The sequence below is a fragment of the Enhydra lutris genome, unplaced genomic scaffold (assembly GCF_002288905.1).
Source record: "Enhydra lutris kenyoni isolate GAN:26980312 unplaced genomic scaffold, ASM228890v2 scaffoldscaffold16, whole genome shotgun sequence".
Classification (NCBI taxonomy): domain Eukaryota; kingdom Metazoa; phylum Chordata; class Mammalia; order Carnivora; family Mustelidae; genus Enhydra; species Enhydra lutris.
Window position 1 is genome coordinate 6,577,369 of NW_019154100.1, and position 144,179 is coordinate 6,721,547.

Consider the following 144,179-nt stretch of genomic DNA (forward strand, 5'->3'; position numbering starts at 1 on the left):
TTAGTTTGATTTCCATACCTCTTGCCCTTAGCTCTGCTGCTCTTGATTGCTTACCTAGAATTGTGATCCGGACTCTCCTTTTGGAAGGGTCACTGAGCTCTTGGTGATCACACTCATTAGACTGAGGTTGCTGCACGTATTCATTCACAGTCCCAGGAGACCAAGGGAGTAGGAAGCAGAACCTACGTGGATCACCTCGGTTCCACGCACATTCTTTTTTTTTTTTTTTTTTAAGATTTTTTTTTTTTTTTTTTTTTAAGATTTCATCCATTTAATTGACGGGCAGAGATCACAAGTAGGCAGAGAAGCAGGCAGAGAGAGAGGAGGAAGCAGGCTCCCTGCTGAGCAGAGAGCTCAATGCGGGGCTCGATCCCAGGACCGATCATGACCCAAGCTGAAGGCAGAGGCTTTAACCCACTGAGCCACCCAGGCGTCCCTCCACACACATTCTTTACATCTGTCATCGTGTACAAGCAGCCCTACCTCCCTTTGCTAATCAGGAGCATTTGCCCCTTCCAAAATGGTGACTCGTTTTGTTTCTTGCGTGCTGGACCTCACAGTCGATTTTTCTGAAGTGAGATCTGGGCAGCTCACCTCCACGCCCAGTGCAAAGAATGACAAGGGAAGTATTTGCAGTCAATAATAATAATAATAATAATAATAATAAAGAAACCCAGATATTTACAATGAAATTCATGTGCTACATCAAGAGACCAGAAGAAAGAAATGGGAAGAGAGTCATTTATATACATAATGTATGTATGTGTATATGTGTGTGTGTGTATACATATATATATGAATTCATAATTTGGTGAACATAGAATTTTAAATAAGCAAGGAAAGGAGAGGAAAATACAAATTGATTCCTTTTAAAGGTTTTATTTATTGGGGCACCTGGGTGGCTCAGTTAAGCCTCTGCCTTCGGCTCGGGTCGTGATCCCAGGGTTCTGGGATGGAGCCCCACATCGGGCTCTCTGCTCGGCAGGGAGCCTGCTTCCCCCTCTCTCTCTGCCTGCCTTTCTGCCTGCTTGTGATCTGTCAAATAAATAAATAAAATATTTTTTAAAAAAATAAAGGTTTTATTTATTTGAGAGAGAGAAGGAGAGAGAGCACGAGAGGAGAGAGGTCTGTAGGAGAAGGAGAGGTCAGCAGGAGAAGCTGCTCAGCAGGGAGTCTGATGTGGAACTCAACCCCGGAACTCCAGGATCATGACCTGAGCAGAAGGCAGTCACTCAACGAGCCACCCAGGTGCCCTACAATTTGATTTTAACTAATCTCTGATACAGAGATAGTTTAAACATATAAATAAAAGAGGAAAGCAAAATGCATACAATCCTAATACTCCTATAAAAGAAATATTTCTCTTGGTCGAAAGAAATGCCATAAATAAATAGCAAATTGGAAAAAGTATTTAAAAACCAATAGAACTACTCTTAATATCTATATATAAAGAAGTCTTACAGTTTTTTTTTTAAACAAGATTTTCTCCAGCTTATGACTTGTTTATAGTTTACGATACCATATAGTATATCACTTCATTCCATTACTTTGGACTAACTTACATAAATGGTTCAACTTGGAGGGTACATCAGGAAGCAACACTGCTCAAAGCTGGTCATTCTATGGGAGCTTTATTGAGTTTTTCCTTTTCCTTTCTTTCTTTCTTTCTTTTTTTTTTTTTTTAATGTGAGCCGTGGGCTTTTGGTTATGCTTTCCTTAAACATTTTACGGAACAAAATTATTGAGTCTGTGCTATATGGAGCAGAAATTTGGGTCCTCAATAGTCCATCTGTCTGTGATTAAGAGTCATTTCCAAGTTTTTTCCCAAGGAGCATCTTACCAGGTCATTACTGCCCACAGCGTGGCACTCTGATGGTTCTGATTTTTAATATGCAGAGAAAATGTTTCCCTCACCCTAGTTCCCCTGTCAGCTCATGTTTAAGTTTGTACTTGAAATCAAACAAAACAGCTGCAGTCCAGATATTGTCAGAGGGGGGTTGACATTTTCATATTTTTTCTGACTATAATTTTTAGTCTTGCTCCTCCCATCCCATTTTATCTTATTTTATTACTCTTTATTGTTGTGATTTATTTTTCTCTTTTCTAACATGCTGCAGTCATCCAGTTTTTCTTTTTCTACTGATTTAAACCTTTTATCCCCTGCATCTACCATTCCAGTGGTTATCTTTAATTCTCTCCTCAGGCTTCTAATATTATCTGATCGGGGTCATGTAAAAAGAACAAGCATATTATTGGAACAAAAATTGCCATGGTCCATCACTTCTCGCATGAAGCATGTGCACACTTCTTTTTTGGCAAGGTGCTAGCCTTGAAAATACCAATGGAGTTATAAGGGGAGATCAGAAAGAAGACACCAGAGGATTGGCGAGCGTCTCTCTCAGCATTCTGGTCATCTTTAAAATACCAGGGAAGATATGTGGAGATAACAGAAATAGGAATGTATGCTGGCGCCAGCCTGTGTCCTCTAGTTTCCTCTATCAAGGTCAACTGCCTTCACTATAAATCTTTTTATCTGTTTATTTTTGAATAGGAAATAAATTTAGATGATTCAAAAAATCAAAAAATATTAAAGGCAGAGAGTGAAAACTTCTACTTTTCCTCCACCTAGTTCTCAGGACAGCTACCTGTGGCTTGTACTTATTAGCTTTTTCTGTATTCTTACGAAGTTCCTTTATATAGTATAAAGAAATAGGAATATACATTCCTACTTTTGCTCTCCTTAACATAAAATATACCATATGATTCAGGTTTGTGTACTTTTTTTTTCCACTTCATTATATTCCTTGGAGATATTTCCTCATCAATGTATATTTTCTCCCATTCTTTGTTACCACAGTGTTATGTGACCTTGGGGCTCCACCGTCAAGCCACCACCCTCTCACTGATTCCTGTGTTGATTCACATTCCCTTTTTAATTAGTTCCAACCAATTACTATTACAAATACTACTATAATATCTATTTACGTGTCATTTTCCACCAATGGGAGTATGTATGTAAGTTCCCCAATATGGGGTTACTGAATCAGAGGGTATATGCATTTTTAATTTGGTATTTACAGGAAAATTGCCCTCCTTAGGGACCCCAGCAGTTTCTACCCCTGACCAGCAATGCATTTGTGCTTGTCTCCAGCAGCCCCACATCCTCAGGGTGTATCAACTTCCATGTGGTCATATATTTAAAAGCAATTAATATTTCCATTTCCGTGAACACTCTGCTTATATTGTCGCCCATTTATCTATGGTTGGTCTTTTTCTTGTCAACTCTGGAGAATTCTTTATGTGTTTGGGAGATTAGCCCTGTGTCTATGATATAAGACACAAATACTTGTTCTCAGTCTATCTTTTGCTTTCTTATGGTGTTTTTGCTTTGTGGAAGTTTTTGGTTTTTGTTTTTTGTTTTTTTACAGAGAGAGAGGTTTTGTCAAGCTTTTCATTTATGACTTCTGGGTTTTGAATAGTTTTTGAATAGTTACAGATTTCTTCACTCCAGAATCATAAAGGAAATCACTTGTGTTTTTTTCCATACCTTATGATGGGAGGTAGGAATCCAACTTAATTTTGTTTCAGATGACTACCTATTGCTAATACTATTTATTAAAGAGTCCATCTTTTCCACCATTGACATTACATGCTACCTGTAACATATACTAAATTTATAAATTTGTATGGGACAATTTATGTACTTTTTTACTCTGGATCAATAGCTGTTCATGCAGCAACCTCACACAGTTTTAATTATAGAGGTTTATCGTATGTTCTATTATGTCATAGTCTGTTATAATATGGTTTTATGTCTAGTGAAAATACCCTATTGCTATTTTTTTTAATCAGAGATTTTTAAGCTATTCTTGTTCTTTTTTCTAAATGAAATTTAAAATCAGTTTAGCCTGTTTCCAGAAACCCTGTTAGTATCTATATTGGAATCACATTCACTTCATAAAAGTAATTTAGGATAAACAATATCCTTTGGTTATAGTTTTGGTCCAAAACTAGTATGTGCCTTTCCATTTGCGTAAGTTGTCTTTTACATCAGTTGGGACACATTAAAGTTTCTATTCCAATAAGACTTGCTCTCTTGCAGTTAAGTTCATTCTTGGATGTTTTCTCTTTTTGATGGCTGCTCTAAGTGGGTTCTTTTCTATCATTGTAGCTTCTCCTGGTAATTGTTTGTATATGAAGATGTCTCTATACTAAATCCACATCCTCTCTATTCTAAGGAATTTTGTAAAAAGACTTTACTTATTTGAGAGAGAGAGAGCACAAGTGGGATGGGGGGTAAGCGGCAGGCAGAAGGAGAGGGAGAAGCAGGCTCCCTGCTGAGCAAGAAGCCCCAGGCCTTATTCCCAGGACCATGATACCAGGACCTGAGCTGAAGTCAGATGCTTAACTCACTAAGCCACCCAGGTGTCCCAGGGAATTTTTTTATTACTCATTTGTAATAGTTCGTTCAGTTGATTCTTTAAGGTTTCAGATATGCAATCATATCATCTTTAAATATTGATTGTTGGGCCTCCTCCTTTTCTTATTTTCTGCCTCTAGTGCTTTTATATTATCCTATTCTGGTTTGTTTCTTATTGTCTTTATGTGGCCTTGTCATGAGCCTTCAAAGAAGATATTCCTGATTTAGAGTGCCTGTAGTGTCCCACAAGGCGGACTGGGTATATCATATTAAGGTAGTAGCAATCAAATATTCATTTAGAGTATTTGGGGGTCAAAATTGGACTTGAAAATTTTGTCAAATGACTTTTCAGCTTCCATGGAGATGATCATCTCATTTTTCTTCTCCAGTCAGTTAACATAATTACGATATTAAATATTTTATAATATAAAAATATATATAAAAAATATAAATATTTTTAAATATTGAAGGTGCATTTGCATCTTTTCATACGCTTACTGGCCATTTGTATCTCTTTGGAGAAATGTCTTTTCGAGTCCTTTGACCACTCTGAATTGTGCTGTTTGTTTTTGTTGTTGTTAAGTTGTAGGAGTTCTCTACAATTTTGGAAATTAATCCCTTATGGCATATAATTTGCTAATGTTTTCTCCCATTCTGTGTACTGTCTTTTCATCTTCTCGATGGTGTCCTTTGATGCACAGAAGTCTCTCATTTTAATGAAGTCCATTTTATCTGTATTTCTAAGAGTTTTATAATTTTAGATATCAGTTCAGGTCTTTGATCCATTTTGTGATCATTTTTATTTTTATAATATTTCTAATTTACAGTAATTGAAAACAAATCAATGACTATGTCTCCAATGCTTCACTCTTTTAAAAACAAGTATCTAGGGGCGCCTGGGTGGGTCAGTGGGTTAAAGCCTCTGCCTTTTCAGGTCATGATCCCAGGATTCTGGGATAGAGCTCCGTATCAGGCTCTCTGCTCAGCAGGGAGCCTGCTTCCTCCTCTCTCTCTGCCTGCCTCTCTGCCTACTTGTGATCTCTGTTCATCAAATAAATAAATAAAATCTTAAAAAAAAATATTTGTTAAAAAAAAAAAAAAACAAGTATCTATCAAATTTGCATGTCACCATTCTATGTTGAGTTGTGGGAGTGGGGCCAGTTACAGTTTCAGTATGTGTCTCCATATCAAAAGAAGCCACATCGAAGGAGAAACATCTGAACCTGATGTAAATCACAAGAAAGTACTTTAAGTCTGTTGCCATGTTTGAATGAGAATTTGGAGTCTTGAAAAGAGTCTAGTGTATTTTGTGTGTGGAAAGAACATAAATAATTAGGACCAGTGTGCAGACTACAGTAGATCAATTACATTAATGGCCCCGCATAGTAGGTACCCCACTGTCACAGTCTGCCCCATTATCTTATATTTTTCTCTCACTCTGTTTTAGGACTCAGCCAGTTTACCTGCTTTGGCTAATGGGATATCAGCAAATGTGTCACAGAGAATATTCTGAAAGAAGATGCATGTGTCTGCTAATCTCTGGCATGACTGAGTTATTCTCTTCTGTGTTTCTGCCATGCTATGAGAACATGTCAGTGCCAGCCTAATTAAATGAGATAAACTTGGAGGAAACCAAGTTCTCCCATCATCCAAAAAGAGGTCATCCAAGATGATCCAGTAGTTAGCTGGACATAATGAGGAAAGCCAGCTGAGATTAGAAGATACTTCTAATCAAATCCTGTCTAAGTAGTTGACCCATAGGAAACTAAAAACAAAACAAAACAAAACCCCCATTATTTGGGCAGGGGAGGTGTTACATAGCCCAGTTGAAGCAGATAAATAACATATCAATAAATAAGTTACATAGCATAATCTATCTAGTTGAAAGATAAACCTTCCTTCCCATTTTTTATTTTTAGGCACTTGGCATTTCTTAGAAAATAAACTTAATAGGCTTGTGAGTCACTCTGATGCAGTGTGTGGACATGATAGATCTGAGCTCTTTTCACAAAGACCTTAGGTATCTAATCCATGATTATCATCTATCAAGATGTGGTGTCAATGTACATTGCTCTGTCTCACTGGGAATTCCATGGACAATCAATAAAGAGTTCTATTTCAGTGACCCTGATTTCTTGGCTTGGCCTGGGAGCTCATGATGTCAACATTCAAATCTCTGAATGCAAAGAGGAAGTGATTTTAATTATTCACTTCAGTTTTCTAATCATTTTCAGTGATGAGCTATCACCACCAACAAATCAGGGCATAATTCTATTTACTTTTGAAATGTGTTTGCTCCTCTTTAGGTTTGTCTAAGATAGCCCTGTGTTACACATTCACCTGAAACAAGACCCCTGAACTTCATTATCTTTATTCCATGGCAGACCTTTGAACACTTTGCACTGATATAGACATTACCAAGCATTAGTATACATACTAGTTAACATTTTACTAATATTCTCTGTAGTAGCCAATAAAATTTGTTTTAGAGGCTTGGCACAAACTTATATACACAAAAATTTGGCACATGGCAGTGGAAATTCCTGAGATGGCACATCTACACTGCTCTTTGCCCTAGTAAGAGATGGCCTTTGTAACTAGAAAAAAAGTTCAAAACTGAGCTCTTGACTTTATCTTTGAGATATTTTTGCCCAGACTTCTCAAACTCAGTAAATGGATCAAAAAATAGACCCAGGAACTAAGACCATAACTCTGGAAGTCATCTTGATTCCTCCTTTCCCCCACATTTCCAATCTGTCAGCAAATCCTATCAATTCTGCGTGTAAAATATTTCTCAAAGACAAACTCTTCTAGCCGTTTCCTCTTCCCCGTTGTATTCCTGAACATTTGCTCTTTTTTCCTCTGCGTTAATTTCTTGCCTTTTTATCCATTCTTCATATTTTAGTTAACATGTTATTTTCAAGAATTTTTTGAGATTAAGTTCAGATTTGCAAAAACTTTTAAATATAATACCACTATTCCCATATAATCAAATTTACCAGATGTTAATATTTTACCACACTTACTTTATCATGTCTATCAATATATCCATTCATCTATGTATACAATTTATTTTCTAAAAAAGCTGAGAATTCCAGTCCAAAATCAAACATTGTATTGGTTGTAATGTCACTTTAGTCTCCTTAAATGTGGAGTTTCTGTCTGTATCTCCATGAGCTCGATACTTTTGAAGAGTAAGGCCAGTTAGTTTGTAGTATATATTTAAGTTTTATATAGTAAGATTTAGGTTCAGGGCATGCATTTTTGGCAGGAATACCACAGAAATGGTGGGTTTTTTGGTTTTTTTTGGTTTTTTTTTGTTTTTTTTTAGAAATGGTGGTTCTTATTGGTACATCAGATCAGGAGACACACAAGATCAGTTTGTCCTATTACTGGTGATGGTAGCTTTGATCATTTGGTTGAAGTGTTTTCCAGGTATCTTTACAGTAGAGGGACTATTTTCCCCATGCCAATGCTAAGGTATAGTGATAAAAACAGGATCTCAAAGAGATATTTGCACATGTTCATTGCTCCATTACTTTTTTTTTTTAAGATTTTATTTATTCATTTGACAGAGAGAGACATATACAGTGAGAGAGCACAAGCATGGGGAGTGGGAGAGGGAGAAGCAGGCTTTCTGCTGAGCAGGGAGCCCAATGCAGGGCTCGATCCCAGGACCCTGAGATCATGACCTGAGCCGAAGGCAGACACCCAACAACTGAGCCACCCAGGTGCCCCTGCTCCATTACTTTTAATAGCCCAAAGGTAGAAGCAACCCAAATGTCCATTAATAGATGAATGGATAAAGAAAATGTAATATAGACATAAAATTAAATATTATACCACCAAAAAGGAAGGAAATCCTGTCACAAGCTATAATATGGTTGAACCTCAAAGACATTAGGCTAAGTGAAATAAGCCAGTCATAGAAGGACAGATACTATATGACTCCCATGATAGGAATTAGCTAAAATAGCCAAAATTGTAGAAACAAAATGTAGAAAGAGGTTTGCCAAGGGCTGGGGAAAGGGAGAGAATAAATCAGTGTTTAGTGGTATATACAGTGCATATAATGGGTTCAATTGAAAGATGAAAAATTTCTAGAGATCTGTTGCACAACATTCATATGTATACTTAAAAATGGTTAAAATGATAAATTTAATGTTATTTTTTTTACCACAATAATAATAAGATGGCCAGAACATTATGGGAAAAAAAGTGTTTATCCTCAGTGGTAATTATTTGTTTACTCATTTATTTATTTATATCAAAATAGTTTCAGGGATCTTACTTTATCTATAGATTATATTACTGTATTTAATAATTGTCCCACATTTGACTAGTGTGAGCTAAGCCCCATCTAGCTGGTTCCTGAATACTTTTGATAAATCTCCATTATTCTTTTTCTTATTTTCTGGGTTCTGGGCTCATCTATCCTTTCTTTTCTGAAGCCCTGTCTCCTAGAAACCAAAATTTGAGTGCTTGGTTTTGTGGAGTATTATTGCTTCTAGGTCCTCTCAGTGGATAGAACTAGGAGGTATATTATTCTGTTAGACCAGTTTATTTCAATCTTCTCTCATTTTTTTACCCATTAATTTGCTTTAGGAACACACATGGAACCCCAAATTTAGGTAATAAAAATAAGCTTATTGTATAAACGTCATATAAAAAATTAACATGACATTTACAAAACTAGTAGTATAAGTCTACAGTACATTATTGGAAACTCTTGGGACCACATGTATTTTGGTATTTAATTATTTTCAGATTTCATAAATGTAATACTTACATTACATAATATACTCAGTAGGGTAAGGGCAAAGCCATGTAGCAAAATGTTAATGTTTTATAGCAAAGCATCACACCAAGTGGGATTAAGAAAGATAAATTTCATTTTTGTTCCGGTCAGATTCTACCATTAGATAGATTTGCTGTGAACTCTTGAAGAAATTGAAGTCTTTGGATTTAGGAATTCCAGATAAGGGATTGTGAAACTATAATCATATGTTTTTCTACAAGAATTTAATGCAATATTTCTCCAAAATTTGTTTATCTAGTTTATTATATCTAGTCCATTTCTTTGTAGTAGCTGTTGTTTTTATTTCCAATTGGAAGTTCTAACTCATAATTGAGGTTATTGGGAACAATAGAACTATTTATTCGTGTAATTATATCCTTCATTGTTATATACATCAATTAGTTCATAATCACTAATTACATGTTTTGCCCAGTCCACATGTGTGGCAAAACAATGCTCATGTTTACCACACCATTTCCTCTTCCTAAGTGCACAGGAAGACTATATTTCCCAGCATCCACAGCAATTACCTTTGGAGAACATGACATTGCCAGATAATAGAGTATAGATGAAAATGAGGGGAGCCATTTTGAAGACAAGCTCTGAAAAACATCCCATGTGACACTTCAACTCTCATTTCCTTTCCCATAGAAATCCTGGATACCATGTGTTCCAGATCATATGGCATACAGGATGGAGGAAGACTGACCTGTGATGTGAGTGAATAGTGTTTTATTGTGTTAAGCCGCTGTGATTTCAGGGATATTTTTGTCGTATCAGCACAGCTTACCAAATAATTCTTCCCCAAATAAAAATCCATCCTCTCCTGGCATGAGTTTTTAGCATAGAGCAAAAATTCATCAAGCCATTCTCTTTTAAGTATGACCATCATGTATATCACAAGTTGACTTTTAGGTTATGTGTCAATGGTTTTGTCCCACTGCAAATTGAAATGTTAACCGGTAAGTTCAGATGATAGTAATTGCCTTTCAACATTGCATACCAATGATATTGTGCAAAATCCAGTAGTGTCCCTTGCTTGATCAAGACATCTGACTAACAGCTTATTTAGCTTTCTTTTCTCACCTTGAGTTTCCATAACATGTCTCAGCTTCCCTGCTCCAGGATTTACTCCAGAACACTGGGATCTTGTTTGGCCCAGTCACAACAAAAGCCCAGGAGTACAGGAGAGTTAATGCCCCATGGAGCAACTCAGCTGCAGGATGGTGAGTTCATGGATGAAAATCTAAATCTCTTATCACTTTGAAGGGAAATTTTGAGGTGTATTCTTTTTTTTTTTTTTAAGATTTTATTTATTTGCGAGAGAGCATGAGAGAGAGAGCATGAGAAGGGGGAGGGTCAGAGAGAGAAGCAGATTCCCCATGGAGTTGGGAGCCTGATACAGATCTCGATGCTGGGACTCTGGGATCATGACCTGAGCTGAAGGCAGCCACTCAACAACTGAGCCACTCAGGCACCCCTCTGAGGTGTATTCTACACAGTTCCTTAGCATATCCCCAGTAGAACAGAGTTCTACTTTCTAGAACAACAGCCAGATCAATAACATACTCTATGTGGGCTTTCCTCCAGAACCTCTTCACCTCCTCAATCTTTCTGCTTTCACATTGTGGCTTCCTGGGATCATGCCCAAATTTATAAACTGTTTTAGAGAAACCAAACTAATTCAAAATTTCCATTGGAGTGCTGTCTTTTGTGAATTTGTTCTATAAAAGCAATCAACTTGATTCCCAGTTGATTAGAAAGGAATTACATATTGTTTGAAAATGGTGCAAAAACAAACAATACATTAGTTACTGAGGTGGTAACTAGTAAACAGATTTCTGATTCAATAAAATCCACTTTAAAGATTGACACTTTCCTATTTTGGCTTCTTATATATATAAAATCTTCACCAAAAAAAAAAAAAAAAAAAGTCATGTGTTCTAGGACACAGAGACTTCTATTCTATATTTGTAAAGGAGCTCTAATCAGCTCTCATTATTATTTTGAACTGAAGGGAAATCTTCAATCCATGCTGGGGATCTGAGCTCTCTAAAAGGGTTGCTGGTGGAGAGGAAGCAAGATTAGGCAAGGAGGTCATCCAACTGCAATGCAAACTTGAGGCTCTCAGCCAACCTACCAGGGAGCTCCAGAGTAAAGATTTCCCATTAGAGGAGTCCTAGGCCCTAGTACTGACACCATGCTCAGCCATGGCAAGAGGGTGGCTGCCCAGGAAAAGTTCCTCTGTTCAAAGGACATGGCAGATCCTGAAGGTGCTAATGACTGGCAGCTGGCTGTTAACCATTCTTTTTGTAGCTGAATGGTAAATTCTTCCCTGAAGGAAGATTCAAGCAGCACATCCCCATGGCTGCCACAGTTTTACAAATATAAACACCAGTATGAAAACGACATGGCAAATTACCTAAGATGAACTACAGTCTATTAACTGAATGTAAAGTGAGATGATTTAGTTGGAGTCCAAAATGGCAGAGGAGCAGGAGACCTTAATTTCGTCTGGACCCAGGAATTCAGCTAGATAGCTATCAAATCATTCTGAACATCTGTGAATTCAATCAGAGATCTAAGAAAAGAATAGCTGCAATGCTACAAATAGAAAAGTGACCACTTTCTGCAAGGTAGGAGGTGCAGAGAAATGAATCCAAGGCAATATATGGGAAGATAGACCATGGGAGGATGGAGCCTCCATTAGCCGGCTACCAGCAAATGACAGGGCAACAGTGTACAAAATCAGAACTTTTAGAAGTCCATAGGTACACCACAGCAGCCTACAGGGTTTGGAGACTCAAAGCAGGGTCATCTGCTTGAGACAGAAATGCTCAGTCACAGGCCAAATGAGCATGGAATACTGATGGAGACCAGGGAGGCAGGAGTGATTGACTGCTTTTCCCTAAGAGTACATTGAGGAGTGGGGCCCCAAGTTTTTGGCTCTGGGGCCAGAGATGGGAGGACACCATTTTCATTCTTGTCCTCCAAAGCTGTACGGAAAGCTTCCAGGGAACAAAAGCTACCTGGAGCAAACCTGATCAGATTACTTAGCCTGGCCCCTGGCAAGGGCAGTACAGTTCTGCCTCAGGCAAAGACACTTGAGAATCATTGCAATAGGCCTCTCCCCCAGAAGATCAGCAAGAACATCCAGCCAAGACCAAGTTCACCAATCAATGAGAACTGCAAAACTCCAGTGCTAGGGCAAATAGCACATAGAATTCATGATTTTTTCCCCAATGATTCTTTAGTCTTTCAAATTTAATTTTTTTCTCTTTCTTTTTTCAACCAATTTATCAACTCTTTTAAAAAATCTTCTTTTAATTTTCACTTTTACAGTTACATTCTATACTTTAATTGTATTTCATGAAGTTTAAGAGCATGCTACTAAAGAATGAATGGTTCAACCAGGAAATTTTAAAAGTTTTAAAAATTCACGGAAACAAAAATGAAAACATAAATGTTCAAAATCTTTGGGATGCAGCAAAAGCGGTCCTAAGAGTAAAGTACATAGCAATACAAGCCTTCCTCAAGGAACAAGAAAGGTCTCAATTACACAACCTTAATTTACACCTAAAGGATCTGGAGAAAGAACAGCAAATAAAGCCTAAACCCAGCAAGAGAAGAGAATTAATAAAGATTAGAGCAGAAATCAAAGAACTAGAAACCAAAAGAACAGTAGAACTGAGCAAGGAAAGTAGGAACTGATTCCTTGAAAGAATTAATAAGATTGATAAAACCCTGGCTAGACTTAGCAAAAAGAAAAGAGAAAGGACTTAAATAAATAAAAATCATGATTGAAAGAGGAAAGATCACAACCAACACCAATGAAATACAAACAATATATAAGAACATAATATGAGCAACTCAATGCCAACAAATTAGGCCATCTGGAAGAAATGGATGCATTCCCAGAAACATATAAACTACCAAAACTTAAACAGGAAGAAATAGAAAACCCAAACAGATCCATAACCAGCAAGGAAATTGAAGCAGTAATCAAAAATCTCCCAACAAGAGCCCAAGGCCAGATGGCTTCCCAAGGGGAATTATACCCAACATTTAAAGAAGAATTAATGCCTATTCTTCTGAAGCTGTTTCAAAAAATAGAAATGCAAGGAAAACTTGCAGACTCTTTCTATGAGGCCAGCATTATCTTGATCCCAAAATCAGACAAAGACCCCACTGAAAAGAATTACAGACCAATATCCCTGGTGAACATGGATGCAAAAATTCTCACCAAGATACTAGCCAATAGGATCCAACAGTACATTAAATGGATTATTCACCAAGACCAAGTGGGATTTATTCCTGGGATGCAAGGGTGGTTCAACACCAAATCGGTGTGATACACTACTTTAATAAAAGAAAGGACAAGAACCATATGATCCTCTCAATAGATGCAGAAAAACATTTGACAAAGTACAGCATCCTTTCTTGATTAAAACTCTTCACAGCGTAGTGATAGAGGGAGCATACCTCAATATCATAAAAGCTATCTATGAAAAGCACACAATGAATATCCTTCTCAGTGGTGAAAAACTGAGAGCTTTATCCCTAAGGTCAGGAACATGGCAGAGATGTCCACTATGACCACTACTGTTCAACAGAGTACTAGAAGTACTGGCCTCAGCAATCAGACCACCAAAAGAAATAAAAGGCATCCAAATCATCAAAGAGCTCAAACTCTCATTTTTAAAAAAATTTTTTAAATTTTTATAATTTTTTAAAATTTGCAAAATTCATTGTTTGTACACCACACCCAGTGCTCTATGCAATACGTGCCCTCCACAATACCCACCACCAAGCTCACCCCACCTTTCACCACGCCCTCCAAAATTCTCTTTCTTTGCAGATGACATGAAACTCTGTAGAAAACCCAAAAGACCCCACCCCCAAATTGCTAGAACTCCTACAGAAATTCAGCAAAGGGAGGATATAAAATTAATGCACAGAAATCAGATGCATTTCTATACACCAACAACAAGACAGAAGAAAGAGAAATTAAGGAGTCAATCCCATTTATAATTGCACCCAAAATTATAAAATACCTAGGAATAAGCCTAACCAAAGAGGCAAAGGATTATACTCAGAAAACTATAGAACACTCATGAAAGAAATTGAGGAAGACAAAAAAAATGGAAGAACACTCTATGCTCATGGATTGGAAGAACAAATATTGTGAAAATGTCCAAGCTACCTAGAGCAATCTACACATTCAGTGAAATCCCTGTCAAAATACCATCAACTTTTTTCACTGAGCTGGAATAAATAATCCCAAAATGTATATGGAATCAGAAAAGATCCTGAATAGCCAGACAAATGTTGAAAAAGAAAACCAAAGTTGGTGGCATCACAATGCCAGACTTCAAGCTCTACTGCAAAGCTATAATCATCAAGACAATATGGTACTGGCACAAAAACAGAGACATAGAGCAATGGAATAGAATAGAGATCCCAGAAATGAACCCTCAACTCTATCGTCAACTACTCTTTAATGAGGCACAAAAGAACATCCAAAGGAAAAAAGACAGTCTCGTCAACAAATGGTGTTGGGAAAATTGGCCAGCCACATGTAGAAGAATGAAACTGGACCATTTCCTTACATCATACACAAAAATAGACTTAAAATGGATGAAAGACCTAAATGTGAGACAGTAATCCATCAAAATCCTAGAGGAGAACACAGGCAGCAACCTCTTCGACCTCAGCTGCAGCAAATTCTTTGCTAGACATATTTCCGAAGGCAAAGGAAACAAAGGCAAAAATGAACTATTGGGACTTTATCAAGATAAAAACCTTCTGCACAACAAAGGAAACAGTCAACAAAACTAAGAGGCAACCCACAGAATGGGAGAAGATACTTGCAAATAATATTTCAGATAAAGGACTGTTATCCAAGATCTATAAAGAACTTATTAAACTTAACACATAAACAAATAATCCAGTCAAGAAATGGGCAGAAGACATGAACAGACATTTCTCCAAAGATGACATACAAATGGCTGACAGACACATGAAAAAAATGTTCAACATCACTAGTCCCCATCAAAATATTAAGTCAGAGGCAAGATCATTTTTCAGAGAGAATTGCAGAGACTAAGGCAATAATTGCCAATTTGTGAGATGCTGACTAATAATTTTTATCCCATTCAATTCCTTAATATGGTCAGTGCAAAAACCAGTGCTAACTCCAACTGCATTTTCCAACCTTCACAGTGATCTCTTTCTGAGAAGAGATGAATAAAGTTCCTAACACTTGATCTCTAGTTCCTTATTTGTGCATCACTTATTATTGTTCCTGTTTACTTGGACTTCCCAGATCCTGCTTGATTTCAGTGAAAGGAGCAACAGTTTGTTAATTCTCTGCCACTGTGTCACAATCTAGTCATCTGGAGTCATGGCAACCTTTCCTGCTAGGACTTGAACCTCACCTATTATATTTACAACCTCAAGCTGTTAGGTCCTGAAGAACAGCAAGTTCTATTTGTTTTGGGAAGGAATAAAAACATAAGATAAATCTTTAGGAAATCAAAGAACCTAAAGATTTATCTTATATTTTTATTCCTATACCCTCTGTTAAGTTATCATGTCCTTGGCATTGGGGCTGGAGGGGGAGAGGTTCCAATGCCCCTAAGTGATTATTACCCCTAAGTGAAAGACACCTTGTTGCATACAGTGGTAACAGGGAGTCTTTTTAGATTTTGGAATCAGATTAACATAGCATCTGTGTATCCTTTGACTAACTAGTAACACAGAAATCTGCCCAGAGCTGGTCTAGCCTACAACAAGAGTAGCCCTGTGAGTTGGTCTGATAACTGCATTTTAACCAACAGTATTCACGATGTATGAAGCAGACCACTATGGTATGAGGAAACTCCTGAAAGTAGTGTTATTACAGGTAAGCTCAGGGGTTTGGATCTAATTCATGCCACCAACAGCAGGTAACTGTTCTCTTTTTGAGTAACAGCTCTAGGCTTGCTCATAAAAACAAGTATCTGATCATGGAACCAAGTAATTATGTAGCCCAGGCCATCCTTCATAAACAAGGTATCATCAGATCCATAACCAAATCTACCTTAAGACCAAGTCTACCTTAAAACACTCCAGGAAAGAATATATAAAAGAACATATTGAGACATGCCATAAGGATCCAGCATTATTTAAATGGGTTGCTCACCTGGAACCCAGAGCATAGATATGTTCTGTATTTATAGAATATGCTTAATAAAATCTTACTGAATAAAGAATGACCACATGAACCTGTTCCTAGCAACAGAAGATTCCTACAATATAGAAGGCAATCAAATATTTTCTGAAATAAATTTTACCCAACATTAAGCTTCATTAATAATATTTATTTTAAAGGTCCCTTTTTATTTGTAACAAATATAAAGTCATCAATGTTTTACAAATTGTCAAAAATGCTTTAAGTACAAAAAAAAATACATTAGTAAAATGAAAGTTATATTGTATTATTCGCTACAGACTTAATACTGTCGACATGCACACCATATTTCAGAAAAGCTCATGCATTAGTGGAAAAGAGAAGAAATGAGATATAACTGCTATGCTGGCTGATTACAAATTCATTGCTTCAGTCAGTTTCCTTTCTTCAGGGATACCATTTACCTGGAGTGTGGAAGAACGAACATGTGCATGAGTTAGACAGGGTGCAGACACTTAGATTTTGAGCGAAACAAAATATGACAAGGAGTAATTTTCTATCTTCTTAATGCAATTTAAAGGAATTATGTTGACATTCTTTCTCTGTATTAAAAGAAAGAAAGAAAGAAAGAAAGAAAGAAAGAAAGAAAGAAAGAAAAATTCTAAATCAGTCCTTTCCTTCTTAGGCCAAAGCCGTTAATGGTTTGTACCTCTCAGAAGGTATGGTCTGAAAATTCCTCCCACAGTAAACAAAAAGAATGGGGTTGACTGCAGGACGTAGGACTGTACCTTTTAATCGTGGCTTTTTAGAAAATATCGTGTGGGCTGGAAGGGCAAAGAAAATGAGAAAACCTGAAGGGGCATCAAACCTAATGACTTGGGCCTCGTCCAAAAGGCAGTGCTATTGTTGGCCTGTAACTGCTCTATTATCCCAGCGAGAGCTTAAGTCCAGGATTACAACACCAGCAGCTAGTTTATTTCTTAAACTTTTGGTGATCATTTAAAAAAAAAAAAAAAGAAAGAAAGAAAAGAAAAAATTAACTAAATAAAACAAACTTCAAAATATACTCTTCCTGCAAATTCCATATGAGTAGCTACAAATAAAATTACTTGGTATCCAAGAGACAAACCCTGTGTTTAAATTGTCTTCATAAAGAAAACTGTGACCTCGCATAGTGCTTTGAGGTACTTGGAAAGAGCAAATTATGATTTCAAATGTGGGTGCCTCTTTGTGGTACTGGGATGACCAGGAAAAGCTGTTGTACCCAGGAAAATACATAAAGAGCACTAAGTCCGTGGATGTGCATACAGAGCAGAATAACTTGGAAACTGAAAAACAAATTATTTTTCATTCAAACAAACAGAATGGGAATAAGGAATGTAACCTGCCCATTCAGCTCTTCTCTCCGGGAAGCAAAACTCCACTTGGTTGTACGTTTATCAGAGACAGAAACACAACAATCTATCATAATTACAAAAAAATGCTAGGGTGGTCTCTCTCCCTTTAGCACTTAGATACTTTGGGGACTCATCGAAAACAACAATGACAAGAAGAAAACAACCAAGAAGAGATAGTGCACTTTAGTCCATAATGTGGTCCAAATTACAGAAAAAATATAAGAAAACACGGAGGTAATAGGCTATCGCATTAACTAAAAAGGAGATCAAAGCTTCCTTGACTCAAGAAAAACGCCTGCTCCCCAAAATCTATTTCAGAAAAATAATCTAAAAAATTGGGTGGAACAACCTAAATATCCCCCAGGGAAATTCTTTGGCTCTTACCCCATTTGCTCAAGCATAAACTGTCCTTGTAGTTATAAATGCTGCCTATTACTAAAAACTAGCACATTAACAAGTCTACTTGCTGAAAATCTATACCGCTATCAAATATGTCTCTCTAATATCATCTACTCAGGCTCCCTTATTTCCTCTAAGGGACAATAAGTAAAATCTGGATTTTTTAAACACACAAATAAATTATTTACTGTTTTACTAGAAACTGTCTCCCTTCTACTCACGCCTTGCATGAAATAATTAAGAATCAGAGGAAAGGCATCTTAGAAGAGTTAGAAGTTTATGAATTTAATGAAGGAAATGTAGAAATATTCCTTTAAATGTTTTCTTCTTAAAAAAACAAAAAACAAAAAACCAGGCAATTAGTGCTAATAGGGATTTGTTTTTTGTCTTTGCTCTTTAGGTAACAGATATTTTATAACTAAGTTTGTTCCTTCATCAATCTCCTGAATGCTTACACAGTAGCACCATGACATCAATATATTGAACACCCTTGTTGAAACATGTTAGCATTTAATTAAAACAAGTGATCAAAACTGTAGGGGAAAATTCTGATAAACATTATCTCGTAATTAAAATCTGGAGAACAATTTTATTATACTTGCCTCAAATCTTTGAAAAGTTGTCAAACGAAAATCTCCTTAAATTCCCGAAAGCAGTAATAGAGAAAATAATTTTTGAATGAAAACATCCAATAAATTTCTATATGTGCCTAAAGTTTTTAAGAGACTTACTTAATAGCTTCCCTACTACAATACCACTATTCACACTCAGAATTCCACATCCAACTTACATTTTTAAAAATTCTCTTGCTTTTCCAAGAGAGCCACAAAAGGCATTACTGGTTGCCTGGCAATTAGAACTAGGAATCAACCACTAATTAGAAGACAATCATGAATAAGTTATCTACTTGGTACCTAGATGAATGAAATAATTGGCTGTGGAAATTTTTTAGGGACACTTGAAAGAAATAAACTTAAAGCAAGTCTTAGGGAAATAGAATAGTCAAGGGAGAATCATCCGCCATCTTGTTGTCACCGGTCATGTTATAACAGCTTTTTAAAGTGGCATTAAAACCAGGCCAACCATTTCTCATTTATCCCCCTGAAGCCTCAGTGATTAGTCACAATGGTTTCCTTTTGTAAGAGTCAGTTTCAAGCTGCTCACTTACTGAGACAAATCCTGGATGCATCCAAGCTAAGATCTTTCATACCAAGGGGAAGAATAGGGAGCTTCGCTGAAGGAAGGGAATTTTATTCAGTCTTCCTTAATTAGACAGGACCTCCATGGATGCTTTTGCTCTAAGATCATTTACCCTGTGTTTATCACTCTGATGCCAATCTATGCAATAATCTAAGCTATTATTCTGAGGTTCTAACTCTGATTAAGGAATGACACAACTGTTTTGCTTTAGTCAATGCAGCTAAAGGTTCATAAATTATGTGGTACTATAATAGTCTCTTAATCTGTTAGCTTCATACATTAATATCAACTTACTACTTTTAGTACTTACCTGTAGTCTGCTGTTGGGGAATCTGAGTCTGATGTGGCAAGTTCCTAGAAATGATTGACATTTTTGAGTAAAACGGTGTTTGTTTATACACATACAAACAGACAGCAGCAGACCTACTAGAATGAAAAATTTTATACCTAAGAAGATCCCAGAAATCATCTAACCCAGCCTACCACCATGAGTTCATGCATGAGAAACCTAAGGTCTGAGGAAGATAAATAATAATATTTGATAACATTCAGAAAGCTCCTACTGAACACTATGCTCTACCTCACAACAACCCTATGAGGTAGGTATTATTTTTCCCAACTTACAAACAGGCTTAGAGGTCCAAGGCTACATAGCTAAGAAGTGGCAGATAAAGATGTGAACCCAGGGACCCCAGGGCTTGCACTTAGAACACGTACACTTTTAGATCCAGGTCTAGAACATATAAACACACTCACACCCTCTCCCCGAACACATACATACCCATCTTCATTCATTATGCCAAAACTATGCTCTTCTATCCCTGCCCAGGCAATGACACTGGCCATCCACCCAACTGTACTAGTGAAGATGCAGAAGTCATCATCGACCCTCCCCTCCTTCCCTTCCTACATCCCAATCTTGGGAACTCTGGACGATGCTCCTCAGTCTCTCTTTGTATCTGTCCTCTTCTTCCCACCTGTGTTAGTTGAAGCCATCACCCTTTCTTACTTGGAACTTTGCAACTGAACTGAATTTTTTCCTTAGTTCCATTCTTGCTCCCTTATGATCAGCTGTACACATTGTTCTCAGATAATCTTCTAAGACACAACTCCAATTACGTCATTCAAACAACACACATTTCATTACTTCCTTATGAAAATTAAGGAATATCAGTATATTCAGTATATCGGGTCCCTACCTGGAGCTCCCCCCACTCTGACTGCCTGAAATAGAACCACTGGCATCATGGCCATGACTATCTCTTGTACCCAACTGCTCCCATTTGTGCTTGCAAACTCAGTTTAAAGTTTGTTACAATGAACACGAGTTACTCTTATAACTTAAAACTATCCCACAAGGAATGTTAATAAAAAAAATTTTAACTTATTATTTGTTTTAATTAAAAAATATCTCAAGTACCACTTGTTCTAGCCTCCTCACCCTCAAAGCACTGCCTCCCTACTAGGTTACCATATAGTGTGGTTTCATACACATGCAGATAGTTGTTGTATTTCTCATCACATCATGTTTCTTGGCCCCAAAGTGCCTTACCAGTAAGAACCCCCTATTTTGTTCAGTCTTCCCAACAGTAAGCATGTAATAAATAGATTTTGAATGAACACATGCACAACTGCAGATAGTTAGAAAGATTCACATAAAATACATACATTTATTAATGTTCATACTCATTTAGTTTCAAATTTTAATATTAAAATTCATTTGCAAAAAAGTACAGTTTAGATTCTGTACTAGGAGTCAGCCCCTTGCTACAGAGTAGGGCTAGATCCAAGCCAGGAGTTTTCAGTTTTTTTGTTTCTCTTCAGCAGTGGAATTCCTTTTAATTGAAATCCTAAGCAGAACTCTTGATGTACAAAAGAGATAAATGTGAGGTTGCCTGGGTTGAAACAAGGGAGCCGGAATCCCGCCTGCTTTGTTTCTTTTGCCCCACATGCTGGCCCCTAAGGCATTTCTAAGAAACCTCCAAGAAACAGAGTTTGAAAACCACTGATCTGAATCATTTCAGCCAGGCAAATATTAGGTTCGAAATACAACAATCTAAAGTGGAAGGCTATATATGCTAAATACTATTTATACCCTTAAATTAATCTATGGGAATGTTAATGACTCTGAGTAATATTTTTAGACTTTCAGCTCTATTTTAAATATATTATTAAGGAAATAGCAAAATCAATTCTAATTCAATTCAAGGAAGTTACTTAATAATTCACCCCAATAATTACATTCTTGTTTGCTATTACCTATCAACCCTACTTATCCTTGTGTGAAATTATGGAGTGTTTTATTTTCCTGTTTATTCTTTCAGTACTTCACACAATGTATTTATACTGGTTTTGATTATGGAAGAAAAAAGATTAATTTATAAACCACAGAAGAAATAAGTTCTAGATTTAAAGATGGGAAAACAAACATCTTTAATACAGAAGTCAAAAAGCAGTTTCATGGGCATTTGGGAGGGGGGTTTTTGTTTTAACTTCTCAGGTACAACTAATGTGGGCCTATCTATTCTATATTAAGAGACTATTAAAGCACATACCACACAGACACACACAGACACAGACACACACACACATTCATTTGCCATCACCTCTAGCTCTACCTAGCTGATTAATGGGTTAAATCGATACATTTTGACAAAACAAAAATACTGAAGATGACAAGGAAAGCCTTTCAAAAGCCCCAAATCAAGGACACACCAAATTCAAAATCAATATTTGGCCAGTAGTTGGAAGCCCCCTCACTCCCGTTGGCCAGCCCAACTTACTCTTCTGTGGAACACAGTTTGAAAACCACTGATCAAAGTCAATTTCCACCCTGTCATTTCTTCTCTAGCCCCTGATTTTCTTTCTCTCCACTACACCACTAAACTGTATAAGCAGGAATGGGCTTGGCGAGGTTTGAGGAGAAAGCGTTGGTTGAGAAAGTGCCACACAGAAGGTAGCAAGAAATCTGGAGATCTGTGAGAAAGCAATGGTATGACTTGGGTTTAGGAATTTAAAATTACCTGCAGTGCATGTCCCAACTGTTTATTTCAATGATGTACGTGCACTATTTGCAACTTCAACTGCAATATGGATAAGTTCTATGAAAGTGCTTCTATGTATTCAGTATGTGCAAGTCAGTATGACTTTAATCTTTTGGGAGCCTAACAGGGTCTTTTGTTTTTCCTATCTTTTGGGGGGCTCGACAAGAAATGTGTGGAGTAGCAACATCCCTAGCATCTCCAGGGTGGGCAGACTTGGTTCTGTTTTCAGAACCAAGTGCAGGTGAGCCCGTGCATGTGAGAGGGTTCAAATGTCCATGATAGGCATACTTGAAGTGTGAATTCCACTGATAAATTGAAGGGAGGTACCTCATGAGAGCACTGCTTCTGAGATACTAGAGACTCCCAATTCCTAAGAATGACCCTGTTGCAGTCAAGCAGACTGGACAGTAAGAAGCATTTCCACCTTCAATGAAAACACACCGCTAAAGGCAATTACACAGGAGAGTGGGGCTGACTTCAAATGGAGGTACACTAATCCTTCAATGAAAGGACCTCTATAAAGTCATACAACTATTTAGAATGATTACGTTATTAATGGACTAATGGAAAGATTATTATGTGTAAACCACATTACATAGAAAAAGAGATTTAAGAAAACCGGAGTTCTCTAAATTATTAGCATTAATTATTTTCTAATTGTACTACCATTAATTACATGCATTTAAATAGACAATTATGTAAATTACTCATTGCACAAACTTATTTTTTAAGGAAGCAAAGGTAATAATGTACAAATTAATAAATAAGTGATTTGGGGGGAGGACACAATTATTTATTATTTGTACAACCATTTACGGTAATTTGACATTCTTGGATCTCCTGTAGAGTAATTCTATGAGTTAGGTGGATGATTATCAACACATTAGATTCTAACTTGCTGGAAGACTCAAAAGCAGAGAAAGGTTAAGTGATTTGCATTAAGCCACAGAATCTGTGCCAGAGCTGAAAATAAATGACATTAGTTTGGCTATGCATAATACAAAACACTTCTCTTTTGAATTAGTGTGGAGTCACTTAACAATAAGGAATATATTTAACAAGAGTAGTATATTTTTGGAATTTCCCAATTATTTCAGCACAATTGATGTTGTCTAACCCTTGAATTTTCTATAATTTTTTTTTCTAACAAAATGCCAATTTGAGCCCCTTACCTACTTTTAGTAAAGAACCATCCATTATTTGGATTAAGGAAGGAAGGACACAGAGAAATTGGAAAATGTCACTATAATTTTTAATTTCAAAACCTAATTTTCACTGAAATCAGTGTAGAGCATACACAGAACATAAATGAGAAAGGAGATATTCACTTATTTCTTTCAGCTATTTTCTCCTACTTGTATAAAGCCCAAAGCAAGTCTACCATGGCTTAAAACTGAAGCTGTACAAACCTATCGAACCAAAAGCCATCAAAGAGATATTGCATCCATTGCTGAATTAAATGGGGAAAAAAAAAAAAGGTCAATGGCTCTGAAATATCCTTGGCTGCTTGACACTTCTTGTCAACAGAAAACCATTATCTTGGTCCCCTCCCCAAAAACATTCTCTTTAACTGATACTAACTTTCATTGAAACCTAATTTTTTATTTATGAAATTTTATCATAATTAGTTTTCATTATTACAAGGGGAAGACAAATGGAAAAATACTTCAGACAACAGCTAAAATGATTTGTTACTATATCTTTAATTAGAAGATTTGATTCTAGTTTTACATTCGTTAATTTATAAAAGATTAAGCACAACCTACCTCCTGTTTTGAGGGAGACCCAATTACTCTGGATTAGGTATCATGTTTAGAACAATGAATAAGGAAAATTTTCATATAGACAATTAAAATCATTCTAGAAAATGTTTGGGCACTTTTCCCTATTATTCATTGCATAAAATCTTCTATGAAGATGCCTTCCACTAAGGAAAAATCAACTGATATGGATGTTGGTATGAGAAAAGAGTGACAAGAAGGCAGATCTACTCCCTAAAAAAAACACATAATACATCACGAATTTTAGAATAAATTCTTTTTTAGAAAATTGAAAATCTGAAATCCTCCAGCCAATGCCTCCCGTAAAAGAGCAAAATTACAATTTCCCAATGATTTTTCATTTTTTGAGGCTTGGCATTCAGTAATAATCAGTACTCATCTCTCACTTCTCTAACACCATTTTCCTCATTCAGCTGAAGGAGGAGCGAAAAGTCTTGACACCGGTAAGTAAACCCACAAATAGTCCCCACAGTCTAGGTCAAGCACCCAGACCACCCCCTTTCACACTTTTCTTCTGTACATACCTCTTAGGGAGGAATCCATAGACACTGTTCCCATTTTTTTTTTTTAAGATTTTATTTATTTATCTGACAGAGAGAGATCACAAGCAGGCAGAGAGGCAGACAGAGAGAGAGGAGGAAGCAGGCTCCCTGCTGAGCAGAGAGCCCGATGTGGGGCTCGATCCCAGGATCCTGAGATCATGACCTGAGCCCAAGGCAGCGGCTTAACCCACTGAGCCACCCAGGTGCCCCCACTGTTCCCATTTTAAAACTCCAGGTAGAGGAGTGTGAATAACCATCCCTTCCCCACCTCCAACCCCCAAGAAACCACCACACTGGGTTTCCCAAATCCTCAAACCCAGCTCCTTCAAGTATTTTGTTCAGGAATTCTCAACACTTTTTCCTGCTCCACCTGACTCACACGTCCACCAAATTCCAAACCCACAGAATTAGGGCCCTGGGATCTGCGTCATAAGGGCTCTGAGAGTGAGTGTGCTCTGCAACTTGATTTAGAAATAACCAGGTTAGATCTCTCTCAACCTACCTTTTAGGACCTAGAACTCTATGACCTGAAATTTGATTTTCTTCATTTAAATCATTACAAAGGTTTGTTTCCAAGGTACATCAGTCAATCTGTAAGAATATATTTTAAGTTAAATCTTTGGCATAAAACATAACCCTTAATCACAACAGTGATTCTTTGGGCAAAGCAAATTTATTTTTAAGAATTTATGGGGTGCCTGGGTGGTTCAGTTGGTTGAGCGTCCAACTCTTGATTTCCACTCAGGTCACTCTCTCAGGGTCGGGAGATGGAGCCCTGCTGGGCATGGAGCCTGCTTAAGATTCTCTCATTCCCTCTTCCTCTGCCCCTGCCCACCCTGCTCATGTACTCTCTCTCAAAAAAATAAAAAATAAATTAAGAAAAAAGAATTATTTTATAATGTAATCTCTAGCAATGAATGGTAATAAGGGGACAGCCTAAAGAGAAAAGTTCTTACTGTTAATGGTAATACATCCTCACTGAATTGCAAAGATAACTGATTAAGTAAAGATACAAAATGCCTGGCTGTGTTAGGAGATGGGGAACATTCTACAGAATATGTGGCTAGTGCTCTTCAAGGCTGTCAAGGTCATGGGGAAACAAGGAACATCGAAAAACTGCCCAGGCCAGAGGAAGGTAAGGAGATACACCAATTATTGTGTCTTCTACAAAATCCTGGAACAGAAGAAGGACATAAAGGGGAAAACTAGTGAAATCTCATAGGGCACCTAGGTCGTGCAATCAGTTAAGCCTCCGACTCTTAGTTTTGGCTCAGGTCATGATCTCAGGGTTCTGGGATCGAGCCCCGAGTCAGGATCCACACTCACTCAGCGTGGAGTCTGCTTGAGAGTCTCTCCGTCCTCCTCTGCCCCTCCCACTCATGCTGTCTCTCTCTCTCTCAAATAAATAAATAAAATCTAAAATAAAATAAAATAAAATAAAATAAAAACTAGTGAAATCTCAAATTATTAAAAACAAAAATCTGAAGTTTGCTTAATAGTAAAGCACCAATGTTGGTTTCTTAGTTGTGACAAAGGTGCAATGGGAGAAAAGTGTGTGAGGGAATCTCTGGAAACTCTCTGTGTTATCTTTGCAACTTCTTGGAACCTCGAAAATCATTCCAAAATAAAAGTTATTAATAAATACATTAGTAAAGATCAAACAAAATTGACCTTACATTTTTATACTATGATAATTTTAAGAGCCTGTTTATATTGTCTCTGCAATCTGGAATGTAGAGGGAATTCTGTACAAAATGAAGTTGTCCCTTCCGAGCATGTCCTCCATCTCCTGGTCCCTCTCCAGGTTCCCTTCCCACAACCTATTCAATCCACTGCCTGTAACCTGAATCAGAGATCCTTCTGAGTTCAATAACTACATTATCTTTGACTTAATAGCAAGATAGGCAAACAATCTAATCTCAGTTTTGACCTAATTTAGCTTTGTTTCTTATCCATGCCTCAATTTTATCATCTGCAAATGATTAAATATTATTTTACTGTCTAAGGTATGGTGCCAGTCTAAGTCCTGGAAAGTATCATACCAAGAAGAAAATGTTACTATGTAACTGACAAATAATGGTCACAGCCCCCCCATCATACAACTTACGAGTTCCCTTTACCTCCCACTTTTCTAAGGTTCTTTAGACCTCCTAGACTGACTTGTTTAAAAGACCAGAGCAAATTTCCACGTAGCTCTGAAGGAAAGCTTTGAATGTCCTTGAGTCTTGCTTGGAAGCCAATGTCCTTATGCCTGAATATTTCTGGTGTTGAGTCTGAAGAATAAACATGAAATCCTGTAGCAATCCTGTAGCTAGCCAAATCATTTATGAATCAGTAAGGTTAGCATGAATATGGGAAGGTGAAATGTATGCCCTTTTGGGAAGGGTTAATTAACAAATACCAGGCAGCATTCTCCAAGCACGTACTTGGTTATCAAGTACTCTAATGCCTTGTCAAATAGAATATCTCATTTTAATGTGGAGGATTCAATTCAATCCAAATGACCCAAATGTGTATGTATGTATGTGTATACTTGGTGCTGAAATACAACTTTAAAAACAGGGCCATGCTTTTAAGGTAAGGAGTAAAAGCTGAATTTGCGTAAAGGACAGCTGTGACGAACCTGATACAATGAATTTCCCTATTATCTGGCATGGTTGGAAAATGAAGTTAATCACATATTCTGGCTTATAGGGAGTTACCATAGAGACAGTGCACATATTATCCATTTCCAAGAATAAAAGAAAGATAATATACACTCAACACTGAAACTACACCGAATGTAATTTAATTTCCCTCTGATGAGTCAGACGTACTTGATGATCTCGCAGTGCCTCAGAATAATCATTGTGCACATCCTCAATTATCTATCTACCCTATTTATATAGAAGTGCTAGTTAATGGAGTTTTTCCATTAGCAGAAATCTGAATAATGTGAAGGTTTTCTGGACTTAAAAATACATATATGGTCAAACTGTCACAAGTTCAATAGAATAACCTATTGCATTTGCAAATAGAGAGATGTCATCAACATAACGAGAGTTGGTGGGATTATGGGAGGACCAGGAAGATGTATTTGGTTGTGAACTAGATAGAAAATTTTGTTGTGTTTGTATACAAACAGAAACATGGCAAAACCCTAACAACAGAAAATCAAAATACTTTTTAAGGAGCGACTTTCATTCTCAACATATATAGTTAGAAAGCTTATCTAAATGATACAGCCTTTTTCTTTCCCTTAAACTTCACCAGCGACAGAGTTTTACTGATTTATAAACATATTTAAGTTCCCCTACTCATTATAATGAATATTTCTCTATTGCAAAATTTGACAGCATTGTTATGAAGAGCTACCTCTTCTGGGTTTTTTCCATGGATTCATGAAGCATAGCAACACTCAAGGCCTCGGAGAACCCTTGTAGTTTTAAAACAAACAAACAAACAAACAAACAAGCAAACAAACAAAAACTGCTTCTCAAGTGTATTTGACCATTTCATTTTGGAGACTATATATCAACAGTTGAGGACTATATACCCACATTTCACTAGCACTCTTGGGTATAGACAATACGGAATGGAAACCTAAAAGAATTTAAAAGTTCTTTCCATTTAGAAATGAATGATAAGGCTGTTCAAATTTTCATCTAAAGAAAAAAGGGCACATATTGCATGGAGCACAAGGTGTGGTGCATAAACAATGAATTTTGTAATACTGAAAAGATATCTTAAAAAAAATTTAGAAAAGCAGGAGAGATTGCTAAATTGTGAGCTATTAAAGTATTCTTGAAATTTTACTAATTTTTTTCATCAGTATCTAATCCTGGTAAAGTGGGTTTTAGGAGGACCCATTAGCCATCAAAGAACATAGAAATCTATCCCTTCCATTCAGTACAACTAAATTTTGTGAGGCTTTAATATTCACATCCCTGATAGAATATTCATTTTTTGAAAACTCAAAATGATAATGTATGCAAATTTCTCCACTGTCAATCAGGCTCCAATCAATTACTTACACATACATGCACACACAAACACACATCTTAGCCTACTCAACAATAAGTAAATGCTAGAGAAGTTTAGGAAAATACAATACTTTTAGATTTCTGAAGTATTTTGGATAAATTTATCAAGTCTGACTATCTCTACTACTCATGTTAATTACTGTTTAATCTCCAAATCACCACATACATTTTGCATGGTTACAAAAAAGCATTTGCAATGGGAAAATGTTTGCATCCACTATGGTTCCCAGAGAAGTCTTTAATCAGTAAGAGGTTACTTTATACCATACCCTAAAGTTTATGGGGTGAGGAGGGGTAGATTTTTCTCTGTATCCATCATATTCATAAAAGTAAAATGAGAAAGAGGAGAATCTCAAAATCCAACCTGTGACTTCACTGGGAAACTGAATTTAGCCCATTTTAACATATGGTTAAAATAAGGGGGAAAACGATTCATGTTCTTAAAAATAAATGGCAATTTTACCTACAATTCCCTTATACTGAAACTGAGCTTCTAGGCATATAATGTGGGCAACTTCCTCAACCCTTACCCCTCACCCCCATAGATACCCCTTACAAAAGACTTCTTCCAGGCTTTCTGATCATAGTCCTTCCAGCACTATAAAGGTGGGCACTAATAAATTGTACTTAGAGTCAAAATTAGAACTATTCATTTTGATATACAAGCATATCACAAGAAATCACATAAAAAGCTTTTATCCTGAGGCACAAAAAATTACATTAAGTAGATGTGTGGTAATAATATCAACAAATAGGTTAACAGAACCCAATAATTCTAATTATAGCTCTAAAAAATAATCAATGTGTAATGCTTCAGGATATGCATTTCTTTTCACAATTACCTCTTCTTTGAGCACACGTTAGTTTATCAGCAGTGTCAATTTCTGAACTATTAAGGTGAATGTCATCTTATTTCAATTAGTGACGAAAAAAAAGATGCATCTCCTGAAAGTAACGTTTTGTATTTGGGTCAACACCACGGGGTTGGGAATCTACTATCAATGTCCTTTTGGTATTTTCTCTTAAGAGTTATAAACAAACAAACAAACAACGAAAGCAATAATGAAAAGTTCTGGTCTTTATGGAAAGTAAGTGGGTATCTTCATGCATATTAATAATGACAGGAGCACGTGGATACTTACTGCTGCGTCTGCATCAGTGGCATGTTTGTGCTCTCATAACTGTCCGTGTGCAGAGGCGGTATGATCTCCCCAGTTACAGGGTGAAACACAGGGAGCGTTGACAGGGGCCATGCTATCTCTCTATTCTTGGACATGTCACGAAGTTCTTTGGTAGATTTCTGAATAGCACTATGATGGACCAGCTGGATGCTAGATCGAAAAGAAATAAAACACATGCATATTTAAAATCCAATATTAGCCCCACGGGTCATCAAATGTGAAAACGTTATGAAATTTTTTCTTTTTAAAATAAGATATTATTGCACTTTGGGCATTCTAAAGGTTATCTCTGAAAGGGATACATTTCACATGCTTTTAACACAGCAAAAACTGAACATTGTAAACCAATGTTTTAAATAAACGTGTCTTGCATAAAACTAAGCTATAAAGCATTGTGTTAATATTATAGCCCTAAGTAACAAACTAGTACACTATTTAATGTCTAGGATTAAGATTAAACTACCATAGCTTTTATATAGTTCTTCTGATGGGGCATTTATCAATACTCACAGAAGTTTCATTTTATGGTAGGTTATTACTGTAGATTCAGGAAAACGTGTATGAAAGGCCTTTTCATCTGTTCTCTGGTTTATAGAAATGCAGATTGGGAAATCACATCATATAAATGGCAAGTTAATATTCTAAATCTGAAGTTTTAGGTTTAATTTTTATCTACATAATCTTAGTTTTCAAACCCTTTTTATTTTTAGTCTCTACCCATCCTAGATATCTCTATTTAGAAAGCAGCTTTCACATTTATGAAATAAACTATGAAAGATGACGAATGACAAAATCAAAGCATGACACACATGTATGGAGCACGAGGAGCAACTGAGAAGTGAAAAAACATGATAAAGAAAATAACAGGAAAGAAGACACTTACTCTGGTGTTTGCATGTTTCTCTTTTCCCTAGAAACAAAACAAAATTTATGAATTAAATAATAGCATTGATATTTGGAACATTAAGACTATATGCTCATGGGATCTTGCATGATGTGGAAATGCTGACATTGTTACCATTAAATGCATCCAGGCAGCATTTGCCACCAGGTTTATGACATTATTTGGATGAGTACACATACAGAGATGGAATACTGATGAGAAACACACAGAAAAATGGAAAAAAATGGAGATTGAGCATCAAGCTCTTGGAAATAAATTCTATGACATAATGAAATCAGGCTACATGTAAAAAAATGGAAGAATCTGTTACTTGCTGCTTTATTAATTTTTTATCCTTTCACTTTGTTGCCCTGACTTCCAGATAATTTGGGGAGATTATTTTAATTGACACAGATGTCCTGAAAGTGCTAACTAATCATGAAATGAACACTCCTTCCTCCAATTATGCTCTTTTTTTCACTAATTTACTCCTAGGTTTATATGTACACATACGTATCTTTTAAACATTTAGATTATGTCACCCGTTTGACAAGGATTTCAAGGAGAATTCTGACCATCACTTCTGATCAAACTAAGACAATTTATCTACTTAAAGTGCAATTACCATGTTTATAGACTCCATAGTCTCTGCACAAAATGGCTTATATAACCAAAAGAGCTAGCCTCAGTTATTCTTGGGACTGTTTTGCCAGCATGAATTTATATCTAGCCTTAATAATTGTTGAATAAGGTAATTATATCCCCTAATTTGATTTACTAGACTCGAAACTATTTTAATTCATTTTAAAAGAATAAAAAGTACTGTAGTTTGACTTGAACACAATTTCAATTAATTTATAAAGTGTTTTATGAACCAAATGAAACTTGGCTTTTAATGGAATCTTCTATGTTGTTATCCAGTAGGCTCAGTAATCTTTTATTAGTGTTTTAAAGTACTCACACTCCTTCCCGTCGGCAGCACATGATATAAGCAAGTATTAGAAAAAGGACCAGTGCTACCGCCGAGGGCACAGCCAGTGTAATTAGGAAATCCGTGTAATAGTCTCTGCTTTTCAAAGAATCAGAAGGGGGTTTGTACTCTCCACCATCAGGTAAGATCCCCTCTCCTCGAATCACTTCCTGATAGGTGGACACTTGCTTTGTTTTATCGACCTGATATAAAAGAAGACAATTACACATCGAATTAATAACTATAAACATGATGAGAGCGGAAGACCCAGATAGATCCAAACTTTCTTTGACACATTTCTAAAGAGCCCTCTTTTCCAACTGCATTATCATCTTGAACTTGCCATTGTCTACGGGAGCTAGGAAGAAGTCATGAACAAAAGTAACATTAAAGGGCTTGTGTTGGCCCACTTTCTGGGCCCTTTCCACAACAGACAGACATATATACATGAATCCACACATAATACATGTATGTGTGTATGTGGCTGTTCTTTCCAGTTTTCTTCCTTCAAAGCAGAAGTCCTTAATTCTACCGTGTACATTTCTTGTTTCCTACGGTAAACTTCTAGAAAAGATGCTAACAAGCCATGAACTGGCAGACAACCAGGTGTGCAGGTATGGTTTCTAAGGTTAGTGAAAGACGAAAGAAAAATAAAATGAGAGACAATTTCTAAATGATTACAAACTTGATCTTTCTTTCTGCTGTTGAGCTGACAGAAGTGATGTGGGGGAAGGATAGCCCAAGGAACACATAACTCAGCCAATACTATAGTTTCATTAAATTCTAACCCAGAATCAAAAAAATGCACATTGGCACTATATTAATTTACCTCCACATTCATTGAACTGTTTTACTGAGTTGTACTTAATTATGTTGTGGTTTTTATTGAAGGACACTGTAAAAATGTCAATGTGAAATCTGTCACTCCATTTGCCCCCCCAAACACCCTCCCCACAAAATATGTTGGGGAGAATGATTCATGGCATTTCTCAGTATCCTTCCAAAAAATACCCACTTGAAAAATTTTGTCAAGAGTACAGTGCTAGTGAACCTTCATTTTCTGTGAAGGAATCAATGCTGTCTCTTTTAAGAAGGAGAACTAAGTAACTGATGAATTCCCTCTTTTAATCCTGGACACAGGAAGCTTATTGTCAAACTTGACCTTAGGCTTATTTTTTAAATAAAGTTCAGGTCCTGATCATCCATTTCTTTTCTATTTTATTTATTATGTTTATTGCTTCACTATTTCAGTTACACCTCCTGATATCTTCTGTGGTAAAATTTGACACATAAATAAATACATGTAAAATAAAAAATGAAAATCCCAGTACTCTTCCCATTTATAAAATCTCACCATAGAAACTAAAAGCTTCAAAGCATAAGTCATTTTTAAAACTTCAGAAATTAGGTCATATTCCTAAACATAAACAATTTACAGCACGAACACAAGTAAAATGGTGTTGTTAGGGCCGGCTGTCTGCTGACTCCCGTTACAGGTACCTACTCAAGTTATGACTACAGTCACTCAGTCTTTGGCATTCTTGTATGATTAGGACGATGATAGGAAGAGTAAGTTTTGCAAACTCAGCACTTATCTATAATACACGTAAACCACAGCAGCTCAATATTTGTCTTGATTTAAGAAGACAAAAAAAGAAAATTATTTTCCTAAGACACAGTCACATCAAAAGAGGTGTCTAGGGCAAAGGGCCACAGGTGCATGTGTTACAAGATGAATAAAAGATCTCCTGTCCTGGGAGATCTGGGAAAGTTGCCTGCAGTTGGTTCTCCAAGCCATGAAGTGACAGTTGTGTTTATGTGTCAATAACTTTGTTTAAATGTCAACTTTAAACTTAGATCTAATTCACTCACCACCAATCATCAAGAGTTGACAGAAGTTAAATCTAAAGGTCACTAAAGAAGTAAAACAACTTACCAATCTTCCAGAAAGCAAAATCAAAAAATAATATAAATTTTATATGAAATATTATATATATATATCAAGTGTATATGAAACCTTACCTACATTTTCTTAAGTTTTTTAGCATCCTAGTTAAAAAGTAATTTAGAAAGAGATATTTAATATTTATGGGGCTGTGGGTAAGATTCTAATTTTGTTCACTTGCAGTTTTTTGTTATTCCTTGAACTTGCCCTATAATTTGCATTTTTAGGACAGAAACTCATAGCACACTTGCTTATTTTCAGATGTATTATGGTACCCCAGTCTCTCCTTCCAAGTGGGTAATGGCAGCATATTTGAGACTTTCTTCATACGTCACACGGACTCCATACTCTATCCTGGCTTAGCAACCACCTGGATATCCAAGGGGGTCATTTGGACCACCTGCCAAGCTAATGCAGCCCCCAAAACTAATCAGGGTAGACTGAGGACAAAAGTGGAGATACACTTTCCTAAATGGATGCACTGTCAACAAGCTTGCCAAATTCTTAAAGCCAAGGGAAGTCAATTGCGTTAACAAAGTAAACCCAGGATTTGTTCCTAAAAGCAATTCAGCTTTTAGTCAAATGTTAACTCCAGCCCCATCACTTCCAATTACATTTGCAAAAACAAAATAAAAACTCACCAATGAGATTTTGCACCAGTCGATGTAAAACTGAGTACGAAACTTTTTATCACATGTTATCACAGGCTCCATTTCTTGACTGCATCTCAATTGATTCTGTGGATTTTCAACTTCTCGTAAACAAGAAGAAAACGGTACATCGGCACCAACCATGACATAAACGCTGCAAAAATGTGAAACTCTCAGGTTATCCTTTGAGAAAATTGGAAACACTGAAAAACAATCTACCCTGAAAGCAGGATTTATCCTTTTGAATTGAGGGATTATCTAGAATCATCCCTAAGGTAGGGACCTGGGCTTTAAAAGCAGTGATTCATGTAGGAGCTGCCTTTCAGTCTTTCCTTTATTCAACCAATATTTACTGAGTGCTTTGGTGTTTCAGACATTCTCTTGATTCTAGTTAATTTCTAAAAAAAAATTTTTTTTCATCCTATTTACTTTAATTCAAAGTAAGCATGTGTCTGCCATATTGTGATTACTATGTTTTGTAGATGACTTTCCTTTAAAGATTACCCTTAAAGTAAATTATTTAGAAATAACACTATGACTAAAGCAATAAGTAATTGTAGGTAATGAATTTCACTTGATTTCATTTTAATAAGATGGGAAATTACATCTCTGGAGCTTTAGGCATTTAGCTATTTTGCCCAAGAGTTCTATCAGCTTTTCTACTGCACAACCCCCTACTGTTAGGTCTCCTACTACAAGGTCTCTCACTCTTTTATCTAAGAAGTCAATCTAAGAGAAAAACTATTATTTGGTAAGCACAAATTAGGCAAGCAAAATTTATTTTCTTGGTGTGCATCTTAGTGATTAAGGGGAAAGAACTCTACTTAATTAGTCAGGAAGAGTTTCACACACACAAAAAAAGAAGTTAGTGATGATAGTATTGAAATAATCTTGAAGCAGCTTGAGAAAAGAGAATCTCATAGGTCTTTCAAAAGAAGAGAGAAAACCAGGATTACTCTAAATAAATGTTTCTTTTCCTAGTGACAATACTATAGCTACTTATGAAATAAATCCATCAAAATACCAGCTGTCTTCCTTGCATAAACTGACAAGCTGATCCTAAAATGTATATGGAAATTCAAGGAACCTAAAATAACCACAAAAAATTCTTGAAAACGACAAAGTTGGAAGACTCACAATTACTGATTTTAAAACTTACTACAAAGCAACAATAATCAGAACAATCAGCGATAGTAACCCAGCCTAAGGATAGACAAGTAGATCAACAGAATAAAATTCAAAGTCCAGGAATAAACTCTTACATGTAGTAAATTGATTTTTGTCACAAGTGCCAAGATAATTCAATGGAGGAAAGGACAGTCTTTAGAACAAATGGTCCTGACACAATAGGGTATCCACATGCAAAAGAATAAAGCTGGGCCCCTACCCCATACCATAGGAGAAAATTAACTCAAAATAGATGAGTGACTTAAATGTAAGAGCTAAAACTGTTAAACTCTGAGGGAAAAAAGGTGTACATTTTCATGACCTTGAAATAGGCAGTAGTTTCTTAACTATGATACCAAAAGTTTCAGCAATAATAGAAAAAACTCGATGAGCTGGACTTTACCTAAATTAAAAACAGTGTGCTCCAAAGGTCACCATCAAGAAAGTGAAAAGGTAACCCATGAAATAAGAGAAATATTTGCAAATCATACATCTAATAAGGAAATTGCATCTACAATATGTAAGGGACTCTTACAACTCAATAACAAAAAGACAATCCAATTTAAAAATGGCAAGGGCCCTGAATAGACATTTCTCCAAAGAATTACACCAAGGTCCAATAAGTGCATGAAAAGATGTCCAACACCCTCAGCCCTCAGCAAAAGAGAAATCAAAACCACAATCAAAACTACTGTTTCACATCCATTAGGATGGCTACAAGAAAAAACACAGATAATAAGAAGCGCTGGAGAGGATGTGGAGAGACTGGAACTCTCCTCCTCTGCTGGTGGCAATGTCAAACGGTGCCTCTGCTTTGGAGAACAGTCTGGAAGTTCCTCAAACGGTTGAATACAGAGTTACCATATGAACCAGCAACTTCACTCCTAAGTATGTACTTTAAGAGAAATGAAAATAGATGTCTATACGAAGACTTGTACATGAGTGGTCATAGCAACGGTATTCACAGTAGTCAGAAAGTGGACACCATCTACATGCTCACTGATGAGCGAATAAGAGGTGGAACCTCCATACAACCAAATACCATAGAAACAATGAAGTACTGATACGTGCTACAAGAGGGGTGAACCCTGAAAACAATACTGTGGATAAGTGAAAGAAGTCAGTCACAAAAGACACATATGGTCTGATTCCATTCATATGAAATGTCCACAGCAAGCAAATTTATAAGGATAACAAGTAAACAGTAGTTGCCTAGGGCTGGGGGGGTGGGGTGGGGAGTGGTGGTGGTGGTAAGTGGCTGCCAATGGGTATAGGATGGAGGAGTCGGGATGATATAAATATTCTAAAATTGATTGTGATAATGACTGCACAACTTTGTGAACAAGCTAAAATCCATTAAGTTACATACTTTAAATAGGTGAATTGTATAGTATATTAATTACATCTCAATAAATCTGTTATTTTTAAAACTGATAGTAAGTGAAAGTGTATCACAAAAATTCAAAGCTATGTCAACGTAAGTATGAACCCACACCTTGAGTTGACAACTGTGTCCCAGAGTTTGACTACACAAATTCATTTGGTTGTTCTTTATGTCAAATTTATATTTTGACTTGAGATTCATTGAAGGAACTTTTTTTTTCAAAAACTATGGTGCCTTCAGTAGATAAATAGTATATAATGGGCTAAAGCTAAAGAGGAAAATAAAAATAAAAATTTCAGAACAAAAGTATATATGAGAAACCACTGGTAAGGTATTTAGATGATCAGTGAATATAAATATATTCCATTTAAAACAAGTTCTTAATTGTAAGCTTCACATAAAGTCAAATTCTATTCCCTTATTAACTGCCTAGCCAAGACCATATATCTCCTTAATAATTGTGACATTATACTTATAAATACAGAAATAAAATGAGTATTTTTACAACTGTTAACTTGCTTTAAAATGACATTGATTTGCATTTACAATTAGTAAGATTTTAAATTAATTCACTTCAAGATAACATAAATGGGCTAGAGTTGTTTTTTTTTTAATATTTTATTTATTTATTTGACAGAGATCACAAGCAGGCAGAGAGGCAGGCAGAGAGAGAGGAAGGGAAGCAGGCTCCCTGCTGAGCAGAGCGCCCGATGCAGGACTCGATCCCAGGACACTGGGATCATGACCTGAGCTGAAGGCAGAGGCTTTAACCCACTGAGCCACCCAGGCACCCTGGGCTAGAGTTTTGATGCTTTGAAATGTTTTATTTTTTTCCTCAAATTATGAAAGCAATATAAAAACATTACATAAAACCTGGGATATAAAAACAGAATTAATTTATATTACTAAGATAACTATCTTCATTTTCCAATGTACCTTGCAAAATGTTTTTCAAATGCATATATTCTAACCTAATTGCAATCATCTCCAAAATACAATTTTGTACCCTGCTTTTTTCCCTTAATGCATCATAAGCATTTTCCATATTGTATAGTCTTTGTAATTATAGATTTATGGCAATGTAATTTTTTAAATGCACACGATTTATTCACAACTACTTCAGGGTCGGACATGTAAGTTGCTTCCAATTTTTTTTATGTTATAAATAATATTGCAAAGACTATCTCTGTGCAATTCTTTAATGTTACTATCTTAAAAGAGATGCCTAGAAGTAGAAACATTTTTATGACAGTTAACACATACTGCCAAATTACTTTCATCGCTCCTTGGATGATCCATAGGCTTCACAAACTTAATATGTTCCGAACTGAGCTCATCGTCACCCCACCCCACCTTCACCTGTTCTCCTTTTCCATCTTCTCTCCCAATGACTGGCATGGCCAGATGCTCAAGCACCATCATATTTGACTCCTGTCCTTCTTTCCACATATTCAATCTATCATCAGTCTCTGACATTTACCCCAAAAGAACTCTCCCATGCACCTGTCCACTTTGTTCCATCTCCCTTACACCCTAGTTCTGATCACCATTGCTTTCCACATGGCATGAAGCAACAGCCCCTTAAGGGTCCTCCTTGAACCCTTTCTTTCTCACCGTCCTCAGGGAGCCTATTTGAAGAATAAATGAATGAATAAAAAGCATTAAATCAGTTTTAATTTTTTTTTTATTTTTTAATGATTTTTTTTAAGATTTTATTTATTTGTTTGTCAGAGAGAGAGAGAGAGAGAAAGAAAGAGAGAGAGAGATCACAAGTAGGCCGAGAGGCAGGCAGAGGCAGAGGGAGAAGCAGGTTCCCTGCCAAGCAAGGAGCCCGATACGGAACTCGATCCCAGGACGCTGGGATCATGACCTGAGCCGAAGGCAGCCACTTAACCAACTGAGCCACCCAGGCGTCCCTTAAATCAGTTTTAAAACACAAGTCACTGTATATTTGAAAGTTGCTAAGAGAGTAGATCTTAGCTCTCATCACAAGAAAAAAATTGTAACTACATGAGGTGATGGATGTTAACCGAATTTATTATGGTAATCGTTTTGCAATATATACATACGTCAAATCATTATGTTGTACAACTTAAACTTGTACGATGCCATATGTCAATTATGTCTCCAGAATACTGGGAAAATCTGTAAGTTAATATATAAAATGCAAACAGACTACAAATGCCATGCTTGAGAGAAGGAGATATTAGATTTGCCTTGCAGGCTCAAAAAAAAAAAAAAAATGTGTATTTATTGTTTCTTTTGTAGAGCCAGAAAGTTTCAACAAGATGGCTTTTAAAAAAAATGTTGTATATGGCTGTGTATGTGGCACCTAACGCGATGCACACTAAAATCACATTTTTCATAATCTGTTCTCCTTTTAGCTAGCTTCTTGACATGAAGAAACTTAAAATTTTTATAAAGTGAAATGAAGGTAATTGTTATCTTTATGACCTTAGCCACGTGTTTTCAAACTTTCAAAGGTGTAAACAGATGAGATGGGAACGTGCTGCTGAGTTCAAGGCTCTCAAGCAACGTTGACGGAACATGGTGCCTCAGACCCCCAAGAATTAATTCACACGGGTGGAATTTGTTCCTTACGAAGGAGTCTTTTCTTCCAGTTTGAACAATTCAACTTCCCCTGAGGTAGAACACATTCATTGTGGCCTTTACACATACAATGTTGAAAACTAAGTAACAGGTTAGAAAAAAAAAGATTAAGTCAAGACTCTGCCTTTTTTAGCCAGATCTCTGCCAGATCAATGGATCCAATGATTGCATATTTGACCTAATTGTCCAAGCAACGAATGTGGTTGATTCTTGATTTTGTGGAGATAAAAGACAGTTTAGAGAAGAATGTGTCCACGTGTTACCTGTTGCCTGGGAACAGTTGAGCTCTTAGAAGAAAATGCACTAAGATTCCTGCCCTCTGTCCCCCACACCACTTCTGTGCATATCTGCGATCAATCAACCAAAGGTAAGATGAAAAATAAAGAATAAGTTAAACTAAATAAAAGATCGAATGCAGAACTAAAAAAGAAAAGAGAGGACAGTTCCAGACTCTAGTTCTGCTACTTGCTTGCTCCTCTTCCTTGGAGAAGGAATACATTATTTGAAGAGGGAACTGGCTTGCAAGGATCAGACCCTTCTAGTTTGTGTGTGTGTGTGTGTGTGTGTGTGTGTGTGTGTGTGTGTGAGAGAGAGAGAGAGAGAGAAAGAAAGAGAGAGAGAGAGAGAGAGGTAGGGAAAGATCTTCCTGCTTGCAGAAAGGAGGCATTTGGGTTTGGTCTACTCTTTCAACCATGTGCTATTTTCTGCAAATGTCCCTAATGCTTTGGAATAAAATCCGAACAATTCTTCCTTACGCAAGGCCTTACCTGGTCTGGGGTTTGCCTCCTTTGTAACTACCACTTCTGGATCCCTGTCCCCCAAACCCATAGGAAATAGGTTTCCAAATCCATCAGGCTTCCTCCTACCTCAGGGCTTTTGCCCAAGCTGAACCCTCTATCTAGAATCTCTCTTCGTTATTTTTTGAGCAAATTAATTTGTATGCTTGAAACTCAGATCTTTACCTCCTCTATGAACCTTTTCCAGGCATGGACCTGAAGTGAGGAAGAAACACTCTGAATACCTCGACAGTTGTATGTACTACACGGCTTTTTAATTATCCAATTACCTGTCTGGTCAATTGTTTTTTTAATCACTATACCACAAAGATTAATATACTACTCCCCAATAAAAATACTTGATATGTGAATCTATGTGTAGAACACAGAATAGAGTTTAGACATATAGTCACACTGATTTCATGTATCGGTTTATTTTTATACTTTTAAAAGTGGATTTATATGGGGGCGCCTGGGTGGCTCAGTGGGTACAAGCCTCTGCCTTCAGCTCAGGTCATGATCCCAGGGTCCTGGGATCGAGCTTCGCATCGGGCTCTCTGCTCAGTGGGGAGCCTGCTTCCCTTCCTCTCTCTCTGCCTGCCTCTCTGCCTGCTCATGATCTCTGTCTGTCAAATAAATAAATAATCTTTTTTTAAAAAGTGGATTTATACGGGCTTCCAATTTTTACATTATTAAAGGCTCTTTTTAGAAGTTCCTATCCTATATCACCACCCTTCCATAAAAGAATATTTGCACCAGAAGTGTAGGAGGAAAGTTCTTTAAGAATAAAGGCCAATCTTATAAGTCACCAAACACGGGGGCAAATTCAGCAGAGCACTATGGCCTGGCCCAGGATCATGACCCTGCATCAGAGCAGTATTTGGCATCCACTGACTTACATTCTCTTCCTCAAGTTTAATTTGTCACTGAGGACTTTATAGGGCAGAAAGCAAACAATTAATTAGAGGGAGCATTTTGTGAGATTGTCTAACAAATAAACGAGGATTCTCTTTGCTGATTGAGGCTAGATCCACACGCTTTGGTAACCAGAGGAAATCGTGGCAGGTCTGACAATCTCTTATGAAAAGTGAGTATATTCTTTAATCCTCACACCCCATCATTCCCTTCATAGACGCCGTTTACACCACATCACTCACCCCGGCTTGGCGGCGATGCCGTGCCTAGAATGAAACATGAACCTGCTCCTCTTTCCACCGGCTTCATCCCAGGCTAAATGCAGCCACCCATCCTTAGCCTCTGGCAGAGTCTCTAGAGCAAAAGCAGCACAGAGACCACGCCCAGAGGGAGCACAGTTGCTGGGGTTACGAGTCTGGCAGGGGAAGGCCAATCTTTTCAGGAGGCTCAGCCTTCCTTTGCAGGAGCTTACTGACTTTGAAGTAAATCTTTCTCATTGTTTTCTGTTAGATTTAGGAGAAGTCTGAAGGCTGTCAGTGAGTGCAGAGGTAAACGAACGCATGTGAGGAAGGGATGAGGACGTGGGATGCTACAGAGTGGGCTCCTGATGATGGACACTGAATGGTCCCTTGGGCTGGGGAAGGCCAGGGCACCCTCTCGGATGGTCTACCACTGAGAGTTTCTCCTATTCATCTGCTGTGTGTTTGACTACATAGATCAACTATGGAAAAAATCTTCATTTAGGAGACTGCGGCCTCCATGAGTGATAGGAGATAAACTCATGGAGGTTTTATTCGTTTGTTTTTTTTATTAGAGACCTGAGACTTTTGTTACTGAATGTTAAGCAGGATACTCTGTCAGGTGTTCAATTAATACCTTGGAAGCATATGATAACCTTTCAAAATAAAATCTTAGAAAAGAGAGGATGGAATTCCTTGGCTATGTCTGACTGTAGCTTTTTATTTTCTTCAAGATTTCATTTTAAAAAGGGATTTATAGCCCACGTTATTTTCAAAACAAAGTAGGGAGACAGAAGTTTATTAAGGAAATGAAGTATTACGATATACATCCACAAAAAGAAAGCAAAAGACAAGAGATTAGTTAGCCAAGCACAGCATTTTGTTTCTAAGTTTAAGGCGATAGGGCAAAAAGTTAGTTTTGTTACCATGGCATTAGATAACAACTGAAGGAAATGTGCAAAATCATTCGCGGGGACAATTTTTTTTTCTTCTGGAACTATACTCAAGTATGATCTTGTTTCATTGGTGTTCATATAGGGACATTGAAGCAGTAGGTTGGTATTGGGTACAATTTATAGAAATGCTATTTTAAAAGACTTATCATATGAATACTTTGTAAAGGTTACGGCTTAACATTAAATTAAAACTCATGGAAAGCATTTCAAGTTGGGAAGGGATCTGAGACAACAGGGTCCAAATAAATGCCATGGGACTGACTCTCTCAAATATCTGACAGCACATGCCGCCCTCTAGCAGGTGCTGGGGGATCAGCTAATGACCGAATTCTTTCTTTAGCAAGTACTTGGAGGACAAAAATTTTGTTCTTAATTTAGAGTCGCATGCTCAGGCCCAGCCATCGACTCAAAGATTCAGAATCTCTAGGGGGAAGCAGAAGCCAGGAACCAACCAACCTACCTACCTATCTATGTATCTATCTATCTATCTATCTATATTTTGTAACTACTGGGTGTGGAGCCCAACGCAGTCTTGAACTCACAACCCTGAGATCAAGACCTGAGCTGAGATGAAGATCGGATACTTAACCGATTTATTTATTTAATTAATTTATTTAATAGATAATTATATATTATAACTTATCTATATAAACATATTATAAATATATTATAGATTATATTATAGATTATAGATAGGCAGCCATAGCTATATTTTTATAAAAGCACTACTGGCAATTTTTAGGCAAGACATGGTTGGGAAGCCCTGTTTTAGGTCAGAGTCTGGTTTTGAGAGTTGTTTAGTTCAACTGTCTCTAAAAGGGTTTCTGTGGGTGCAGCCTGTGTGACAGAATAGGGAAGAGGAAGCCCAGAAGAGAGCACAATAAAACAGAACTCTACCAGTGCCTGGTTTTCAGGCTGCTCTCCTCCACCATCTTTTGGTCATTGTTTTAATAATCATCGTGGAACATAGGACTTTAAGAAACTATTGAAAAGACTTCATATTGGGAGAATGTTTTCAGGGGAGATTCCCTGTTTGTCGTTTCCCACAGTTCTGCTTTAATTACTCAGTGGGACAGAGACTCATGTTGGAAAGCTGAAATAAAAATAAATGTAAGCTCTAAAATTATTTTTTCATATAGAAAACCAACCAACAGATAGACCAAGAGATAAAGCAACTCTTTTTCTCAAAGCACTTCTATGCGTGCTTGACTGACTTCAAAATCCATTACTGTAACATACAAGCTACAATTTAATTCTGAAATTTGTAAGTTGGACTTCACAGCTCACTGCTTATCCCTTATCCCTCTTCTGCGTACCCTCTCATACTTCATCTATGTCTGTTTGTGATATCTTCCCTCATTTCCAACACAGTTCTCCTTTAACGCTGCCCTTAAATTTAATTCTTATTAATCCAGGTACTCTAGATGTCATCTGTATAAAAATGTTCCCATGTACATGGACAAAGGAGGGATTGGAAAAGGATGTGCCATATAAACTGTGATTTATTCTGTATTCCATATATGTATAGGGTTAAAAAAAATGGCAGATCTGCTTCAACCTACATGTTAAAAATTAAAGATCAAAGTTTGATTCGACATTGACATTCAATCCTCTCAATGTACCCAGGCATAAAAAGTGTTTCTTAAACCCTACAAGGGTCAATACTTTGTAAGGCATGAGAACACACAAATCCCTCTCAAACGTATGGAGTAGAAAAAAGTACCCCTTGGAGCAAAGGGGGATATCGACGCACAGAGGAGTGCAGCATTTGCCCAATGTCACCCAGCCCATGAGTGACAAGGCCAGGCTTCAGGAATAGGTTTCAAATCCACTCCAGCCATCCGTCACCGACACATGGTGGAAAGAATGTTAAAGGCGAAGAAATAGTTTCCTAGAATAAAGTTACAGCAGCCTGAGTATCCTGCAGCTGATAACTGGGGCATCAATTTCCTTTGAAATGCAGGGCCCTAAATAATCAGCTTCTCTAAGGAAGTACAAAAGACTCAGTGCTATAATTTATGATGCTGATCCTGATCTACAATTAGAATTCAGAGGACCTGGGACGTCAGATATAAAGAACCATTAATATAATCTCTTTGTCAATATAGAAAATTGCTAGTGTTCCCCTATCTTTACAACACCTACTTCTTATTAAAAAGAATGCAATACGCCATCTTCCATCTATAATAAATTTGATAAGACCACCAGAGTTCAAAATGCATATTTAAGGGAATGAGATAAAGGTCTGCTTACCCCTCCTTCATGTCATTAATGGGAAGCGGAACCCTGCCGCCCCTGTCCAGGGCCGACGTGATGTTTATGGCGTTCAGACGCTCTGGCTGCCACACGTTCTTCACCGCCCCAAGAAAGTCTCCAAGAACCTCACTGGCCAACATTTCTTCTACATTCATGTTTTTAATGAAGAATTCTGCTTGGTATGGTAACGGGAAGTCTAATGTTGGTGAAAAAGGGTATGCATATCTTTAATGAAGTTGTTGTCTTTTGAAAGAGAAACAACAAAACAATTCGAGATTTGTTGATCTCTGTCACAATCCTGGCTTTGGGGAACACTATTAATATTGACTTTAAGGCTTTCTGTACAACAGAGGATATAAAAACATAACATACATTTGACACAAAATTTTACCTACAGTGTAATCAAATCCAAGGGATAGTGGGCAATTTATAATTATAGGATTTGGCCACAAAAGAAAAAACTGACAAATCTGTCTCCATTTTGCCAGTGACCTGTCAGTCTCCTCCTCTGCCAAGGTACCCAGGTAGAAGCATTTCCAGAACCCTCCATGGGTAGGGACAATATTTTGTATTCGTAGTGTTTTCAAATTGACAGATCTTGTTTCAAGGACATTGTCTTATTTAATTGTTACAACCTTAGGTAGTGCTATGTTCATTTGAACAGAGGAGAAAGTTGAGGCGCAGAGCAACATCCGTCCCAAATAGAGAAGTCTTATTTCTTACAAAATATCTGTAATTACTTGTGAGTTGTTTATGTATAATTTGAAATACCTTCTTTTTAATCTGCAATATTACTGATCTTTTTAGAGCATACTAAAACATTACTTTTAGAGCATGCTAAAACAAACTATGTTCCAAAAGAAATCTGAAATCACAATAATTTCACCCTTTTGATCACTTCATCATTAAATATTAGAAAATTATATTTTTAATTTCCCACAGAATTCCACATCTCATGTTATTAGAGATTTAGTTTTTTTCCTCTTCAGTATCTCATCAAACTTTCCCTCTAAAGATTTTAAAATTAATATTTATTTTAAAGTAACCAATGTCCAATTCAGACTCTGGGTATAACAAAGTAGGATGGAAAGAAACAATTTACAGTTGAACCTTGAGCAACAGAGTTGGAACTATGTGGGTCCGCCTATATGTAGTTTTTTTTTATATAATGCAGTACTGTAAATGTATCTTCTCTTAGGATTTTCTTAAATTTTCTTTTCTCTAGCTCACTTTGTTATAAGAATACAGTATATAATATACATGTAACATACAAAATTAGACTTATTTATGTCATCATTGGTAAGACTTCTGGTCAACAATAATCTATTAGTAGTTAAGTTTTTTGGGAACTAAAAGTTATACACAGATTTTCAACTGTTCACGGTCAGCACCCCTACCCCTGCATTGTTCAAAGCTCATTTGTATTTCAGTTTCTCAAATGTTACTCTTTAATTAAAAAAAAAAAAATCATTTCCTACATTCTGATTGTTCTATTAAGGAATAGCTTTGTTTCTTTAATAATATTTCCATAATAATAAAGGCTACCTTTTTTAGAATACTTACCATGAGGTGGGCCAAGCTAAAGGGATTGCGATGAATCATCCCATTTAATACTCACAACCCGAAGGTGAGTCGGTACTCGCCCTGTACTTTCAGAGGAAGAACCGATCTGTAGAGGGGCCCAGGATTTTACCATCATTTGAACTTGCCTCAGATGATTTTTATCTAAGCTAAAGGGGACTGTATACAAAGTGCTCAGTGGAGCTCCCAGCCTAGAATAAGAACTTATAAAATAGTAAACTTTAGCAATTATGATAAATAATATGAACAAGTTGTTTACCTCAGAAGGAAAAGAAATTGTTTCTGGACTATACACACATTTAAAGCCTACATTTATCCTCTGATATAGTTCCTTAAAACTCATAGATCTGTAAAGTATTACACTCTTATTCAATAACTAAGTAAAAACTAAAAATTACACAATAAATAACTGAAATCATGATGACCTTGTTTCTTATGAAGCCTCCTTAATGCTAAAGGATGCCTGATGCCAGAGCTGAAGTCAGGGAAGAGAAGAGGTTCAGGTTTTAGAATTTTCAAGAGAGTTTTCTGGAGTGCAGTGTCTCTTCCTAAAGATTTTTTCATGACTCTAGTCACAGAAGGTTCTTCCTTCATCTTCTACACTGCCATTTATCCTGCTTGTGATTTTGTTAGATTTGTTTGATGTATGGCCCATCTGCAGTCTTCTAAAATATGATATATTTATGCTATTTTATGTAGATAAGTTTCCAGTTTTATACAGATACATTTCCTGTTTTATATAGATAAACAGTAGCTTAATCATGCCACATTTTTCTCCATACTGAAAAACAGCCATGCATAAATATGTCATGAAGAACAGTTTCCTGGCAATAAATAATATTTATAAATAATACCAAAGATAGTTTTGAGTGTGCTAGAAGTCCACCATCCATTCTTTCACTCAGTGTTTTTATACCCACTTTTCTAAAGAAGCATGCAAAACAGCTTTCCTATTTTCAATGCTCCTTTTTGGAGAACTGTTACTTGGTTTTTCCTAATCCAGGTGACCCAGCTTCGTGGCTCCTCTCGGAGACCCGCTGCCGCCACACCCTTAGAGGCTCTGGGCCGAGCAGCTGCTGGCCGTCTACCGCGCCGAGCACTACTGCCAACTCTTTCAAAGATGAGTCACAGGAGCTTTCTAACTTTGGGGAAATCCCATGCCTACTATATTTGGACATCACAGGGGCCAAGGGAACAGTAGGCCAACAGATTGGTGGCAGGCCTCTGAGGCTCTCAAACCAATTTAGAGAATCACTCTATGTCCTCTCCTTGAGCTTTGTGCTCTGTGATGCTACATGACTAATTTCCTATTAGGTCTCCCAGAGCAGGAGACAGCTGGGTGGGGAGTCAGACGGAGCATGATTATCCTGAAATGCCACTCTTGCTGTTTCTTTTCCTAACCTCATCTGGGGAAAATGGTGTGTGTGTATGGAGGCCCTGCTTAAAGATGTGTCCATCCTCCTGCCCGAAGACAGTCCATCCAGACCAGCACGGATAGAGGCATGCTACCTGGTTCACTGGCTTTCATATATAAAAGGCAGCAGGGCAGCTCTGCCTGAGATAAAAGCAGAGGCTTCCAAATCCCATCTGGTGTTCCTCCCTGACCAGCCCACCTTCAGAATCCCCGATGCAGATGAACAGCCTGTAAAGCCAACCTCCAATCCTGCAGAGGTCTAGCAGTCTTCCATTAGTATCTGCTTGAACACGGGTCCCTGCATATCAAACACCTGTATTCTGTATTCTGTATCTACCAGAACTGAGATCAAACTCAAGGAGGAAGTTCAAACTGTAGACCAACCTGTCCTTCTGTCTGTAGGGGCTCCTGTACCTGAGAACGGGGACCCCCCCCCAACCTTGGGAGCATAATGGTGATGTTAGTGATCCAAGCGCACTGTCTGGTAACCATTTCATTACACTGAGGAACTCCTAAGGAGAGAGGGAGTTTTGTGATGATTCTGATCATTAGTGGTATCCCACGATGGATCCCACTATGGATACTGGATGCAAGCATCTAATTACAATTGAAGGTGGGGGCAAAAGTCTTCCTGTTCCAAGCAGGAATACCTACCAAAAGCCCTTGGGAAGTAGAAAAGGGGACAGGGAATCTTCTGTCCAGGCCCACAGAACTGGCATTTTGACTTGCTTTTCATATATGAAGGCCACTTTAAACTTTAAACTGGCATATTTGTGGTCTGCAATTGATACTGCCAAAATACCTGGGGAAAAACTCACGTAAAAGGGTTCAAAATCTCGAAGCAATCTACCAGGTTATGTTGTGCAGTATCAAGTCTATAGAAATTACTTTCCTTCATATAGTATAAAGGCAATTTTTAACTCAACCTTTACTGAACTACCACAAATTCCATAAGTAGGTCCTAATAAAATGTTTCATGTTTGCTCATTTAATTGTATTAGCAAATAGAACTCTGAATTACCTATTAAGGGTGCATGATTGTTTTACTAATTTTAGGGGTAAAAATGCTGTGTCCGTTCTCCTTCTGTTACCCTCAGAAATGATATCTAGGGCAGAGAGGCATATCCCGTGATATATAAATTTTAACTACAAAGTTTTTAGAAGTATGTATTTTTCCCAATCAAATGCCAAAATCAGATCAGACTATTTGAGAGCACGATTCTTAGAATATAATAACCTTCCAAATCCTTGGGAATCACTTAGCATTCACGTATATGTAACTCCAAATTGCTGATGGACTCGGACAATGCATGATTAGCTATTTAGGAAGGAGACTATGACCCAAATTCCAGTTTATTTCCATCAACAACTCTCTGTCCTCACATACAGTTAAACCACTACCAATGATCAGTTTCAAAGTAAAATTATAAATCTAGCTACTAAGGGACTGATTGTGCACCCTGTGCTCTGCCCTGTTTTAAGCACATTTCAATCCTTATCTCATGGACTGCTTCCTTACCCCAGACTTGGGAGAGAAATGCTAGTCTTAGTCTCATTTTGCAGAAGATGAAATGAGAGCCTGCAGAGATAAGTGGCCTATGTGCTTGGCTCTCTAGTCTGAGCTTCTCAGCGCCATCACCCATCATGATATTTTATAACCAGTTATAGATTGCTTGGGTTTCTTTTCTACACATTACCATTTTGTTAGTGACATTAGGTATGTGGTACCTGAAAACCCTTTACTGTATTTTGCACAGATATAATGAAATACTTCTTGCAAATAAGAAAACAATCAGCCACATATCTTCCATACCTACCTTCTGCTGACATTATATTAATTATCAAATTATGCCTTGCAGTCTCAAAGGTACGCCTATTGTAGGCAGTTATCTATTAGAAAAAGAAAATCATATTAAAGAAGTGAAATGTTATTTGGGAAACAGAATTCATTAAGGACAAAATGAAAACAAATTGTCGTTCTTTCCATTTTCATTATTTATGTACTCACAAAATGTGCCTTCTCCAGGCAAGAACAACTCAGAGCTTTTAGCAATGTTATGGGAAAATAAATAATTAGGCAAGTCTATTTAACATGCTAAAACAAAAAGTTAAAATCAGGAAGACCCTTTTACGGAAGAGTGTTAAGTGCTAGCAGCAATGCAGATGCGTCATTAGTAAATGGATTAACCATTAGAAATTACTTACCGCTGCCCATCTAAGATTTCAAAAACAAAAGAAAAAATACAATACATTTTCGTACTTTTCAATGGAGCTTGAGGATTATGCTAAGAAGCACCTTTTAAAAAAAAGCTTATCTTCTGTGTTGCTTGTATTCAGTACCAAACTGCACACCATCCAGTCAAAATATGCATGTATGACCCTTTAGAAATCATATCTCCCTTAGGATGGGAGTAGAGCAGTAAGGATCATAGTCTATAAGGCTTATGCCCCAAAACACAAATCAATCCCTTTGTAGAGTCCAATATTAGTAAACATTTGCAGAGCCAATGAACTTACATCAAAGTCAACTCAGAAACAGTCACTGCAAACAACAAACAAAGCAAAGGCCAACAACAGGATATGGCTTCAAAAATTAAGGAATAATTAACTTCATAACAGATATTAAATCACTCAGACAGGTCTGCGGTACCTCAAAAACAACAAATGACCATGTAATAGTCTCAGCGTCCCAACAACAGCCTCCTGGCAGTGACTCCAGCTGGAGTGAGCACTGAGATAAGAAAGTGGGACAAAACTGACTCAAATAAAAAAGAACAATCTTCCCCGTTTAAAAATAAATATCAAAGATTTTTACAATGTCGTATCTGAGCTTTAAATGAAGGAAATCACACTTAACGGAAATAAGATTTGAAAGGAAAAATAGAACACCAGAATTTTGGAATAAACAAATAAATATTTGAAAATACTCCAAATATTTCAAATATTCCAAATATTTCAAAGTACATATTCTGAAAAACATATTATTGCACAAAGTTAAAAGGATTTCTCTGTCCGCAATTTGTCAAATTTCTGTTGAATTTAATGACTTCCTTGTTGCTGTTGGGACACATTATCAATGAGGTTCACCAAGGACACTAAAATTAAGACTAGTCATTAAAATAAATCAGGAACTATTGTTCACCAAGAAGCAACTGAAAGGAAGCAAAAAAGACCTGAGAATCTTCCTGATTTTAAAGGTTTACCCTGCAGAAAATTTAATCGTACTCTCAAAGGAAAGAAGTATCCATTTTCTACTATTTGTTAGATGATCTCATGGCTAAAACTCAGAAACATTGGACATTTTCTAGTTAGTGGCAAGATTTTATGTCTAGCCATAATTATCACAAATTTCGTTATTATAAATTCATAAATTCTAATTTTTTTTAAAGTCACAGGCTACTAAAGAGGGCGAAGTATGTTTCACAAATTAGGAAGAGAATTTTGTTATCTGAATTTATATTTAAAGTTTAATTTTAACAGCTATAACAGAATGCAGTCCTTCTATCACTTCTAATGAGATATTTAAATACAATAACATTCTCAATCAAATTTTACTTATCATGACGATGTGAAGCCCTTCATAGCAGAGAGGTATCATGTGTGTACATGTTTTTGATCCCTCATTTCTAGAACAGTGGCTGATCTATTTTAGATACTTAATAAATATCTACTTAATAAATTAATCAGGGGGTTATCTGATTAAATGTGAGTTTAAGATATACAAAACTCTTTTTGACTATATTAATAGAATATTTTTAAATACTGTAAATATGTTACTATATATGAATAAAGAAATGTTATTTACAGATAAATCACTACTTACATTAAATGAAACAGATGCTAAATTTTCATCATTATCTTTTTAGCATATTATTTGACATATTCATAATATTATGTTAGTAGTACGGTACAAAAACATCATAAACCCCTGAGAATCCTGGCTCAACCCAGGTGTGTCTCTCCTATTCCTCTCTTCAACCAGGAGTAGCCATTTTGAGTTTCATGCTTATCATCCCATTTATTTTAAATATAGTGTTATTATAAATGCATGTATGCTTATAATCCGTTATTTAGTTTGCTTGTTTTTTGAGCAGAAAAATGTTTAACTCTGTGCAGTCTTTTGGGATTTGTTTTTTTATTCAACATTATGTTTACAACATTTATCTTTGTTGTTGGGCAAGCTGACGTTCATTGTTGCTATAAACATTCAATGACTTGTAATAGAGTTGTATAGAGACAGATGGTACTTCACTTGTGCTGAGTATAGCATAACTAGAGAATTGTCAAATCACTATGTTGTACACCTGAAACTATGTAGCATTGTGTGTCAACTCTACTAAGAAAAATTTTTTAAAACTTCACTGTTTGAAAAGGCACCGTTTTTTAAAAATCTATTCTGCTGATGAATTTTTGTATCTGTTCTTGTGCTGAGAGACTTTCGGGTCTCCACTGTTCTGTGGATATCCAACGTTTTGCTATACAAACATTGTTCAATAAGCATGATTGTCCATGCCTTCAGAGGACGTTTGTAAATGTTTTTTGGGGGGATATGCCTAGAAGTGGGACTGCTGGATCATAGGGTACAGTGATATTCAGCTATGTGAAATATTTAATACTATACTGTTTTCCAAAATACTTATCCAATCCTCATATCCACCTTCAATGACTTATTACCAAGGGTAAAATTCTCATTGTGGTCTTAATTTGAACATTTTTCATTACTGATGAGAGTAAGTGTCTTTACCTATGATCATTTTTGTCTTTAGTGAAATGTCTGTTCATGTCTTGTTTCTGATTTTCATGTCTTATTATAGGAGTCCTTTTTTCTATTTTAGATACACATCATTAGCCAGCTATATATTTTTAAAATAACTTCTCCCAGTTTGTAGGTTGTCTATTTATTAAATGGTTTGTTTTGATGAACGCCAAGTGACAAGTTTAATGTAGTAAAATTTCTCAATCTTTTTTCTCAAGTAAAAATATGTCGGTATTACTTAAGAAGTGCTTCCCTACCCCAAACTCAGAAAAATATTCTTCAACATTTTCATATACTGGTTTAAAATTTTGCTTTTCATGTTCAGATCCTTAAACTATCTGGACTTGAGTTTTGCATTTCCTATGAAGTAAGAATCTAATTTTATGTTTGCCATAGGGCAAACCAGTTCTCTGAACACCATTCAATAGATGTCCTTTTCCCTAATCATCTGCGGTACCATTGCTTCTGATATACATCGTTCTTCCTATGTTGATATATCTGTTTCTGGCTCTCTATTCGAGCAACTGGTTAATTTGTCTATCTCTGCATCAATACAACCTTATGATAGTTATTATAGATTTACAGTAAATCTTGATATCTGGAAAGGAAAGAAACCTTTCCCCCTTTTTTTCTTCTTTAGGAATAGCTTGATTGTTCTTGGCCATTTATCAGCTTTACAAATTTTAGAATTAGTTGACATTAGTTTCATGAAAAAACCTATTGCAATTTTTATTGGAATTGCATTGAATCTATAGATCAATTAGGGGGAAGTTATGCCTTCATGATTTCGAGCATTTCTATCGTTAAAGAGATGACTACCTTTTCACTTATATAATCTTAGTGTCACTTACGTTTTATGACTCTCTCCATACAAACTTTTCATACATTCTGTTAGATTTATTCTAAGTACCTTATAATTTTGTTGTTATTAAAAATGGTATCTTTTAAAAACATTTATTTTCTCAATACTTATTTTTCATGTACAGAAATAAAACCAAATTTTTTATATTGAGCCTATAGCTGACTGCTAGACTTTCTTAAAATTTCAGTAGTCTGTAGACTCTTTGTATCATTGACTATTCTATTTCTTTTCTTAAATAGTTACAGATTTAATTTTTTTTTTCTTTACTGCACTGGCTAAGATTTCTAATATATTCTGTAACAGATGTGGTAGAGGGGTTCATTCTTGTTTTGCTCTTCAATTTAAATAGAATTCCTCTGTGTTTTCCCATTTAAAAAATGACATTTGCTATTATTTTAGGTAAATAACATATAACTTCACTGAATATTTTTAAAAATTATTTTGACAATAACTCAAAATAACTTTCTTTCTTCTATCTATATTTTCTATATCTATATAGATGCAGGGGTCTATATATTCTATTTCTATATCTATATATTGTCTTAAGGAATCAGATTTATTAATAGAAATCATCGAAAAGTTGTGTTAATACAAACTTCAACTCAAAGGAAGAAACACCTTCTCTTGGCGGACGTGGAAATTTATGGCAGATTAAAACTCTGGAGAAAAACTCAAAGCATGTAATTCCCTAAGGATTTATACCACAGAAAAAACATACCACTCAGGACCTGTACAAGCTCCTGGAAATTCCATTTATAGGTCCTATGGTGCTGCCCTGCTCACTACCACTAAACCTTTATGAAATTGATCAGTTAAATTAGAATCTAAGTTCCTGTAGGCATTACGGCATAAAGGACTCTCCTGCCATTAACTGCCATTATAATTCTGATTTTGGTGGGTAGAATAGACGAGGAAAGACATCTAGATTTTATATCCATTTATTTTTAAAACGTATTAATTCCCATTAAAGGCTCAATATTAGTATTGTTTTGTAATTCCTAATTCCTAATTCCAGGTAAGATGTTAGGTGCTAGGCTAGAATCTGATGAATTCTAATACCACCCATCCCTCCAGAATAAAGGTCAAACCTCTCAGCATGGCTTAGAAACCCCTCAAAGATCTACCCCTACCAACATCAACACCTCTGTTTTGCCCTCGGGTGTGTCTTGCCTACCAGCCACAGTTAGAGTTCTTAGAGATCATGTGGTTTTGTTCATACCTCCAAGATTTTGATGTGTTGTTTTGCTGACTAAGACAGCCTAACTTCTACGTGTGAAGTGAATTCCTATTTACCCTTTTATGATTCTGCACCAAACAGTATCTTCTAATCAGAATGGTTATAACGATGTTGGCTAACAATGGATTTCCATTCCAGTGCTTCAATGACTGGACCAGACTCGTGGCAGGGCTCACCTCTTACTTATCTTTCTACCACCAGCAGTTATCATAATACCTAGCACATGGTAGAGGCTCATCAGATCTCTGTATAAAGACTTTATTTCAGTGAACATGAAAATTTGAAATTAATATATAAAGCAAATAAGTATTTTAAGTTTGTGTTTATTTTCTTAAATGGAATTCTTATTATAATAATCTACCTTTTCAAAATGTCTTTAAACGGTTTCCCCTAATTTAGATTGCTCTTTTTTATATATAAAAACTAAAACAAAGACCTTTGTAGATGAACAGAAAGGAATGGTACATTTCCAAATGTTACCTAACGTGTTTCTGTGCACAAAATACTGAAAACCACTGTGATATAATTTTAATTTCAACATTTGAAACTAAAATGACAAAAACCCCAAAATATAATTCTGCTGTTTCTAATTAAATTACCTCAATTATTGTTGGTTTCCCCACATTTTCAGCTGTTGGAGACCCATATAGGACTCCATCACTATATGGCGTCCTTTGGATATATCGAAGCCATCCAGGTCGGTCTGGGTAACCCATTAAATTTGTGTTAAATGTTATAGGATCATTACTAATCTCACCTAGATAAGAAGCACAGAGTTAAGACATAAGTTACTTTCACACATGCTGCCTTCATCATTTCAATCAAAATATTTCTAAAATCTTTTCTTACATTTGTAGCAAACTAAATACACACCAAAAAAAAAAAAAATCCATCTGGGAATTTAGATTAGAGCCTCAAGTAAATAAAAATTCTTTTTAGTTATTTAGTTTGCCTAGAAATCTCATGCAACAAAGAAAACGGTCATACAATGTCTTTGGGAATTTTGTCTTCTGTTTTTCTTCTTCTTCGTTTTTTTTTTTTTTTTTTTTTTTTGGTCACACAGGAGTGTGAAAGTTCTGCCAATGAGACAACTATCTTTTGGGAAAATCCCCTAATCATGCTGATGTATTCATTCTCTTGAGAAGACTTTCTTTCATAAAACTCTGGACACTGTCAAACTAATCTCAAGGGATAGCTCAAAATTATAAAAGGGTCATCAAAACAAAAATAATGTAATTTTAAAACTTTGGAGAATGAGTTCCTAAATCCAAAAGAACTGTAACTAAGAAACAGTAACAATAGCATCATTTGTTAGAATGTTCCTGGCCTCGACAGACACAATTTCACCTGATTTTCAAACACACCTATAAAGTAGTACTATTATTAGCCCTAATTTTAGTAATGGGATATGTAATTTTTCATGTTAAGTAACTTCTCAAATGGTGAAATTAGAATTTAATCTCAGCTGATTCCAGAAACTATGCCCTTACCTACATATTTTCTTCCCAAACGTTGGAGCTACTGTTCAAAAGGTTCAGCTACATAGTTTTGCAAACACAGACTGCCACATAAAAAAACATTTTTTAAATAACTGATGAAAAGATTACTTTTTCTTACTGCTGGTGAGAACATGGTTAACTATTTTCTATGACTGTTTTCAGGTATGTTATTCATCATATAATCTACGAAAATAATATTTATATTAATTCTATGCTATAATTTTCAGAAAATCCCTTTTTGTTACTTACGAGTTATAATAACATTTTTTCTTGCTATTCTTTCTATATCTTCATTAATTTGATGGCATTTGTGACAAACCAATGTAACATAATTTAAAACAATGGTGAATTAAATAAAGCATCGTAATTGGTATTATTTTGAAGGAAAATTAATCTCTATTATATTATTATGAAGTTATATAAAATTATCTCATACTGTAAAACCTTCCTTGAAAATTCTTTAATACCATATTTCATTCTCATCTAAAACATGTGTTTGGTCTTGCAAAAATCAATGTACTGTGTAAGAATCTAAGTCTTAATACAGAAAATAATAATTGTACAGCTATAATTATTTCTATGCAAACATAGGTAGGTAGGTCATTTGTCAGATGCACAAAACTCAACACTGGAAAACTAGAAATAAGCATTTTTTTAAAAATTCGAAAATGAATTATTTCCTTCTGTAATTAAATTTCTAATCTTAAAATTAGAACTGTCCTACAACAACCAATTTGTCACATATACAGACCATTTCAAATAATGTTAATAATATTTGATCAAAAATCATCTAAATTATGGACACTGAACAAAAAGAAAAATTTAGCAAATTAACCACTTTTTTTCCCCACTGAGAACATACCAGGCTTGGGGTAAGGTGGAAATTCCCCCTTAAAATACTCTCTTTCCAAAACATGAACAAAGAGGACACCTGCGGACGGGTATACATTCCGATCAGAGTGCACCTTCGAGAAAATAGTGTACACTGAAAACAAAGAGGAAAGACACAAGATAGAAAGACAAATAATGAGATATATTTTCAATAATTTTTACACTAAAGAAGGGTTTCACTTCTTTAGAAATTTCCGGGAAAACTGAAGCAACATGCAAGATATTGTTAAAAGTTTGTTTTAAAGGGAAGTGATTTCAGGACAAAACATGGAACAACTCTTTCAACATGGTGTGTTTAGAGACTTTCAAATATCATGTAAACAAAATTAGGCACATTTAATGATTTAAATTGTTATTAAATAATGAAGACATTCGTAATATTCTTTCAGTAATTTCTTTTTATGGGCATTATTACCAACGAAATATATCATGAGAACTGACAAACTACATAATTACTACAGTTTCTCTTTTTCCTTTTTTCAAAGTGAAGTCTGAAGAGTAATTTTTAAATGGTAAGAATCTAAACTGTATTAACTATTCACTAGACATAGCATATCAGACTATGGTATTATATAGTACCATCAGTATATGTAAGGTTCATATACACTTATAAAAATGCATTGGATATGTTTTCTGTATTATTATTTGTATCTCTCCTCGTATCTCTCCTTTATTCCATTTTACCTGATTTTGACATTTTATAATTCACACAATATAATCTATTCTACTATGCTATATTCTAAATAAACAAAAACAATCAGATAATAAAGTTCAGGGTAAGTAATTTTGTTAAACGAAATGGGGCAGATTTCATGATTTGCTGATTGCTTAAGATATGTGATGTGAGTACACTAAAATGGCTAAATTGGTTTGATCAGTTCCCACATACTGTTTTTTCTGTGGTATCATCATCTCCACCAACACATTACTGCCATTACACTTGTCACCTCTATAATCTTGTTCAGTTTTTCTATCTTCCTGATTGGCTAGTGGTTGCAATTTTTAAACAGATAAATCCTATCAAGTCAGTTCTTTTTTCTTAAGTCACTAACGGATTTGTAAATGTAGTAATTAACTTTGAGAACTTCAAGGTTGCTCACCCTAGGCTCACAATGAACTAAAAGCCCTGGATAGCAAGATCACTGACAGTAAGTTTTTCAGCATAAAAATAGGAACTCCCACAAAATGTTTCTTTATCTGTGAAAACTTGTCCCTGCCGTTCTGTGGATGGCTGCCAAAAATGGGGAACTGAACTAAAATATTTGGCTTGTAGTTTCATGCATCCATAGCTTTGCTACTAAAAACACAGCTTCAAAGGCTGTGTAACAGACGGAAGGAAGCTGCAAGTTACGTTTCAACTAAGTATGTAGAGAGACGACTCCTTTTTTGACCTGCTTTGCTAGTTTTCCTAAGTAGTCTGTACAAGGCATTTAGAGGACCCAGCTTCTTCTCCCCAAGAACAATTTACTCACCTGTGGAAATGGTCCCATTCCAAAGAACAAGAATGAACAAATCACAGAAAAACAGTGACGATGAGAATTTGAGATTTTTTTTCTCCCGTTGGGCTCCACAACGTCCCCTGAGTGCTAGGTGCTGTGGAGAATGTGACACATTCTCTGTGGAGAAGGACACTCAGACCCTGCCTTCCTTCTGGCTTAGGAGACCAACGCCTACCTAACTAGGTAGGATCCCTGAGGTCTAAACTCCTCTGGCAATACCTGGAAAGATGTCAAGGAGCAATGGAAGCTGGAGAAGATCTGGAAAAGATTTATGTAAGAAGTAGAATTTGACATGGCTCCTAAAATACTAGCAAGATTGTGAAAGTCATAGATGAGGTTTTGGGTATTTCAGCAGTGAAAACTTGTACAAGAAAGAACTGTGGGATAATGGGGGACCTTTCAAGGAAAAAAATTAAGCCAGTGATCCTGGAGTATAATTAAGGTAAAAGGAGAAAAACTGGTAAGAAGGGTCAAATTACAGAGCTTTGTGAACCCCTACTGAGAAGTTACTTCATTCTAAATGTAAAGGCATTTAAATTCCGATCACAATCCTACATTTCAAAGCACAGGAGCATTTTGAACAATCTAAAGGAATCTCTTCAGAGTTTATCTAACTTATTCTTTTTTTTTTTTTTAAGACTATTTATTTAACAGACAGAGATCACAAGAAGGCAGAGAAGCAGGCGGGGGGGGGGGGGGGGCGGGGGGAAGGGAGCAGGGTCCCTACTGAGCAGAGAGCCCGATGTAATGCCAGGCTTGATCCCAGGACCCTAAGATCATGACCTGAGCCATCACCTGAGCCGAAGGCAGAGGCTTAACCCACTGAACCACCCAGGCGCCCCTATCTAACTTATTCTTTCTAGAGATTAAAACACCTTGAAGTCCAGCACTGAATTTTTTTTACCTTTGTTTTTTTTTTTTTTCTTGGCACCTAGAAGGTGTCTGACATAGCTGGATACTTTTATTGATGCCTTTTGAGTGGATGAATACCTTCTAGTTAAAAAGCACTGCAGAGGTAAACACAGGTGTTATGTTTGTGGACTGTGTGTGTGTGTGTGTGTGTGTATAATACTTCACTTAAATTTCAGTTTTATAACTTGAATTAATTCTCACATGTGTGTACCTGTTTAGGGGTTATCATCCTCCATTTACATTATAAACTCCTAACAGTCTGCCTTAGTTTTTGCTGCCATAAGGTAGTGAAAGCTAGCTTATAAAGCCAAAAGAAAGGTTGTTCATATGAAGCAGTATTAAAAGGATTCTGTTTTCTATATAGCTCTTGGCAAGGCCTGAAGTGGAACCCTAAAAGGGTACCACCTGCCTATCACCTCACTTCAAGGACTAGTACAGAACATCTCCATTTCTGCTTTCATAAAAAATAAAAGTAAAAAAAAAAATAAAAATAAAACACCTTTCTGTGATCTGCAGAGCCAAACCACAATTTTCCGTGGCCCTCCTGGGTTTTAAGATGACGCGCACATTTCTTTATTCACATGTACTCAATTGTCTTTTTGCAATCTGCTGAGCTGCATCCTTGCTGGTCAGTTACCTTGGCAACTCCACAGTAAAGCCTGCTTCTCTGTAAGTATAGTATGCCATTCCCTTTGAGAAAAACATGATATGGACGTATGGCACATTCATCATCGGGAAATGGAAAATGACTAAGCCACTATGTTTTGTTTGTGAAAATAATACTTCATTTCTGTAGCATCAGTTTAAATTATGGGCACATAATTTAGAGAATTTAAATTATGGGCACACAACATTTTAGAGAAGCACCCTTTGCCTTTACCTTCCCCATTTGTTACTTGCAAAACAAATCGCTCTTCAACAGAGGCTATTTGGGCAGTATTTACACCTCGCTTCCTTTTGCAAACAACAAATGACACAGGATTCGAAGTTACAGGCTCTTGTTCTAAACATGAGCTGTATCAACAATGCCGGTATGGTCTGCACCAGCAGCAACAATTGCGGTTACTTGGCTAACACGTGTTGCACTCACATGTATCTAAGTAGTTCTCCCAAACAGAAAGCTTGAAGCACATTGTCTTCCTTAAAAGCAAATCTTGACAATCAAACTTAAACTCTAAAAACGCCGCAGTACTAAAATCCAATCATCTCTGAAATATACATGTGTACAGTGTCAGGCTAATCAAGCTAAGGTCACAGGGTCTGGTCTCTCTGTGTATCGCATGCTTTTGCAATTGTCTACGGCTGCAAATCCATTACCTCTGCAAACACATGCCACTGGATACAAATGAAACTGGAAACCAGTGTGTGGCTAAATCCCGTGCAAATCCATCACCATTAATGGGAAAAACAATTAAACCAAAAGTCCAACCCCCAGAGGGTCAAAAACACCATCTTCAAACAGTGAGGGTAGCTAGATTTGCAAAGATTAAAAACTGAAGACAGGTAGTCATAAATAACAGGTTTTTGTTTTTGTTTTTTTAGGGAAAAATTACATGTCTGAGAAGAGCAAAAGGATATATGGGCAAGTGGCCAGGGTGATTATGTCATCCTCCCTAAACGTAGTTCAATGTCCTTCATTACCACGCCACCAAAAACTTGATGAAAACTATTCTTTGTATGTTTTAGTCATGAGGTACAGAAAACTCCAGGCCATTTCAACAATTATGTGACAGCAGAGAGCCAAGAATCCAGTAACAGACAGAGATAGCAGTAGCAATAAAGTGGGACCTCATGCTATCTAAATAGCATCCTGTCTTCCTTTATTAATGGTCCATTTGAAATTTTCTCCCTAAGGGACTCACATCGTGATAAGCATGTGCATTTGAGTGCTTATTTACAATTACTTAAAAACAAAAGCAAATTTGGACGTATTTAGTAAACATTAAATTTTGAAAGGATTATGGTGGTGCGTTGGTAATGAATTTATAGCATATAACTTCACAGTTATCACAATGATTATTTTTAATGGCATAGACACGTGCAAAGGCACGTACCAAGTCCCTTCTGCACAAAAAAGTCCAGAGAACCTCACCAGACCTTTTCCTGCATCACCAAGAACGAGTACATGGTTGTCAAAGAAACTAGCTGCTGAGTGTGAGACCCTGCAAGTTCCAGCTAGATTTAAATCTCAAAGCTGTCTTTCCACGGAACTCTTTGAGAAGAAAGTCATAAAGTAGCATCGGTATTCCTGTCCGGGTGGGCTCCATTAGGTACCTATTATGTGCATGTCTCTCTCATAGATGCTTTGTCAACAAATTAATCATTCCAAAAGATCCATTTATACGATCACCTGCTAATTTTTAAGGTTTAAGACAGTAAATCCTCACCTTACCATGAACCCCCTGCCCCCCAACCAAGAAGGAAACATTCCAGGGAGCTGAGTCGTCTCAAGTAGTGAATCAATCCTTTTCCATGATGGTAGAGGACCATCATTTGGCACAGCAATTACCGCACTCTGCTCTATTATATAACGACGCCCTTTCAGACCGTTGGGTTGCATTGTCGTTTACTGATCACACACCTCCGCCAGCGGGTCCCAGTCTGCTAATGCTTTTTAAGGTTGTGTGTTTTATAGATTTTCTGTTTTCTCATCTGTAGACAACTTGTCAGCTGTCATTTCTCATTGCTATCAGTATGTTTCCTATAGCAGCTTCTCTATCCCTTCTAATTTGCTGCTATTAATCTGCTGCAGGTTTAGAAACCAGACTACCAAATGAGGTGGCGTTGCGTGTTAAAGTAAGAACACATTTGTTCTGTCTTAATGCACACGGGGCTCTGCTAGATGTGAAAAACAGGAGCCTGCGTTTGCCGCATCGATTGCGGCCACCCGAAGACCCTTTTGTGGCGTATTTCCTGGTCCTTAGCTGATGCAGTCATTCTGAATAGATGATCTGGCTATAATTGGGACATAGCCATGACTTGAGATGGCAGCACAAACTCCATGTATTAAATGCGTTTAGAAATAAATAAGTGTACCATAGATAGTCTTAATTCAGCCCATACATTATGTAAACATGAACTGTCAAATCAAAATGAATGGATTTAATGTGTTGTGTAAAATAATGTCTTACATATTTGCTGTGTGGGAAATATACTGCATAATTTAAACAAAGAGATGTATTGATTAAGTGATCTATTACCCTTGGCAATAGCTAAATCAGCCTAAGAATATTATAATGCACTATAATTAATAAGTAATTTATTAATAAGAAATTAAAGCCTATTTCTAAAAGCATTTCAATTTTGTTAATTTGCCTCTCATGTTCAGAGAGTTTTAAGAGATAAACTGTTCAATGGGAAGCATGACAAGGGTGCTTTAACTGAGTGAAAATTACTTAAGTAAGAGGATGCCTATTTCTCAATTCTTCATAGTATTGCCTTGATAGTATTATCCAGAAAAAAGAGTGAGGGTAAAAATGATGGAGAAGGTTTTTAAAAACGTTTAAGATGAAAGATAATACTGAACAGTCATTTATCTGGTATAGCTTTGAAGACCAAACTTTCGCCAAGCACCAAGATACTTCCATTCCTCAAAATCCTCTTTACATTAAGAATCCTTATGCTAATCTTAATGTTAAGAATGGCAACATTATTTTCAAAGAAAGTTACGTTAAAAATATAATTCCTAAACTTCTTTTACTATATGATCACCCCTGGTCATTAAAATTGTAAGTTCTTCCAGGAAAAAATAATCCTTTTCTTATATTTTATAGCCTTAACAGCTGCAAGCTCCTTCTGAGGCTCGGGGCCCTGGTATCCACAGCACTCTGAGAAGCTGCTACCAGTTAATCAGAATTGGTTATAAGAGATGAATCTCATCTGCTATCTCTGCATTGAGAGAACTCATTTCAGGGTTTTCGGAGTCTGACATATTTATGGTTTCCTTCCCAACCTATTTTTTAATGTGTCATTTCTACAGTCAAGTTAAAATTTAATTACCAAACCTGATAATTGCTGTAGAAAAATATTCTGAGGGACATCAGTCTCCAGCCAAGCACACAACCTGTTGGGTTGTTTTTCCTCAGTAAGATTTACCTGGTGTTTTATCCATCCCGCTTTATAAATCTTGGTTTTGAATTGGAAGCTTTTCTCAGCAGTCTCCCCTTCACCTTTGAGTTTACTCAACATCAAAGTGCTGTAGGCCTTTCATTTGGCAGTGGCCAGTGACCGCTTCTATTTCGCAGACCATGCCTAGGCCGTAGAATTCATCACAAGGAAGGCATTACATTGCCTTTTTAAACTTCATTCCTCTAAGAGGCAAGGGCACTGTGCTTTATGTGAGGTGGAAGACAAACCACGATTCGCGTCTTTTTCTACAAAAAGCAAAAAGGTTGTTTTTTCTTTCTCTCTCTCTCCCAACCAAAGCCACTTACTGAAACTATTTTGTTAAACATCTTGATTTTCCATATAATGGTTACGTTTTTGTTTTGTCCTGTTGTTTTTTTCTTAAATGTCAGTTCGAAAGTGGTTGCAAACCATTGTTAATTGGTGATCAATAAACTTAGTCTCACGAATGCTGCAATTGAAAAGGGCTTTAGATGTCATTCTGTCTGAGCATGCCAAATATATTTCTCTAACAAAGACAGATCATAGCATTACTTCCTACTTGGATATGGCCTCAGCATTCTACTTAACCCAGAATTCCCGACAGATGCTACCGATCAGAGTTGGCATGCACTTGTTCTCCTGGAGAGTTCAGTCCTTCATTTTATAGGGAACAAAATTGAATCCAGAGAGACAAAACGGCAGGTTCAAGCCTACAGGAATAGTAAGAGGAAAAGCTGGGGACTTGAAGCCAGGAAGTCACATATTTTGTTGATTTGAAAACACAAGGTAATACATTTGGTGGCTGTACATTATATTATTATGACCTGCTAGAGCAAGCTAATTATGCTGCATAACACCTCTGCTTTCTTAATTATTTCTCTTGTTTGATGACAAACCAGAATTTGACCAGATAATCCAAGTTCACTCTTTATTTTGTGAAGTTATCATAAGAACACTGCACAACTGGAAGAAGTGCATCGACAACCACAATTTCAAGAAAGAAACAAACCTAGAGATTCTTTTGTTTAAAGCAAGAAACAAACCTGAAGCTTAAAAGGAGACATTTCAGCCATCATAACCAGAGCCTAGAAGGAGAAACTCATCTCCCTCATAGATGATCCTTTGAAGTCCTGGAACTCTGTGATTCTTCGTCCTGACTTTACTACCTTCAGAGGCAAAGGAGAACATGTATTTGCAGTCCTAGGAGTACTTCCTGCTCCTCTCCAACCACACAAAAGCAGAAGGCATCTAGAGAGATATTTCTATCTTCAAGCCATGCCCATTCCTTGACTGTCAGTGAGCTAAGAGGAGCTCCTTTATGATGGCAGAATAGAATTCTACAAATTATTCACAGCACATAGACTTGACTCCCAAGAACGTCAAATTCAAGTTTAATATTTAAGTGGAAAATAAATAGGAAATCAGTACATGATTATTTTTTACTTTCTCTTAGGAGAAAGTTCATTTCTTGTTTCTTAAGAAAAAAAGCAATGAAAGTCTGTCAGCAAACCTAAAGCTAACCCATTTTGGAAAATAAGTTGTCTTGAGTAAGAAAGGAGAATTTAGAAACATTTATCTAAGTGAAGTATATAAGCTGGTAATATGAAGGCTTATTCATCCTCTTTTACTTAAATTATTCTGGGGTAAATTTTAAGTTTGTCTATCTCTACGTGAGGAAAAAGAAAAGGGCATCCATATTTAGAGAGCTCTTTATGATTTTTTTAAGTATTTAATGTATATCAAGGTAGAATGATGCCAAATATATTGTCTGAGACTCCAAATACCTCAAAACTATTTATAGAAAAGAGACATCCCACTGCTAAGTTTGGAACTGCACTTTATTTTAAAAGAAAGTTATACCAAAAAAATACAATCACTAAACTTACCTTACTATATAAATGTTCTTATAATCTTTTGTGCTCTCTTGAAATTGTCAAAAAAAGATGATTGGGACTCACGGTCAAGAACATCCCAAAGAACATTTGATATCTGTGGTTAGCACTTAAAATGGCCTTGCTACATGAGCAACTAGAAACAATTCTCTTCATGCAGTTAATGAAATGTATTATTCTCTCAATGTTCTCTGTACATAGAACTACAATGGTAGGATTTAAATTGGATGAGGAGACCAGGAAGGGAGAAGAAGCTAAAGAGGAGTTCAAAGAAACTGAGGATGTGGTACCTCAGTAGATTCAAGATGTATTGATCACTTCTATTTTGAGAACTATGGTTATCACTCTGGTTCCAAGGAGAAAAATCAATCTGGGGTCCAATGGGAGCATGAAGATTAAAAGAGGAAGAGACAAGTATCTCTTGAAGATTCTGGAGAACGCTGTATGCGAAGGTCTTGGAATAGTACATTTCACTAAGAAAACACCAGAGTGAATGACTCACAGGGTTTAACAGCTTCTTATGGAACACCTTTTTAGCAAATCAAATAGGAAATGGAGGTACATATTCAAAGACAACAGGAGTTCTAGGGATCAGAGTTAAAGAGAAGAAACTAAAGAAAAAGAAAGGATGACTGTCAATATAGTGCAGAATGGTGTGATGTCCAAAGGGAGAGTTTTTGGTGATCTCATGTGGGGCACCAGGAAATCAGGGCAGATCTCAAGTCCTCAGGAGATGATAAAGCATTAGTACATTGCAGATAGTAACCTTGAGGACCATCTGGGGCCATAACTAGGAAGATTAGAACACAGGCAGAATGGACGTGTCTAAGAAGCTGAGGGCCCTCAACTTGATTAAGGAACCTGCCAGACACAGGTGGTCATCCCGGGTAATTCCCTTGAAGAAACCTTGAGAACCCCTTGAGAATATCTAAGGAGGGTTTGGGGCAAGGACTATGAGATGATGGGCTTAGGACCTAGAGTAAGTGCATTTAGTGCTTTTTAAAATAAATTTTTGTGATCTTCTCATGGGAAGTTATTGCTATAAAACTCTTTTTTTCTTATAGGTATTCGCAATAAAAATTCCTTAGAAATGCAACGGTGTTTGCTGGTTTGTTTCAAAAACAGCAGAGTAGAGGAGAATTGGAAGCCTCTGTCCTATTGTGAAACAAACATGGCAGTGGATGATTCCACGTAAGGAAAAATTTGGTGTGAGCTGGAAAAAAGCTAGTGATCCTCAACTTCAGGGCTGTATGAAGACAATGAGGTAAACCAGGAATCACTCCTACAAGGTACTCAGGATTTGTCACATGGCAGCAATTTTAGCACACAAAATGACTGTTCTTTTAAAAATATTTTTAAATTGTTGTTATTTTTATAGACACTTGGTTGCCCCAAAGTTACAGAAATGAGGCTACATGTCAATGTGTATGGTCACATATAGCCAAAATTGTGTGTTGGGGAGGGGGAGGGTGTTTGGGGCAGAGGGTTGTGGGCAGAGAGATCTTAAAGGCAAATAATCAAGAAATATTAAGTGAAAACTTATGATGATAACTGACATTTTGAAAACAACTAATCTTTTCGTTATTAAGTCTTTTTCTCCCTGATGAAATGCATTATTTCAAAGGTCCTGGCATATTGCTAATGGACACATTTATGATAGGGAAGAACAAATTCAGAAAAAATAATCAATCATCCAAGGGTCAGGTCCTCTTTCCAATAGAAAATAAGTGCCATATAATTACTTAATAGCAAAACATATCAATTTGGTTTTGCAACAAAACAATCAGTCAAAAAATCATCCACAATTAACAAAATATTTTATGACCATTTTTCTAAGGTTGTATAAATATTGTTTTTAAAATAATTTCTGTTAAATGTGCTTCTTAATGCTTTTCAATGTTATAAATAAATTGTTATAATGACCACACTGTAACAATTTTTATAAGTGGCAAGCTAGTGACTGGATAAGGGTCACAATAGGTTAAAAACAAGAATTATTTTTAGTTTAAAAAAAAGGCAAAACTACGGCAAAGGAAAAAAACTTAGAAAATAATGGATTAAGAACATAAAGGATCAGAAGTTTTAGAAGATTAGGAAAACAAAACTGGAGTTTTTCAGACTAACTTATCAAAAAAAAAAAAAAAATCCACACATGACTAAAAAAGCAAAAAGAATACTGGAAGCGGACATTTAATTGATTCCCCAAAGGGGATTTAGATTTACCACCTAAACTCACCATCTTTCTTCCCACCAGTCATTTTTCTGCTGATAATAAAACTGTTGGCCTGTTTGGTCTTCCAGTTAACTGTTCCATTTATGCCATCAGCACAGCTTAATAAAAAAGCTTTTCAGAATAAAACAAATGTACAAAAATGAAATTAATGTCAAATTAAAATGACTATCCCAGGTCACCTACTATTAATGAAGATTAGATTCCTTCCAGCCCAACTAGCTGTTTAATCCCATTTGATAAATATTTGTTGCATGTCAGTACAAGGAACATGTGGGGATAAAGGGTAAACAAGACACAGGTACTATACCCTAACAAGTTTACAATCTACAATCTACACACACACACACACACACACACACACACACACACAAATATAACAATTACACATACACACAGTGATAGAAAACATAGGTACTACAAAACCCTGAGGGGGGAAGCCATTATCTCTGGCTAGGGATATTGTGATAGGTTTAAAGTATCTTTTAAATTTTACAGTTGAGGTTTGGAAACATTACACTAGCTGAAATGAACATAATAATTGGTGTTAGGAGGTAATAAATAGGGAGATATCTCTGGAGTGTAGGGTAGCAGTCAACCTATAAATTGAAAATAAAGGTGGGCCCAGTTATATGACATCATGGAGAGAGTACTGATAAAGTTTTCAAATTGCTGCATGGAGGTTAGTTTAAAAAAGGGGAAACAAAGATGACTTTGAATATTTGATCCAGGAGGGGGATACAGAACAGTGATACATTAGGAATCCCTCCCTATCAGGAGAAAGATAAAATTGAGCCATATTAAATTTGGCATACCACTTGGATATCCCGATGAAATCATCTAAGAGAAAGATGGAAACAGAACTCTGCTACGTAAGAGAACTTACTGGGGCTTCAGATACAGATTTGGACGTTCATCCCCAGAGAAATGATGTTTGAAGCCAAACCCCAGTACAATTCTTTATATAGACCATGCTCCCAGGTAACATGTATTAGGCACTCTCATACAAAGTGACCTGGAGAACATACACCTTCACATTCTTGAGCCACTCATCTACCCTATTTCCCATTAACCAAACTACCACTCTCACTGCTTACTCCCCCATTTTTCATCCTTACATTTCAGACATGGGATTTGGGTACCATTTTCCCAACTATAACCTTGGGTCTCCATCTCATTCTCCCTTCTTCTAGCCATCTCAGGTATGTTCTCTCTGGGTTCAGCTCAGTCCCGGAATCCCCCAGGATACACCCCACAGTTTGGTCCTAGCTTCTGGAGCTGAAATATAGTAAGAAGGAATGTACAAAAAAAAAAAAAAAAAAAAGTGGGAGGGACAGCAAAGGCAGAACATGTTAATAAATATATTTATATAGCAAGCACAGAGGATAATTCAGCAAAGAAATCAGGGACAAGGCAGTCAGAGAGGTTGGACAACCAAGCCTGAAGTGTCACATATGTCACCAGAAGACCTATCAAGGAGGGTGGACTGTGCACCCTCACATACTGCATAAAGGATAAAGAGAATGAGAGGTTAGAAAAGACTGCTAGATGTGTAAAGTGAGAAGTTACAGGGGACTCCTTCAAAGTGGAGCTCCAACAAAGGGATAAGAATAGAAGCCGGACTGCAAAAGGTCAAGATGGAAATGTAGCAAATACAGTTAATGTTTCAAGAACGCTGGCTGGGATAGGGGAGAAAGAGATGACACGCTAGATAGACTGAGACATGGCACGGTGCAGAGAGAGCTGGTGACGTGAGGTGGGGAAACAGATTTTGTTCAGAAGCAGAGGAAAAGACAAAGGGAGAGAGAAACAGAGAGGATAAAGAAAAGGAGCAAAACTGATGAGACATGATTCAAGAGAAACCAGAATGGGTGAGACCAGCATATACAAGCCAAGAAAATACTTCCTGATTCAGAAAGTAAGGACAAGTGAAGACAAATTTGGCAGGGGCAAAGGAAATGTTCGTGTTGAAAGGGCTCCTCACCTTAGCAAATCAGAGATGAAATGCATATTCTTTTTTAAACCGAATTTTGTAGAAAATTCTGAGCTTTAACAAAATTGGAAGAAATACCAAGTTCCCTTCCAAAAATTAAAAAAAAGGAATACAATTCAAAACCCAAGTTATGAAAAACCAACAAACAAGCAAACAAAACCTCAGTGATTGTTTCAGTGATACTGTGAGTGGAAATCAAAGGTTCTAGCCCCCAGAGCAAATAAATGACTAGATGGGTATGTAATTTTTTAAAATATGTAAACTTAAGGGTACTAATTTTATATCTACTAAAAGATCAATCTTCTGGATGATTCACCTAATAAAAGGTTGCTTTGCTTAACAACTGAAATTATGTCCTTTTTAAATCTAGATGAAAAATACAGTTGTCACTTCCTAAATAATTTATGCTAAAGTAGGAGCAGAAATGTTCATAGTAGTCTCTTGTGGCAAAATACCCACTCCCTGGGTTCTCTTGATCACTGGGTTCCAAAGGCGACATGCTGATCCCCTAAGAATCACATGGGCTGCTCTCTAAAAATATATATTCATACCCTCCAAAACTTCATCACCAAAAAAAATTTAAAAAACACATATTCACGACTCCACCATGGAGAGTTTAGGTAGGTGGGTTACACAATTTCATCAGGCAATTCTCATACACAAATATGAATGCTAGAAGACTGAGGATAACTATAGAACCCAAAGGTAGATAGGATATTCAACTGACTCACATCATATATGCCAAATGTAGGCTGACCTTAGAGTTGAAAACCTTTCCCACTTCTGCCCCCCACTCTGCCATGGATTGGGGAGTTAGCATAAAGAAAGAATGGTTTGAATATCCAGACAGCACCCCTTTTGTTCCCTCCTTTATTCTAGCCTAGTGGTTCTCAGACTGCATATGCATAAGAATCAGTGTTCGGAGTTATACACACAAAACTATACATATTGTACTTTATGGGTGATTTAAAGAATTTACTAGGATAACAAGTCTGTGAGATATTTTTGTCTAACCCTCTGTCATGTCCTTGCCAGGTGAGCCAGCATATCATCGCTCATAATTTCCAGGTCCTCTATAAGGGTAGTCCAGTTGGCTTTTACAGGATTCAAAAGACAAATCTGACTGGTTTCTCAATCATTAAAATATGGAAGCAGGATAGACATCCCACTGATACTGCTCTACTTTAAGGCCAACTTTGCTTTGAGATTATTCTTTTTTTTTTTAAAGTCCATAGTGATCCATCTAAAGTTCTCCACTGACCACAGAAGACTGCAGTCCAATAAATCTAAAAAAAAGAAAAGACAATTTTTTTATGACTCTATTCACCAGACAATGTCACTAAAGACAAGACACAACATCACGGATGGCGCGTCTGCTTAAACATTCAAGTCCCGCACCTCAGGGGAAGAAATCTCAGTAACATGGAAATAACTATTTGTTTTTAATTGTGTGTTCAAGATCATGGATCCACTCCACTACCTTCTCGTATAGAGAATTACTATAATCTGTGCAATGACAAATGCGGATACTCACTGAAAAACGTTATGATTTCAAAGTTTGATTTTTGTTAGAAAAGGACCAGAGTCTGTCTTTTTCTGTGAGAACAGATTTCCTTGGTTAGCATGGGAAAATGTAACTCAATTTAAAAAATATTTGCCCTATACATAACTTTTCAAGATTAAATCTAATGTGCAAAAAAATTTCAACGTGTATAGACTGGTTCTTGGACTCTTTCCAAAGATAATAGACCATCCCCAGAAATCTTGAAAGAAACTCCACTGTGCTCACTGAGTTCATGATAATCTCTGCTGCAGTTGTACCTGGATGTGAGTTTTGCTCTAATTCAGCAACAGAAAAAGCAAAGAATAACATACATACTGCGTTTACACAGCCCAAGCTAAGAAGACATTCACACGATCAACTGGCATATACAATTTGACCAATTGCTCAACACTCCCTCTCAAAAATCATCAAAGCCTGAATTAATCCAAAGGTGGCTGGCATGCCCTTAAAATTCCCTAGAAACCATACAATACTTAAAGTTTGTCATAAGATTCCATGATTTATTCTGAGTCTTGTAGCAACATGACTGACGACATTTCATCTGGCCTGGGGCGAGCACTCTCTGAAGAGACATTACTCTTTCCCAAACCTGAATAATTTGCAGACTTGGGGAGGAGGGGATTGTTATTTAATAAAAGCAACTGAAGAGCTTTGAATGGTGACTGATTGCTGATGAGCTAATCAGAATGCCAAGGGAAAGAAATAATAAATAATAACTTACTCCGACATCACTGTCCAAGTAAACAGCAGGAAATGCCAAATGAAATTTAATCTGATTAACGCACTCACCTTAGAACCGAGCTGTCACCTCATTCTCTGTCCACTGTCTCATCTGTCTCTTTTCATATTTCACTTGAAGGGGACACGGACTTTGTTTTCATAAAGTGGATATACAGCTCACGTCCCCAACATATCTCTGCTTCGCTCACCATTCCCCATGTCGCTATGTCACCTCCTTGCCCTCTACATCTTCTCTTCCCTTCCTTTCTGCAACCATCCTTAATACTTTTTCAGTTGTCTCTTACATTAAGAAATCTTCTTTCTCTTTAAAAAAAATAGTCTTTGACATTATTGTTAGCTACCATGGTTTGAATGCTAGGTGTGAGGCATACACTCAGGGTTTTATACATATTAACTGATTCAATCCTTACATTATCACCTATGTGAAGAAGGTATTATTAGTTCTATTTTGCCATGAGGACAAGAAGTCTTGGGAAATTATGGAACTTACCCCAGGTCATGTGTTTACTAAGTGGCACAGCTGGATTTTGAACACATTTCTTGGCTTACTGCAAAGTCCATGTCATCTACTCTTCAGTACTAACCCTAAATGGTTAAATGGGAAAATAATGTGTAAACTACATATTTTTAAATGTAATTTGAAATATTGTTATTACTATTAGGTCATCTTCAACTTAGTTTTCTTTCTAGAAAAAGTGAGTTTTCCCCTGACTGTAGATTAGAAATAGCTGGAAGGAGGTAATGCTCATAAAAATTAATTCCATGCATTATATGCGTGAATGCATTTACACACACACACACACACACACACACACACACTTCATTAAAATAGGAAATCTAAAAAGTTGGAAACTATGGGGGGAGAAAGCTTTGATGAGAAGGACTGCCTACGCTAACCTCAGGAAAATATACTGCTAAGAGAATGTTAACAGCAGGATTTTAAACCCAAGAATGCCAAAATAAGAAGCCTTCAAACTTTGTTAAAACATTAGAGTTCCAGCAGGGCAAAACATCAGGAATTATTAAACACACCTGAAAATTATTAGAGTTCTATAATTTTAGCACAAGATTGGTAAGATATTAGACTTCAGAGTGAAACAAAGTTGGAATACAGAAAGATAGTATTTTCTATCAGAGTGTCTGAAGACAGAGTGTCTGGGTTGAAATCCCTGTTTTTATCCACTGTTATGCAATGTCTCTGTACCTCAGTTTCCTTATCTGGCAGGGACAGTCTTGTGCCTTGCTTCATAGAGACATTTTACGAGTTACTAAACGAGACAACACAGTTAAAACCTTCAGAAGAGTGCTTTGCACATGATGATGTTCTCAAAAAATGTGAGTTCTTATTACATTTAATCTACAACTAATATGAAGGAAACTTTAGATTCCTTTAAATGTGATTTCTTGAAGTAGATGGTTAAATGAAAAAAAAAAACTGTAGTGACTACAGTTGGCATGAAAGACGTTAGTACTCCCTTTTTTGTTTTCACAGTCATTAAGATACATGAGAAATGACAATATTTCTATAGCTGAGTGGAGTAAATGCCAGAGGCTGCTAATGAGCAGAGGCAACAGCCCAGGGGCTCCAAATACCCCCCGGTCCACACGGCCTCATGGAGGACTAAGAGGATGGCACTGGCCAGGCATGCCGCGTGAGAGCTGCAGCGTAATCCTTTTGAGGAAAGCCAGATGTAGAAAGAAGCGAGTCATATTGATATGTGCTATCTCTGACTCTCATAAACTCTTAGGAATTTTTCCTGAGGAAATGGTGCAACAGAACCAAAAACTGCATGGAGACAAGATTCAGCTTTGCATCATACATATCAAAATGGGGAGGGGGGGTTCAATGTCCAATAAAAGAAAAAGTGTTGATTTGATAGAATAGCTAAAGGAGAAGGAATGGTGATCCTCTTCTCTAGGTAGTTTTGTTCCTTTGCTCAAAGAGCCCGAGCAAAATGTATACTGTGTTTCCACAGCCAGGAAACAGTACTATCTACGTTCCATCTCAGCAATGTTGGATGAATAAGGAGCACCCGTGGGACCCTTAACAAAAGAGATCCCTGATATATGCAGTAGGTATACGCACCATTATAATTTAATGTCCTGATCTGCAAAATGTTGGACTATTTTGAAATTAATAAAATTAGCAAAAGGCAGAATACAAAATAGTACATAGACGATGTGAAATCTAGTGTAATAGTGCAATCTAGTGGAAAAGGATTAAAAGGCAGAGTGTAAGAGCCACTACTGAGTTAGGGAAGTTAAACTGTCGGAAGAATTCTGTTCAAAATAAAAATAAAAAAAAAAACAACAACAATAATCCTTGCAAGGTTTTTCCAATTAAGAAAACTCTGAAAGAGAAATACTCTCACATCGGTTGTTCATTGGAGCTGTCATTCCTTTTTTTTTTTTTTTTTTTAAATTATAGAAGCCCTATATCCTCATTGCAGTGCATTCAAATAGTATAACCAGGAGGGTATAAAACATGAAGATCCCCTCTTATCTATCTGGGCCCCCCCTCCAATGCCCAGGGGAGCCACTTTGCGTCTTTCCATGTGTGTGCATAGGCAGACAAATGTTTGTGCACATACTCATACACACACACTGTGCTTTTTTTTTTTTTTTTTTACATAACATGATTACACTTTTTTCCCTTAGCATATATGTTGGACTTGTTTACATGATATCACATTTGAAGGTTGCGTTGCTCAAGCATAATTTCCTTCTCGGCACCTCAAACTCAGCCTGTCCCGAGGAGGACTCCTGATCTTTCCCTTAAAGTCTGGGCCTCTTCCGGCATTCCTCCTGCCCTGAATGGTACCCCCATTCATCCTCCTGAACATGACAGAAATCTAGAAATCATCCTTGACATGTCCTCCTGCCAATCTCCACGGCGAAGGCGAATTCCGTCCACAACCCACTCCTGTTGCTATTCACTCCTCAGAAAGTCCCTCCGCGCTTCATCTCCCCGGCACCGTCCCTGCCCAGGAGGGCTTCATGTCCATGGGGGATTACAAAAGTAGCCTTGGATATAGTGTGCTGCAAGCAGTTATGACCCCTCCAACCTCTTCTTCACAAAGTGGCCAAAATGCTCTTTTTGAAATGCAAATCTGATCTTGTACCGCTGAAAACCCCTCCGAATACAGGTTTTAGGATACAGATTATACTCTTTAAGGTGGTCTAACAGGTCCAGCAAAATTCGATACCTGACCTCCTATCTCACCTCCTCTCACATGGCTTCCCTCTTCTCTCTCTGCTCCAACTTCACTGGACTTCTTCTAGCACCTTCTATTTGCCCAGTGAACCTGCCCCAGGGCCTCTACAGAGCGCTTTCTTTTACCTCAAATCTCAAATACACCTTTCCTCTTCACCTCACTAACATTTACTCATGCTTCAGATCTCAGTACTCCTCAGAGAAGATTTCCTTAATCTCCTTGCCTGGCCAGATCCTCTCCTTAGAAATCCTAGTAGTGTTGGTAGCACTTACTATAGCTCTAAGGGCACATTTATGTGTGTAATTATTTAATTAATCTTTGTCAACCCCTGTAGTGTAAAAGTTTCATAATGGCTGGGACCGTACAATCCCCAGCATCCAACACGGAGTCTCAAAATAGGTTGACATCCAGGAAATAAATAAATAAAAGAATATTTAGTAAAGATGACTACTACGTTTTCTAAGTTTTCATTATGGCTATCAATGCTCCATGAAACATCCTTATACTTCTACTTCTGAGCACTTTCACAAGTCTATCTGTAAGCTAAACTCCTAGAAGGGAACCGGCTAGACAAAAAAAGGGCATATATTTCAAATTTTGATAAGCACATGTAGTAATCTGTTCTGTTTCCACTTCTGCAGTACTGGCCTTTGATGAGAATCAACTCTATAGCTATAGAAAATGGAAAATGTTAAAGGTGTTCCACTGATGAGATATTTCATAGGAGAGAAAAACCAGTGTCATTTTACCGCATAACAAGAAACGCCAATTTGCTAAAGAGGAAAAAACAAAAACAACAACAAAAAGACCTTTGGGGCTAATTTTTTTCTTTTCATCTGCATTCCAAGGTAAAAGAATAACTTAACATCTATGCCTATCGCTGAAGAAACCGGAAACTAAAATATTTCACTCTAACTACTATAGGAAAATTAACTGTGATCTGTTCTTTCAAATTCGCAATAAACCCCAAATCTCCATAATAATCAAAATGGTGACCAGATGAATGAGTGAAACATTAAAGAATGGGAAAGAATTTACACCAGAGCTGCCTAACTCCCAAGCTTTTTTGAAATGAGCAGCTTCATTTGTCAGAAAAGAAAAAGTCTGCCTTCTGTGTCACAACAGATGCCGTGGCAATTCCCGTGGTACAAAATGCCGAAGCTATTCTAAAAATCTGATTAGTCCAAGGCAATTAAGTAGAAAGTGAGACGTGCTAAAGATAAGTGCTTTGTACGTAATAAAACACATTGAAACCACTATTGCATAAATACTGCATAAAAATTTTTAGATGAAGGAAGATCCAAAAGACAAAAATTCTACCAAAGTGACTCTGGAAGACAATAGCACTTTAGCTTTACCCACATTATTATTATTTTTTTTTTTTCAAGAATACAACGTTAGTAATCACACCAGCAACTTATATTTTGAGACAACCTATTTAAAACTTTTTTTAAGTTTTAAAATTTACCACTGAGGGTTATTTACTTCCCAGGAGCAGGAGCAAGCATTGCATTCAAGGAATCACAACTAGCTGTCTGTGGATCAGGTGAACGAGCGGTGACAAGCCAGAAGCTCATCTCTGAGCATTTCTCTCTTGGAAATATGAGCTCAGCGCAGGAACGCCTGTGGCATCTTCAACAACTGGGAAGCGAGCCATTACAAGTTGCCCTGTGCATTATTACAATCCCACAAAAGTGCATGGCACTTTTATAAAAGAGAGAGAAAATAAGGAGAAACTTGTTCAACATGAAAAATATACTTTACACAGTCGGAGCTAGAGTGACCATATCCCTGACCTAACAATCTGAGTGAGAACATTGTGGGTATGTTGCAGGGGGTGGCGGGGATAGGGGGGGAGGCAGGAGTAAAAGGAGTAGGAAAAAGTTGGGGGAAAAAAGATGCCTGAAGAATATTTTCTTCTTTCTTCACATCTCTCATCTGAGTCCCCCTCCGTCCCCCACTCCAAGGCTCCAGGACATAAAATGAGTTTCTGTGGAGTCAGATGTGTTACAGGTTATCACTCCTCAGAAATGGGGTCCTCTGCTGCACACTCTACAGATTTTGAGCAATCAAGTTTCCAAAGTTAGATATAGTAATCAAAATAAACAATCAATAGGTGGATGGAGGAGAAAGAAAATCTGCCACAAGACATGTTTGAGACACAAAGAATGTGCCCCTGGGACCGTCAGAATCCAGGCTAACCTGAAATGGAGAGAAGTTAAAAGAGCACAGGGTCGGAAGCTACTTTTGATTGAAAGGTTTTATCTTCAACTGAAAAGCTAAAAATTATAACCAAGTGTGTCAAGGACATAGAAAAGTGGTGAAAACTGCCCCCTGTTTCCCCCAGGGTAAGAGGATCCAGAGGCCAAGGGCTTAGCTGTCCTGCACTAGCAGCCAGCAGCGGCTGCTCCCCCTTAACCCTGGGTGCCCCAGCATCGGGCAGCCACTGCCCGGGAAGCCTGTTCCCAGCCAGGGAGAAACATCAGGAAAGGAAGAACTATGGGAAACAAGTTAAGGCCCGGGACACTCTGCGGGAAGGGGGTGGGGGGAGCCAAAACAGAGCCAAAAGCCCTTTAATTCTCTTCTCTTATAGATATTCATGTTTGAAACAGAATAAGAGGGTAGGAAGGAAGGTGTTAAATTGCCCCATTACAGCTACTTTCAAGTTGTAAGAGATCAACTTGCAATACATAGGGCTCTTCTTTTTAGACAGTTTATCAGAAACAAATGAAATGTTTCCATCACAAGCTTCTTTGCTGCCCTACACGAAAATGTTATCACAGCCTTCAGATTAAACATTAATTGCAATAAAGGTGAATATTTTTGATATTTTGAAAGAACAGACCATGTAAAAGTGTTAGGTTGATTCCCTAGCTGAGCTGCACTAACTGTTAGAAAGGTCTGGAATTGAAATCCGTCTCTACCTTTCACCCACTGGAGCTAGTTCTGCTTTCCGAAACAAACAGAAGAGAGTTTATGTCTACTTTTAGTCTTCAAGCTAAACATTTCCAGACCCTTTGAGGATACCTCCTGTGACAGGATTGCCAGACCCCTCACCATCCCCACGGACTGTTCTGGAAGTTGTCTAATTTGTCAACGTCTCTCTTTAAATGTGACAGCCAGAAATGGACACAATATTACAGATGTGGTTAATTAGAGGGGGGTACTATTAATTTTTGTGAAATATGGACACTATACTATTCTCAGAATCTGAATTTGATTTTTTTTTCTTTTTCACAGACACATCAAGCCACTGGTTCATATTAACCTTCTTTTCCCTCAAAAATTGCCACCACATTAAGTCACCTCCTTCCTTATGTACCAATGAATTATGATGTATTTACTGCTATAAAACATCTTTTGCATGGCACAGCAGCCTGTTTAGTAATATTAACTCTAAATTCTGTTATCTACTTATCACAGTTACCCCTTTGCAAGTCATCCCTGGATTTTAATGCAAGCCTCTTAAATCTTCATCAAAATCATTCATAAATTTCACTGAAAAAGAGAAGAACCAGGGCAAAGGCTTGGATCTTTCCCTAGGGACCACTCTTGGACCCCAACCGAGTAACCCACACACCTGGTGGGTGCTTAGCTTAGCCTACCTCATACTCACAAAGCAATCCGGCTAGTCTACACACCATCTCGCATAAGAGCATCTAAAGCCTTAACAAATGCTTTGCTGAAAGCAAGATGCACTTATGTTTCAAAACAAAGTGTAAAAAACTACACATATTAAAATTATAGTCTTTGAAAAATACATATGCACAAAGAACAAAGACAAGAAAGAAAGAAGCATCAGTGGAAATGTCTGTTCTAGCATCAGACTGTGGAGATTGTTTTTTATTCAATACTGTCTTTACTATAGTTACATTGTTTAAAAATTGAAGACACTAGGAATTCTGCTTAGAGAGAATGTTGTTTGGAGGCAGATCATATTAAACAGCTTTAAGAGCATTGAGACTCCATCTGATCCTACCAACTAAAAACCCGATCAAAAAATGTTCATTTAAAAAGACTTGTTGATCCTTAGGAACACCAGCTTCTTTTTTTGAATTTTGCATTCCTGTTTTTGGCTAACATTTCTGGAAATCAGGAAGACAGCAGACTAGAGAACAGTATTCTGAAGTTTAGAAAAAGCTTGAGTGTGTGTGTGTGTGTGTGTGTGTATGTGTGTGTGTAAGAGAGAGAGTCTGTTCATGACTGTCTGTATGTCTGTTATGTCTGTCTCTCTATCTCTGCTGGATAAGTTCAATAGGATGAAAGGGGGAAAAAAGCCACCATGTTAACAGTTTTATGAAGCTTTGGACTAAACCACAGCTCCATCTCGAGAATTTCTAGCGGACACATAAACTCATATCATCTATTCACCTGGAATCCTTATTTTGCAATAAGAGCAGGAAATAAGATCAGCAATAGGATTTGCACTCTGATGTTTAGAGCTGAGGCAAGGGTAAGGTTCAAGAAAAGGAGTCAGAAAGAGTGAGTGTGTGCTACAGTTAGTAAAAGAGAAAAAGAAACAAAGTGGCTGGTTATTTAGGAGAAAATAGGATCTATAAATCCTGCCCTTACTGGAATCCTCAAACAATCTGAAATTTGATGGAGAGTTTTTTAACATGTCAGGGTTTCTTCACTGATTCAGCATTTTGTTTAGAGCATGGTTTTCATCAGTAGGAAACCCGTGTTAGAATCTGAAATACATGTTGTCTTTATCTCTTTGAGTTCTCTCACTAGTTCTCTCTGGTCCTGTCTCTCGCTATTTTTAATGTTTGAGAGAAAGACTAGTGAAAATTCCAATTTGCTTAGAAATACAATTTGTCCATTGTCCTAGAAGCTAAGCTAAATACACCAGGTAAACCTACAGCTTTTAGATTGATGGCAACTCTTATAATAGTGATAAAATAACCAAATACTAAGTCTAGCTAATACTGACAACTGAAAACGTTACTTTGCTTAGAAATAAATTTCCCTACCATGCTAAAAGTTAAGCCAAATGCATGTAGAAAATCAGCAGGTTCATAGGTCCATAGCAAATTTTCATTTACAAGAGATTAAATGTCTAACTAGAAAGTCTAGTTATTATTTGACAAGTGAAAATTCCACTTTGTTTTGAAATACAATTTTCCTACCACCCTAGAAATTAGGCTGAATACCTGAGGTAAGTCAAGAGTATCACATTTAACATGGCAAATTGTCATAAAATAGGTAAAAGTCCAAGTAGAAAGTCTAGTTACTACTTGACAAGGGAAAATTCTACTTTGTTTTGAAATACACTTTTCCCACTACATAAGAAGTTAAATACAGGTGGTAAATCAACAGCTTCATAGATCCACAGCAAATGCTCATAAAAATGTTTTCGACTGTCCAAATACAATGCCCAGTTATTATCTGATAAAATAAATATGCTTATTAACACCCTTCTTTGCTTTACATGCAATCTTGTGCAAAATGGGTGAGAAACAGTCAACACTTGGAAATATCTGAGAAAATCCAAAATTCACTTGGGATACTAAATGTCAAAAAAAGTGTTTAAAATTCTTGTCTATTAAGGGGGGATAGTTAATGTTGTTTTGTTAGCTAACACAAATATTATCTAAAGTATTTGCCTATCATAGTTGATTTTTTGTGTTTGTTTTTAATATTGCCTTGTTTCAGATTTTAAAAGTTTTATCATAATCACTTACCTATCAATATTGTTTTTTTCCTAGAAAATTCTGTTTTTAAAAAAGTAAAAATTATTTTATATGTTGAGAAATAAAAACACAAGGAAATACACCAAAATGATAACTGTGTATGTTAGAATAGTGAAGTCAGGGGAAATTCTCAGTTCTCTAGTTTTAAATATTTATGTACCAATGTTGTTCATTTAAAAATTTAATTAAAAAAAGTAATTAATATTATTTCCTTTTAAAAAAAAAAAAACCTGGGGAAATATAATGTTATTTGATAGCTCTCTTTGGAAAAAAATTAATTTGAAAAATTAATTTAATCTCATTTTTAATTTTTAAAAATCATACACATGCAGCTCTATGAAGAATATATATTATTTTGATACGTAAGCATGCATAAAGAAAGTCTGAAAAAGTAAAACCTATAATGTTTACGGAGGTTAACTCAGGATGAAGGGGTTACAGGTGATCTTGATTTTCTTGCTTTTTCCCCAGTTTTCTGGAGTTCTTTTCTCCTGAATTTTGCATAGTGAGTAGGAATTCAGTATGATAAAAATAATACTAAATCTGTTTTTATATAAAAAAAATTCTGGTTAACAGTTTGAAATAAAAAATTTAAATTGGTTCAAAGTGGTTCAAACTTTAAGTGTCTTGGGACAGATTTTTAAACCTTCCTTTTCCCTACCATCTATACTGGTTTTTACTCTCACTTTTTAGAAAAAGAATATCTTATCAGTTTACAATTAGGTGAAGTAACTTTTCTGGACTGGAAAAAGTCTAAGGGGTTGACAGTTTGGTGGTCAGGAGAATGGTACTCTGGCAAACATAAGAATCCTAAAATTATTTTAACTTGCAGGAAAGGATGAACATCTTAAGAGTAAAAGGCACTTCTAGAAAGTATAATTGTGCTCACCCCAACTTCCTAGAAAAATATCTTTCATTGTTGGAAATCTTCACTTCATTCATTCTTTCATATATCTGATGGTCAACATCTCATTTCTGATAAAAAGTAAAATCTCAGTAAATGTGCTCCAGTTTTGTTTATTCCTAGAAAAGCCAGCTTCACGTGCAATTCCTGACACCCTGTCATCTACAATGGGCCAAATTCTTAATTCTCCTATACGTATAAATAATTTGTAGCAATGTTACTAAAATATGCTCAGTTTTAGCCTTCGAATACAAATGTGTCTCATCCATATTTCAGGAACCTCACTCAGCTGTAAACAATTGGTTTTCCCTTTTAACTAAACTTCTTTTTCTAAGATCATCAACAAATTGTCCTTTTTTTCAGAACCTAACACTTTGAAGCACTTAAGTGAAAATCCTCGTTATGGCTTTTTTTTTTTTTTTTTAAGCATCTTTCTTCATCAGCATTTTAAAGGCTTGTAACTCACTGCAATTTTATCTAAGGTAAAATATGTATGTTTATATGCATAAATACACACAAACACTTGTGGCCGAATCTCGGCAACACGCTTGAAAGGATTAAACATGCGGTTACCGTGACTAAACGCATTCATTCTCTCTACAAGATTTAGAAAAATGTAACGTTGCAGGGAGAACTAGGTCTCTGTGTAAACCTTGTAATCACCACCAAAAGACCATAGCTGGGAGCCTCCGGAGCCTCCAAGCACACTAGAGGCACCCACAGCTGTTTTTAATTGTTTTAGCTTTTCAAAATAGTGCAGTTGGTGGGGCAAACGGTGTTGTTTGCAGCGACTCTGGCCCCAAGCCGGGGTTAACCCTGACCAGAACGCCCTGTTTAGCTCCCAGCATTTCACGATTCTGCTTCCCCGCTCCATAAACCCTAAGAAAAACGAGATCTCCGCCGCCGAGAAATGCTCTTAGGAAGAGGGGGAATTAAGTGTTTCAAACGCACAATTTTGTTTTCTCTCCCGATCGGATTCAAGGAAAGGAAAGAAAAGGATGTGTTTGCGTGGAAAGGGACGCAGCTTGACACCCATTTCCTATGGCTTGTCTCCGGGCCGCAGTGCCCCCTTCGTATGGTAACGACCCCCAGAAAAATGGGCGACAACCCCCAAGTCTTTGCTGCAGGGCTGGGAATTGGGGGGTGCGGGTAGGAATGGAAATTGGAGATGGAATTTCTGCGCGCTCTAGGCAGGGAGGGGCCCGCGGGGGCGCGGAGAAAAAGAAAAGGCCAGGGGTCAAGCCTGGAAAGGGACTCACAGGGTCCGAGAATTGGGGTACGGGGTGTCCTGGAGGAGGGGTGTAGTGGGGACAGGGGAGCAAGAGGGGCTGACACCCAGAGAATGCACCCAGATACCCAAAACCCAGGCGGGGGATGGGGAGGCGGCGGCCTGTTGGCCCCAGGACCTCCCGTCGCGCGCGGGCCACTAACCTGTCAGCAAGAAGGTGCCAGTGGTCGCGGGGCTCATCCTGCGTGTCCCCCGACCCTGTCCCGTCCAAGCACAAGGGTCTCCCAGCTCCCACCACCGGGGCAATTGCATTCTTGGCCTGGCTAGGCCGGCCGTCCTCGATTCTCCCCTCCCCTCCCTTTCTTCTTTCCTCCCAGCTTGGCCAGTTCAGCATCAGCATCCTGCACCCCCTCCTTAATCCCGTACTCCCTCTAGCGGCGGGCCAGTGTAGCGTGGCCATCGCCCCCACCCCCATCCCCCATCCCCCCTCCGCCCCCGCTCCCCTCCGCCCCCCTAGCCCGCGGAGCACGCTGGGATTTGGCGCCCCCCTCCTCTGTTCAGCCTATATAAGGCTCCCAGTCGGCGCTCCCGGTACACGCGCTTCAACTTCGGTTGGTGTGTGTCGAAGAAACCTGACTGCGACCTGGGGAGAACAGCGAAGAGGGTCCACCGAGCCTCGAGAAAGGTCCGCTGAGCGGGCTCGCGTCCGGAGCCACTCCGGGCTGCAGAGCACCCAGCGGAACCCACGCCTGGCGCAGGTGTGGGACCCCGTCCTCCTGTCTTCGCAGAGGAGTCCTCGCGTGGTGAGTATGCGGTGAGGATGTTTCTTTTATTAAGATCACATTCCTTCCCTGTCCTTTTCGGGAGCTGCGGGAGATGGAGTAGTGCCCCTGAATGTCTCCACGCAAATCTTGTCACGCCTTCACTGGCAGAACCCCAAAACAGAGTGGAGAAACCAAGCCTTCAGGGCTCTGATTTCCAGGACTCAAGTCCAGATAAGGGCTGTAGACAGACATGAGCTGCGGACAGACATGAGCTGCAGACGGACATGAGCTACAGACCAATCTGCAATTTGCTCTTCAAAAGCGCTACATAGTGATAGGCGCTACAAACTAATTGGCGCTTCAATGCGCTATAAACGGATAAGCGCTTCAAATGCGCTATAGATGGATGGGCGCTTCAACAGCGCTACAAACTGATGGGTGCTTCAATGCGCTACAAACTGATAAGCGCGTCAAATGCGCTATAGATGCACGGGCGCTTCAATTGCGCTACAAACTGATGGGCGCTTCAATGCGCTACAAACCATTATGAACTGCAGCAGTATATGAGCTGCAGACTGATGACTGATTTGCGCTTTAAATGCGCTACAAAATCTGAGCTGCAGCAGATGAGCGCTACAAGAATGATACCACTAGCACTACAACAGCGCTTCATTGTGCTCCAAGGCACGGGAACTGCAGAGGTACATGAGCTGCAGAGAATTTATACCTAAAACGCGCTACAAAGTACTAACAGCTGCAGAGGTATACAAGCTGCACTGTTTTGCGCTACAAAGAAACCAGCTGTAAAGGGGCAAGAGCTGCAGAGTAAGATTACTCTGTCTTCTTAGTGGGGGACCCCACCCTTTGTCTCTAACACACCTTTTGGAATGGCTCCCACTATGTTTTTCTGCAGGACGGTTGTCTGCATGATGGTGCTGTTAGACAAAATGGAGCCCCGGGCAAAAATTAGTGTTTAACATTCTGCCCACACCATTCCACCTATAGCTGTGGAGTGGAGGGGCGCTGACTTGAGTGCAAAAGGGAATCTTTTGGTGGTGGCAGAGCGGGCTGCCTTGCCTAGTGGTGCTGGATCGAAGTGGCGGTGTAGTTGTAAAGGTGGCGCGAATTGGCGTCCAGCAACAGTTTGTGGAAACTGTTGGTTTGCTTAGTTTGGGGGGGCTGTTGGATCTGGGGGTGATCGCGCTGTTGCATGAAATGAATCTGGCTGGGGAGGCTGGTGGGAGGGGTTTGGGGAGGGGGTTCCTAGGAGAGGCAAACAGCCAGTCTCAGACCTGCCCCGCCCATTCTAGCGCGCCTTCTCTGCAGTATCCGCTCGGAGCGTGCTTAGCGCCTCCCAGCGCCTACTCAGAGCGCGCCTCCTCCGCAGCGCGCCTTCCTAGAGCGCGCCTTCTAGACACTTTCTCCCCAGCCCCGCCTCTCCCTGAGCCCCCTCCTCTGTGGTGGCTCCCACAGACCTCACCTCTCCCTGAGCCCGCCTCCTCTGAGGCCGCCCCCTCAGGCCCCGCCTCTCCCCGAGCCCGCCTCCAATGAGGCCGCTCTCCCCAAGCCCCGCCTCTCCTTGAGCCCGCCTCCTCTGAGGCGGCTCCCCTAAACCCCATCTCTCCCTGAGCCCGCCTCCTCTGAGGCCGCTCCCCCAAACCCCGCCTCTCCCTGGGCCCGCCTCCTCTGAGGCCGCTCCCTCAGACCCCGCCTCTCCTGAGCCTGCCTCCTCTGAGGCTGCTCTTCCAGACCCCGCCTCTCCCTGAGCCCTCCTCCTCTGAGGTGGGTCCCCTCAGAACCCCCACCTCCTCCTGAACCCGCCTCCTTTGAGGCGATACCCCCAGAAAGCGCCCCTCCCTAGGCCCACCTCCTCTGAGGTGGCTTGCCCAGACATTGCATCTCCAAAGCTTGGCCCCTCCCTGAGCCCGCCTCTTCCGAGGTGGCCTATGGCCCCGCCTCCCAGAGCCTTCTTGCGCGTGCGCAGTGTGAGCCCCCCGCACCTCCCTACAGCCCACGTCCTCTGCGCCTGCGCGCCTTCACTGCTTTCACGGCCTGAGCCTGGCTGCACAGCCCCTCCCTCCTGCAGTTTCTTGGCAGCGCGGATTTTGCTTTTTATCCATTAGTGTCTAATAAATATAAGAATAATAAATAAAAACAATTAGCAGCAACGCTAATTATACCTGGGATTTATAAGCATTTTTTACAAGTGCTTTGTATATTAAGTAATATAATTCCACAATTTAAACTTCTGATGGTGGGTTATGAAAAGTGCTTCTGAGCAGACATGACTGGTGCCCTAAGGGCAATCCAGCTAAATGTTTTTACTACAAATGAAATTAAATTGTTTTAAATACTTTCACACTTAAGGGTTTTTAGAGACACTAATGGACATTTGTGGTGGCTTACTGAAATCAGATTCTTTGGTGGACAGAAAATAAGGAACAACTTTTGAACTGTGCTTCATAGGAGTGGTTTATTGGTACTGTTGGCTTGGTCTTGAGGCAAGGATGAGGTGTTTATCTGTGTGCCTGTGAAGCTGGGGTTTTTTTTCCCCTTTGGAACTCTAGGGGATTAGCCCTGGCTAACTTGCCTACATATTTATTAATTGTGCCTGGCACATGGTAGGCATTCATTAAATATGTTTTAAATGACCAGAGTGAATTGGCTTATTCAGTGCCTTCTTTGGAGTCTGCAGGGGTTTCCTGGTTTGTTTTCTATGGTGTTTGCTGTCCTGGAATGTCCCAGGCATTGCTTGCTTGCGTTATCTCTCACACTTAACAGGATGAAAAAAAAAAGTGCGTTTTTAAACTCCAGTAATGTAAGCTGTAATTATAAGACAAAACTATATTTAAGATATTCAAAATAATTAGCTTTTTAAAAATAAAAAGCAAAAGCTAATTATTTAAATTTGGGGTGAATGGAATACTTAATGGTGGTACGTAATTGTCATATTTGAAATTTGTGTAATGTAACATCAACATTACAAAATATAGATTGGAGGGTTTTAGCTGGCATTATAAAACATACATATAAAACAAATTGATGCCTTACCTCCAGTTAGATATACTACGTTTATGTTTCTAACTAAAGGAAGAAATTTTAAAACCTGGTTTCCTATATTATAAGCCATGAGCCGGGACTTTAACTCCCAAATATCTGTCATCTCCCCCCAACAAGTATATAATTTATATATTTTACATATTTATATTTAGAGTAATTACAGCTTTCAATTACTCCCCAGGCCCACCTTGCTACCCTAACCCCCACCCCCTTTGGAAATTTGGTATCTTCTTTTGCATTCTTTTAAAGTTCAAAACAATGGTAAAAATGTGCATATTAATATAATTTGCATTTCACAAATAACACACAAGGTACTAAAAAGGAAATTGGGTTTGAAAATGTAAGGCAATTAAGAGTTGATTAATGAAGTGTCATTTTCTAATGAGATATTTAATGTGAAATGGTTTTTGGCTACTGTTACTCTTTGGTGTGTTTGGGGAATAGAAGTTTTTAGAAGTAGTCATGAAGAGTCAAAGATTAATCAAATGTATTTAAATCCTATATAGATTAACACGAATTTTTTTTTTTCCATGTCTAAAGGTGACATCTGTCCCATGGGCTTGGCTCTATGCTGTGCGTCCTTTCAGGTTTTAGGAATGGGGCTCTTGACCTCACCTCTGCAGTCCAGCCCCTAGTAAGGGGGGGTTGAAGGAGCCAGAGTTCTGTAATTCAAATAAAGTCACACTGCTCCTGTTTCCAAGTTAACTGGTGCTTTAGTTACTATTTAAATATTTTAAAACTTTATTTACACTGAATGTTAACCTGCCTGCCCACTATCCTACCATTTTTAAAGATTAAACTATTCTTGTCTGGGCAGTTATCTCCTTTAGGACTTGGAGTCCCATCCCAAAATTAAAAATCCCATGGGTGGGTACCTGATGCGTGATCTCGGTAAGGGTCAGAGGTCTCAAACTGGTGAACTTGCAGGTCAGATAAGGTCCTTAATTTGACCAGCACTGAATTAAAAATTTGTTAAAGAATTCAGTGTCTTTGGGAGGGGACATGCATCCCCAAATTACATAGTCACAGCCCCCGTCTTATTGTCTTAACTCCAGTTTCTTCTCACTTTTATGTTATCTTCCTGTCTACCAAAAGCATTTGAATTTTAAACACTTACTGATCTTCTGATTCCCTAAACAATACAATGATTGTTTGCTGATTTCTGAACATGTTGTTATACCTGTCCTATTATTGTGTTTTGCAGATGTTAAAACCTTCAGACTTGGGCCTCAATAAAGCACACCCCAGTGACTGTGATTGACATGTAGGTTGTTAACTTTCATGACCTGGGTCAGGCAGCCCCAGGCCATGCTCTGAATGCCTTTCCAGAAGTCTTCTCTCTAAGTTTTCAAACTATTAATGTCTAGATGACAAAAGTGGCACCTGAGTCACCTGACTTATGCTTATTAGTTGTTTTTAATGGGACATTAAAACTTTTAATAAATGGGATGTTTCTTAAATAAAATTTTTTATTAAGTAATTAATTTTATTTTATTAAATATTTATTAAATAAAAATAAAACTTTTTGATAAATAAAAATTGCACTATTTTGTGACCTTTTGAGTGTCACTAATACAATTATCTTTAAGGAGTTAGAAATGAAACAGTGTCACAGGTTATGATTTATTTTCTAAACTTTCAGTCTATTTAGAATATTTTATCTCGAATGCCAATTAAAATGGCACAGTAATTCTGTTCCTTAAAGACTCTGCTTGCTGTATAGCCACTCCAAGGACAGAGCAGAGCATAAAGTGGCTGGGGGTAGGGGGAGTGGGGATGCAGGGGAAGGGCCTAAAAGATTATGAGGGGTTTCAAGGAAGGAGGAGAAAGGGGTATTTCTCTATAGCTAGAGACAAGGGTGAAGTGTACAGGCATCATGTTTGATTACCATTACCTTTTTTTTCCCCTTATACCCTACTGATTGAAATATTAGGTGTTTTTCACCTAACTTCTTTGAATAACACGTTTATCTTTGTGATTTTTAATTAATATAATCAATTTAGTGTCCCATTTTTGCCTTGATGGGTCAGAGAGGAATAGGTGGCCAGGACTGCCAAGTTAAAATTTGGTGAACAAGCAGTCTGCCCGCTTTCTAAGTTATGTTTTTAAACTTTGGAGCACTTTCTTAAAGTTTTCCAAATATGAGAATTTAATGCTCATTTAAAAATTATTAAAAAGTTAAAATAAATTACTATAAATGCATTTAACCCTCTTTTAAAGAAGTACATAGGCACTGTTGTATGATTTATTGTATGTGTGATTTATTGTCCCCATACCCATAATTAAGACCTTTAATCCCCAACCCCCCAAACTCCCCCCAACTCCCCCATATAGCTACTCACCACCTAGCAAGGGGTACAGCCCTGTCCTGCTCTAAATTACAAACTTTTGGGTGGGACTGTGCTAACAAAAACTTGTTTAAAAAAAACACCAAAAGTTGCAAACTGATGACCTGCAAATCAAATGAGGCCCTGGGTTTGGCCAACAGTGTATCCAAAATAAATTAATGTCTTTAGGTGGGAAATGCGTGGCTAGGTTGCCATAATTGCAGCCCCTCCCTGTTTTAATTTTAGCCTCTTTACACAGAAAGTTACCTTCCTTATTAATAACTTTATTAATATTAGCTAACAGTTGTTGAATATTCAGTGCTTTACTTACATTATTTAATTAAATCTGTATTATAAGTTTGAGGTGTACTGTTATTGGGTGTCTTGGAACGTCTCATTTTACAGCCCAGCTCTTCCTGGGGGGCATCAATTGACATTTGTGGATTGACTGCATAATAAGGAGGGAAACTGCTCAGTGCCACTTCTGTCCCATAGGGAATTCTCTTTGGGAAATCAGACTATGATTAGATTATGGTTGGATTTAGACAATCCTGTGGTCTCTGTGACAGTTGTTAATGTTGATAACGACTTGGCACCCTCCTTGGAGGTAGTGTCTATATTGATGAATATAGGCATTGTGATTCTAATCCCCCCACCCTTTTTTTTTGGCTCCCTCTTGGCTGGAATATTAGCTATTTCTCAGGTAACTTGTCTAGTAACAATTATCCTTCTGGCTTTACCTGCGTGTTTTTATTTGGTCTCCATCTTTGACTTGCAAGTTTCTTGCCATGCTCTCTTGGTACAAAACTGTTGTTTACAATGTCTCAGCGTTCTTTTATAGTTAGGGAAGGTAAACTTGCTGTTGATATAGTTATGTATTACTGAATACATAATAAACAGGTGACATTTGAGGAGGAAAAGGTCATTTGGACATGAAAAAGTAGGATGCTTTTGTTATCTATTGCCTTAATTGATTAACTTCTTTCTCCCTTTTGCAAGCTTTGTGTTTGTTTATTAATTATTAATGTAAGCAAGTAGAACAAAGAGATACTTTAAATACTCATGTATTTAAAGTATTTTAGGGGATACTTTAAATACTCATGTATTTAAAGTATTTTAGGGGATACTTTAAATACTCATGTATTTAAAGTATTTTAGTGGCTACTTTAAAATGCTAAAGTGTTTTTTGAAATGTGCTGCTTTGAATGTGTATGTTAAATTTATACTTTTATCTTTGTTTACAGAAACAAAAAGCTTTTGAAAACAAAAAGAAGAAAGGGTGGAAGAGGAGGCCAGGATCCGGGCCTCCATCCCCACAGGAGCGAAGCTACATCTGGGAGGTCTCCTCCCACTCCAGCTCTCACCCTGGGGCCCGACTGCCCACCTCCTCCTCCTCCTCCTCCCCCCAACGGCCCCTCCTCCTCCTCTTCCTCTTGCTCCTCCTCCTCTTCCTCTTCTTCCTCCTCACGCAGCGCCCAAAGGGGCCAGTACATCCCCAACCTGGCCGAACGAAGGCGGGACGATCTCTCTGAAGAGATCAACAACCTCCGAGAGAAGGTCATGAAGCAGTCCGAGGAGAACAACAACCTGCAGAACCAGGTGCAGAAGCTCACAGAGGAGAACACCTCCCTCCGTGAGCAAGTGGAGCCCCCCACTCAGGATGAGGAGGATGACCTCGAGCTCCGCGGTGCTGCGGCGGCGGCTGCCCCACCCACTCCCCTAGAGGAAGAGTGCCCAGATGACCTTCCTGAGAAGTTCGACGGCAACCCAGACATGCTGGTTCCTTTCATGGCGCAGTGCCAGCTCTTCATGGAGAAAAGCACCAGAGATTTCTCAGTCGACCGCGTCCGCGTCTGCTTCGTGACCAGCATGATGACCGGCCGCGCCGCCCGCTGGGCCTCCGCGAAGCTGGAGCGATCCCACTACCTGATGCACAACTACCCAGCCTTCATGACTGAAATGAAGCACGTCTTCGAAGACCCCCAGAGGCGAGAGGCCGCCAAACGCAAGATCAGACGTCTGCGCCAGGGCATGGGGTCGGTCATCGACTACTCCAACGCCTTCCAGATGATTGCGCAGGACCTGGATTGGAACGAGCCTGCCCTGATCGACCAGTACCACGAGGGCCTCAGCGACCACATTCAGGCAGAACTGTCCCGCCTCGAAGTGGCCAAGTCTCTGTCGGCGCTGATCGGCCAGTGCATCCACATCGAGAGAAGGCTGGCCAGAGCGGCCGCCGCTCGCAAGCCGCGCTCCCCGCCGCGCGCGCTGGTGTTGCCGCACATCACGAGCCACCACCAGGTAGATCCCACCGAGCCCGTGGGAGGCGCCCGCATGCGCCTGACCCAGGAGGAGAAAGAAAGACGCAGAAAGCTGAACCTCTGCCTCTACTGCGGAAATGGAGGTCACTACGCCGACAACTGTCCTGCCAAGGCCTCAAAGGCTTCGCCGGCGGGAAACTCCCCGGCCCCGCTGTAGAGGGACCTTCAGCGACCGGGCCAGAATTAATAAGGTCCCCACAAGATGATGCTTCATCTCCACACTTGCAAGTGATGCTCCAGATTCATCTCCCGGGCAGACACACCCTGTTCGTCCGAGCCATGATCGATTCTGGTGCTTCTGGCAACTTCATCGATCACGAATATGTTGCCCAAAATGGAATTCCTCTGAGGGTCAAGGACTGGCCGATACTGGTAGAAGCGATTGATGGACGCCCCATAGCATCGGGCCCAGTTGTCCACGAAACGCACGACCTGATAGTCGACCTGGGAGATCACCGCGAGGTGCTGTCATTCGATGTGACTCAGTCTCCGTTCTTCCCCGTCGTCCTCGGGGTGCGCTGGCTGAGCACACACGATCCCAACATCACATGGAGCACCCGATCGATCGTCTTTGATTCTGAATATTGCCGATACCACTGCCGGATGTATTCCCCAATACCTCCGTCGCTCCCACCACCGGCACAGCCGTCGTTTTACTACCCGGTGGATGGATACAGAGTCTACCAGCCAGTGAGGTATTACTATGTCCAGAATGTGTACACTCCAGTGGACGAAAACGTCTACCCGGATCACCGCGTGGTTGACCCTACCATCGAAATGATACCTGGAGCGCACAGTATTCCCAGCGGACACGTGTACTCACTGTCCGAACCCGAAATGGCAGCCCTGCGAGATTTTGTGGCCAGAAACGTGAAAGACGGGCTGATTACTCCAACAATCGCCCCGAATGGAGCCCAAGTTCTCCAGGTGAAGAGGGGATGGAAACTGCAAGTCTCCTACGACTGCCGAGCTCCCAACAGCTTCACCATTCAGAATCAGTATCCTCGACTGTCTATTCCAAATTTGGATGACCAGGCTCACCTGGCAACGTACACTGAATACGTACCTCAACTACCTGGATACCAGACGTACCCCACATACACCACGTACCCGACCTACCCAGTAGGATTCGCCTGGTACCCAGTGGGGCGAGATGGACATGGACGATCGCTCTATGTCCCCGTGATGATCACCTGGAACCCACATTGGTACCGCCAGCCGCCGGTACCCCAGTATCCGCCGCCGCAGCCGCCGCCGCCTCCTCCGCCGCCGCCGCCGCCGCCATCTTACAGCACCATGTAGACACTTGTCATGTCCTTCAGGATCTCTACCCTCAGATTTACTCCTGCTCAGCTTCTCAATCAGTGACTGTGTGCTAAACTCGGCTACTGCATCTTCAGGCCAACCTGAGGCACAGCCCTCTCTGAAATGGCTACGGAAAGATCAGGGCCACCCTGGACTGGCACACATCCTAAAAAAGCACCAAAAGACCTCCACCATTTTCTGAGAGCGACAGAATATTTGCCAACACATTTTATCTCTCAGTTTTCCACCTTAACTGCCAGTTTAACTAAAATTCTTGACAAGTTTACTTCCCAGCGAATCCTGGAAGCCTGGGTTTTACCTGCTGAAACCTCTGTCACCATCTAAATTAATAGGCTGCCAGATTCCACGTTTAACATTTACAGAGAAGCTGATGCAAACACAGGAGATGCTGATTTCTTTGTGGAGGGGGAGATGAGGAGGAGGAGGACATGACTTTTCTTGCAGTCTCGGTACTCTCTTTACATCACTGGAGGACCGACGCCTTATTAAGGAAGCCAGAATTGTTGGTGCAGTGTAAAACGGCTTCCGTGATCTTTTTGCTGCACCCTTAGAAACTTCACCATCTTCAAACTCTGCATTCATGGTTCCGTTAATTCTCAAGGAGCAGCAATTCGACCGGTTCTCCCAGGAGCAGGCAAAACCCCTGCAACAGAAACACCTCAGGCCTCAGAAGGAAGTGCTCTCTCAGAAGGGACTCTTGCATGTTTAGAGTGTGCCTTCACACCCTGGTGCAAATCTCATGTACCCAAGAACTCTGGCTTTCTCACAACACCTTACCATCATCATGCCAGTAATGGCTTCCACAAAAAAGTTAAACCTGGTAACCAGAGACTGTTGGTGGCTCCAAGTATGTTAGATGTTTATGAGGCGTGACTACCTTGCAGTCCCGTACCCAACTCTTAAGAGACTCTGAGTTAATGTTACCAACTTGTCCTGGTTCTTCGGAAGAAAGTTCAGGAGTATTGTTAATTGGCTGGAAGAGGATCACCTGAAGTGTTGGAAGCATCTCTCCATGCGTCTGCCTCCATATACATCTGGGCATTTCATCATCAGTCCCCTCACTAGACTGTAGCATTAGGATGCTTAGAGAGGGGACATGAATTTAGCACCCAGACCCACACTCCTATGCCTGCGAGGGTTATCTTTGAAGAAGAGGACTTGGGGCACTGGACACTGTCTTGAAGATACGGACTTCTTTAGTGAACTTTAAATCCAGAGGGTAGCCTGATGGGTAACCTCACTTTAAAAGGATCAGAGTTCACACAGTGAAAAGGGGTCCCCTCTAGAGGATGGAGATGAAAAGAAGCTGCCAATGAATGAAAGGCCTCAAAGCAACTCAAATGACTCAAAGCAACAGACAACACAAGCATTGTCTTCAGTCCAGAGACGACCTCTAGTCTCCTGGATGCTTTGTGCTAACCTGGGACTGCCTGACTTCTTTAGCCTGGTCTTTTGCTACTACCTTGAACTGTCTAATCTCTCTCTTTCTGTTTAATTCTTTACTGCTACCATTATCCCTGCTGCAGGATTTGTGTCATCTTTCCTGCCTGGTTGCTGAGACTCCATTTTGCTGCCACGCACGGAGGAGAAAGAGGCAGGCTTCAAGGGGCTTGTGTCTCAGTACACAACCTCCGATTGCCAAAACACAGTTTGAGCAGTAGACAACATGGTATAGATTTCAAATTGCGTATCATGAAGAGGAGTCTAATGGTGAAGTTTCATTTTTCATCCACATCACCTTTCACCCATTCATTATCCCCCACCCTTATTCTTGCATGTTTAAAATACTTAAAAGTTTTAGCTATAGGTTACTAGTGTCTTTTAACAGTGTTTTAAAGTGGTGACTGCTTTCAGAAGTTATTTCCATTGAATTACAAAGTACTATCCCATTCTTATTGTTAAACTAATTAAAATTGATACGTAACATAGTATAAAATTTTTCTTAACTGTGAACTTCTCTTACAACACTGTGAATGAGAGGCTCCTCAGAGCTGGAGTATTGGTGTAACAGTTCATCCCGTTCTTCTTCAATCTGCTAGGTTAATGTCATATGTGACGTCAATTTTATCAATTGGGCCTTTAAAAAAAAAAATCACACAAAAAGATCTACAAATTCAAAAAAGATACCTAATTGGCTGTTTAATTCTAAATGACTTCCCCACTCCCCGCGCCCCGCCCCCACTTTTTTTTTTTTCCTTCAATGGAATCCGAAAGCTTGTCAGTCACTCATGTGTTTTAGAGTAATTACCTTTAAAATGGTGCGTTTGTGCTTCTGGACTATTTTGAAGCGTCACTTCAGTTTACCTCAAATCAACCCATCATCCATACATTTGAATTCAAGTTGTTTTGTGTCAAATTTACAGTTCTCACTTGATCTTCAAGCTGCAGAGGGCCTAGAAATAGGTCATTGTCTGCGGCCCTGGCATGAGCACACGGACATTTGCCATCACTGCAAGCAGAGTCTGGAGATGTCCACCAACGACAGCAGCGGTCAGGGAAAGCATGGTTTGTGTGGGTCAGCGACGCATGGACGAAGACCCTGACGCACATTTGGCTGTTTAGTAAAGCTTGTGAAAAACTGTTGGCAGTGTGTTCTATGCTTTATTGCTATATATACTATCTATAAATGTAGGTGTTAAGGATAAGTAATTTCAAATTTATTCTATAGTATCGGAATTTAATAAGTTTCCTTTCACTGAATTTATTTTATTGTTGTTGATTATGTTAATTGGATACTTTAACTTTCTTTTGGCATTTTTTCCACAAAATCCCTTTATTCATAAGAAAGGAAGGAGCAAAGAAATTAAATCTCTAAGGGAGTTAGAAAGGGAGCAAAATAAAGCATAAAGGACATATATCAAAACATCAGAATTATTAAAGCCAGTATTCAACCTTTTTGAAACAAATTGGCAACTTTGATTGACTTTTGACCCAAATTATTGGTGTTAATTAAATCAAGGAAGAAGGTATGAGCTCCCGTTGTTAGGCAAACCTGGAGAGAATGAGTGAAGGCGTCGTGCAAAGATCTTGAAATGGAGGAAGTTTACATACATCTCTGAAGGGTCAATTTAGTTTGAGCAATGAGGTATTTGTACTTGATGCTGGAAAATGAAGAATTAGTTTGATTCAATCATGTGAGGTGACGTAAGGAACTTGCAGGTGCACAAAGTAAAGAGGGGCACATCTACATGGTGCAGTGTGGATTTGTGTTTAAGTTTGCAGGTACCTCTTGGGCTCCTGAATTGATCTGCCTGTCATCCACCACAGACATCGAACGTCAGCTACAGTTCCAAGATTGGCAACAGAGAACACTCTGCTGGAAAGACCTGGGAAGAAATGAAGGACCACCTGCCAAGACGAAGAGCTGGGTGGGAACCATGCTGCATTTTCATCGAAAGAATGAACATCTAGTGGGACTGAAAGTTCTTTGTTGTTTCAGATTGTAGAATGTGATTGATGGAATTGGTCTGTGGAAATTGCATTGTTTTTATTTCTTTATGTAATCAGTTTAAGTAATAGGGGGTATATATAATCGTAAGTATTTTAGGGTGGGAGGGACTATTAAGTAATCAAGTAGGTGGGGTTAGTTTAAAAGTTAGCATGATATAGAGTTATCTAATACATAATAAGTGGACATGTGTACTTACTTGTGATCCTTTACCCTATGATTGCTACCCTTAAAGATTTCAAATAGACTCAGAGGGAACTGCAGGGAGATCAAACTGTTTAGGGCAAATTGGACATGGATAAAACTCTAGTGGGAAAAAGTTCAAAGGTGATTGAATAAATAATTTAACTTTGCCCTGGGTATTAAGTCCAGGGCTCCAGATTGTGAGCAAAGACTTTGGAGAGTTACAGGATGAGGAGATAGATGTTCTTTGACTCGCTGGAATGAAATTGATAATGAAGGATGGTAAATATTCATGGAAGTTACAGAAAAGTGATGAATAAGAACCCTGTCAGTGGTCCTCCTACCTATCCCTGCCTTTTCTCCCTACCCCTACCACCTCCCTACCCTTCCCCATTTTATTGCTGTATTTCTCTCTATTTACTAATATTGTATTGATGTTATAATAAAAATTCAATTAATAAAGATTTAGTGGTTAAGTGCAAACTGTGTTCTGATCATTTCAGCGTCATCCACCAACATCAAAGGAACAGGGTGGGGGGAGGAAGGTGGGGTTGTAGTAGTGAGGGTGGGGTGGTGGGGAGGGTGGGGGGAGAAGGGAGGGAGGGGCGAGCAAGGAGGGGGGGATAAGGGGGAGGGGGGAGGAAGGCAGGGAGAGGGAAGGGTGGAGCAATGGGGGTGGGAGAGTGGGGGGAAGAGGGGAGAAAGGGTGGAGCAATAGGGGTGGAGCAGTGGGGAGGGTCTGGGAGTCTAAAGGGAGGGTGGGGTAAGTTCGGAAGTGGGGGGTGGTATAAAGAACATATCAAACAACTGAGTATCCATTATCCAAAATATTCCAGGGATCAACTAAATTACTCCTGGCTTCAAAACTACATATAAAAACAAAGCAACACAATTAATTCTCTATTGATAAAATATAAAATCCTTAAGATGCAAAACCTTAACATATGAAATAAAGCCACATAATTAATAGTGGTTCTATTGACATAATTAAAAAAAACTTTAATATCAATCCTTCATGGCCTACTTGATATTTATTAATAGAAAGATTATCAAATCATTAGTAAGGGCTGAAAGGAAGACATACTACTGAAGTAAGATGGTGATGTGCTGGAAATGAGCATGTGGATTTTCAAAATACCAATTAACACTAAAAGAATGATCATGAAAGTTATATGAAGAAAAGTGACAAAATGTGGGGTCTGTGGGGCACTCATCATATATCTCAAAACATAATGACATCAGAGCAGTAATAGGTTGCATATAGAAAACTTGAAGAGGGGACTTTAATGTGCCAGTTTCAAAGAGTTGCTGGATTCATATGATATAGTGGTCACATAAACACGATAGTTTATTGGGAATGGCATGTAGAAGATGGTGACTAAATGGAAAGAGGTAGAGCTAATGATGAAAACACACAATTAAAAATCATCTCCCCTGGGAAGCAGGCGACCCTGGCTAGTTGTTCATTCAGCCCAGAGTACATAAACTTCCACAGGTGTACGGAGTGGTGGGTGAAATTGGGGAAATTGGGAGTGGGGGCACAACCAAATGCCTCTCAAATGCCTGCATGGGGAGTTACTTGTAATTTAAACAATATGGTGAAAAGCTATCAACCAAATCACTTTGAAAAAAAAAAAGGAAATATCCTATGCATCCCTGTTTTGCGACACCTAGGCTCCTCCCCATCCTGACCCCCACCTCTCTCCATAAACCATGTGATTAAACAAAGCTTGGGGGAAACAAAAAGGTTCTGAGTCTCCAGTTTGTATTAAATTAGATTATGCAACTGGATCACAAGGGTAGTCTAGAACATTAAACTTATTTTGTACAGCAATGGCAATATTTGTTAAAATCCATGAACAGTTTTACAAAAGAAGTGGCTTCCTAGAGAGATAACAACTGTTTTGTAGCTGTACAAATTACATAAAGAATCCCTCTTATCCAGCATAGTTGAGGCCAATAATTAATCAAAACAATTGTTTAAAATGAGAACTACACTATTTAACTTAAAACACATAAATATACTTTATTTTCGTAAATATTCTATCATTGGTCAATTTTTTTTTTTTTTTTTAAGAGAGAGAGTATGAGTTGGGGGAGCAGTAGGAGGGGGAGGGGAGGGGCAGAGAGAGAGAACCTTGGGCTCCATGCCCAGCATGGAGCCTGATACAGGGCTCAATCTCATGACCCTGAGGTCACGACCTGAGCTGAAGTTAAGAGGCGGACACTTAATGACTGAGCCACCCAAGTACCCTGGTCAATCCTGAGAAAGATCTATGTTTCACTGATTGAAGCTCTTACTTTCTTGAATAAATTATATTAGTAATATAAAATAAGTTACACAACAATGGGAAAATATACAACTTCTAAAAACACATAAAAGTAATTAAATGTGGGTGTTAAGAAGAATCACTTTTGACACATACATCAAGAAATACACTAATAAATTCCGGATAAATAAAAAATATGAGAAGGGAGAAATGATAATGGTGGGGAAAGATAAAATTATTCATGGAATAATAATCAAAACTAAGATGAATGGTTTTGGATTCATAACTAAATGCACAACATAATAAGGAAATATTTGGTACATACCTATAAAATATATGATATAACTTATTATTCAGGCATCTAATATTTTATTGAAGAAATGAAGTAAATACCCAAACCCAACACCCACCCTGAACTCTTTTTTCATCTTTTTTGAATATACATAGAGAAAAATCTAGGTGTAAACAAATAAGTGTATGTGCGTGTGTGTCCACGTATTTATTGATTTATTGATCCAGCTTCTTTAAATATATGTAAAAAATCTGTATGGATATAAAAAAATAAATGTGTGTGTGTGTGTGTTTTTGTGTGTGTATCTGAATATGTATTGATTTCTGGCTTCCTTAAATATATATATATATAAAAGTATGGGGAAATTAATTAATTAAATGTGTGTGTGTGTGTGTGTGTGTGTGTGTGTGTGTGTGTGTGTGTATGTCTGGCTTCTCCAAATATATACAGAAAAGAATCTGAAAATAAATAAATAAATGAATGTGTGTGTGTGTGTGTGTGTGTATTTATTGATTTTTGGCTTCTTTATATACAGACAAGAATATGAAAATAAATAAATAAATAAAGGGTGCATCTGTGTCTCTGTATATTTATTGATCTCTGGCTTCTTTAAATATATATAGAAAAGAAAGTGCAGTGTGTCTGTGTGTCTGTGTCTGTATTTTTTTAAAAGATTTATTTTTTTAAAGATTTATTTAAAAGAGAGATAGAGAGCAGGGGGAGGGGCAAAGGAACAGGGAGAGAGAGTGTTTTAAGCAGATTCCACGCTGAGCAGAAAGTCCAACCACGGACTTGATCTCACCACCCTGAGATCACAACCTGAGCCGAAAAAAAGTTCGTTGCCTAACTGACTGTACCACCCAGGCACCACTGTGTCTGTATATTAACTGACTTATGGGCTCTTTGAATATACATAAAAAGAATCTCAGTGAAAATTAATTAATTAATTAAATGCATGACTGTGTCTATATGTGTGTCTGTATATTTATTGATTTCTAGCTTCTTTAAATATATAGAAAAAATCTAGAGATAAATAAGTGTGTGTATGTATGTGTATGTATTGATTTCTGGGTTCTTTGAGTGCATGTAGAAAAGAACCTGGATGGAAATAAATAAATAAATAAATAAATAAATAGTGACTGTGTGTGTTTGCGTGTGTATGTGTGTTTATTGATGTCCTGCTTAAGTATAACACAGAAAAGCATCTGAAATCTGGATGGAAATAAATAAGTAAGTAAGTATATAAATAAATAAATAAGTCTGTGTGTCTGCATGCCTGAATATTTATTTATTTATTTATTTCATTATGCCAAACACTAGACTAGGATTTGGAGGACACAGTGCTGGGCACAGACTTTGGACTAATACAGCTGAAGGATGAGCACCCAAGGATTCTCCAGCCCAAAGACCCCAACTCCTCTTAGCACCATAGTTGCCCAGGCCATTTGTGAACAGGCACTATATTATCCTTGTATAGTGCAAACAAAGGATCTTTGTTAATTTTGGCATTTGAGTTATTTTTGTGGAATATACCAAATTTCTTTTTTTTTTAATATTTTATTTATTTATTTGACAGAGAGATCACAAGCAGGCAGAGAGGCAGGCAGAGAGAGAGAGGAGGAAGCAGGCTCCCTGCTGAGCAGAGAGCCCGATGCGGGAATCGATCCCAGGACTCTGAGATCATGACCTGAGCCGAAGGCAGCGGCTTAACCCACTGAGCCACCCAGGCGCCCCAATATACCAAATTTCTGAAATGTTTTCCTGTATTGTGATTAGTGTTTATTTGAGAATTAGAAAGGATCAATAACAGAAAAGGAGGCAAGATGGCTCTTTCCACACAAGGAACTCTTTTAGCACACAATAAAGTTCCTTAATTCTATTCCCAGATAATCCCTAGAGATAGGTGACACAGGTACATCTAGAATCTTGCTTTCCAGGAAATCAGTATAATTTACAGAATACCATTTTGGCTCATGACAATAATCCCAAAGAGAAAGCAAGAGAACCTCTTGAAGATCATTAATGACTGTTTTATATCTGGCCTTATAGACCTTAGATAAGAAAATTACTGAATTCAAATTATCACTTGCATAACTTTGTATTATTGGCTAGTCCTTCTAAAACTGCATGTCATAAACCATGAAAGAAATAGGTGGGCGTTTTACTCAAAAACCTCATGAAAACATCCTCATAAAACTTCATTATAGCTAAAAATTCTTTTTAAAAATAATAAAAACGGGGCGCCTGGGTGGCTCAGTTGGTTAAGCGACTGCCTTCAGCTCAGGTCATGATCCTGGAGTCCCGGGATCGAGTCCCGCATCAGGCTCCCAGCTCCACGGGGAGTCTGCTTCTCCCTCTGACCTTCTCCTCGCTCATGCTCTCTCTCACTGTCTCTCTCTTCTCTCAAATAAATAAATAAAATGTTTAAAAAAAATAATAAAAACATTTTTCTATTCTATTACTAAGAAGTTTTAGCTTATTTAAATCTTATTTACATCAACCTTATGTTAGAGTTCAATAAAAGCACAACATCTTACATTCTATGCCAGAATTTATTTTAAGACTATGTTTTGCTCATTTCTATAACTTTGAGTCATCTAAGTACCACCCCAAGTTTCAACACTACCCGCAGTTCTTAAGATTACTCACAGTAGGGTGAAGGCATTTTACTAGCTTTAGGACCACAAAATTGGCATATCAAATTACCCCATCCGTCCAACACTGAAATAATGTCCAATTCTGAGAATTAGATTCAAGCCTTTTTCCTAGGGGCTATTGGATTTTTAAAGCGTTGATTAACTTCATACTTGTGTGTTCTATAAATGGTTAATCCTTATAATCCACATGAAATATTTGTTATGGGCTGAATTTTGTCCCCCCCCAAATCCATATGTTGAAGCCCTAACTCCCAATTTGGAGATAGCATATACACATAAAGAAAAGGACCAGATGAAGACAGGGAGAAGGATGTCATCTGCAACAAATCCTATTGGCACCCTCATCTTGGATTTCCAGCCTCTAGAACTGTGAAAAAATACATTTCTGTGTTTAAGTCACCCAGCCTGTGGTATTTTGTTATGGCGGCCCTAGAAGACCAATACATAATATTGTATATACAATACATAATATTGTATATTATGTTCCATGAATGTTATATTTATTATTTATTATTTTTTAATTTTAATTTTTTAAAAATTTTATATTTATTATAATTACAGAGTAGTAGAGTATAATAAATGTAAGCATAATATAGTGTTGTTTTTTTTTAAAGATTTTATTTATTTATTTGACAGACAGAGATCACAAGTAGGCAGAGAGGCAGGCAGAGAGAGAAGAAGAAGCAGGCTCCCTTCTGAGCAGAGAGCCTGATGTGGGGCTCAATCCCAGGACTCTGGGATCATGATCTGAGCCAAAGGCAGAGGCTTTAACCCACTGAGCCACCCAGGTGTCCCATAATATAGTGTTTTAAATAGGATGTATTATGTGTCATATTCTATTGTTATTTAATGTGTTTTACATCATAATATAAATGTAAATAATATAATAATAATTATAATATATTATAATATTATAATTATTATTATATTATAATATTATAATTATTATTATATTATTTACATTTAAATATTATTATATTATTATAATAATATAATAAATATAATAATAATAAAATATAAATGTAAATGCTAAAATAAATGTAAATATGATATAAATATAGGTATAACAAGTATAAATATATGCATATATTTGGTGTTTATTATGCTAAAATAAATATAAGTAATATGAATACACTCTTTCTGGTTGATGTTTGTATTTCTATATCAAAACTAGTGGAATATCTATAGTACAGTTCACAACAGGTGATAGAATCCCCCACAGCTTTACAACCTTGTTCTTCACCTTGATGCAAGTGAACTTCTGGAATTCACGAGCTAGAGCAAATAAATGGATAGCATTCTGTTGCCGGCAGCCCTCAGTGTTAGGTCATGAAGAAGTAATGACTGTCACCCTCATCTTTCTAATACTACAGGGGAGAGTTTCCTCACCAGAATGCCCCTAGGAGGGCAAGTTCTTGTTAGATGAACCACTGTATGAAGTGAGATAAGATGGAGAATGGTTTCCCTCTTCTTTCCCCAGCTTCTCATTCTACTATCTGGTTAGGTTTAACAATAAGACCTATGGATTGCCTGTCACATTTGGAAAAGGGGCCACCAGTAGCTTGACAAGGTAAGCCTATACCTACCCTTGGGCATCTCTCCAACAACGCAGACTGCTTCTTTGTTTATTTTATGCCCAGTGGTGGACAGTTTATTTTTTATTCCTAGAAATCTCTGAATCAGTCATAATAGGATGTTAATTAATTCCAAAACATTTCATAGCCGAGGCCAAAATTTCATCCCATTTATTATTTTAATCTCAAACTATGCCCCCCAAAACACACATTATATTGGATAGACAATTTAGAAATCCATATGATGTGGAAGCCACATTAGAATGTGTGAATCCACTGCTACTTCTAGGAGAAATTAAAGCAAAAAGAAATGCCCTTCGGAATAAGGCCAGAGTTCACAATTTGTTCTGTCTAGTTTCTTATTCCATTCAGTCTATGTAATGGGATGTCACTGCCCTCTGAGCGGAGTAGGGGTCACTTACGTTTGGACTGTCTGGCCCTGAAGGGATGCTGGTACATTCTTTGGCATCCCTCAGATTCAATCCCAGTATCTCATGTGTCCCTTTGAAAAAACAAGCAAGAGAACACATAAGAAGACAGGCAAACCTCATTCCATTGTACTTCACTTTACTTACTGTGCTTCACAGATATTGTATTTTTTTTTTCAATGGAAGGATCGTGGTAACCCTGCATCAGAAAGTCTATCGGTGCCATTTTCCCAACAGCATAAGCTCACTGTGTGTGTCTGTGTCACATTTTGGTAATTCTTGCAAATTTCAAATTTTTTCATTATTATTGTATTTGCTATGGTGATTCTTCTTTAATTACCCAGTTAAGGGGCGCCTAGGTGGCTCAGTGGGTTAAGCCTCTGCCTTTGGCTCAGGTCATGATCTCAGGGTCTTGGGATCAAACCCCATGAAGGGCTCTCTGCTCAGCAGGGAGTCTGCTTCCTCCTCTCTCTCCTCCTGCTTCTCTGCCTACTCTGATCTCTCCGTCATATAAATAAATAAAATCTTAAAAAAATAATAATCCATCCTAGCTATAACTCTGTTTAAAAAAAAAGAAAAAAAATAATTTCCCAGTCAAACCATTCATTCTTTAGCAGCATGCTCTTTAGCCTTCATATATTTCAGTTCATTCCAACTTTCCTCTTCTGTTTGAGTTCATTTCAAAGTACTGTGGTCTGAAAATATGCAGGGAATGATCCCAATCTTTTGGTACTGGTTGAGACCTGATTTGTGGCCCTATGTGGTCTATTCTGGAGAATGTTCCATGTGCACTCGAGAAGAATGTGCGTTCTGTAGCTTCGGGATAGAATGCTCTGATTCTATCTGTGAAGTCCATCTGGTCCAGTGTGTCATTTAAAACACTTCTTTTCTTTTTGATCTTTTACTTAGATGATCTGTCCATTTTAGTGAGGGTGGTGTTAAAGTTCCCTACTATTATTTTATTAATGTCGGTGTGTTTCTTTGATTTTGTTATTAATTGGCTTATATAACTGGCTGCTCCCATGTTAGGTGTATAAATATTCACAATTGTTAGGTCTTGTTGGACAGACCCTTTAAGTACGATATAGTGTCCTTCCTCATCTCTTATTACAGTCTTTGGATTAAAATCTAATTTGTGTGATATAAGGATTGCTACCCAGCTTCATTTTGATGTCCATTAGCATGGTAAATGGTTTTCCACCCCCTCATTTTCAATCTGGAGGTGTCTTTGGGTCTAAAATGAGTCTCTTGCAGACAGCATATCAATGGGTCTTGTGTTTTTATGCAATCTGATACCTGGTATCCTTTGATTGGGGCATTTATCCCATTTATACTCAGGGTAACTATTGAAAGTTATGAATTTAGTGTCATTGTATTATCTGTAAGGTGTCTGTTACTGTATATTGTCTCTGCTCCTTTCTGGTCTATGTTACTTTTAGGCTCTCTCTTTGCTTAGAGGACCCCTTTAAGCATTTTTTGTAGGGTGGTTTGGTGATTGCAAATTTTTTTAGTGTCTGTTTTTCCTGGAAGCTTTTTATCTCTCCTTCTATTTTCAAAGGCATCCTAGTTGGATATAGTATTCTTGGCTGAATATTTTTCTCATTAATGCCCTGAATATATCATGCCAGTCCTTTCTGGCCTGCCAGGTCTCTGTGCATAGGTCTGCTGCCAATCTAATGGTTCTACCATTGTAGGTTACAAACCTCTTATCCTGAACCTCTTTCAGGATTCTCTCTTTGTCTCTGAGATTTGTAAGTTTTACTATTAGATGTTGGGGTGTTGACTTATTTTTATTGATTTTGAGGGAGGTTCTCTGTGCCTCCTGGATTTTGATGCCTGTTTCCTTTCCCATATTAGGTAAGTTCTCTACTCTAATTTTGCACCAATATACCTTCTCCCTCCCTCCCCCACCACTTTCTTCTTCTGGGATACCAATTATTCTAATACTGTTTCACTTTATGGTATCACTTATCTCTTGAATTCTCCCCTCTTGATCCAGTAGTTGCTTATCTCTCTTTTTCTCCGCTTCTTTATTCTCTATAATTTGGTCTTCGATGTCACTAATTCTCTCTTCTGCCTCATTTATCCTAGAAGTTAGAGTCCTAATTTTTTTATTGCACCTCATTAATAGTCTTCTTTATTTCAACTTGGTTAGATTTTATTTTTCCAGAAAGGGATTCTCTAGTGTCTTCTATGCTTTTTTTTTTTTTAATCCCAGCTAGTATCTTTATAATTGCTATTCTGAACTCTAGTTCTGACATCTTACTAATGTCCATATTGATTAGGTCCCTGATAGTACTGCCTCTTATTCTATTGAGGTGAGTTTTTCCATTTTGTCATTTTGTTGAGAGAAGAATAGATAAATGAGAGAACAAAATGCTAAAAGGGTAAAAATGACCCAAGAAAAATAACACTAACAAATCAATAAATTAGAAAAGACCTGAAACCAAGGGGAAAAGAAAAAAGGAAAAAAAAAAAAAAAAGAAAAAGAAAAAGAACATGATCAGGCCAGTGAATAGAACAGAGTCATACACTAGATTTTGGGTATTTTGGCCTGTTAGAAGAAATTGCATCCCAAAATTTTAAAGAAAGAAAAACATATGTGTACAAAAATAAGGTTAGATACAAATGAAGAAATGGAATATGACTATAAAAATGAAAAATTTTTAAAAAGATTTTAAAAGAGGAATTGACAAGAAGTTGTTTGAATATAGAAAGAAGAATATTAAAAAAATAAAAATAAAAGAGAATGTGATCAGATGGGTGAATAGATCAGAGCCATACACTAGATTTTGGGTATATTTTGGTTTGTTAAAAGAAACTGCATACCAAAATATTAAAGAAAGAAAAACTTATGTATATATTCAAAAAATAAGGGTCAGTATAATGAAGGGATAGAATATGACTGTAACAATGAAAATTTAAAAATATTTTTAAAAAAGGAATTGATAAGAAGTTGGTTGCAAAAGGAAAGAAGAATAATTCAAAAAAAAAGAAAAGGAAAAAATAAAGACAATTTAAAAAGTTAATGTTGAAAGACTAAAGAATAACGGGGAAAAAAGCCATGAATTTTATGTGCTGTATTCTGCTAGCATTGGAGTGTTATAGTTCTCATTGATCAGTAAACTTGGTCTTGGCTGGATGTTCTCACTGATCTCCTGGGGGAGGGGCCTGTTGCAGTAATTCTCAAATGTCTTTGCCCGAGGGGGAATTGCACAGCCCTTGCCAGGGGCCAGGCTAAGTAATCTGCTCGAGTTCGCTCTCAGGAACTTTTGTTCCCTGAATGCTTTCCGTAGAGCTCTGGAGGACGGGAATGAAAATGGCAGCCTCCCGGTCTCCAGCCCCATAGGAGCCGAGAGCTCAGGGCCTTCCTCCTCAGTGCGCCCTCAGAGGAAAGCAGTCAGTCACTCCTGTCTCCCGGTCCTCCAGCTGCGCTCCCTGCTTACCCGGCCTGCGACTGAGCGTTTCTATCTCTGGCGCACGGTCCCATTTGGTGTCTCCAAACCCAGCAGATTCCAGTGGCACTTTCCTGCACTGCTCCTCCCAGGGAGGAAAGGAAGTCTTTCCAGATCTGCTGCTTGTTGGGCCCGTGCTCGAAGAGCAGTGGCCCGACTGTGTCTTGGATCCTGGTTTATGGCCACCCTGAGCTGAGAGGCCCTTCCTCGGTTCCATCTCTGCAGCCGGCTTCCCCACTCTGATACCGGGGAGTTCTGCTGCACTCAGGCACCCCTGGTCTTCCTGTGACCCCACGGGACCGAGACCACACTGTCCTAGTAAGGGCTCCATCCCCACCTTATCCTCCAGAGCAACATCCCTCACCGGAGCAGACTTCTAAAAGTTCTGCTTTTGTGCTCCTCTGCTCGCTCCTCTCACTTTCTGGTAAGTGACTAACGGAGGCTCCCTCTCCAGCCCTCCCTGCCGTCTATCTTCCCATACGTGGCCTCAGATTCACTTCTCCGCACCTCCTACCTTCCTGAAAGTGGTCGCTTTTCTGTTCATAGAGTTGCTGCTGTTCTTTTCTTTGTGTTCTAGTTGAGTTTGTAGGTATTCAGAATGGTTTGATAGCTGTCTAGCTGAATTCCTGGGATCAGATGCAATTTAGGTCTCTTACTCCTCCTCTGCCATTTTAGCAATATGGAGTTTTTACATTGAGGTATGTACCTTGTACATTTTTTTTAGTCATAATGTTATTACATACTTAACAGACTATAGTATAATATAAACATAACTTTTATATGCGCTGGGGAACTGAAACATTATTTGACTTGCTTTATTGTAGTGGTCTGGAGATACATAGTATGTCCAAGGTACGCCTGTATTACCGTTAGACACATACACACACTATGCTCCACACTCCTTAAATTTTAACCAAGCAAAATGATGTTCTTAAGCCTAAATGTGTGGTATGCATCAGTCAGTATTAGTTTTAGCTACAGATAAAAGAAAACTCTAAAGTAACAGTAGCTAAAGCAAGAGAGAGGTTATTTCTCTCTCAAATAAAAGATCAAAAAGAAAGTCTAGGGGTTTGAGGCCCCTGGGCGGTGCAGTTGGTTACCCGTACAACTCTTGGACAGTTTCGGCTCAGGTCATGATCTCAGGGTCCTGAGATGGAGTCGAGCTCTGAGCTCAGCAAGAAGTCTGCTAAAAAGCTTCTCTCTCCCTCTCCCCTCCTCTTCTTCCCTCTCTCTCAAATAAATAATACAAGAAAGAAAGCGAAAGGGGGTAGGGAGAGAGAAAGAAGGAAGGGAATGAAGGGAAGGAAGATAAAGGAAGAAAGAAAGAACCTAGGGTTGCTGAAGTGTCTCTATAGTATCAGTAGAGACGTAGACTTCAGCTGTTGCTCCACTGTCTCCCAGTCTTAGGTAGCTACTGGCTAGAAGAAGTGGAAAGGCAGAAGAACAGAAGGGGCCCTTCCCTCTGCTGAGTCAGCTCCCTTTAAGCTATAAATCACACACACTTTTACTAATACTTCATTGGTTAGAACTTAGTTATGTGTTGGGGTGGAAGTGTAGAAGGACAGAAAAGTAAAATTTCATTTCCTATGTTTCACACCCAGCTAAAACTCAGGGATCTGCTTCTAAGGAGAAATAAAATAACAGATGAAGTTAGAGTAGACAATTCAGGTCCTGACACATAGTATATTCCAGATCCACACTGTTTCTGATCTTGATGTATTAAGAATAGAAAGATGAGGAAAGAGAATCATGAACAAAAAGAGAGAGAGAGAGAAAACAGTTTGGTTTGACCTCTGCCTGTATGGCAGTAGTTAATTCAAAACCAGATCTTCTGAGTCCCAAATCTTTCAAATTCACCTCAATTACAAGTAGTCCTCTATTAAAATGTTAATTCTGTGGCAGAGATTAATAAGACAAGAAACAACACATGTTGGAGAGGATGTAGAGAAAGGGAAACCCTCTTACACTGTTGGTGGGAATGTAAGTTGGTGCAGCCACTTTGGAAAACAGTGTGGAGATTCCTCAAAAAATTAAAAATAGAGCTACCGTATGACCCTGCAATTGCACAACTGGGTATTTAGCCCAAAGATACAGACGTAGTGAAAATTAGGGCCATATGTACCCCAATGTTCATAGCAGCAATGACCACAATCGCCAAACTGTAGAAAGAGTCAAGATGCCCTTCAGCAGACAAATGGATGAAGAAGATGTGGTCCATATATACAATGGAGTATTATGCCTCTATCAGAAAGGATGAATACCCAACTTTTGTATCAACATGGACAGGACTGGAGGAGATTATGCTGAGTGAAATAAGTCAGGCAGAGAAAGTCAATTAACATATGGTTTCACTTATTTGTGGAGCATAAGGAATAACATGGAGGACATTAGAAGAAGGAAAGGAAAAGTGAATTGGGGGAAATCAGAGGGGAAGATGAACTATGAGAGACTGTGGACTCTGAGAAACAAACTGAGGGTTTAGAGGGGAGAGGTGTGGGGGGTTGGGTGAGCCTGGTGGTGGTTATTAAGGAGGGCATGTATTGCGTGAAGCACTGGGTGTGGTGCATAAACAATGAATTGTGGAACACTGAAAAAATAAAATTAAATTAAAAAAAAAAGATGTTAATTCTGCTGCCATGTTTTCAACATATTTGGGGAATAATACCTAACTTTGTACATAGTTTTATTGTGCAGAAATTTCATTTGACTCATTCTTGTTTTTGAAAAATTCAAAAATTTGTAGTGTGGGGACGCCTGGGTGTCTCAGTCGGTTAAGGGGCCACCTTCGGCTCAGGTCATGATCCCGGGGTCCTAGGATCGAGCCCCGCATCGGATTCCTTGCTCGGCAGGGAGCCTGCTTCTCTCTCTGCCTCTGCCTGCTTGTGCTCACTCGCTCTTTCTCGCGCGCGCTCTTTCTCTGACAAATAAATAAATAATGAATAAAATCTTAAAAAAAAAATTTGTATTGTGATCTGTTCATGTGGTCTATCATGCATCGTTAAAACACTTACGTTTTTCCCCCTTCTGTACCTTCTACTGTTTGTACCCAGGACTGAACTGAGAATGGGCTTTAAATCAGAGCAATGCTCCATACCTTGTTTTGGACATATTCCTCCACATTTGTATCAAGGAATTATTTAAGTACAATTCATTTCATTGCTTTCTCCTTTCTCCAAATCTCCTACTGTCAGTACTTCTTCATTTCCTACAAAGTTCCCAAAGCATTTTTCATTCTTTTCTTATTGCCCTGGAAATTCTTGGGTCTTTGAATCTGATCTTCTGGTATAGTTTCTTACTTGCCTCACCCTATAGTCAACCAGAGAATCCAACTCAGTAGAATTGAGAGCTGCAGCTGCTGGTGATAGCTCCAAAGCCTATCCTCAGTGATCCAACAAGGACCAATCTGATCTGGCCTCCTCTATGCACTCTTCTGACACTTAACTTTCCAGGTCTAGAGTCACTATTGCTTCTTTGATCGCATCAAAGATATTCCCTTTTAACACCCCTTTGCAGCAGCAAGTGGGGTAAACCTTCAATGGTTCATTTGGTTTTCCCTGTCATTAACTCTTTCTTTTTGACCTCCCCAGTTGATTTTTTACATTATACATTTTTTACATAGTTGAGTGTTTACATTTTATATTTTACATTTTACATTTACCTGCTTCTAAGGTTGCTCCATTTTCTTTTCTATCAAGAGGAAACCTAACACTTATGGGGAAAGTTTGACATTTCTCTTCTAGCATATTTAGGTTTTCTTGGTGGGGGGCCATAGCAGCAGACCCCTAGTGGGAGACATGAAGTCAAAAATGTCTTCAGAAAGCATCTATTGCTCAAATAAATTTTGTCTACCCTCATCAACTCAAGCTGAATAACTTCGCAAAGGAAATATCTTCCCAACGTTCCAACACATAGCTCAGGATTAAACTCAAACTATTGTGACTGGGCTTGCTTGTGATGTTCCTTATCTTCCCTGTGTTCAGAGTCCTGATGACTCTTACATGTCATTCATGCCCTGCACTTACAATAATTCTGTCACCTTAAAACTCACATGGTCTTAACCGTAACACTTTGAAGTGTATTTTTATGCTGGTATTTTCTTAAATATGTCCAAATCTTACATAACCACTTGGTTTTCAAAGTATGAATAGCAGAATACCACTTGTTCATTGCCAGTAAAAAGAACGCTATTACATTTTGTACATTAACCTTGTATCTTAAAACCTTGCTATAATTACTTGTTAGTGGTAAGGGTCCTTTTGTCAGTTCTTTCTAATTTTCCATATATATGACCATGGCATTTGCTAACAAGAACAATTTTATTTCTTCCTTATAAATCCATATATATATATTGTGTTTCCTTTTCATGTCTATTGCATTAACCAGGAGTTCCAGTACAGTGCTAAAAAAGTTCTAAGAGGGGACATCCTCACCTGGTGCCTGATCTTAATAGAAAAGTTTCAAGTTTATCACCATTAAGCACAATGTTAACTGTAGGAATTTTGTAGGTATTCTTTATCAAGTTGAGAAAGCACCCTTCTAATCCCAGCTTGCTGAAAGTTTTTGTCATGAATGCACGTGGATTTTATGAAACAGTTTTCCTGCATTGATTGATATGATCATCATGTGACTTTTCTTTCTTAAACTGTTGACATAATAGATTGCACTAATTGATATTTTTAAAGATTTTATTTATTTTAGAGAAAGAGAGAGAGGGAGAGCAAACAGGAAGAGGGGCAGAGGGAGAGGAAGAAAGAGAATCTCAACCAGACTCCGCATGGAGCATGGAGCTCAACTCAGGGCTTGATCTCATAACCCTGAGATTATGACCTGAGCTGAAATTAAAAGTTGGATGCTTAACCAACTGAGCTACCCAGGGACCCCCACATAAATTGATTTTTGAATGTTAAACCAGCTTTGCATAATTGGGATAAATCTCACTTGGTCATGGTGTATAATTCTTTTTATAGATTTTGCTTGAATTTTTTTTGCACCTATGTCCATGAGAGAAATTCATCTGTACTTTCTTTACTTGTAATGTCTTTGTCTGGTTTTGATGTTAGAGTAATGCTAACATAAAATGATAATTATTCTCCCTACTTCTATCCTCTGAAAGTGAATGTAGAGAATTGGTATGATTTCTCTTTAAATGTTTGGTATAATTCACCACTGGACCCATCTGGGCCTGGTGCATTCTATTTTGGATGCTAAGTTATTAATTGTTCATTAAATTTCTCTAATAGATATAAATATTGTTTGTTCTTGTGTAAGTTTTGGCAAATTGTGTCTTCTAAGGAATTGGTCCATTTCATCTGAATTATCAAATTTGTGGGCATGGAGTTGTTCATAGTATTCCTTAATTATCTTTTTAATGTCCATAGGATCTGTAATAATGACCCCTCTTTTATTTATTTTTTTAAATTAATATATAATGTATTATTTGTTTCAAGTGTACAGGTCTGTGATTCATCAGTCTTACATAACACTCAGTGCTCAGGGGCGCCAGGGTGCTCAGTGGAGTAAGCCTCTGCCTTCAGCTCAGGTCATGATCTCAGGGTCCTGGGATCACATCCCACATTGGGATCTCTGCTTGGTGGGGAGCCTGCTTCCTCCTCTCTCTCTCTGCCTACCTCTCTACCTCTATGTCTGTCAAATAAATAAATAATAAAAAAACAAACAAACACTCAGCGCTCATTATAACACATACCCTCCCCAATGTCTATCACCCAGTTACCCCATCCTCCTGCCCCCCTGATGACCCCTCTTTCATTTCTGTTGTTAATAATTTGTGTCTTCTCATTCCTCTTGGTTAGCCTGGACACAGCGTTATTGATTTTACTAATCATTTTTTAAATCACATCTTTCAGTTTTGCTAATTTTTCCTACTGTTTTCCTCTTTTCAATATCATTAATTTCTGCTTCAATTTTTATTATTCCTTTTCTTCTGCTAGTTTTAGGTATAAATTGCTCTCCTTTCTCTGGTTTCCTAAGCTGAATTATTGATTTTAGAATTTTCTCTTTTCTAATATAAAAAACTTTGTTGCTAAGCATTGTTTTTCCTGCATTCCACGAATTTCGATAAGTTGAATTTCCACTTTCCTTTAGTTCAAAATTTTAATATTCTTTTGAGACTTCTTTAGTGACCCATATATCATATTTGGGACTTTTTCAGATCTAGAATTTCACTGATCTATTTTAATTCCATTGTGACCTAAGACCATACTTTGCATGATTTTTATTCTTTTAAATTTTTTTAAAAGATTTTATTTATTTATTTGACAGATAGTTATTTGACAGATATCACAAGTAGGCAGAGAAGCAGGCAGAGAGAGAGAGAGAGGGGAAGCAGGCTCCCTGCTGAGCAGAGAGCCCGATGTGGGGCTCGATCCCAGGACCTGAGCCCAAGGCAGAGGCTTAACCCACTGAGCCACTCAGGCACCCCTACTCTTTTAAATTTTTAAAGGTGGCTTTTATGTCCGAGAATGTAGTCTACCTTCATGAATGCTTCAGGTGGACTTGAGAAGAATGTGTATTCAGCTAGCTCCTATTATATAAAGTATTCTACAAATGTCAATTAAATCAAGTTGATTGATAGTACTGTTCTGGTCAATTATATTCTTATTGATTTTCTGCCTGCTTGATCTATGCATTACCAACAGACAGGTGTTGAGGTTTCCACATGTAATAGTGGATTTATATATTTCTCCTAATGGTTCTATCAGTTTTGCCTCATGTATTTTGAAAACTTGTTGTTAGGTACACGTACATCAAGTGTTAGGTTTTCTTGGAAAATTGACATCTTTATCATTATGTAATATGTGTCTTTATCTCTAATAATTTTCTTTTCTGGATTGTGCTTTTTTCTGCAATTAATATAACCACTCTAGCTTTCTTTTTTATTAATGTTATAGAGTATATCTCTCTCCTTTCCTTTACTTTTAATCTATATCTTTATATTTAAAGTGGCTTATTTGAATTTTTACCCACTCTGAAATCTTTGTCTTTTAACTGGTGTATTTAGGCTATTCACATTTAAAGTGATTATTGATATAGTTTGATGAATATTTACTTTGTTTATAACTGTTTTCTATTCATTGAACTTTTTTATTCCCTTTTCCTCCATTTTTTCCCTGTTTTCTTTCAGAGCATTTTGTGATTCCACTTATCTTTTAGCATATTAATTATGCTTCTTAAAAAAATAATTTAGTAGGGGTTGCCCTGGAGTTTGCAATATTTATTTTTAACTCATCAAATTTTACCTTCAAACAAAGGAGAGTGAGAAAGAAAGTGGCTTCTATCCTGGTGATGTTCATAAGGGGGGAAATTCCTCCAATATTGGAAAGATGTTCAGAATTGCTGAGTAGCTAGAAGGAATGACAAATATCACTACATATTTTCTTAACTATTTTTTCTCATATTTTCCATGTCTTTGCTTAACCCCTAAAAGGTGAATTTCTTCCTACTTTATCTTTCAGTCATTAGGTTTTTCTACAAATATTTTATTACCCTTCAGTCCTACAGTGGAGTTTTCTTTCCTTCTTCTACTTCTTCCTCTTTTTCTTCCTCTTCTCCTCCTCCTCCTTCTCCTCCTCCTCCTCCTCCTCCTTCTTCTTCTCCTCCTATATCATAGTGCCATGCTTTTAATTTCAAAAAATCCTCTTATTCTGATAGCTTCATTTTTTGGGTACAATCACCTTTCAAATCTATTTGCAGATATGAATTATAAGTTTTTAGAAGATCATCTTTTTTCTCCATATTTGTGTATTGACTTTGGTATCTCTCTTGCTATTCATTTTCTTCAAAATGACTTATAACTCATTGTTTTGTATTTATATTTCTAAATGTAAATTTCATTTCTAAAATGAAGTATTTAGATCCTTCTAAGTGAAGGATTTGGTTCATTTTCAAGCTTTGGCCATTTCAAGCTTTCTATCCTGTTGAGAACTGCCTCCCTCCCCCGAAAGAAGAAGTGACTTTAGGTTCCATAAGTGTGATAGGAGAAAGCTTAAGGAATGCTTTTTGCCAGGGGATAAAAGGCAATTTTTCTGAAGGGCACATAGATAAACAGACAACCTACTGAGCTACCTGAGATGGTGAGATAAAGAAAGGATCACTGTGGTCCAACTCATTTTAACCTAAAGCTACCTGTTCTTGGGGTTTTCTTCATGTTCATTCATGCCCATTTGAAGGTCAGGTTTATTTTTACCTTATTTTAGCCCAGAGGCTCACAGTGGATCTTCATTTCCCCTAAGTCAGAATTTCCACCTTATTTACCTCTTCTAATGGGATTTAGCCAGTGAGTTAAATATGGTTGAAGTTGGGTTTGTCCCAGCCATTGCACAATTCTTTAATGAACTGGCCTGTGGCCAGCTCACATTACCAACCCTGCTGGCTCAGTGCTTTGCATTCCTCTGAGGTTTCTAGCACTCATCCCACTATCTACTGTATATTTTCAAGAAATTCCTCGGATTTTCTGTATGACAATAACACCCTGCTCTGTCTCCCATGCTGTTAGATTTGTTTCTTTTCTTGTATAACTCCTATTTTTTAAAGGTGATTTTACTGTCATCTCAGTGTGGTGGTGGCATTTTTTCCCCACTTCACATGGGTAAATATATGAATGGATAAAATCAGAATGAAGAGGTTAGCTGAAACTAACTATGCATTGGTCTGATTGAAAATTCAACCTTTTCAGGACGCCTGGGTGGCTCAGTTGGTTAAGCAGCTGCCTTCAGCTCAGGTCATGATCCCAGTGTCCTGGGATTGAGTCCGACATCGGGCTCCTAGCTTGGCGGGAAGCCTGCTTCTCCCTCTGCCTCTGCCTGCTGCTCTGTCTGCCTGTGCTTGCCCGCACTGTCTCTCTCTCTCTCTGACAAATAAATAAAATCTTTAAAAAAAAAGAAAATTCAACCTTTTCATGGGTATATTTGGAATTTGTAATTCTGCCAAGGTTCTTGGACATAGGCATCTTTACTATACTACTGTAAAAATGCAAGGTATTAAGAGGCATTTGCAAAATTCATTTCAATTACTTCAGAGAAGTTTTTTGTAGCTCTTTTCTGAACTACATATATGTCCATTCATGCAAATATATTTTTCATATAACGATGAAAATATTTATTGTTGTTATTCTGGAAGGTGGAATTTTGAGTAATGCTTTTTTTGCTTTTAGATTGTATCTCTCAAATTTTCTACAACAAATGTATATAATTAAAAGGGGACATTTAGAAATAAATATATTTCTTTTGTTTTCCTTCAGTTTGCTAGACAAATGTTATACCATGCCTATGGCTACATAGAGAAGTATCACATTTTTGAGCAGTAAATTTAAGGTATGGAAAAATCTAAAAGCATAAATTGCCTTATATTTACTAGTTGCATAGAGATTTCCGGGTGTACTATGAAGTTTAAAACTTCATGCATTATTTCTTTTCTGCTTTTTCCTGCCAGCTGCTGACCTTCAAAACAACATATTATTGAGATGACTCATGAGAATCAGTGTGAAATAGAATGTGTTACCGCTAGAAGTTTCTTCCTCCTTAGACTGCTTAGAACTGTTTCAGAGTATTATTGTATAAAAGAAGAAGAAAGTTCTAAATACTGAGATTGGAAATTAGTCCTGTCAGCACACCTAGAAAGAACTATAATTTCGTTAGGAATGTGTAACAAAAGAATCAATGTTAACTATTCATTTAACAATAACATTTATTATGCAGAAGAAATAATACATTACCAGCGTTATAACATGAGATCTCATCTAAGGTCTACCATGGCGAATACAGAGTTTTGGTTGGCTCCATTATAATTTGGCTAACAACCCACATCTCTCAGATTTTCCCATAAATTATATGAGATTATATGTACAAAGATTATTTTATTTAAATATTATAACATTAGCATTTCACCTTATTTAATTTTTGGGACTCACCCTATTAAAAACACCTGAGGAGTAAGAGACAAAAGGTGACCCTAAATGTGGAAGTGACATTGGGAGGCATTTTCAAGACCTCAGAAAAATAGAGTACAAAGTATTAACATTTTTATTTGCTATGAAAAAAATAGGCGAAATTTGAAAGCAAGGTGAAAAGTTGAGTACAATGTCCATGTCCCTTCACTGTCATACTGAGGTGACAACCACCAAAGAATTATCTAGTGAAAAGGTTCCCAGACTTCGGTGTGTGTCGAAATCATCTGAAGGAGTTTGTAAAATTATACTTTAGTACATATAAATGAATCAATTGTGACTGAATTTTGGTGGTCTACTGCACTTTGTTACATAATTTTAATCAAGCATTATACACGGGCCATCGGGGTAACATCTTTTAAATTGAAAATTACATATTTGTGAAAGATTAAATGACTCCAAAATGTGTGTTATTTTGACAGACTTCCTTTTGTTGGCTCAGATTTATGTGCTTTTACATTTTCTTAAAGCTGTATCAAAAAGTTGTGTTTTCTGATGCTTATTATTAATCAAAAAGCATTTTTTTTCTTCATTTTCCTTTAAGCAACTTATTGTAAAGACTCCTTTTTGTGTGAACGTGTGGAAAAATACATGGCTTTATGTATGTTCTTTTTAAAAATTTGGTGACAACAATATCCATGTAAGATAAATACATATTTTAGCATAGAGAAATTATAACAGAACATGGAAGCCAGAAGTTTATGTATACTTTCAGGACTTAAGTAAATAATTGGGGGATTCATAGCTTCAAATTCAATTTTCAAATTATCCACCAATTTCTTGTGGGTATGGGGAGATCACTAAACTTTTAAATCCCTGCATATCACCAATTGCCAAGTGTTGTCATATTTGCAGGTTTGTATTACATTTCAGTGAAGTTATAGGCTACATTTATAAATTAGAAAAAAGTAGTATCAAAAATATAAACCTTCAAAATCACCGTGAGATATTATTATTTCACACTTATTGGGATGGCTACTATTAAAAAAAAAAACAACAGAAGATAATAAGTGTTAGCAGGAATGTTGGGACCCTTGTGCACTATTGGTGGAAATGCAAAATGTTGCGTTTGCTATAGAAAACAGCATGGAGGTGCCTTGGAATATTAAAAATACAGTTAACATATAATCCAGCAATCCCACTTGGGGCACATATCTAAAAGAACTGAAAGTGGGATCTTGCAGAGGTATTTGTCCACATTCATAGTAGCATTATTCACGATAGCCAAGAGGGGGTAAAAACATAACAGTGGAATATGATTCAGCCCTAAAAAGGAAGGAAATCATGTCACATGCTACAAAATGGATGAAACTCGAAGAGATTATGCTAAATGAAACTAGCCAGTCACAAAAAGATGAATACTGTATGCTTCCACTCATATGAAATACGTAAAGTAATCAAATTCATAAAACACTAGAATAGTGGTTGCCAAGGGGTGGGGCAGGGAGAAATGGGGAGTTGTTTTGTAATGGGTACAGAATCTGTTTTGTAACATAAAGTTCTGATGATGCATTGCACGACAGTGTGAATATACTTAACCCTACTGCACTGTACCCTTAAAAAAAGTTAAGATGATACATTTTATGTGTTTTTTACTGCAGCTAAAAATAGAAGAAATGTGAAAAATTTTTCTGGATAGACTAAATTTTTATGGCTTTATAAGAAAGCAGGTACAGGAGTATAATTTAGAGTCCACAAAAGGATTTTTTCTCTCTAAACTGTCTTTATGTCGTAACTGCCATCCTTAGAGCATCATTAGTTGAAGTTACACACATATTCCCTATTGTGAGTAAATATCTAACATAATGACCTATGATGAAGTATTCATATTTTGAGGACATGTACCCAGATTGTTAAGAGTAAGCTTTGATAGGATAAGGGGGAAAAAAGCAAGACAGTGTACGGTCCTTGGTGACAGAGTTGGAGCCTGGTGAAGTCTAATTGTTTACCAAAAAATTCACCTATTTAACTCCACCTTGGATCTGCTGAAACTTTTCCCCTTCCTGCTTCCTGTTGCTCTGGGGAAAGTTGCTACTACCATAGAAAAAGGGATTTTCTGCGTTTAACCCATGCATTCCATTCTAGGGGCGGGCAGAAGAAACAGAGAATCACTTTCCCAGCCTTGCACCTCCAGGCCACTAGCATGCTGTGATAAGCAGTATTTTTCCTGTTTTTGAAGTTAAATCCCTTATCGATTGTTTCTTCTCATTTCCACATTTTCTTTCAGTTTGACTGAGGAACATTATATTATGATCCCTACAAAGGGACCAGAAGTGCTGATCTATTTTAAGGCCCATTCAAACACAGACCACCCACCTCTCAGTCTTGTGCTCTGTAACTTCTGGAAAAAATTCCATTCTTAATTTTGTGATTCTTACGCATATACCATACACCCCCCCCCCCAAAAAAAAAGTCATTACCATGGAAACTGGGGGAGTAAGTAACTTGGTAACTTTAATAGAAGTGCTCACTTGCTTTTGCTAAAGCTGGAATAACAACTGTGCATTTACCAGGGGAATACAGAACTTTCTATCATAAAGTTGGCTACTTTTCTTTGCCAGGTGCTCCATTACTCTTCAAGAATATTCCCTATACAGGAGCGGTATTTTCTGTATTAACAATTTAAGGAAATGTTTGTTATTGACATAGCAGTATGGTGGTTAGCGAAAAATATTATACAATTAAGACAATTTATATTACCTTATGTGTCTATATTTCTCCCTTTTCTTCTATCTGAGGCTTCGAAAGGGCATCCTGGAGGGGTTTGCGGGATTTGATTTCCTTTATTTTTAATTAATCATTGAAGTGATTCATTATATGAAATTCAGAGAACAGAGTAAAATATAGAAAAGATGAAGAAAAGCCATCAACTCATAATCCTGGCTCAATTTTGGTTAATTTGATGTATATTCTCCCAGTATTTTTTCTTAAGCGTTTTTTGTTAACATAGCTGCAATTATTGAAGGTTTCATTGCAGTTGTAAAAGGAACTGCAGGGACACCTCAGTGGTTTAGGCAATTAAGCAACTGCCTCCGGCTCAGGTCAGGATCCCAGGTCCTGTGATACAGCCCCATGTCAGGCTCCCTGTTTAGCGGGGAGTCTGCTTCCCCTCTGCCAGCCGCTCCCCCTGTTTGTGCTCTTTCTGCCTCTCCCTCTGACAAATAAATTAAAAAAAAAAAAAAAAGGAATTGCAGATTCCTTGTTTAAGTGACTGGGGTACATGGATAAAACTGCTTTGTTCAGCGCTCCTTTATCTTTAGTTTTTTAGCAATACGATTTATCCAAGCTGTCATTCAGCATTTCCTACTAATATATCTTGCTTTTGTTTTAAAATGTTTTTTCCCTGGTTGACATGTAGGGTTTATGTAATTTTGGAAATTTTTACCTGATTAAAACTAACTTATTTGATTGATAAATCTTGCTGTGAGGAAGATACCAAGCAATCTTGTTAGCGCCACAGTGTCAGAGTTTGGATTTATCTGGAACATACTCACTGCTGACAGAGTGCCATGGGATGTAAGATGCCAGGAGGGCATAAGTGACAATGGGATGAGACTTCTGTGGAGGCAGTGGGGCAGTGGTTGTTCCTTCCAGCTCTCGTGATAATGCTCTTAACTGCATCTTATGGGGTTGGCTCTGAAAGTGCTAGGCTGAGGATATGTGCAAATGGAAATTTCAGGGAACTGGAATATGTTGTAATCAGGGAAAGGCTTGTGAATTTATTTGAGCTTCCATCCAAGTGTACTCTTATTTTTTTTAAAGATTTTATTTATTTATTTGACAGACAGAGATCACAAGTAGGCAGAGAGGAAGGCAGAGAGAGAGAGGGGGGCAAGGAGGCTCCCTGTTGAGCAGAGAGCCCGATGTGGGCTCTATCCCAGGACTCTGGGATCATGACGTGAGCCGAAGGCAGAGGCTTTAACCCACTGAGCCACCCAGGTGCCCCCAAATGTACTCTTTATAAGAAGACTAGCGATGTAAGTAGCCATTCTCTCAGGACACTTACTCATAGATAGCATTTACTGAGTGTTTACCATATGTTGGGTACAAGACATTTACTATCTAATGAAATCCTCTCAACAGTCCTATAAATTAAGTCTTGTTATTCTCACTTTAGCAATGAAGAAACTGAGTTACAGAGAAAGCAAATAACTTGCCCAAAGTCAGTAGCTACTCAGTAATGAAGTCAGAATGTGAACTTTGACAGTCTAACTTGAGAGCCCATTTTCTTAACAATGTTTTACTTTGTTCCTTCTGGTAGATTCAGATCAATAAAACTTCTCAAGACTCTATGAGTCTTGTTATCACTCTTCCCTGAAAAAGTAACACCAATTACCAAATGCCAAATATAGAGAGCACTTGTCTTTGAGTCTGAAAAAACACCAAACAAACAAACATAAACTCGAACATTTTTGTAAAAATTAAACTCCGTATCTTTTGTCTTTTGAAATGGACCAAAAGGATTACTGGACGTCTTCAATGGAAAATTGAATAGTTGTCTAAGCACACCATTACTGGTATCTGATTCTATAGGTTCTCTGTACTTCTCGTTGCCTTTGAGCTCTTTGATAATTCTTATAAGGTATAGATAACTGATAGCTATGCAAATGATTGCTGTCCAAGGTCATGCAGGTGGATTTTATATGGGGTTAATGCAACGGACTTCTCTCTACCTCCCATGGAATAAGCCAGTTTTGCAACTACTTGCAAATTAATTTTAGCATACTTAATCTGTATATATGTGTGATTCTTTACATCTCATTTGAATCAATTGTAACATTGATGACTTCCTCATTAATGAATGAATGAATGAATGAATGAAAATATTTGGCAGGTGTCCAATTTACTCTTGTCTGAGAATCATGATTATGTCCTCTTTGAAAATCTCAAACTTCCTTTTCTTGTTTTAGTCCAATCAGTTTCCATATTCTATACATTCTACTCAAATATATTTTAAACCTGTCTTTTCTGTTCCTTTTGCCTGATCTGCACCCTCATAATCTCATCAGTGCACTCTCGCAGCAGTCTGTTACGTAAATGTTTGCTGAATAAATGCATGGACACATAGGTTTGGGATCAGGATTATAATAGTTATTGTCAACGAAGGGAACAGCTGGGTTGGAAATAGCAGGAGATACCAGCACTATAAGAAAGGTTGATTTCAAAAATGTTTCTGAAATATGGTTTCATTGATAATTCTTTTTCTGATAAAATGTTTTAGTACAATATGCATAATAATATAATTGCTTTTGCATTTAAAGTTGAACTGGCTTTGTAGTGGCTTGATGCCTGGTTTTATTTCTTCCTCCTTCTCTTCCATTTCCTTAAGCATGGCTGGATAACACCAAGTAGTTCATCACCTAGAGCTTATACTATTGGGATATTTAAATTAACAGAAATCCATTCAGTTGTTTCTTATATCTTAGGCGCAATAACAGGTTGGGTTTGACTGGTGGTAGTAGGAGATGGAGAAGGGGACATCATCAATATGCAAGATGTTCTTTGCTCTTCAGAGTATGAAATAGGTGATGGGGATGAAGGAGTGCCCTTGTGTGTGATGAACACTGGGTAATGTAAGGAAGTGTTGAATCACTACACTGCGCACCTGAAACTAAAATTACACTGCATGTTAACGAAGCGGAATTTAAAGAAAAACTTTAAAAAATGCTTTACATTCCTCTTCCTCTAAAGAATACTTCTCAAAAATGTCCTTTGTCCAAAGTTGTTTTGTTGTTGTTATTGTTGTGGATGTGGTTGTTATTTTTAAGTGTTTCCTCTGGCAGGTGCCCACTTCAGTATCTACTCTTGTATACTCTTGTGGCAACATAAATAGGACAAACCGTAGCCCAGAAATCCCACACATAATCTGAATATACAAATTCAAGAGTGAAAAAAAAAATGCCCCATGTAAATCCATGAACTTCAGGATGATACCTTGAACTTCTGTTTGGAATCTAGAAGGCACATGCAGGAATCTTGTATGATATAAAATAAAAAGTCATAAAGAGGTGTCCACAAAGAAGTTCTAAATGTGGAGGGATACCCAACAATGCTAAGATGATACTGAAAGTATTCTCAAACATACCTGTTTCCTGAAGTTTGACTGCACACATAAAATGATTAAAAATAATACTCTTTGGAAGGCTCAGAAGCCTTCCCAGTACTTGTGTAAGTGTCATAAATAATAGGAGGCTTTAACGTTCTTGAAAGCCTCAGGCATATTAAGTATGCTGCTAGCAAAATATTTTAATTTACCAGGACCACAGACTAGAGAAAAAGAAAGAGGGTTTGTTCATCCCTATTGAAGTTGAAACTACAAAGGTTGTATATGTTTCCATTTTTAGCTGCTAAATTGTTACTATGTAAACATTGTTAAGAATGTCCATTTTTATCTAGCTGCCTTATAAAACAGATAAAATGTCAAAATACTCTTTTAAAACAATTTTAAAAGTCAGTAAAAATTTTAAGTTGAGCAGCTTCAATATTTCTAAATGGTACTTTAACACAGATATGATTCTTATGACTGCGTAATCATAATTAGAATTTATGTAAATATCTACTAAAAATTTTTCCCTTTTTATCAAGTTATTATAAAATTATGTTTTAACTAATGTAGACCTATTAGCTTTCATTAAGAAAATTATCTATAAACTAGTACATAATTACCCAGCTCAACATTTTCTAATCTTTTACATATGAACTCTCTATGCTGTAAAAAATCATTTTGTCCATTTTTGTGTGATACAAAATAAGAATGAACTTAAGTGAAAATTTTTAAATTACCATATCAACAAAGAATAAAATCTAATATTTACTTTCAATATTAATTTTAATGTTAAAATATTTAAAATGATAATATCTCATAATTTTTAAAACATATAGGGTAAGTTTAGACACCTTATTCAGTAAGGAAAAAAATGCTTAATTTCCTTTAAATTATGTAAGACAAAACCTACTTTGTCAAGAATAATATTTAAAATGAGGGGCGCCTGGGTGACTCAGTGGGTTAAAGCCACTGCCTTGGGCTCAGGTCATGATACCAGGGTCCTGGGATCGAGCCCACATGGGGCTCTCTGCTCAAGGGGAGCCCACTTCTTCCTCTCTCTCTCTGCCTGCCCCTCTGCCTACTTGTCTGTCAAAGAAATAAATAAAATCTTTTAAAAATAATAATAATATTTAAAATGAAATGTGTTTTATTTTGGAACTGAATATAAGTTAAAGATACATATTAATGTGTAACTACATGTTATACATCAAAAAGAGCAAAAAGATCTTTCATGGCTTTTCAATTTTAGCATAATCTTCAAAAACTGTGCTGGTTTGTTTAAAATTTTTTTTCCATTGATGAGGCAAAAACAGTGTTTTCAGGCTTATTTTTGAAATTTTTTCCACCAATAAAATAGTTTCTTTGGGGTATAGTAATTACATCAGAATACATGGATTGCAAATTGTTTTCCCATTTCTCATTACATGGATTACAAACTAAGTTTTTGAAGTCTTTCTCTTGAAGAACTATTTAAGAATATATATTCTGGATCTGGTGAAGAATAGTTTTTATATTATAACCATCAAAGAAGCAGGCAGTTCTGCTTCTTGGTATGGCTAAATGATAAGACTGATTTATCACAGTAATGAACAATATCAAAATTGAGGAGAATAAGTTTTTCCATTGCACTATAATATATAACTCTTTCATAAGAATTTTATCAAAATTTTTCCACAGATAAGATCATATCACAAACAATGAAAACATTAACAAATCTCTTGAAACTGTCAATTTGTTTTATATGATATACAATCTTAGAAAATTTATATGAATAACATTTTATCTGTATAAACTTATCCTTTCATTTGACAATTTTTCCCATAAATTTCTTATATAGTAACAAGCTAATTCAGAAATATAGATTATATCAGGGCAACCTAAAATATTTCTGGCATCTCTCTTTTCATAAGGTAAATGTATAAATCATTGTGATTTTACAGGGGCTCTTTGAAAATTTCAAAGATAATTTTAATTTTAATTTAAAAAGACATCTAGTGCTTGTTTCGGCAGCACATATACCAAAATTGGAATGATGTAGAGAAGATAGCATAGCTTCTGCACTACTATGACATGCAAGTTTGTAAAGCATTCATGTTTTTTCAGCAAATATTCCCGTACAAAGAATGAAGTTGAATTCTAATATTATACCATATACAAGAGATTAACTTAAAGTTAATCAAAACTGTTAGAAGAAAAATAAGGAAAAAGTTTCATGACATTGGATTTGGCACAATGGTAGCTTGGATATGACACCAAAAGCTTAGACAATAAAAGAAAAAATAAATTGGACTATATCAAACTTTAAAAACTTTTGTGCAAAAAAACACACGTCAACAAAGTGAAAAGGAAACCCATGAAATGGGAGGAAATACTTGCAGATCATATATCTTAATTAGGGCTTAATACACTGAAATACATAAAGAACTCCTACTATTCAACAACAACCAAAAAAAATCAGATTTAAAAATGGACAACAAAACTGAATTGACAGTTCTCTAAAGAAAATACACCAATGACCAATAAGCACTGACAGATGTTCAAATCATTAATCATTGAAGAAAAATGGAAATTAAAAGTACAATGATATATAATTTCCCAACCATTAGGATAGCTGTTTTCAGGAAACAGAAAGTAACAAGTGTGGGCAAGGATGTGAAGAAAGTGGAACACCTGATGTTCCTGGTGCAAATATATAATGGTACAGCCACTACGAAGATTAGTATGGTGGTTCCTTTAAAAAAAAAAAAAAGAAAAGAAAAGAAACAGAATTACCATATAATCCAGCAAACCCACTTCTCAATATACACCCCAAGGATTTCAAAGCAAGGTCTTGAAAAGATATCTGTACACTCACATTCATAGCAGCATTGGTGAAAACAATCCACGTGTCCATTGAAGGAGGACGGGCATAAACAAAACATGGAATACATAAGATGGAATATTATTCAGCGTTAAAAAGCAAGAAAATTCTGACACGTGCTCCATGTGGATGAATGAACCTTGAAGGCATTGTAAGTGAGATAAATGAGTCACAATATGACAACTGCTACGTGATTCTACTTATATGAGCTATTTAGAGCGGTCAAATTCATAAAGACAGAGAACAGCATTGTGGTTGCCAGGAGCTACAAAGGAAGGAGATATTGTTTAATGGGTATAAAGTTTCAGATGGCCAAGATAAAAAAGTTCTGGAGATGGATGGTGGCAATGGTTGCACAATGTCAAAGTACTTAGAGTACACTTAAAAATGTTTATGATGGTACCTTTTATGTTATGCATATTTTATCACAATAAAAAAAAATGAAAAAGACACCCTAAAATTTTATTTTCCTGAATTTAGGATTTGATCTCAAGGAAGTAAAGTAAAGAATTATAAGAAAAGGTTTGGTCATTTGATTGAGATAAAAACACAATTACCTGTGAGCAATGACAAGTTATAGCCTAACTACACATAAATCTAAGTGACAACAATATACAATAAAAAGAGAAGAAGGTTACAAAATTTTCAGGAACTTTTGCTGTTCTGAGAGAGGTACTTTTTTTGAAGTTATCCAGAATATAATAAAGGTAGTATAAATTATAGGAAATTATTTTGGTGATATACAGAATTTCTGCTAAATTTTCAGATTATACAGAAGGTAAAAAATAATCTTTTATTAGTCTTGTTAAAAGTGACTAAATATTTCAAGATCAATTTATATTTTCACAGGGAGAAAATAAAATTCTAGTATTACATAAATTTAGTCTTTGGCAGTAAAGGGTATTAACATATATTAATAAATAAACATCAAAATTCAGGAAAATTTGCTAAAATCTTAACATATTTTATCTGTTTTCTTTCAGACTCAGATATTGTAAAGAATGGCAAATAAAATTCACTTTCATCAAACCTTCTATAACTTGCTATACACACTCAAGTTTTATCTTTCACTGTGTTTTTTAATATTCTGGAACAAACTGAACTTTACAACAAATCTATTTTGTTTTTCCTCAGGAAACATGCCAGGCTATCTCTCCTGATTGTCAGGGATTATATTTCTCTTTTTCATTTTGTAAGATTTCATTTTTTCTTGATTTTCTGAGATTTCTTATATAACCCATAGTATGTCTATTAGGAGAATGTTCCATGTTTATTTGGATGATCATCATTTATCTTTCTTTATCCTGGGTAATATTTCTTTTTTTGAGGTCTACATTATATATTAATATACCACAATAGGGTTTTTAAAATTATTGTCTACATAGTAGGCCTTTTAAATAATTTTAACCTATCCACTGCAGGGAGGTAATAAATTACAAAGGAGCATGAGGAAATTTGGGGGTTGATGGAAAAGTTCAGCATCTTTATTGTCAGTGATATCATGAGAGTTGCATATCTGTTAAAGTCATCAAATTGTATACTTGAATCAAGTGCAGTTTTTGGTACAAAAATTATACTCCAACAAGGTTGACTAAAAGCAGAATATACTAACAAAAAATACCTAGGAACTCTCCAAGTATTTGGAAATTACACTTCTAAATAAACCATGGGGCAAAGAGGAAATTACAATAAAAACCTAAAATATTTTGAGCTAAATAATAATGAAAAGACTCCTTATTAAACTATGCAAGATGTGTGGGGCACGTGGAGGGCTCAGTCAGTTAAGCATCCCACTCTTGATCTCAGCTCAGGTCTTGATCTCAGGGTTGTAAGTTCAAGCCCTGTGTTGGGTCCACGCTGGGCATGGAGCCTACTTAAAAAAAAAAAAAGAAGAAGAAGAAGAAGAAAAAAAGAAAATAACAAAATGCACAAGATACAACTAGAGCAATGTTTAGAGGGGCAACTATCATTCATTTTTTTTTTTTTTTGGCAACTATCATTCTTGTTGTTTATGTTGGACATGCAAAAACATTTAACAATATTGATCTAAGTTTCTAACTAAGAAACCTTAAAACAAAAATTAAATCCAAAGTAAATCAAAGAAACAAGAAAGATGAGAGCAGAAATCAATGAAATTGAAAATGACCAAAATAAAGAAAATTTACAAAGCAAAAGTTTGTTCTTTGAAAATATTCATATAGTTAATAAAGCCCTGGATAAGAGACAAGCTGTTTGTCTTCCTCTGGGATATGAGCAAACTTATCAAAGAAAATTAGATATCTCGGTGTTCTAGATAATATTATATTTTACTCTAAATATTACCATGACAACTATGGACATTAGTCTTTGCTAACAGTTTCAGGTAAGATTTTGGAGAATGTGAGGATGTTTACTGTGTGAACAGTGAAGGTAAATATATTCTCAGTCTCCATGCAAAGATATCAAATTATGTTATGTTCACAGTATATGAAGAATTATCCAAAACTTGGAAATAAAACCAAGAGAGTACAGATATATTTTCAATGTCATATTGGATCATTATTTAATTTTAAAATGAGGTTTATTTAATTCTTTAAGAAAATTAAACTGGCACTTTCACCTGTGTTTTATTATTCTTCTTACTATTTGATTAGAGCTCAGACACTGAAATTCATATTATCTTATAGATTCTGTGTGATAGAAAAGTTAACTTCCAAAATGTGTTGTATTTTTTTTGTTTCTCACTGTGAAGTAACCAGTTTTATATCTAAACCAGCAATTTTATTCTAACATTACTTTACTCAAGTGCCTATAAATAGATCATTTCTCAGAATGTTTTTTTGAATTAGCTTTAACATTTTAATTGCTAATGTTAGGAGACAATACTCCAGGGGTCTCTCACAAATCTGTGTGTCTTATGAGTAGAGGTACTAACTGCCTTTGTTCTGAATTATCTTTCCAAGAATGTTTATACAGCAAACAGCCTTGGATGATACATTTATTTGCTTCCAGAACAAATCACAGTTTTGCTTATAGCCTTGGAAGGTAGAGTCTCCCTCCGGAGCTGAGGGTCAGGGACACTCAGTGTGTATTATCTAAGCTCAGAGTTCCTCTCCTAGAATGCAACCCACTACATGTGCAGGTGTCACCTGTCCTTCTTTGTATTGCCATGTAGAAAATTGTGGTTTGAAGAACTGGCATCAAATATGCTTATGCTTATGCTGCTTGCTATGCTGTAAATAATAAATTTCTTTTTGCCTCTGACCCAGGCATTTTGCATCCCCTTCTAGCATCCATGAATCCACTGCAGGTAATGTTTTTGCTTGCAAATAGGATAAAATCTCAGACCCCTCACAGTTCTTGACAGGTTCTTTATTATTTAAAAAATTGGACAAAAAGGGTGCATGGCTGGCTCAGTGGGTAAAACATGTGACTCTTGATCTCCGGGTCATGAGTTGGAGCCCCAGGTTGGGTGTAGGGATTTATTTTTTAAAAAAGAAAAAGAAATAAAATAAACAATTAGACAAAACATTTGACTTGTGTTCATTCCGTGTGTGTATGAGAACTGTGTTTCAATTCTTTGAACATTGTACTTTAACATGTTGCTTGGTTATCCACTGAGATACCCAAGTGGACTTACCTGCTAAATTCAATAGAATCCCATCGTCCAAGAAGTGAACTCAAGGAGTGTTTAGCCAAGGCAGGTTTTTTCCTTGGCTCCTGTAGGGTTTCCCAATGAACTGTGGAAACTTATCTTTGCTGACTCACAGTTTCTACAGACTTTCTCTTTTCTTTCTTCCTTCCTTTCTTTCTTTCTCCCTCCTGAATTTTTTGTATTTCTGGTGCTTGGTCAAACCTGTTGGTTACTTTCTACAGCCAAGAGCAGGGAGGAGTGGTGTTGTAGGCTGTCTTGACTGTGCAGTCAGTTGAGCACCTTGTGTGTACATGAATTTAATTTGTGTGTAGCCAATAAATGTTTCTTACTTGATTGCAGGAATGACTGCTAGTCTGTTTGTATGGTCTTGCCATTCAGTAATCTTCAAGGGATGATGGAGATCTGTTCTTTGTCAGGTAAGAGACAACCGAGAATCTGGCTTGTTTTTCTGTTTGACTATTGTGAACTCGTACCAATTAAGAAAATATTTTTCTGTTCATTGGAGAGGAGAATAACCCTTTGATATCTGAACTGTGGAGTTTTTATGTTCTGTGTTTACTTTTACTTGAGGTTGTAGACCTAAGGCTGCAAGCTCTCTCTGTTTTTGTGATTGAGGGAAGTTTTTAGCTTTTGGGGGGTGATTCCAAATATTTTCCTATCTCTAGAGGTATTAGTAAATTAGATTGTAAAGTCTTATGAAAGGAAAGGGCTCTCTTCTGATTGGTTTATACAAGTTAATAAGTTACAATAATATATTCTATCTAAAGGTCCCAGAATTTCTAGAAATAAAGAAACTAAATTTTAATATTTTATAAATGTTAGTCTTTTTAAAAAACCATTTCTAGAGGAATTTAGTTCAGAAGCACTTTTATATAAGAATCTAAATCCACATTATCAAGGTTAAATCTTGGACAAATCAGACTAGATCTCTAATTTTGGGTTTCTCTACTTTGGCACTATTGACATTTTGGTCCAGAAAATAACAATTTAAAAGATTAAACTCTTTCAAAAGACATGTCTCATTATATATTCATTTAAACACAGTTTTATTTATTTTTTAACCCTAAAAAATTTGTGTAAACAAAGATTATTTATTGGATTCATAGAAATAATTCAGGAAATCTTAAATATTTAAATGATGAAAAATTAAACTCCCCTTATACTAAAATATTTTGCTAAAGATTTTTACATGTTAATAAAATTAGTAAGAAGACAATTAGTAAGAAGACAATGTTGACTTTAAACTATAATTACTCTAATTTGTCCAAAGAATTATCTATTTAAGAAGAGTATCTTTTCTTAATTTTTCAAATATAAATAAGTCTCTGATTAAAATATCAGAAAATTTAAAGACTGGAGTTTTGCCAAAAGTTCCCAGTGTTGAATTTTTCTTTCTGGCTCAGAACTATGTCTATTACTAGAATTCACAGTTAACTTTTTTTCTGAGTTTCACTCTTGGCAAGGGAAAACATACAAAAGAAGCACAGAAAATTTAATGTTTCCCCTGCCTTCCCCCCTTTTTTGGAAAGTCTTCACTTTGTATCTGCACCAGATATTCCCAGAATTTATACATAATAACAGAGCATGTGCATGAGCAGATTCATTTCCAAATTTTCAAAGGTTAAAAAAAGAAAAAGGAAAGGGGAAAGAAGCAGGAGGAAGCCAACTTAAAACAGTTATTCTATAAACAGTTATATTATAAATCTCACTGTAAAAGGCTAATTACCTAAACTCTACAAGGAAAGAAAAAGGGTTAGATGAAAGAAACCCTATTTTTACATATATACACACCAAAGAAAAAGCATTACTGCTTATTGAAGCAATAACTAGAGTCTTTAATGATTCAATCAAACCATATGATTAAAAAGTTGGTACTTACTAATCACCAAAGTAGGAAAGTCTGAGATGGTGATCTCTTAAAATAAAAAAGTGACCTCTTGTGCAGACAAACAAGTCAGAGAATCTCCTCCAACGGTTTTCTTCCTATTTAATTTTTTTCTTTTTTTTTTTTAAAGATTTTACTTATTTGCCAGAGAGAGAAAGAGAGAGAGAGAGTACACTCAATCAGGCAGAGAGGCAGGCAGAGGCAGCGAGAGAAGCAGGCACCCTGCCGAGCAAGGAGCCCATTGCGGGACTCGATCCCAGGACCCCGGGATCATGACCTGAGCCGAAGGCAGCGGCTTAACCAACTGAGCCACCCAGGCGTCCCTCTATTTAATTTTTTTCTTGAATGATTCATCTAGTCCATATCAAAAATATCCCAGAGTGGCCACAGTATTTCTAAATCCTCCTTGATGAAATTAGGCCAGTTAGAGAAATATGCACCTGAATGAAAGTGTGAAGGCAGCACAGGAATGGCCCAGGGTGTGAAAAGAAGACCCAAGATGCCTACAACACTTGTAAACATCTGACTGATCAGCCACTCTCACAGCTTTGAGACTTCTGGCTCTAGGCAAAAGAAACTAAATTAGTAATTATCAAAGAAACAAAGGGAAGATTGAGGAAAGATCTTACTAGGTTTGAATATATGGTCCATGCAAAATGGATCCAGTAAGGATGCTGGCTGATGGGCCCTTCTGAACCTGTCGGCCCTCTGGGATAGATTGAGAGACAGACTACTGAAGCTACCACGTGCATCATTTCCCCTCCAAACTTTGTCTTATGGACTCACAATAGAAAGTGACAAGGACAAAAAAAGAACCAAGATACTATGTTATTGATAACAAATGAGTTCTTCTTCCAGATATAAGAGTTTTCAAATCTGACCAGATCAAAGGATTCCTGAGAGGAATGAGAGGAATCCTCATTCCCAGGACACAAAATAAACTGTTTCTCAGAAAAGACTTCACATAAATCTGTTGGACTTGAGCACCAATGCAGGACCTACCTGACCGCTATAGTGGGAGAGACCCCTGAACAGGAAGTTCACGCCTCAAGGGTATATGTGGTTTCAGAGCTGAGGGCCTTGGGCCATGTTGGCAAAGGGCTCTCCACCAGATCTTCTCATGGTCTCCAAGAATGTCAATGTCAATTCTCCAAAAGAACATCAGAAAAGTATATTGATCACACAAAGCTTGGTTTATTAGACTTACTGTAATAAGGGTACTTTCAAGGTCTTAGCAGTGTCTCAGAAGGGAGATTTCAAGAAACAGTATTTATAGGGTTTAAGTGGCTGGGTTTATGAGATTTCAAGCAAGTCTTTCATGGCAGGTAACTGACTATGATAGTTTTGACACAATAATTTCAGATTGGTGAACACGGTGAAGTGTTTTAATGAGTAAACTGTTAAAGGAGAAGCAAGGTGTTTGCCCAAGCTAGTTACATACTATCCTAATAGTAGAGTTATTTATCCCAAAAAGCCAAGTATTTGCCTGGACAAAATTAGTTTGCAGAAATGCCCTGAACAAATAGTAAAATGTACTGATTTATAGTCTTATCTTCCTGGACCAGAGTTCTCTGGAACAAACAGTTGTGTCATGATGGCACAGAGGGTCGGAGTTCCCCGAACCTTTCTATTCTGTGACCTCAGCTACGGCTTGTCCAGGGATCTACTACAAAGCATCATTGCCTTAAAATGATTTCCCACATAAAAATCAGTTAATATTTTTCAGAGGGATAATTTTCTTCTGTTCCTTAGAACATACACTTTATTTAGAATGGTATATTTTATGGATCTGGTAATATTTCTGGCAAAGGGGATACTAATTGTTAATCCATTAAAGTTAAATAAGTTTCACCGGGTTTGGATCTCGGATTCTTTCAGGCTTCCTGAGTATACAGGCCTGTCCTTCCTTAATCAACTCCCATTTATAACTAGTAAAAATTCATCAATCTTCTAAGGCTAGTAACCATTCCTTCAGACTTTAATATCTTGCAGTTATTTACATAAAAATTTAGGTTAAGAAAAATTAGCAGTTTGCTCTTTTGACCTTTTGTAAAACTAACAATTTGGACATTTTCTTTCTAACATGACAGGTAAATAAAAAAAAAAAAAGATTACAGATGACAGAATCAGTCCAGTTACTTTGTAATAGGAACTATTTCACTGTTTTGGACTAAAGCAAAAATGTCTTTGTCAATTATAATTCAATGGAGCTGTCTGAATTGGAAGCCTAATATACATATTTCATTGTTTACATTTATTAAAACAGAGAAATTAAAACATGATTTGACTTAGTAAATATTAACACATTTCTATAACCCATCCAAAAAGGGCCTTTTAGTTTGATAAGTCAGATTAAGAGGCAAACATAGATAGGCAATACAGATCCATACAGAAAATGATCCTGCCTGTGTGTCAGTAGAAGGATCTTAATAGTCAAGAGTACATCCATGGGGATGCCTGGCATTTAAAGTTTATTTTATAAATATCCTCTAATATTTATGAAAACTATAGTCCCAGAAAATAGAACATGAAAAGAATGCAAGATACAGTCAGGTCAAAGATTTATTTTTTTTTTTTTAAGATTTTATTTATTTATTTGACAGACAGAGATCACAAGTAGGCAGAGAGGCAGGCAGAGAGAGAGAGGAGGAAGCAGGCTCCCTGCTGAGCAGAGAGTCTGATGCGGGGCTCGATTCCAGGACCCTGGGATCATGACCTGAGCCGAAGACAGAGGCTTTAACCCACTGAGCCACCCAGGTGCGCCCCCAGGTCAAAGGTTTTTGAAGGTCAACAGGAAGATACTTAAATATCTTAGAAGACAAAGAAGTGAAAATCTGACCGAGATGATGAAGCAAAGGACAACGATCTTACTGAGACTGCGTACTTTGGGAAGACAGGCTCAGGCACGTCCTGAGCCATGTCAGTAAGCTGTTCCTGACAATCAGCACTCACCCACACAATTGTTAACAGAAACCTATGGCTCATTATTTTAAATGGAAAATCTTTAATATATTAATCATCAACTCCATGCCTCCAACCGATTTCTTAAAGTACAGGAAACCAAAGCATATGAGTAACAGACTCTATTATTAGGATGCAAAGTCATTATAACTAAATGTTGTATCATATGCAGTAATGCCTCAGTGCCTCTCTTTACACCATGAACATCCCAAGAGTGACATCTCTTTTTTTGGCTTTATGTTACTTTTGTCAAGGCTTCTACATGGATCCTGTCATTCTGTCAATTGTATTTGGATCTCAACCCAAGGCTTTTTCCTCTCGTCATTTTAATAAAAAATATTGTGTTGAGCTTTGGGGACATAAATATACATTTTCCCCCACATAAACACCAGCCTAGAATATTGTTTTGAGAGAGAAAGTTCAGGGTATTAAAATCCAAGAGGCATCCTAGTGGAAAGATCTTAACCGAGGAGAGAATAGGCAGCTTATGTCTATATTAGGAAATCTGTGACTTACTTGTGACTTAAATTCATGGACATGAACGCTGTGAAACTCTTCTCCGTCCTTCTTTAAAGATGTGGTGGTTATAACTAAGACTACGTTTGTCACTATTGTCATTAAGAATTATTCTAGAATAACTTGGCCTGAAAAAAGAAGGAAATGCTGACACGCACTACAATATGGATGAACCTTGAGGACATTATGCTAAGTGAAGTAAGCCAGCCACACAAAGACAAAGACTCTGTACTATGCTGCCCATATGAGGTGTCTAAAGCAGTCAAATGCATTGCAAGAGAAAGTAAAATTGTGGTTGCTAGTGGTTGGAGAAGGGGAGAAATGGGAACTTTTTTTTTTTTTTTAAGATTTTATTTATTTATTTGTCAGAGAGAGAGAGGGAGAGAGAGCAAGCACAGGCAGACAGAATGGCAGGTAGAGGCAGAGGGAGAAGCAGGCTCCCCGATGAGCAAGGAGCCCGATGTGGGACTCGATCCCAGGACGCTGGGATCATGACCTGAGCCGAAGGCAGCTGCCTAACCAACTGAGCCACCCAGGCGTCCCGGGAACTTTTTTAATAGATACAGAGTTTTAACTTTTTCTAAACGAAAAGGTTGTGGAGATTGGTTGCATGACAATGTGAATATGCTTAACACTTCTATAATGTACACTTAGAAATGGTGAAGATGGTAAATTTTATATTATGCATTTTTTACGGCAGTAAAAAGGAACAAAAGAGGGGGAGAAAGAATCATTCCAGAACTTCAGCTTACTCAGAAGGCATCTCCAAAAAAAAATTTTTTTTTTTGTATAACATAAGTATCTCTCTTTTTTTTTTTTTTTAAGATTTTATTTATTTATTTGACAGAGAGAGATCACAAGTAGACAGAGAGGCAGGCAGAGAGAGAGAGAGAGAGGGAAGCAGGCTCCCTGCTGAGCAGAGAGCCCGATGCGGGACTCGATCCCAGGACCCTGAGATCATGACCTGAGCCGAAGGCAGTGGCTTAACCCACTGAGCCACCCAGGCGCCCCACATAAGTATCTCTCTTGAAGCATCTTTTCACCCAGGAAAAATAAGGAGTCTGTATAAAAATCTTAAGAAAATAAAATCCATGGTGTTAATATTTTATATTAAGGAATCCTGCATATTTGCTATGTTTTGTCATAATGTTGGCTTATTAGCCTTGTAATTCCATTTTCTAAAGTGTATCTGTGTAGTTGATTTAGGTTTGTGATATTAAATTCAATTCTTACTAAATTTATGTACATTCTTGAAAAACTTAAGATAACGTATTTATAAGTTTAGGTTATGAGACCATCAGAGTTAAGTAGTCAGAAAGACTCTTTAAGTTAGACGATTATATTACTGAAAAGAAAATTGAACATTTTAATGTGAACTGTTAAACATAAAAGGAAATTTAGTAAGTCGAGATATTTAAGGGAATTTAATATGGTTGTAAAATCCCCCTTACAAGTAATTGTAAAAATTTGCTAAACATTTTTTTTTCTAATTTGCTAAACCTTTAAAAAGAATTCATGGTATAGGGTAAATTAAAAGCTTAGGAAAGAGTCAAGTGAATAAAATAGTCATTTAAAAAGAAACCTAAGTAAACGAGCTTCTCCACACAGAAAAACTGTTCTTGAGGGCATAGAAAACTCACTTTCAAGAAAAGAAAAAAAAGAAACAGCTCACGTTCATGCTGATAATAATATTTACTGTAAAGAAGTGAGCTGGGGGGGCGCCTGGGTGGCTCAGTGGGTTAAAGCCTCTGCCTTCAGCTCAGGTCATGGTCCCAGTGTCCTGGGATCGAGCCCCACATCGGGCTCTCTGCTCAGCAGGGAACCTGCCTCCCCTTCTCTCTCTCTCTGCCTGCCTCTCTGCCTGCTTGTGATCTCTATCTGTCAAATAAATAAATAAAATCTTTAAAAAAAAAAAAAAAAGAAGTGAGCTGGGTTGCAGCAAGCTGACAACTGGTCATTAACCACCACTGACAAAGTGTGCGCAAGTCAGGTATCCTACAGAATAGAAATAGAACTACATTCAACGATTGCAGAGAACCAGGCTAAAAATGTAGATGTGGAGTATTTGTCTTCCTATTTGAACTATATCGAACCCTTCTTGGTAATTTTTAACCTCAGAGCTTTTACTCAGTTCTTTATTCATTAACTACCTCACCAGCAGGCAATTTGTGAGTTGCCAGGTCAGCCTGAACCTATGGGGCCAAGACTACCAGGAGCCTTGATAATGAGCGAGCTAATTCTCTCTTCCTCCCCGGGACAGGGTAACTTAGAATTCTGCTCAGGTGCAAAAGCAGTTTGAAACTGACTATGTCTCCGGTTCTCAAAGATTTTCTCACAATCAAAAATAGATTTTCTTTGCTTTTTAAGTAATCTGCAAAGCACCCTGCTCAGTAACATGTACATTTAATAATTTGGGGGGATGATAATAAGGATGACCTGGTGTGATACCATTTTAATGAGCCAGCTTCTTTCTGAGCTCCGGGCTTTGGTGAATCGGAGGCACATTTTTAAATGACTCAGAATCACTTATTGATCACCCTCTGTGTGTAGATGACTGTGTTCGTATTATTGACAATTTAAAAGAATAACAAAAGGAAAAGCCTTGGACTTCAAAGAGTTTCTAACAGCCATTTTGGAATATGGAACACTTCTGGGTGGGCAAAGCCAAGGCAACATGCTGTAGCCATATGTCAGCTTCAGGGCACTGGGTCACACAGTGGGATAAGAGGAAAGGAAATAAGAACCAGAAATAGCCTATAAAAATGAAAGTGCCTCCAAAGAAATCCCCAGACCAATGGTCCAATGGAACATGTTGAGCAGGAACTAGAGAAATCCATCTGAAATTATACCTCTTACTAAGCACAAGACTTGCTCCAGCTGTAAGTTCAATGAAGATTTTTCAGATTAACAAAATAATAATAATAATAATAATAATAATAATAAATCACTGGTCTCCTTGAGAGAATGAAAATACAAATGGACAATGTCAGACCATATACCACAATTCAGCTCTGCCCACAACCTTGGCAGCAATCAGCCCCAGATGATCAGGACTTGGTCAGTGACTGCCAGTTCCCTCTAATGATTACCCAGCGTCCAACTCAGGACCAACCAGAGAAAGCCAGATACATTTCCTGAATCAGTCATGTCAGATGCCCCACTTCTAGCTAGCCCCTCTCACTTTCCCATGCCAACAACCTCTAATCAGAGCTGAGGCCTACCCCATCTACACCCCCCACCCACGCCCTATTATTAAGCTTCCTTGCCTTGGAGTCTCTGCCAAAGGCAAGAGATGGTGGCTGACCCCCACCTCCCATCCCCGCCCATAGCAATCTCTGAAGATAGTCTTTCAAAATTCTTATTTGGGTGGTACTCATTTATTTCCACAGTTTTACTGGGAGCCCCACCTAGATGTGATCTGCACTGGCTGTTGCCAGGCACCCCAGCCTTGGACCAGTTGCATTACCCATGGACACCCCTGGTGCCCTACAGCTCTTGGCCTATGGAGACCAGGCCTAAGTGGTAAGTCAACACCGGGTCTGAACTCTGCTGTCTTTGCATTGAGTTCCCTGGCTATTTATTCTCCATTTGATAGACAGACATTGTTATTGGTTCCCATTTTTTTGGCACTCATTGGAATCGGATCACTTTTTTTCATCTGTTTTGCTGTGTTTTGTGCTTCTGCTCTGGGGTATACTGCCTGGAACTGTTTGTTAGAAGAAGAGAAGAAGGAGAATGACCAGTGAAAACAGGCCCAGGCGCTATAAGCCCATGGCTCCCACTGACCTCACAGAGTCGTGAATTTCCCACTTACTCAACAAGTGTCCATGTGGACAAACTCTGCAGAGCATCACCAAAACCCAGAAACTTCCCCTTCTGTCTTGACTTCTGGTCTTGAAAGCTTGCCTTTGATTCAGAGAGAGTGTTTCCTCTGGTTTTATTCTGCGGGGCTGGGCGGGTGTTAGGGGTGCAGATTAGTGGCTCTACCACTGAAGGCCAACCTTCCGGTTAGAGACCTGAAATCTTGAGTGCGGGAACATCACATCTCTATTGACCACTGCCAGCTCTCATGGAGTCCTCTAAGCCAAAAGCTTCTCCTTTCGGGAACAATGTCTTCCTACGTATTCTCTCAACTCAATCCTAACATATCTTTCAAAACGGCATAATGGGGCCTCCAATGGCTATGCTGGGGAACCTCTGATGTGAATAACACCATTTGAAAGGCACCTGAGGAAAGAGAGGGAATATGGTTTCTCAGGTCTAATGAGCAGCACATTTTGATTGGTAGGCAGAGACCTAAGTGAAATTCTGAATAAAAAATTTACTGAAAGAGTCTTTGGCCAAAAACAAGGAGCAATTTAACAAATTTAAGCAGGAACAAACGGGGCTTCTTTCCGTGGTGAATCCTCTCCCTCCGTGTCCTCCAGCTGCCTCCTTATAGCCAGTTCTCCCTCTTCCTTTTATCCTCTGATCTCTCTCCTTCTGCACATCCCTGGACTTCTTTCTCTTCTTCCCATGGTCCAGATTTCTCTAAACCCAGAGAAGACTGATAGTTATTCATAGATGAATTATTTCAGGTACATATAACCTGGGGTTACCAGGCTTATATGTACACCTACATGTTGATCAGAACCTCAGATACTAAATTCTGGATGGCAAATGTTGGTTGGATCAACTCAGAAAGAAACCTACAAAAATTCCTCTATTGACAGTAAATCTGAGAGTCAGAAAAAGGCTTAAAAATGAGATTAAGGTCTAAAACCATGCCTGAAGTATTTCCAATAAAAATTGCATGGACACCACCATTGCCTGCCCAACCATTCCAGCCAAAGCAGGGAGCTCTGACATGTCCCACAAGACCTCACTGACCAAGGGCATCCGAGTTGGCCCTGTGATGAGGGTTTGTAGATTTGTCCCAAACAATGCTCTGGAGAGATGGGCAGGATGCCGAGGCTGCCTTGCATTTCAATCCCCACATGGAACAGTCCACAGTGGTGTTCAACACCCTGGAGCCGGGCTCCTGGGGCCCTGAGGAGCATGGCTCAGGCATCTCCTTCCAGCATGGGCAGCGCTTCGAAGTGTTCCTTCTCACTGAAGAAAGATTCAAGGCAGTGGACGGTGACTCCAAGTACCACCACTTCTGTTACCAGTTCCTGCCAGTGTGCAGTTGCCTCTTGGAGGTGGTCAGGGACCTACAGCTAGAGGCCACGAAGATCTTCTGAGCCATCTCAGGAGGGTAGGTGGGATGGGGTCTCCAGTGTTGAATGGCAAGTAAAGTTTCAGCCCACATAAAAAAGAAAAAAAGTGTGTGTGTATACACATATATATTATGTGTGTATGCAATGTGTGTGTGTGTATACACATATATATTATGTGTGTGTGCAATATGTGTGTATACATATGTGTGTGTGTGTGTGTGTGTGTGTGTGTGTGTATACACATATATAGCCATAATTGAATTATGGAAACAGAAAAAAACCTGGAACTATGAGAACAGGTCCTCGATCAAGATTTATAAGATCTAAATTTCCCTCGTGATTTAGTTCGGCTACAATATGTAGATGATGTCATACTTTATCGAGAGAACAAGGAAGCCTGTGGAACAGAGCACTTGCTCCCAGCTGTAGCAAAAAAGAGACATAAAGTTTCAAAAGATGTTAAAATTTTACCAAAATACACCTCTTTAAGGTATGCCCTAATTAAAAAGGGAAAAACACTCTCTTCTAACAGATTAAAGATAATCCCAACATATCCTACACCCACTGTAAAAAGACCGTTGAGGGGATTTCTAAGTTTCACTGGATATTGCAGACATTTGGCCCCAAATCTTCATGACCTGAAGGTCTTTCAGTCCATTTGACTATAGAGGTGACTGAGCAAGCCCCAGTTGGTGAAGATCTAGATCTCTTAGCCATCCCTGAATTGGTCAACGTCTCACAAGTGAGAAAATTACAAAGGTTGGCAGGGAGGGGGACTGGGAGTCCAGAAGTCAAACTGATAATGGCCAGACCATAAGTGTAATCCTACTCCGACCCACGACGTCTGCTGCAATCAGCCCAGAACGATCAGAACTTGGTCAGTGACTGCCAGCTTCCCTAATTTTTGTCCTCCGTTCTAAGTCAGGATGAACTAGAGAAAGGTAAGTAATCTCCCCCAAACCAAGCACATGAGGTGCCCCATATCTAGTTCGCCCTTTTCCCCACCATTTATAGTCTCCTGTCTTCTAAATGCAAGTGACAGAGACTGACTGCCTTGATGTAGCGAAGTGAGTGAAAAACCCTGTCTAGTTGCACTTGGGTTGTCTTTGTTCATGCCCCATCCTCTATTCAGAGTTTTACCGTTTGAAAAATTTGGGTTTCTAGCTGTGAAAAAGTTCACGAGCACCATCAATCATACCTGGAGCTACTCTAAACATTATGCTACTTGATCTCGAACACCAGAGACAACACATATGAGTAAAAATGCCATTTTGTCTTACTCTAAAATATACACGTCTATACATCTTTACATCTATACATATATAGAGACTCGTAATCATTTATATGTGCCCAAAGCTGTGAGTTTATCGAAAAATCATGGAGATCTCAAACTTGGTGGTTTTTGGAGTCAAGCTAACTTATCCATGCTTGTCTCTCTTTAATAAAACCAGAATACGGTCATCCCACTTTCTAAGTCACCTCTGACAGCTAACCCTATAACCATAGTATGGATCCTGACTAGTAAATTGCCAGTGACTTCCCAGTCATTCCCACCAGCTGGTCTATTAAAAGGGTTGCTGGTAAGAAAAGAAGCTTGGGGAACACATTTTCCAGTCACCTGGTATTACAGACATGTCAAAATTACACACAGTTAAACACCAGCCAGCCCTGCAGGAAATTTAACATATCTCCACGTGTGATAGAAAATTATCTGAGAATCAGAAATAAGCATAAGGGAGTAGAGTGTATTCTTTAAGCACAATGCTGGCTTGCAGTTCTGATTAACTTCTGATTGCCTGCAGTATTTTACAACTCTGTAGGGACAGAAATTAACACGCAGACTTTTGTCCAAGGGAGATATAAATAACTTCTACCTTATATCATATATTGTCCTATAAAATATAAACCAGGAATTTAATACTAATATTCTTTCATTAAATTACCTCTAGATTCCTGACTCTTTAAATGCTCTCTGAACTTCTTTTAGCATCTTACTGATTCCCTCATTAACTGATGAGTTGAATAAAATCTCTGACATACATTCATTAGATATTTCCGTGAGACATGATTTCACCTTTTTGAAAATTATCCTTGAACCATTAAAAATTTAAGCTCTTAGAGGAAAGTTATGATTTTTCTTTTTAAATATTATAATATGATAATATATAATAATAGTTATCCTAATATTGAATCAACCTTGCATTCCTGAGATACCATACATATGATATTGTGATACCAAATTTTATTTGCAAATGTTTGCATTTAGAATATTTACATTTATAATTATTAACATAATTTTCAGCAAAAGGGAAAATCATGACACTTGAACAAATATAAAAATATGCACATGTTAAAGAATTTTTTAAATTACTTCCATATGAGAGAACCAAACAGATGTATAATCAGTTCACAGAAAAAGTCAAATAATAGGAAAAATTATATGGAGTAAAGGAATGTTGAGAGGAATTGCAAATGGAGGCAGAACTATTTCAGAGAGGGGAGAAAATCAATTAAGATCACTAGCAGACAAAATACTATTTATGCATTTATCAGTTACCTAAACATAGATGCAAAATAGCTCAAAGGCAGTGAACAAAACTAGAATCTAATAACATGGAAGGATATGATATAAATGAAACAGTTTCTATTGAAACAGTCAAAAATTTTTGACATAATTGTTGATAAAATGGGTCTGCAATTTCAATTTTTTAAGAGTTTATTTATTTATTTATTTATTTCACAAGTAGGCAGAGAGACAGGCATAGGCAGAGGGAGAAGCAGGCCCCCTGCTGAGTAGGGAGCCCGGTGTAGGGCTCAATCCTAGGACCCTGGAATCGTGACCTGAGCTGAAGGCAGACACTTAAGCAACTGAGCCACCAGGAGCCCCTGTAATTTCAACTTTTTATGTAACTGGCACTGCATTTTGGTATTGTAAAGGGGGAAACTATTTCTTCAAACTTTCTATTAAAGAAGAAATTTAAGACACATGGATGTCAGTGAAAATGGTGAACCATAAACCTCCAGGAGCCTGTATCTCCCAGAGAACAACAAAAGCCTGGCAAGAACTTTCAGAATCAACCTCATAGAAACTCTGGAAGACCATCAAAGGTTTGCAGCAACCAGCAGAAAGGCCACAGATACAGGATAAGAAAATTTTGTGACATTCCCTTAGCCTTGCCCTGCCCCTCCCCCAGCACAAGAGCTGTACAGATGTGAGAACATGGTTCCAGAGCGCGCCAAGCAGATCTTGTTCCTAGGTATTGTATTTTTCTCTTTTGACCTGTCGGTGGGTTTCCTGAAGGACCCATGTAAGGAGCCTGCCTTTGTTTCACCTGACTTGGAATCCTGTAGGTGGAGAAGCAGCTACATGGAGAATGTTTCTTTATAAGACAGAAAGTCAAAAGAATGAGCCTCTGTCAACTGGACCAAAAAAGAAAAATTGGGACAAAGGAGGGACACACAGAAAGAAGGAATAACAACTTGGAGAGTGAGAATCTTTGAGGGCTTTGCAAATCTTCTGCCTATAATGAGGAACCTAGAAAACCACACGCATGCCTGGGGTAGGATGGCTGCTCAGAAAAGAATGAAAAAGACCATAACCTTTCACCTCTGGCAGATCTTTAAGTTCAATGAAAGCAGGAAGCGAAGGTAAGTGAGTAAACGGACAGGCTAAGCAACAAAGATGTGCCTGCCTCCACACCGTGCCTCTCTCCAAAGACCTGGAGAGAATTATTTTCTTCTTTGTCTTTCCTCTTTTCTTTCTTTTCTTTTGTTTTTGGGTCCAGAAATTTGGTGGAAATCCCTGTCAAGCCATTAGTGAACAACTAAACTAAAGGAACAGAAACTTCAGAGTCAGACATAACAAAGAGTACAGTCTTTACAAAAATAGTTTAGAAAAATCACGAAAACAAGAACTAGAACCCAATGCAAATGAAAACAGCAAAACTGGAGAGAGGGGAGAATGTAATTTCCAGAGTTACCACATCATAATATTCAAAATGTCCAGTTTTCGATTAAAGAGCATGAGTCATACAAAGAAAGAAAAGACTATGGCTCTTTCCCAGGAAGAAAACCCAAAATGGACAAAAA

At 37.7% G+C, this 144,179-nt stretch overlaps 2 protein-coding genes and 1 pseudogene across 7 annotated transcripts; 2 read left to right on the plus strand and 1 right to left on the minus strand.

Moving 5' to 3' along the window:
• Positions 1–16,558: 16,558 nt before the first annotated feature.
• On the minus strand, positions 16,559–83,402 carry LOC111147298 (sarcoglycan epsilon). Of its 6 annotated transcripts, XM_022503258.1 has the most exons (12): positions 83,128–83,402; positions 56,918–57,040; positions 55,156–55,313; positions 49,519–49,591; positions 44,704–44,902; positions 34,395–34,557; positions 31,800–32,011; positions 30,839–30,865; positions 29,917–30,105; positions 19,696–19,739; positions 18,788–18,822; positions 16,559–16,853 (listed from the first exon to the last, which is right to left on the minus strand). In XM_022503258.1, exons 1-12 carry the CDS (start codon positions 83,234–83,236, stop codon positions 16,803–16,805), a joined length of 1,383 nt encoding a protein of 460 aa, XP_022358966.1. In that variant the 5' UTR covers positions 83,237–83,402; the 3' UTR covers positions 16,559–16,802. The 6 variants fall into 6 exon arrangements, with proteins under 6 accessions (XP_022358966.1, XP_022358968.1, XP_022358967.1 ...); XM_022503260.1 differs by lacking the exon at positions 18,788–18,822; XM_022503259.1 differs by lacking the exons at positions 16,559–16,853; positions 18,788–18,822; positions 19,696–19,739 and adding an exon at positions 67,593–67,700 and having other exon boundaries at positions 29,913–30,105; positions 83,128–83,272.
• Positions 83,403–83,728: 326 nt separating this feature from the next.
• LOC111147308 (paternally expressed 10) lies at positions 83,729–93,625 on the plus strand. Its single transcript, XM_022503287.1, is given in 3 exon segments — positions 83,729–83,738; positions 90,320–91,524; positions 91,527–93,625. Coding segments are annotated over 3 exon segments (2,382 nt in total). The 5' UTR covers positions 83,729–83,733; the 3' UTR covers positions 92,699–93,625.
• A 46,059-nt stretch (positions 93,626–139,684) lies between these two features.
• LOC111147207 lies at positions 139,685–140,114 on the plus strand (annotated as a pseudogene).
• The last annotated feature ends 4,065 nt before the right edge of the window (positions 140,115–144,179 follow it).

What these genes read in the sequence shown, in the direction of transcription:
- LOC111147298 (XM_022503258.1), bottom strand. Translation starts at nt 83,236, where the DNA reads ATGCAATTGCCCCGGTGGTGGGAGCTGGGAGACCCTTGTGCTTGGACG. An exon ending in TGGCACCTTCTTGCTGACAG is followed by an intron (nt 57,041 to 83,127) that starts GTTAGTGGCCCG and finishes CTTTGTTTTCAG; the next exon opens with TGTACACTATTTTCTCGAAG. An exon ending in ACTGGTGCAAAATCTCATTG is followed by an intron (nt 32,012 to 34,394) that starts GTGAGTTTTTAT and finishes CTTTTATATCAG; the next exon opens with GTCGATAAAACAAAGCAAGT.